At 41.6% G+C, this 122,500-nt stretch overlaps 2 protein-coding genes and 1 long non-coding RNA gene across 3 annotated transcripts; 2 read left to right on the top strand and 1 right to left on the bottom strand.

Moving 5' to 3' along the window:
• Positions 1-28,637: 28,637 nt before the first annotated feature.
• Positions 28,638-30,875, bottom strand: LOC147035266 (uncharacterized). Its single transcript, XR_015061918.1, has 3 exons — positions 30,733-30,875; positions 30,155-30,645; positions 28,638-30,068 (listed from the first exon to the last, which is right to left on the bottom strand). It is a non-coding gene; the product is annotated as an uncharacterized LOC147035266 (long non-coding RNA).
• Positions 30,876-33,455: 2,580 nt separating this feature from the next.
• Positions 33,456-50,338, top strand: LOC147035265 (extracellular calcium-sensing receptor-like). The gene is made up of 5 exons (XM_085864813.1): positions 33,456-33,701; positions 33,964-34,237; positions 34,319-34,633; positions 49,789-49,937; positions 50,147-50,338. Exons 1-5 carry the CDS (start codon positions 33,456-33,458, stop codon positions 50,336-50,338), a joined length of 1,176 nt encoding a protein of 391 aa, XP_085720939.1.
• Positions 50,339-62,696: 12,358 nt separating this feature from the next.
• On the top strand, positions 62,697-104,924 carry LOC147035264 (extracellular calcium-sensing receptor-like). The gene is made up of 4 exons (XM_085864667.1): positions 62,697-62,903; positions 68,290-68,413; positions 81,928-82,317; positions 104,449-104,924. The coding sequence occupies exons 1-4, from the start codon at positions 62,751-62,753 to the stop codon at positions 104,922-104,924; spliced, it is 1,143 nt and encodes a 380-aa protein (XP_085720793.1). The 5' UTR covers positions 62,697-62,750.
• The last annotated feature ends 17,576 nt before the right edge of the window (positions 104,925-122,500 follow it).

Below are 122,500 nucleotides of genomic sequence, written 5' to 3'. Positions count from 1 at the left end.
TATATATATATATATATATATATATATATATACATATATATATATATACATACATATTACATATGCTATGTAATCTTTAGTCTTCGGCTCACAATATCATTGCGAGTCAAGCTCTTCCTTCTGTGCACAGGAGTGTCTTTTGTTTTACTGAATAAATGGCTTGTATATGAACTTACGTTTTCCTGTCTTGAGGTAGCAAGAAACTGCTCCCACAATGCTCATCAGATTGATGAAACAACATTAGCATTTGGTATAAATAAACTGTTTGGAGAAATTTTGTATCTCTGAAGCATGTTGGCAAGTTTTGTTCCAAAATGTTTCCAAATGGACGCTCTGCAGCCAAAGTATGGTTCCTAGCTCAGCAATTCGATGGCAAGGCTGAGCGGCATGGAACTCTTACTATGGGGGAGTTTGCAGAGCTGAGAGTTTGCAGAGTTTGCAGAGCTTCCAAAAGAATTACCCTGTAACTACAATGATAGTCATGCTACTTGTTCAATTGCTTCTGTTAATTAATGCAATTATAACAACCCAGCTTTGAATTACCAATGAGCTTTGACCTGTATGGTAGTGCAGGCCTTGCATTTTCAAAATCGGACGGGGCTGATAAATCGGCCTCGTCATGTGGGGTGAGGGGGCTGATTTTTGCCCACGGGGCTAATTTTAAAATTGCTTCAAAATCTTGTGAATTAGTTTTTGTAAATTGTTTTAACATGTGGTCCAAATTGACCAATGTCCGTACAAACTGAACTGCCAAAGAATCTGAATAAACTGAGCCTAATCCTAACTATTTAATTTCAAAATGTACCTTAAACGGCCCTTTTTGGGGCCAAACACAAAGTTCTGAGAAACAGAACTTTCTGCTCAAGCACAGTACTTTCCCACAATCCTTTTCATTAACAAGGACAAATGTGTCCAAGAGCAGCGTCCTAAAGGTTTTGTCGGCTAAAAAAAAAAAAAAAAAAACTTCCGATATTTCGTCACGTGCCTTGATTAAGCCAATAGCAAGACCCATCAAAGTGTATTTACGTATTTACGAAATATACTGTATTTACGAAATAAATAATGTTTTTACGAATTTACAATACATTAAATAGAATAATCTTAAAATAGTAACGTGAACTTTTCGAAACTTTAAAGCAAATGTCCAAATATATTTAAAAGCTCATGATAGACGCTCTCAAAAGGCACCCTCCATGCGATGATGTGTACAGGTGCTTAGTATTTAAGGAGATCTGGGTCATGTTATTAAAGAACTGAGTCCTAATATATAGGTTTTGTCTTCAGAAGAGAAGAAGAAGAAGAACTACAACGCCGAGCGTTCTTAGAGCAGCGTTCACTACGTGAGATGCTGCTAAAAGTATTAGAACTAAGTTGTCTTTGTTGTTGTGGATTATTACCTGTAATGACAAATGTTCTGACAATTTTCATGAATGATGTGCCGGTACAATACATTACATGTATGCCATTGAACTGGGACCATTCAAGTATTACGTACACAAGTCCAACCCATTTCTCCCCCTGAACTAGCCCACTGTGTTCAACATATACATGGGGATAAATCTTGACTTTTCACTGCCATTACTTTGTCATGTAGGTTGTACTTGAATGTCCACACCTGGATCCACCAGTAACATAGTAATAATGTCAAAAGCTTTATTCTCGTAACAAATTTAAAACTTTATTTGCTGCAAAGCTGAATGACCAAAAAAAAAATCTGAACAGTCGCAAATTTAATGAGTTTATTGATGCATTTCTGTCTCAACAAAACCAATTTATCTGCAAGTATCTCTCTCTCCAGTCCAAGAACATAACAGATACATGTGTTCAGTACATTCTGTCAAATACTAATTAACTTTAGCAGGTTGAGTATTGATGTAAATCTTCAGGCAGAAACCCCCAAAAGTCACTATCATCAGACTCATCAGATAATTGTGAAAGAGATTAATCCCTTGAGCTACCTGAAGATAAGTCCAACACAACAGTATTCTCATCATCTGTGGAGATGGCTTCAACCATGTCATTGTCTGTTTCTCACGTCCAAAAGGAGACCAATGGTGTTGAACAAAGGTGTTTTGTTTTGCCATACAGGTAATCTTAGCTTTTAATTATTTTTTCCACAGCGTAATTTTACGGGGCCGATAAAAGACCCCCTGAAAATCGACCACCGGGTTAATCACGGGGGCGAGGCCGATCGGCCCCGTCAAAATGCAAGCCATGGTCAATAGGACCAACATGTTATACTCGTGATAATGTTTGCATGCACCGGGTTTGTTCGCATATGCATAAACATGGGGAACAGTTCATAACGACTGGAAGTTGTGTAGGGTAACTAAGTTAATTACTTTCAGACGCAGCTCTTAAATTAAAATAAAAAGGAACTCATTGAGAACGCTGGAGGCACAAGATTTTTGTGTTTATTGTGTCTTTTTCTCCATTACAATTCATAATGTTATTCAAACCATCATGTTTCTTTTGGTTAAAATTAATATGAAGTTTTGTATTGGAATTGCATATTGAGAAACCTTTATCAAATCTGTCTCATGGTGTCCACAATTTTGGAACAGCGGTACAATTTAAAACCAGTAACTTGGGACACATGTGAATGATTCGTTATATCACAGTGAAGTACACCATTGGTTATTGATAACTTGTATTGCTTGATTGATATATTATCAATTACTGTGGCTATGGACCTTGTTGATCTATTAAGTGAGGGTAGAAAAAAAGTTACTGAGAATGAATCGAGATAATATATTAAGTTGATGCACTAAAACATAATATTGAAGGAGGGTCTACATTAGTAGGGTGAGAATACTGTATACCCCTTTTTATCCCAAGGTATATTTATTTGTCTCCCCTTTTAACCGAGGGGCACTCTATTCAAAGAACCAATGCAAGAAGATAAAGATTTGTTCAAGTAGCAAAGTCGCAATGTGATTTGTTAAAGGTGATTCTGAAGAAATATCTGAAACATGTAAGCCTAGGGACACTCTTTTTCAAATAACAAATGCATATTGTTTAGCTCATTCATTGAACCTATAAAGATTTGTTCATTCTCAAATTCCTTCAATAGTTTAATTTTCTTTGCACAATAATCCCCATCTAAAATATTTAAAAATAAAACATTTGAATCTTTATATTTTTCAAGATACCCCTTTTGTGTCATTATGAAGTGATATACTTCTCTCATTGATCTCATCTGACCACCCCCTGAGTTGCATATCATTTTGAGATTGTAGTAAATTATTTTTCCATTGTTCAATTGATAATCATCAAAGTTTTCAGTCCATTCAAGGATATTTATTATTTTCTTTACATCCTCTAACTTATTGGTTTTTAAATTGATTCGCTCATTTGTTTTATTTACCTTTGTTTCAGTTATTTTTTCAAAAAGACTTATTTGATATTTTTCACATTCATTATATTTTCCATTATTATACCAAGACTGAGATTTTCTCCACTCTTTAGTTTGATTAATACTTGGTTCAACCATTTATATATTGTGAAAAACGTGGCGGTAGCCCTTACAAATCCTAACCCATCTTCCCATCGTTAAAACTTGTGTCCATATGGAACACAATCTATTCTATTCACTCTATCATACACTATCCAGATGGAACACAATCTATTCCATCATCTAAAATAAATCTCTTATCATCAAAGGCTCCTTATGCCTTTTTATTTACTTCTTCACTATATATCTTATGTTTATAAATTATTATTGTTTTCATTTTCCAATATTCTTCTATCTTATTCATCAAACAATTATCATAATTTCTAAAAGCTATTGATTTCTTTATTACATATTTCTTTATTCCCTTTAACCTTTTATCAATCTGATCACCATACTTATAAGCATATGCCTTTGCTCTCAATCCAATAAACTCACTCATTACTTTTCCACCCAACTCATCCTTAAACTTACCAAAAACCTTCTCATTCTTTTTTGAAAATAACTCGCTCTTCTTACTAAAATTACTTGTGTCATATACTCCAATATTTTTATTCATATCCTCATAAACATCATCAGTTTTTATATCTTGAATAAAACTATCAGTGTCCATATTCAACAATGAACCATTTTCACCAAACTATTTCTTTAAGTCATGAAACAAATAATCATACATTAATATCTTTGATAAATCAAGAACTGCTGTTCCATTATAAATTGGTTTGTCCATGACAAAACTTTCCTTTTTCATATGAATAGCAGAAAAGTTCTCTGAAAAAAACCTCTTCTCTCTCAAAACTTGGTTTATTTATCAATCTCGAAGCTTCTTTCCAAGATGTTGTGAATCTAATGATTTGTCTGTTTCGAACATTTTCCATAGTCTTTCCAAATACAGCATTATTCAATAATTTCTAAAAGTCCCCTTCAAATTTTACTTTTCTATTTGCTCTCATATCTGTATTGAATTGAATATACTTTTCCATCCAAGGACTTTGTTTAAATTTTAAAACTCTATGAATTTTAGCTACTCTCAACCCAGCAGATAAATATTGTCTCAAGTTCCTTTTATGCAAAACATATCCCTCTTTATCATAGAATGTTGTTAAGAACAATTCTGTTGATTTACCTTTAATATTAAAACTTTTATGATAATCACTTAACCATTCTTTCTTTGGGGTTTCTTTCTCACATGTAAAAGGAAGGTCTTTGTGCTTATTATGAAGATCACTCGGGTACCTCAAATCAACTTCAAAATAATAACCTTCTTCTTCCTCATTCAATTCCTCTTGAGAATAAATAACAATATTCATCAAAACCTTTACATAATCCTTTTCTTCCACCCACTCTAATTTACCATAAGGCAGAGATTGAGACATTGCCCATCCATACAAATTATAATTAGCATCAAAATACATTAAATAATTACTCTTTTTCACTCTCATAATTTGGAAGATATTTATTATTTGCTTTTGCATATCTTTTTGAACATACTTGTGATATTCCACCTCTCTTAGACTTCTCAATCATCAAAAGCATATCAGTATTTTTTTACTGTTTATTTTACTGTTTATTCAGTAAAATAAAAGACACTACTTAACTGTATTCACTATGTTCAGTTCACTATGTCCAGAAATATGAGTTCGTTATATTTTTTTGGATATTAGGAAAGCTATACATTTTTGGAAACATCATTGAATAACGAATCAGAATGCATGATTCCATTTTCCCAGAAGCCAATGTGGTGGCCATCTTGGATTTTTAAAATGGTGACCTTCCAATACTATTTTTTCAATATCTTGACTTCTAGATTACCTCGGATCATGATTCCAGTGGTGAAATCTACATTTTGGGGGGGAAATAAATCCAATGGTGATAATTAGAAATCAGTACAGATGATCAATGGCACAGGCTTAGGTCACCATCTTGGATTTTTAATGCGCATGACTGAAGTTTTCGCTTATCTCCTTATCCTGGCTCCTTGGTGACATAGGAACCTGATCCAAGTGGGTATCTGAACAAAAGTGTACTTAGTGCAACAAGTCAGTGTACAGGTACATAAACTATTGCTGACATTTATAGGTTTATCTGTGGTGATTGTAATTGCAGTTATTACGTCAGTATCTGCAGGTATTAGAGGAATATCAAAATAATTCAGACGAATCCAGGTATGTTGTTGTTTCTACGCAGCTGGTGTGTATGCAGCATGTCCAAGCCAACGCAAGTTAGCACATGTTAGCTGTGTTTCTAGGTGTGTCAACTGCAAAGCCCCTCTGACTATTTTTTGAATGTACATTATACCTTACATATTGTATGTGTAGTATTGGGTGTTGTATGTTAATGGGTGGTGCTTAACTTTCTTTTTGCATAACTGTATTAGAGCAACATGAGCAATATGTCTCAGCTTCGTCAGCTTGGAGCAGAGAGACAGGGTCAGGAAATAATTAACTGGAAGCTGTGAATACTCTGTCAGTCTGATGACCAAAGTAAAGGACACTTGGTATTACATCCTAGACTTGATTCCTACCAGAAGATACGAGATACAGTAAAGGAGAGAGCCAGCTTGAAAGATGGAAGCTATGTTGAAATGCAAAAGTGGCTCACGGACATCAAAAAAACACTATGTGAAGAGCATGCATTCTGGCATCGCAGCTGTTACCTGGTCGCGACGAACAAGGACCACATTCAGCCCGAGCCCGAGACTGCTATGAACATGCATTATCCACTGGGTCATACCCTGCCAAAAGACGTGGACAGAACAGAGAAAGCACTGATATGGATGAACCAAGCCCATATGGTCAGTATTCCCCATTCACACGGTCATGTACGATACCGCTGGACAAGGACCTGTGTTTCTTCTGTCAAGAAGACACTGATGAACAGTTGTTCAAAGTCTGCACACAAAATGCTGGAAAAACTCTCAAATCAGCTGTAGATAAGTCCCAAAATCCAGCATTCAAAACGAGACTGAACACATGTATCTCACTTACAGCTTGGTTGTTGTCCAAAAGCTGACAAAGAAGCCAGCAACAGTAGTCACGGTCAAAAATTTAAGTGAATGGTTCTACGGCAGACTGATATCTCTAACCAGAGACTATGATGAGGTGAGTCTGGTGTTTGATACCTCCAAGGCAGATTCTTTGAAGCACATCACAAGGGAGAAAATAAAACAAGGAAAGGATCCAATCCAATACCAAATCAGAGATGACACAAACATCAAAAACATTCCAATGAGCCACTTACTTTCTCATGACCAAACATAGGTTGATCTGACAGAGTATCTGGCATCAAAGACGGTTGAATACAGCAAGGAATCCCCCAAGTTTGTCATTGCTTCTGCTGCAGGACACACCGAGAGCAACAGTCAATTGGAGTTTGAAGGCAACAACCATGAAGAAGCAGACACCTTGTTGATCCACCATGCAGTTCTGGCTTCACGTCGCAACCCATCCGATGCACAGCTCATGTTCTTCTCCCCAGATACAGATGTACTGGTGCTGGTTGTAGCAAATTATGAAATCTTGCTGAAAAATACTTGTGTTTCAATGGCATCTGGGATTTTGGAAGTGAAACCAATATGGAAAGCTCTGGGTGCAGATCGAGCAAAGGCTTTGCCAGCATTTCATGCATTTACAGGAGCAGACAACACTGGGCAGTTTTCTAGAATAGGCAAAGCAACCTGGCTGAACATCTACCTAAAAGCAGATGATCATGTTGTAAAGGCTCTGCAAATGCTGTCTCAAACCAGTGAAGTGACAGAGGATCTGCTATCTACTTTGACTGAGTTTGTATGCACTGTATACTTACCTAAGGGGATCCAAATCGACAACATCCCTGAACTGAGATGGTATCTTTTCTGCAAGCACATGGCAGAAAGTGACAAGCTTCGACACACACTTGATGCTCTCAAGCAATATGTCCTACGAGCCCATATCCAGGCCAGAGTGTGGGGTCAGGCAGACATTGCCCAGCAGGAGTTCCTTGACTCACTACAGAATGGCTACTACAAGGACGAGGATGGCCAGCTGAAACCAATGACAACTGAGTCCCTCCCAGCACCAGAGGCCATCATTGAGATGGTCAGATATCAATGCAAAGCAGACTGTTCTTCACACAGATGTTCGTGCAATTCAGTGGAGCTACCCTGCACGGAGCTATGTCAGGGTAGCACTGACTGCCAGAATGTTGAAGACTCTCGGGAAATCACATTTGCTAGTGACAGTGATGATGATAGTGAGGACGATGGAGATGCGTGGACAGACATGACAGTTTGCTTGTGTTTTCTTGTGTGTAAACTTTGGGTGTCAAATTCCGAATATCTTTTTTCTTTTTCTGTTCTGTTCAGCTATGCATATTAAAATACAAGATAGACACCCATACATGTGTCATTGACATTTGTAATTATCACCGTTGGATTCCTTGCCCCAAAAAATGTAGATTTGGCCACTGGAATCTTGTTTCTAGGTCATCTAGGGGGGCGAGATATTGAGAAACTAGTGTTTGAGGGTCACCAGTTTTAAAAATCCAAGATGGCCGCCATAATGACATCTGAGAAAATCGAATCAAACATTTTCTGATTTGTCAGGCTATAAGGTTTTCAAAAATATATAATATTCATCATCTCCCAAAAATTATAACGAAATTACATAGGGAACCTGACTAACAGGAGGGAGGCCCCAGCCTGCTCTATCGTTGCAAGCTGAAGACCCCCCTCTATATTGAATATTGTACGTGTACATGCAGTTCCACTTGGGTGTGTCTTGAGAACAGATGGAACTTTCTGAACTTTAAAATTGCAACATAGAACGATAATTGGTCTATTTTAGAGCTTGCTTATAGCCCCAGGAAAGGTGTAGGGGGGGGAGATATTGTGGGTTCAAATGGTCATCAGATTGATAAGGTTTTGCAAGGTTGTTTACAACATCAGAGGAATGTGTGTTCTGCCCACTCCTAGTTTTCCCAGAATATATTTATGACATTCTTTATTAAAGCACTAAACTAAGTTAATTTTGCATTTTTACATCGTTATAAATTCAATTAATAATCCAGTTTCAACAGTTGACATCCATTGCTCTGCTCATAATTTCTATATCGTTTCTTTGTGAGGATTGCAGAAAACATGACCTCACAACCCTTTTGCTTTCAGCCCCTTACCCAATATCCTGTATCTATTTTCAAAACCTCTGAGTAAAATTTCCCGACATCATTCACACCTTGGTGTACCTCAACCAACTTTTTCCTGCCATGACCTGATACAATATCGTTTACCCTTGCTTCAATGTCGCTAACTCCCGCTCCTTCAAAACTACACAGAATTCTGTGTCTACAATCCTTCCTGCAGAATGAAGCATCAATATATTTAATAATCGCATCACCCACAAAAACTCTCTCCCATACCTCATTTCTACCAATTTCCATTGCTGCACCTCCACCACTGCCTGTACCACATGAACCTCCGCCACTACCTGCACCCGCTGCACCTCTGCCACTGCCTGCACCCGCTGCATGTCCACACTGCCCACCCTCATCGCACCGTCACCACTGCACGTTCCTTTTAATGCTACATCACGAAGTTTCCACGGGGTTGGGAACCTCCAACTCTGCCCTTCTGTCCATGCTCACTCCCCCTAATGGCAGCTATTCCGACTGCACCGGAGAATTCTCCAGCCCAGGTCAATCATACACTCACCAGAGGTTAACAAATCCATTCATATTAAACACAGATCTCAGTCACCTATACCTCTATTCTCTGTTTAAAGTGCCCCAACTTGAGATTCGCAAAGCCACATCCTATGATGGGGGCCATTGTACCAGTAGCCAACTGTCAACTATGGTTTTGCAAATGCTGGTCCAAACTGTTTGCATTCCTATCCAATCCACCTGCACTTGCACATTGGTTCAACGCATTCCACAAATTCCTCCTTTATTTTCTCTACCTGTTCCCTTGTTTCTCTTCGTTTCTCCTTTGCTGTATTCATTTCGTCCTTTCTCTCCATCATCTCCTGCTTTGCTCCCGCGAGTTCCCCTTCTAAAATTACTTTTGTGGCTTCAATACATTCTTGATTATAAAGGACGTTCATGAACTTCCATCGATTCATGAATGGTTAGGAGAAAAGAAGTATCTCCAATGACAAATTATTCCAGAAATTTGTTAATCATCAAGTATCCACTCTGAGAACAAACTGAATGGTACCAATCATTTTTCCATGTTGAATGCTGCGGTCAACATCAGCTGGAGTCTGAGGAATATCAGGTGATCCCACATTCTGAGACCACATCTTCGATTATATATACCTTAATACCAATGAAAAAACAATCGCTTTTGACAGGAGGGGAGGGGTTTATGCCTGGCCCCGTGGATCCACCCCTCCACCTCGAATCATGCACTTATCAGTGTGAACCTTTCCTCGCATTCATTGCACTTCATTTTTCCGTGGTTTCTGTGATATGTTTTAAGGTTATATCAATCCTTTCTGATTGTATTTGCTTATTGTGACGAGTTGGAAAAACGAAAATAAGTTATTAAGAAATATAATTTCCTTTTTGGGTGGAGAGAAAGACAGGTTGATTAGAAAATGGACACATTATACTTCATGCACAATGGGTATGAGGTGGAGTGACTCGAACCTCCAGCGGAGTCGAACATCACTCCAGTAATTCCAGTGTGAGTTTAACCATTTATTCACGTGTACACGAAAAAGAAAACAAATGCACAAGGATACACCAAGATGTGTTCCTGCGTTCTTCCTTCTCCCAGAGTTCTGTTCACAGGTCGAGCTTTACCATAGCAAAATTATTTGCATAGATAAGGGGGGAAGAAGGGGCATGAGACGGACTACATATCACTCAATGTTCCTCCGTCTCTTAAGGCCCTGTCACACCTTGACAATTCAGCCAGCGTATGCCTGACGTATGCAAAATTTGGCTAAAACGCTGGCACACGTCGAATACGTAATATGGAAGTTTGTATACGTTAAGAGCACGCTGGCATACATCGTAGTACGCTGGCATACGTCTTTGTACGCCGAGGTGTTAGACAAATTTCCCATGCTTGAAATTTTTCGACGTATGCCAGCGTATGACTCACACGTTCCGCATAACGCTGGCCATAAGTTGTAGGCACGTTACGCGATCGTTGCATATATATATATATATATATATATATATATATATATATATATATATATATATATATATATATATATATATATATATATATATATGTCTTTGTAGTTGTGGAGGAACTCGGGGAGGGGTTTGAAACAGCTGAGCACTTACCTTGTGTAAGTCATCTTGGGTTGCTTTATTAATCTACCTTGGCTCGAGGAGTGTGGGAGGGGTCAATCATATATGTATATATATATATATATATATATATATATATATATACATATATACATATATATATATATATATACATATATATATATATATATGTATATATATATATATGTATATATATATATATATATATATATATATATATATATATATATTTATATATATATATATACAGTAGACTCGGTGTAAGTCGGCAGCGTGTAACTCCTCACTTCGCCTAAGTCGGCAGCGTCAAAAAGTCCCGAATTTATCTCATGTTAAATCCCTTTGAATAAAGGGTCATCCCTCTGTAAGTCGTCATCTCTAAGTTGTCACTTCGTCTCAGTCGTTAGATGTTGTCCATTCCCACGTAATGGAAACTCAAGTAAATTACCACTCCTAACTCGTCACATGGAACTGCTGCCTCATGAGAAGCCCGATTTCATGGAATCGTGATGCTCGCTCATTGGTGTACACCGCCAGTGATAGGCTATTTATAACTGCGTACACACGTTGATCGCACTGCAGGCAGGACAATGGCGACTAAGCATAAGCTTACAACTAAAACCTTCCAAGAAAAATACGACATTATCCAGTTTTGCGAAGCAAATCCACTGATGAAGAAAACAGACATAGCTGAGAAGTTTCACATCAAACGGCAGACATTGAACGATATCTTGAAAAATAAGGGCAAGATATTTGGACAAGTGGAGAAGATCGTGAGGCCGGTGGGAAATGTGAAATGCGTGAAATGTGTCTTTTGAAGATGTCGATGACGCGCTCATCATCTGGTTTCGCCAAATGTCAGCTCAGCCAAATATTCGGTTTCGGCCGATTCGGCTGATTCGGCCAAATATTCGGCCGATACTGTCTTTCGGTGGAGGATTGCCCAGCCAACATCATGGAATACAATGACCAGTTTGAATCCTTTCTCATGCACCAGATGCCCAAGAGTTTGAGGCAGTCAAACATAATGGATTACTTCGCGAAGAAGTAAAGGATCGATCGAGCTTAGTGTTGAAGTCCGATCATGGTTTTATATTGGCTTGTTTTGTACATTACCGCACTCACTTACACATAGGCATTGAGTGGTAATCATCACCACGATGACTGTGTGTCATGTAATTTGTCACCATACCATCACCGATGGTATACGAGTTGTCTTCCAGAGTTGTTCATTATCTTTACTTTTGATAAACTGATTCATGAATTCCATCTTTGCTTGATCACTTTCCAACTCACCAACTCACCTTTTGGTACAATAGTGTTTTCCTTTTGGTACAATAGCCGGCTCTCACGCATATGTGTCCAGGCCACGCACGACTTCATCCTTCACCCCACAGTCATCATGAATGTTCGCATACGCGTAAGTCGTCACATTTCTAAGTCGTCACTTTTTTCTCGGTCCCGATGGTGACGACTTACGCCTAGTCTACTGTATATACATATATATATATAGATATATATATATATAAATATACATATATATTATATATGTAAATATATATATATGTATATACAGAAAAAAAATATATATATATATACATATGTATATACATATACATATGTGCATATATATATATATATATATATATATATATATATATATATATATATATATATATATATATATATATATATATATACATACTTGCGATACCCGTGCACATGCACGGGATAGCAGTACAACATACAACAGACGACAGACCGCACACGGGGAATGACAAAAATATGCATTGTGCAAAATGCAAGTGGTACTATGGAACGCCAAGACTTCCCAAACATTGTCGGCATGTCCGCTAAGTGCCACAGCAATTTCATAGGGATCGTGTTACGGCGAGCCGAGTTTTTAGTATGCAAGCTTCGTATTACAATATATATATATATATATATATATATATATATATATATATATATATATATATATATATATATATATATATACAATATATAATAAACTCGCATATATATATATATATATATATATATATATATATATATATATATATATATATATATATATATATATATATATATATATATATATATATATATACAATATATATATATATATATATATATATATATATATATATATATATATATATATATATATATATATATATATATATATATATATATATATATATATATATATATATATATATATATATATATATATATATATATATATATATATATATATATATATATATATATATATATATATATATATATATATATATATATATATATATATACAGATATATATATATATATGTCTGGGTTTTTTTTCTTTGTTTGCTTTTGTTGTTTTTTTTAACATTAAAAAATATTTTCTGAAATGGCTAACAGATGTAGGCAAAACTTTCCAAGTTTGACTGCCTATCCATGAGGAACAAAAAGTTCCAACCCTTTGATGATGTCGGTCACATGGTTTTGCAGCCATATTGGATTTAGCCGCATAAAATGCTTCAGCCTCTCCTTGCTTCAGGTCAAGTCAGGTCAGGTTTGGGAGCATGCGCTGGAGCTGTTCATCGGATTGGGGACTTGCTTCCCGGCGGTTAACTTACCTCAATCAATGTCCTGTTAGTTTATTTCCCATCATTCCAACATTTTTTTGTTGTTGTTTTCTTTGTCGAGGCTCATGGAAGAGCTCGTACATTGAACAGAGCAGGATGTAATCGACAAAAAATAGGATCACTGGACCTGCAGCTTATCTTGGCCCTGGCCTAATGTTGTCATCCAAATTTGTTAGCATTCTGACTGGTGAGTCTGGAGAAGATTTTTGAAGTAATTTACTCTGTCTGCCATCTTGACCTCCTTTAAGTCACATGACCAGAATGAGATTTGTAATCCCCATTACCAGTCAGGAGCGGAACTTTGTTGCCAAATGCCAGCCGGATCTGCCCAGCGATTTTGCCAAAGAAATGAAATAGGAGATGGACAATGACAATATCTTATCTGGAATTTCAATCCCCAAAACACTAACAAGTTGTCCAAAGAGGTTGCATGGGGTGGATAAGATGGATACAGAAGGAAACTTCAAGGAGGGAAAACTGGAAAAATGGAAGGAGGGATTTGGATGGGGTGAACAAGGGAAAGAAAGATCATTGTTTTGAATTTTGGGACGAGCTGAGATGGTGGTAAACAGCTGTCTTGAAGGCTTGGTGGGAAGATTAAGATTGAAATGAATGTGGAAGCTGGTTCCACAGGCAGGAAAAAAGAGGAACTAATGAGGTGAGTCGTGATCATGGATTTAAGTCGTTTCACCTGAAGGGGGTTGATGGTGGACCTTGTGTGCCCTGCAGATACCTTGAGCAGGGACAAAGTATGAAAATAATAGAGCGTGCAAGACCTGAAAGGAGGCAGTAGAAGACAGAGACCACCGACCTGCCTGCGATGTTGAAATGATAGGTCCGTAGACTCAGCTTCATCACGGGAAATTCCAATTATTTTGAAGGCCTTGGTTTATACGGTGTTGAGCTGAGTAACACGTGAGGTAGGGGAGCCAGGCCAGAGGGAAGAGCAGTACTCCATCAAGCTGCAGACGAAGGCCCTGTCGGTGGATAAGAGTTGAGTTTTGCCAAGGAAGGATTTTGTATGAATGAGGATGCCCAGTCAGTGGCTTGCTTTGGAGACCAACTTTGAAATGTGGTTTGCCAAGAAAGATTATGGTTGATAGTGAGACCCAGGAGTTTAATTGAGTGAACTTCCCCAAAAAAAATTATTCAGAAAGTACATAGGAAGGTTTGCCCTCCTATCTATTTTCGGTCCTTTCGGAGAGAGATTTGATTCACCGATTTAGATCAAACTTTACTTTTTTTACAGTCAGACTGGGATGAGTAGGGACAGCTGAGAATGGAGTTGCCCAAAGTATGTATTGATTTACGGAGTCTTGAGAAATGCTGAAACCTGGAAACAAGTTGTACGTGAGAGCAAAATTGGAGATAGATGTGAAAGGGCAAAGTAAATGGGAGGAAACATTCTTCTGCAATTTCAATTCAACTCGATATCAGTTAAATTGGTGAAATCTTAATATGCAGGATGTCTGCAGTCTTTTACAACCAAACTAAACAATATGTCTGTGGACACCCTGTATAGAGGATAAAAAATCAAGATAGAATTTACCAGAAAATCCAACAAAGTTGATATGAAAAATTTTGATGGCTTGCATTTTGGACTGGATATACAGGGAGAAATTATTTGAAAAAATTATTTCGTGAAACCAACGGAACACTCACGGGGAAAAAAGGAAACAATTGGTAGCTGTATCATGTAGATTATTAGTGAAACTCTTGTTTTAAAAATAATCTTTCATTTTGGAGTTGTGTTTGTGCATAACTTTTTTTTGTGAAGCAAAATGCTTACAATCAAGAGTCATTATACTTTGTCTTGAAGACTTTTGAATGTTAATTTATTAATAGAACCCAAAATGAAGCTGTTACGAGCAATAATAAATGATAAATAATTATGAATCCCAAATGAAAACAATAATCTTAACAAGCATTAATTATATTATTTTCCTTTGAAATGATTCAGGCATTAAATTAGAGTCGATGCCTGTAATATATTATATGCAGCCACGTGTCAATATCATGTTAGTTTCTCGTGTGAAAATAAATGATATATATAGTAAGCTTTTTGGAAAACGTTCCTCACTATTCATTCTGAAATGCTGAATCGAATGATTACTATCAAGGCTCTGATCTTGATATGTTCACTGTGCCTTGCTGGAAGCAAGCTGTGCAAATATCCCTCTTGGTGGAAACCAGAAGGAATAACTGCACCAGGTGATATCATGCTTGGAGGTATTTTTATCATTCACTTTGGAGAGGAAAACAGACAATTATTTTTGAACGAAGCTCCTCAAGATCAAAGTTGTGTCCGGTGAGGCTCGTTTTCTTTGGTTGTAATTTTGGCATTTGCATTTCAATGCACAGGGTTCCAAGATCGTAAGTTTTTCCAGTAAATTTGTACTTATTTGGTGAATGGATAACATTCAGTAGATAGTCACAAGACACCTTGGCTAGCAGGATGGCCGAGAGGTATGCACACTCGCCTTTCATGTGTTTAGCCTGTGTGTAAATCCCGACCCAGCTATAAACTGTCATCCCGGTGTTTCACATGCAGGATGATTCACCAATGTGTGTGCCGGACCACAGATGGACGTTAAACTGGCATCCCATCTGACGGAATTAGTTGGTGGATGTTAAAGATCCCACGGTGTCCTTTGCGAAGAGTAGGCAAGCTATCACTGGCACCCTCAACACATTCCAGATCCCTGCCCTAACCTACAGAGGTCATTGCACCAGCAGCACAGCAGTGCCCTGAGCCAATGATTCCACTCCTCAGCCTTATGCTGCATATGAAAGAAGAAGAACACTGTACAGGAATTTAGTGTGGACTCGTATAGAATAATGTGGACAGTTTTGGTTACCACATCTGCAGGATGGACATCGCCACCATATATGTGCTTCGATGTAGGGCTACTACATTGATTCAAGGGCTCGTAAACAATGTTATGAGGAACAGCTGAAGAAGACAGGACTTTATACGCACATTAGAAAGGAGGCGATTACAAGGGGATTTGATTGAGATGTTTTAAGATAATGAAGGGAAAAGACAAATCAAGTGAAGAAGTGTTTTTCAGCAAGGACAAGTAGCCATAGCCTGAAAGTGAAGAAGAGGAAAGGTGGGACAGTAACAAGGCAGGGTTATTTCAGTCAGACAGTAATTATTGCATGAAAATTTCTCCAGAAAGGTAGTGGCAGCAGAAAGAGTAGGCAGTTTGTAATTCCAATTAGATAGACACCTAGGTACAGTGAAGATAGAGGGGTACATGGATATTGACAAGACTTGAAGGTAGCTTGTGTGTGGATGAATGATGGTGACTGGTGTTGGTGTAATACATGCATAATGGGCCGAATGACCTCCTCTTGCACCAATATTCCTTGTTATTTATTGTTCCTGATGACAAAATTAACTGCGTTGAAACTAAAATATATGCATAAAAAATACTGATAATAAAAAAGAAAATATACTGAACAAAAATATAAACGCACCAAGCGCAAAAATATAAACGCACCAAGCGATTGTTACTATTTTACCTCGAACTCATTAATACTAAATCTTCACAACAATTTGGTTATAGAATCCATGACAATTGAGCATTAAATTTCAAAGAGTTCCTTAGAATTCTGGCGACAGTCTTTGCGCTACAACAGCCGACACAACCGAGGTGTCACTGTCAGAGTTCACACAGTCAGTAGCGGGTGTGTCCACCATTGGCGTCGCGCAGAGCGGTGCATCTCCGGCGCATGGACATCACCAGATTATCGATGGTGGCCTGAGGGATGTTTTCCCATTCCTCCTGGAGAGCCACACGGAGCTGGCGGACGTTCTCTGGGACTGCGTAACGTTGTCGTACGCGTCGATCAAGAATGTCCCAAAGGTGCTCGATGGGCGACATGTCGGGAGAATATGGAGGCCAGTCGAGGACATCAATGTCCTCCTCACCGAGGAAGTCCATGCAGATCCTGGCAACATGGGGGCGAGCATTGTCGTGCTGAAACGTCACATGGTGAAGGCGCACAAACGGCACGACGATGGGTCTGAGTATCTCGTCCCTGTACTGCTGCCCGTTCAAGTTGCCTTCAATGAAATGAAGCCGAGTGCGCTCTCCATGGCATATGCATGCCCACACCATAACACTGGCACCACCATGTGACACCCGACGAAGGACATTGGCGTCAGTGTAGCGCTCCCCAGCCCGACGCCAGACGCGGAGTCTGCCATCAGCCCGATACAGCTGGAACCGCGACTCATCGGTGAACAGCACTCTCCTCCATCGTGCGAGGGTCCAGCGCAAGTGAACAATGGCCCAGTTCAGTCGGGTCTGACGCCGGACTGCAGTGAGGTCGAGTCCCCGGTGTGGTTGGCGGGCTCGGAGGTTGGCCTCCCTCAAGCGGTTACGCACCGTCTGGGCTGAAATGCACCTGTTATGCAGCCCGACAGTCTCATCGGCAGTCCTCCTGGCCAGTCGGAGTCGATCCCGGAGATGTTGCAGCCTCATGTGACGATCCTGACCGGTGGTGGTCACACGTGGTCGCCGGGCATGTGGGCGGTTCACGGTGCTTCCAGTCTCTCTGAGGCGCGTTCTCAGGCGGCTAATGGTGGAGTGGTGGACATTGAAGTGTGCTGCAACGGCCCATACTGACGTCCCAGCATTCAGCATGCCAATGGCGCGCTCCCTCAAGATTTGTGACATCTGTGGCATGTTGACATTTGGCACCAGTCCACATTTTGGGGAGGCCTTTTATAGGGCAAGCTATAGGGAGTGTTTGTGTCCTGGTCACGCTCACTGACCATCACTCTGTCAAGCCCCATGGTGCTCATGGGAAGGATTGCTCAACGTGTGAGTCCACACACTCAGAGTGGTCAATTTCAATGGGAACATCTATCTTGAGCAAAACAAAGGAACCATTGCTCAAACATATCATCAGTTTGACCATTTTCCCATAATGGCAATCTTGACTCAGATATTTAGGTTGGTGCGTTTATATTTTTGTTCAGTATATAAACACAGGAATTTAGAAAGGTGTCAAAAACAAAATGATAAACTTTCAAAACTATGAAAAAATCATTTTCAAAAAAAAGGAAGAATAGAGTAAAATTAAAACAAGCTAACAATGCAAATAAGTAAATATACATCGCTTATCTGCATTCGATGAGAGGAGGGAGGAATCTACAAAAATATGGGATACATACACTATGATACATAACGATTTAACCAGACTCGGTGGTGCAATCATTACAGCGTCCACTCTGAGAGTACAGTGTCAGTGGTTTGATCACGGGATGACTCAAACCAAAGTCTTTAAAAATGGTATGTGCTGCAAACTAGTTATGCACAAGCTTTGATGGGCTGATGGCTAATGACAATTTGGATTTCATATCTCATGCTATTGAAACTTGTCTGGGTCACTCACCATGGCTATTTCAGTTCACTTGTGGAAAATGCTCTCAACAGTGTTCACTCAATCAACTGACAAAATATTCTTTAAAAACAAAACCTGAGAATGATGAGCGAATTCCGCTCACTTTTTTTCATGATTCGGACAGTCTTGCAGTTTAAATAATTATCATGAGAAATTTTAAAATTCTACATGACGACACAGAAACTGCTTTGGTCTTCTCTTGAAAACCTCTTTCTTTGCATTCAAACGTGCCAAAATTGCAAAATTTTCAAATCAAGGGCATATTACCTTCCAATTGGGTTTTGGTCCTGGGTGTGTTGCACATGGATGCTTGGACTAACAGTTTGTCCTTCCATTTCATCAAAGCTAAGTTTTCCAAATCAGATCCATGTCTTTCTGTTATATTTTTGTCCATGTGTTACTGCTTGTGTTTTTCATCCAATTTCACATGTTTCATGTTAAAATTCCCCTTCCTTCTTTGTGCTGTATTGTCTAATTCGTGCCCGTGAAGCTTCGGCCGAGGTGTCATCAAGCCACCATACAAATTCTGTCTTTGGTCTTGTGCCGCATGCCTCATTCCACTTCCTTTCTCCCAAGCATTGTCCTTCAAGCCTCCCAAACTGAATTATATTCCCCTTCCTGGCTTCAAAAAAAAATCCAAATATTTTAAATTATAATTTGTGTCAAATAAGATAAAAGTGAATATAAATGTATGTCTCCCCTTCCTCTCTCTTCCCCTACCTTCTCCCCTTCCCCCTCCACCCAACTACTCTCTCTCTCTCTCTCTCTCTCTCTCTCTCTCTCTCTCTCTCTCTCTCTCTCTCTCTCTCTCTCTCTCTCTCTCTCTCTCTCTCTCTCTCTCTCTCTCTCTCTCTCGCCCCCTCTCTCCTCCCACTCTCTTCCCCCCATTCTGTCTATCATGTCCGTTCCACTGCCCATGCTGCTGCATTTTGCTGCCCATGCTGCACAATAATTAATTGGCGTGTCCTTAATATATTTCAACTTGTTTTTGCTTTCATGCCTTTCTTTCATTGCTAATTTGCTTTAAGTTCTCTTATTCATTCATCCAAATGCCTTCATTTCTTCACAATTGCGTGCCAGATGAAATGGCAGTCATGGATAAATTCGAGTCAAGTTTCACCTTGAAATTAATTGTGACAAAGTAATGAAAGCACAACAAAGTATTTGCCAATCGGTAAAGAACAAATAGTCAATACTATTTACCACAAGAGTATAATTCCAAATTTGAATGCCAAACTGAAATCTTTCGTTTTTTACATACGAACGCTCACAGTTTAGGGAGTAATTACGAAAACATTTTTTTTTTTACTTTCATCCTTGTTTGTTCTTGATTTTTCTGCATTATGTTTTATAGAAACCTGTTTAAAAGAAAAATCTCTGACTTTATCATGTTGAAGGTTATGCCTTCTTCCATTCTGATAGGAAAATTTGACAGCGAGGTGGAGCGCATTGGACGTTTTAAGTTAATTGTCACTTAAACTTAGGCAAGATATTGCTTTCCCAAACTAGAACAGCACTCGAAGAGGCTCGCTCTCTCATATTGAACAAAAATACCATCATGAAGGAAGCTATAAATTTATTAAATGAGGTGTGGTGGATTCGTTCTCATATATTTTTGTTCAAGAACATTATCTTCTCTTGAGAAGGTAAAGGAGGCTCCTAGATATATTTTGATTGATTTATGCTTTCACAACATTCTACAAATAACCTTGAGAATTGAATCATTTGAGATATGAATTGCTCTCCAAATGGATCTTACACTACTGTTAAATCTAATAAGTTTTACCTCTCTCTGATCTTTAAAACATCTTTGATGAGTTGTTATTTCAAATGGTTTTGTCTCAATGACATCTCCCTCTCATCCAATTTTCTTCTTATTTCTCGTTTATCTCAATGATGTTTTCGTGTTTTTGTGATTGAAGGTGTTTTTAATAACTCGTTTTAAAGACATCATTAGAATAGACATTACAATGTTTTGTTTCTCGTTCAAATGGAGATATTTGTCTGAAAATATTGAATGTGTGTTTGTTGGTTTGAAGGTGTTTTTTATAACATTTATATTCATGATTACAAACGTTGCAGTACGTTGTATTCACGATATTTATGAAGAAAAACTTTGCTATAAATAAAATTTTCTTGATGAAAATCTCAAGGTAATTTATAGATACTTTTCCATTTGAACTGAAATTTTTAAAATGGAAATTCCATTTTATATGTAGGTGAATCTGTGCTTAAAACCATTTTACCCACCAACTTTTTTTACTTAATAAATATAATGTATCAAGAGACAAAAGACAAGTTTCATTCAATCTCGACATTTGTAAGAGATACTGAGTAATATGTCAATGATGTAAAATTGAATAAAGATAAACATAACAACTATTGGATAAAAACAATTATGGTTGATAATATGAGTTCTTCAATTTCCTTCGGTGGAAGGACTTTCAGTATGTCTGGAAGAACATCAATTAAAGTAGCTCTTACAAAAGTTTCTCCTCTCCTTCTAGCAATATATTCAAAACTAGAAAAAGCAATGAAACAATAAAAAGTAGCAAAAAAGAAAACCCCGATGGATAAAGCTTAAGAAAGAAAACATACGACCATCAGCAATAAGCAAGGAGAAATTTGTACTTTTTTTCAGCAACCCTAAAGATGTAAATCTTGATGAAATAAAGGATGTTCATATATCAGGTGAAATGAAATTTCGTGCAGTAGTAGATAAGGACCGTTTTTTAATTACCTTTAATATACAAAATTCAGCAGTTGAATCTGTCAATGAACAAAAGTATATGGATATAGATGGTTATGTTTTTTTCTACTAATTAAATATGAGTCATTATTCAAGTGAAGATTTAGAAAATTATGAGAGTATCTCTGTTGGAACAGAAGACAGTTATAATACCGAGAATTTGTGTTCAAATGATAGTTATGAAAGTAGTTTAATAGATTATTATGAAAGTACCGAATATGATTCTGAAGATAAATTTTATTAAAATAAATTTTTACGATATAAATATGAATAGTGTACCAAATCTTGAGCCTCTTGAATTCCCCAATTCTCCATGTGACAAATTTGAGAATTGTCCTGCATGGGATAGAGTAGGATTAAACCCAGAGTCTACAGCCAATAAAGAATGTATATTCTCTGATTATCTTTTAATTCATGAAAATCATTTTTTTTTAAGGAACGTAGCTGTTTCAAAATTACACCAAACAAAAATGAATTACTTGACAAGATTAATAAGAGAGATGAATGTCAAGTATGAGGGTGATAATGCACCTTTTCTTTCAAGAGAAGAGACTGAACAAATGAGGGTAATGTTTAATGGATTGATTTTATTTATTTTTCATTATTGTCATTTTCAGGGAAATATTAACATAAGATACTGCATAGATATAATAATGGATTATCTTATAATTAAACCTGAACTCAGGATATAACAGAGTTTCTAAAAAAAAGTCCTTAAAAACTTAAGCAATTTATTTTCTAAATCTATAAATGAATGATTTTTGACCCATTTAGGAAAATAAGATAAAATTTAACAACCATAAAAATCTTCCAAATTCATGAAGATGTCTAATAGTGGGAAAACCTGTCTGTTTTTAAAGATGCTCCTTACTCCCAACTTTTTTGATTTTGATAATTTAATAATTATCACATAGTCAAGTTTTCAACTTGAGTATCAACTCCTGTCACAAGATTTTTATGCTGGTCTTCAAAGAGAAGGCATAATGGGTTTATTTAAACTTCAAAACAAACTAAATGATTATAACATTGAAGATATAATACAACTGTTTTGTGATACACAGCAATGCAAAAATAAATGAAAACTGATAACATATTCTAATTGATAATGCAGATGATATACTTTCACCCAAAGATTTGAAAAATTCCAAAAAGAACATCATCATCTTTGATGATTTTGTTAATGGGAAGCCAAACGGTTATGGATGTCTACTACACAAGAGGGCGACATTCTTCTTGTAATTGCATTTATCTCAGTTAATCATACGTTCAACTCCCTCGTCGCTCAATAAGAATGCTAATACTTTTATTTTATTCAAGTTAAATTCAAGAGATTCAAATATTTTTTGGAGAGACAATTGCTCTGTATTATGTAGTAAAAAGGAATTTGCGGATTATATGAAACACACGACTGGAAGATGTAAATATATTGTTGTGAAACAAGATGAGATATTAAATGATAATTTTTCAATAAATAAATGGATGCGAAATAATGAGCAAGAAGGTTTAAGAAGCATCAAGAGTTAGTTTCAAAGGTTTTAAAACAACAGGAAGACTTGATTATGGGGTCAGTGTTGCTGGGAAAAGAAAAAAGAATGAAAAGGAGAAACACATTATTGAGGCTTTAAGAAGGCTTGGTTCAGGTGTCAGTTTTCTTGCAAATGACCCATCACAATTAGTTAATAGACTGTTATTGTTGTTAGGTAGTGAGAAGTTGGGAAACAACAATTGTTTTAATAAAGCATCAGCCATTTTAGACCAGTTAATGAAGATGAAAATAATTAATACATGTCAATACAATGATATTTTATCCCATGTTAAACTATAAGAGCACTCGGTGAAGTGCATACCTCCACCACATAATGCCTGATCCATGAGAACATATCAGGCCCAATAGATTTTTGAAATATCATGCCATGCAGTACTATATCGTTTTTGGACCGATCTCTCAATTGCAAAGAATCACTTTTAATTTTAAACAATTCTCATATCTTGATCCGGATTCGGATCATCAACAAAATCCAGTAAATTTGTCCTTGCGACACACCCAATCTGTCCACCAAGTTTCGTCTTAATCTGTCCACAACTTTTTGAGATGTCATGCTATATATCTGTGTAGCTCTATCTCTCAATGGTGAAGAATCACATTAAAAATTACGAGATTCGGATCCGGATTCGGATCATCACCAAAATTAATTCAATTCTTCCTTGTCAAATACTCAACATGTCCACCAAGTTTCATCTGAATCCATCACAACTTTTTGAGATATTGTGCTAGATATCGTTTTTGGCCCAATCTCTTAATGGTAAAGAATCACTTATAAAAATTAAATACATCTCGGATCCAGATCCGGATCCGAATCTTCACGAAAATTGAATCAATTCTTTCTTGTCACACACATAACGTGTCCACCAAGTTTCATCTGAATCCATCACAAATTTTTGAAATATTGTGCTATATATCGTTTTTGGCCCAATCTCTTCATGGTAAAGAATCACTTATATAAATTAAATACATCTCGAATCCAGATCCGGATCCGAATCTTCACGAAAATTGAATCAATTCTTTCTTGTCACACACATAACGTGTCCACCAAGTTTCATCCGAATCCATCCTAAACTTTTTGAGATATCATGCTATATATAATTTTCAGGCCCATCTCTCAATGGGGAAGAATCACTTAAGAAATTATAGTAGTCGGATCCGGATCCAGACCTTTTTTCTTTTTTTTGTATACCTTGTTGAGGCTCGTATGAGAGCTAACACACAATACACATCAAGGGGGGGCATGAGACAACAGGGGTGGGAATAGGAAGGACAAAACAGTGGAGAACAGCAACATTAGAAGATCTCTGGAAGGGAGAGAGATGGGGTGCGGAACATGGGGTACACAAGATGGACATTACAGGGACGTTCAGGAAAGAAAGCGATTGAACAGTGTGAGAGAGTTTATTCCAAAGGCGGGAAAAAAGAGGAATGAAAGAGTGAAGGTGAGCAGTGATTCGTGATTTTGGTAGTTTTACCAGAGAGAGGTTTTTGGTGTACCTTGAGCACCCTGCAGAAATATGGTGGAGACAAATCGCAGACAGAGCAAGGGGGGAGGGGGCGATACCGGAGAGGAAATGGTAGAAGACAAAAAGACCACCGATCTGCCTGCAGAGAGAGAGAGAGAGAGAGAGAGACAGAGACAGAGACAGAGACAGAGACAGAGACAGAGACAGAGACAGAGACAGACAGACGAGAGAGAGGCCCAAAGACTCAGTCTCATCGCGGGAGATACCAATGATCCGAAATACCTTGGTTTCCACAGCGTAAAGCCGAGAAAGGTGAGATTCAGGAGCACTAGCCCAGAGGGGAGAGCAGTACTCCATCAGGCTGCAGACGAAAGCTTTGTATGTGGTAAGGAGCTCAGGAGGGGAGGGCCGAGGAAGGACTTTGCACGACAGAGGATTCCCAGTTGGCGACTGGCTTTGGAGACCAGGTTTAAATGTGGCATTCCCAGGAAAGATCATGGCAGATAGTGAGGCCCAGAAGCTTGAAAGAAGGACTTCTTCCAGAGGATTGTTGAGAAAGTAGATGGGGGAGGGTCCTAATGGTCCTTTCAGAGAGACATAGTGAGAGTGTGAGATTTGTCAGGGTTGAAAGACATGTTCCACATGTTGGACCAGTTTGTGATTTTACCCAGATCTGCATGGAGCGAAGAAGCTGCTGCATGACGGTCTGAGGGATGACAGATGCTACATCAGAAGGGGGAGTCCTCAGCAAAGAGATGAAGAGGTTTTCCCAGAGAGTCAGAGAGATGATTGATGAAAACCAGAAATACAATAAGGCCCAGAACGCTGCCTTGAGGAACTCCAGCCGATCCAGCCTGGACAGGAAGAGGGGATGAAAGAACTTCATTTAGGACCACACGTTGACTGTGACAGGAGAGGAAGTCCGCGAGCCATGAGTGGAGATGGCCTTGGATACCATAGGAAGAGAGTTTGGTGAGCAGGGCAGGGTGCCAAACCATGTCAAAAGCACGTGATATGTCTTGGGATATGGCTCTGATTTCATGTCCCGCATTGAGGACCTCCATCCAATGTTAGGAGAGCAGAAGCAGCATATACAGGGTCGTGTGACCTGGTCTGAAACCAAATTGATGATCAGAAATCAAGCCATTGGAGAAGAGGAATGATTTAATGTCTGAAGCTATGATGGATTCCATGACCTTGCTGATGATTGGGAGAAGGCTGATTAGTCTCTATTTGCAGGGATCTGTTTTAGCACGTTTTTTGTGTAGGGCAGTAATGTATTCTGATTTCCAAGTAGATGGCAGATGACCCTGAGCAACTGAGAGGGTGAATAGAACAGAGAGAGGGCGAGCAAGAGCAGAGGAGCAGGTTTTTAGGACACATGGGCTGATGCCGTCTGGACCGGTTGCAGAATCTGAGTCGAGGTTTGACAGCAAGCTCTCCACCTTGTGAGGACAAAAGGACATAGAGTCCAGGGACAGTTGGGTGTGACTGGTAAGGTGGGTACACAAAGCGATGGGTTTCGGACACAAGATTTTGATGCAAACACCGAGTTTAGACATTCAGCCTTTTCTCGTGCAATATCAGCAGTGTGGCCATTTGAGGTAATGGAGAGGATGGATGGGGAACATACACCAGAAACAGATTTGATTAGATGCTACCAGGATTTGGAGGAGGGAGAGAGGTTTGATAGTTCATATTTGAGCTTAGAAAGATGTTGTTTTCTGGCTCTCCTAAAGGTAGGTACACACTTGTTCCAAGCTTTACGTAAGGAACTGAGATTGCCCTCAGTTGGGTTTGCTTTCCATGAGGTAAAGGCAAGTTGTTTCAGGATAACTGCCTCGCCACAAGCTTCAGTGAACCAAGGGCGGGAGGAAGGGGAGGACAACTGAAGACAAGAGGGGATAAATCTTTTCATGAGGGAGAGCAAGTTTCTTTGAAATAATTCCCAGGATGAGTTGTTGATGGAGAAAGTAGCGATGGGAGACCAGTCTTGAAATTTGATGGCTACTTGGAGACCCTGCCAGTCATCCTGATTGAAATGCCAGACTCAATGGTGCTGAGCTGGTTCTCTGATAACAGCCAGAGAGATGTTTACTTTGCCAAGCACGTGGTCAGAAGAACCGATTGGAGGGGAGGAAGGAAGAACAGCAGATATTTTCAGGGAAATTTGTCAAAATCAAATCCAGAAGAGATGAAATATCCTTGGTTGAGATCGGGGTTGCGAAGTTGACTGATTGATTCAGTCCTAATGAGTCGCAAAAGTCTTGTGCTGAGGTGCCAGGACAGGTGAGAGAGGTACCCACACCCAGCCAACTGGCATGATGACAATTGAAATCACCACATTTGAGGAAGAGGGAGTTTGGATAAGAGGATAGAAGTTGGTCCATGTTTTCAGAAAGTGAGGTGTAGATGGAGTCATCACTGTTTGCTGGACGGTACAGCACACATATAAACTTGAGGTGGGAGTGGAGGGGAAGCCATAGCCAGAGGTATTCCTGGGGGTGTGGGGGAGTGAAGACAGTGCATGGAGAGTGAGGAATAGAGTCTTTGATGAAGAGAGCAACTCCTCCACCAGGGCACCGCTCAGGTCTGTCATACCGGGGGGAGGGAGTAATCAGGGAGAGATACTCGGGAGTCAGACACGTCTTGAGGGAGGAATGTTTCTGTAAAGCATATTATGTCTCATTTGTCAGTAACAACCTGCATGGAAAGATCTGGCAGGTTTTTGCGAAGGCCCCGGATATTTGAGGTCCACACTGTTAATGAAGTGGGAGGAGAGGAGGCTTTGGGTGCAGGGGAAGGGAGGGGAGGGGGAAGGGAGGACAAGGTCGGAGGAGGGGAGGTAAGGAGAGTTGTTGAAAGAGTGTAGGGGATTGCAGCAGAGCTTGGGGAGGGGGATAGATAATGCGGAGAAAAGGCTCTGTAGTGCTGGGTTGAAGTACAGTGGGGAGTAATAAGAAAGGTGACAGAAGGCATTTGAGGATTTGAGGAGGTACAGTGATGAGATGGAGGAGAGAGGGCAGGGGAAGGATTCAGCTTTGTGGATGAGAAGGGGGGCAACTTTGAGAAGGGTGAGTGAGGGGGTGAATGGTGGGAAAAGGGGAGTGGGGAGAGTATAGGGAGAAAGGTGAGGGGGGAGTTTTTGAGAAAGGTGAGAGGGAAGCTTGGAGGGGGAAAAGTGTGATGGTTGCTCTTAGAGGGAGGGGTGAGAATGGTGAATTGGCACTGAAGTTGGAAAAAAGTGACGATTGAAGGAAAGCAAACATGCAAAGCAAACTGGGTTGTTTTTTAATTTTTAGTTCAGAAATGCGACTAAAGACATTTCTTGATGGATGTAATCAAGGCGAATTAAGAGAATGGAGAGAAGAAACGTTGTAACAGTTGGATTTTTTAGACAAGGTACGAAGGAAAGGTCGAATTGAGAGCAGTCTGTTGAAATAGGAGTAGTGAATTATGATACAGTAATGAGCACCACACGTGTGAAAAAGGTAAATGAAACATTATTATAAGAGATCGTTTATATTATTATTATTATTATTATTATTATTTGATGGAGATTGTATAACAGGAAGCATTGTAAAGGAAAGGTTGAAGAAAAGATCGTGAGGTGAATGGTGAATTTGGATCGGTAAACACAGAGGGTGGAAACAAATCACATGGTTACAGGAGGTGTTTCGGTAAAAGTGAATTTATTTTATTTATTTTCTCTTTTTTAATAGGGATTGTGTAAGATTCAGAAAAGGAGAGGTTGAAATAAAATTGTGGAGGTGTATGGTCAATTTGGAACGGTAAACGCAGAGTGAAGTTGATGGATCAATGAAAAGTACTCGGAAGAGGGTGGAGAGAGACACGTGGTTTCAGGAGGTGTATAGTTAGGAAGGATACAAGGGAAATTATTATATTTCTTTTTTGATGGATTTTTGAATATGAGATAAGACTGGAGAATGGAAGGTTGTTGGAAGAAATCGTGAAGGTAATGGTGAGTGTGGGTCTTCTCAAATCGAAGAAAGATGGTGTGCCGGCAGAATGAGGAAGAAGAAGGAAAAGAAGAAGAAGAAGAAGAAGAAATATCGGTACTGTGGGTATGCAGGGCGAAAGGGTTGTTTTTTTTTTAATTTAAGACAAGAAACAGAGTGTGTAGTTGGGAGGGATAGACAGGGGCGTTGGGAAAAGTTGCGAAAATAGGAATTGATCGTAATAGAGAGAGAATACAAATATAACGATCGTACACCGAGATGGGAAGGATGGGTAGGCCTCGAGGAACCTGATAAGACAACGTCTACGAAAACTCACAAAATGGCACGATTTTTGAAACAAAAGCAAATTAGGAACACACAATAAACATGTAGGTGAGAAAATAAACAGTTAAAACGTGACAAATAACGACCGGAAACTTAACTTTGAGAAAGTCGGCAGAGACCCCTGAAAGAAGTTGCCATCACTACAAACCCAGAACCGGAAGAAGATATTTTATAAAAGCAAGAGAAAACCTAAAAAAAATTGTGGAGCGATGAGGGCACAGAGTTCTACAACAAAACATTGATTAATTTTCTTAAAGATAATGGTATTACATGATGGAGCACCTTTATTGAAGGAAAAGTGGTTGTTATTGAGCATTTTCATTGCACTTTAAAAGAGAGACGACATAAAAAAAATTCACTCAACTCGGTTTTCAACAATGGTTATCTTTAATTCAGGACATTGTAAATAATTACAACAATACAATCCATTCCTCAACAAAATCCAAGCCATCAGAAACATTTTCAAAATTAGAATATGAAAGGGAGATTAATCTGAGAAATCCAAAGTTTAAGATTGTTGATGTAAGAATATATTGGTGGAAATCGCACTTCAAAAAAGGTTATACTAAGCAATGGACAAATTAACTTTTTAAAATTGTTGATGTAATGAATACAGTTCTTTGGACTTATACATTTTGTGATTTAGAAGGAGAATAGATTTCCGGTTCATTTTATTCACAAGAATGACAAAAGACAAAGATGACAAATAAATAAATTCACTCCACCCTCACAATTCACATCAATACACCATATCCACATCCATACTCCCTCATACAATGATTAGTTTCTTAGTTCCCCACTCACAAAGTGTTTATTTAATTAAAAAATTCACTCCGCACACTTATTTGTTTCCACCAATGCAAGCCATACCCACACAAGCCACACCCATATACTCATCATCCCCTTCCCTTGTGTGCCCCCACCCTCGACCCACCCACTCCCCTATTCCATCCTCCACCCTTCCCCACACACACACGGGGAGGGACAGAGGGTGGGATGGGGGAGGGGTGGGTCGTTGATGAGGGCACCCTTCCCCTTTTTACCCCTTCCTTGTCCTTGTTTTTTTTTAAATTACGAATTAAAAAATTGTAAGCAAAGCAGATATAGTTAAACAACATTGAAAACATTAAACATTTTTCTTTGCGTAGGTGTAAGTATTCAATTGTGAAACTGAACGTTCTTTCCCAGCAGTCTGCTTCGGATGGCTTGCAATTTTGAAACTCGGACACCATATTCTGTTTAAAACAGAGGGAAGAACCATTAGTGTATATAAAGATGATTATATAATAACATTAATAAGATAATAAATAAAAACATTTACCTCCAGAAGATTGAATTTTGTGTCAAGTTCATCCAGACAGAGGTTTAAACTGGAACAGGTTAGGAATGAGTCAGCACTCCATGGAACTTCAAAATGTCCCATTCAAGGTTGAAAAATTCATTGGTTTCATAATTAACCATCATGTTGTTTGGTTCGTATTTAACGCTGGAAATAAAAAAACAAGCAGGATAGAATTAACACCAAGTTGTTTCTGCTTAAAAAAGTTTGTAAATAAGTATATCTCTTACCTCTCACATAACTTCTCGTCCAAGGTGTTTAAGTCAATCCTTTGTTCTGTTATCTTCCCAGCTCGGGGTTAACATAAAACTTAAAGGATGGGATAGGTCTTCAAAACACTTCATCATCTCATTTTGTAGTCCCTTTGAACTGATTGAAGTTCTGTAAGGGTTTCGTTCATATTCTGCCTTTCTTCATGATATTCATTGGCTTGATTTTCAACATCAACCATCAACTTTGTCATTGGGGGGAGCCTGTCAGAAAAGAAACAACAATTAATCATATAGTGATTTGGTTATGTATAAAACAACAGATAATTAATCAGTTTAAACATAACTTACCTCTCCTCTTGTGAACATGAGTGAAAATCATGTTGTTGTGGAAAATGCTCTTCAAAAGACATTCTCAATAAAAGCAAGCTGATCTCTGGACTGTATTATATAGGCAAACTCAGGTGAGGTCACAGGAATGAGAGAACAATGGTTTGCCTGTGAAATTCAGGTGTATCTGTAGGATAACATTCTTCATGGGATTAGAGCTTGAAAATATCTCCTGACAGAGAGTTTGGTATTTTTTGCCTCCGGCAAGGTAAGACGTGTAAAACTGGTTTCTCATGTGATACATTCTCGTGCAGGCTAGAAAGTGACAGTAAATAATCACACAGGCTAAAAACTGATTTTTTTTTTACAAAAAAGAAATGCATATATATATATATATATATATATATATATATATATATATATATATATATATATATATATATATATATATATATATATATATACACACACATTTCTTCATGGACAATTCAATCAATAGATAATTTAATTTTCTACAATCTTGAATTTATATGCTCAGATAAGACAAGAGCATTAAGAGAGGTTTGTTATTTCATCTCTTCTCAACAAAAATATGATTTTTGGTGAAAAATGAGGTTGGGGGTTTTTAACTGATGAATAAATTAAATTATTACCAAAAACAAAACACAAACAAATATTTATCGGATCTCTATTTGATGACACAATTTGGTTAAAGAAATGATCATATGAAAGGAAGGTGACTCCCCAGCCCCCTGCAGTGGAGTCATGTCGAAAGGGAGGTGTTTGATGAAGTAATGTGTTCCTGTTTGAAAAGCAGAAATATGAGTGTGTGTAAGTGAGCAAATATTGCAACTTTGAGAAATGGGACACATTACTGCATCAAACCCTCCCTTTCGACACTACCAATTACAAATAATTTATTTGCAGCAAATGTGAGGAAAGGTATGTGTACAATAAGCAATGGGTTTAATACAAAAGATCCATGCAGCAGGGAAATTAAGGATTGGTGAGGTGCAGCAAAAGAAAAACAATTATTTACAAATACAAGAGACACAGTGCAGAGTTATCCCAATCCTAAAACTTTGACAATCTTAATGATGCTAACAAAACAGGCACCATCAGAATCATTCCCTTAAAAATTAGAGTAGTAGGGGGGGAGAGAGAGAGAGAGAGAGAGAGAGAGAGAGAGAGAGAGAGAGAGAGAGAGAGAGAGAGAGAGAGATTGAGATTGAGATTGAGATTGAGATTGAGATTGAGATTGAGATTGAGATTGAGATTGAGATTGAGATTGAGATTGAGATTGAGATTGAGATTGAGATTGAGATATTTGAGATTGAGATTGAGATTGAGATTGAGATTGAGATATTTGAGATTGAGATATTTGAGATTGAGATTGAGATTGAGATATTTGAGATTGAGATATTTGAGATTGAGATTGAGATTGAGATATTTGAGATTGAGATATTGAGATATTTGAGATTGAGATATTGAGATATTTGAGATTGAGATTGAGATATTTGAGATTGAGATTGAGATATTTGAGATTGAGATTGAGATATTTGAGATTGAGATTGAGATATTTGAGATTGAGATTGAGATATTTGAGATTGAGATATTTGAGATTGAGATATTTGAGATTGAGATATTTGAGATTGAGATATTTGAGATTGAGATATTTGAGATTGAGATATTTGAGATTGAGATATTTGAGATTGAGATATTTGAGATTGAGATATTTGAGATTGAGATATTTGAGATTGAGTTTGAGATTGAGATATTTGAGATTGAGATATTTGAGATTGAGATATTTGAGATTGATTCAATCTCTTGATTACCAAGTGAGGTCGATGGACCAACGAGAACCTAATCGCTTAAGGAAGGGGAAGGAGGGTGGAAAACTGAGGTTGTCTATGGCACGTAATCAGAGGAGATGCGGTAAGGGGTGCGGTGATATGCAGGTGAAGTGCGGAGAGGAAGGTGCAAAGATGTGGATCAATGAGGGTTGGAAATGAAGTGGTTGTGTGTGTGACAAGAACCAATTGATTTGATTTTGTTGAAGATCTAGATATGAGAATTTTTAAAACCTCCAAGTGAATCTCCACAATTGAGAGAATGGGCTTAAAACTATATATAAGCAGAATAAGATCACTCCTTGTGAGCTTTCAAAAATAATTTTTAAAATGTGGATGGATTAAAACAAAACTTAGTGGATGCAGTTCATGGGAGACGACAAGAATAAGCCAATTATATTTTGGTTAAATTCCAGATACAGAGCTGACCAATCAATGGGATACAAAACAAACTCTTCATCCTGCCAGAGGTATACACTCTCCTGAGTGTCATTCTAGTCTTTGTAACAATTTAATTATCGCACCAATTTATTATATTTCGTCCAAAATGAAGTTCCATTGCAATATACATCACTATTTTCAAATATTATTTCAAGTTTGCTCTTCAAAATATTTATTATTTTACATTTATACTCTGGAAATACCTTTGCTAGAGACTGGAGCCTTTGCAGTAATACTTTGTGCAATCGCCACATTTCTTAGCTTCATACAGTATGTTATCTCATAATTCACTGCAGAATAGTAACCAATAAAAAAAAAACTGTCTTCCCATTTTTGATTTTCGTTGGTTTCTTGAAGTTCAATGGATAGAAATACACATTATAAATCTCACCCCGAAGAGAAAGTAAATATATTTTGCCTTGCAGTTTTTCTACTACTGGTTTCCATCAGGCCATGGTTATGGTATTTTCCATAAATCAAGTCAACAATAATTCCACTCTCCTTTCAAACATCACACTTGGTTATGTCATAAGGGATGATTGCCTTACTTTTCCAAAAGCAACAGCAGCTGCGTTGCAATTCATGGCACAGGAATCTCACCAAGCAGGTCCATGTTCCTTCCAAGCTGTGATTGGACCGGTCCCATCTACACTCTCTGTGATAACATCTCACTTGCTCGGACTTTCCTACATTCCTCAGGTAAGGACATGGGAAAATAAATTTATCAGTCATTGTTGAAGGAGGCCCTTTTGAACCCTGCTTCAGGCTCATTCACACAACCATCCTGCTCCTTTCCTTTCATATGCAGTGTATGGCTGCTGGTTACATCTCAGCAAAAACAATGTTTCCCAACCTACTAGCCTAGAAACCTTTCATAATTGCATTTCTAATGATTACACAAATTTTGATACAAGGAAATTGATGTTAATTAACAAAGGTGTGGTGTTTTCATTATCTGCAGGTTAGCTTTGCCTCAATTTGTAAATGCTTGAGTGACAAATCAGAGTTTCCTTCATTCCTACGGACCATTCCCAGTGCGGTGCCTATAGTTTCTGCAATTGTTCAACTGGTGCAGCACTTTAACTGGTTATACATTGGATCTGTGGCAGTGGATGATGAGTATGGAAGAGCTGGACAAGGACAATTTTTAAAAGAAGCAGAAAGAGATGGGATTTGCATTGCCTTCCATGAATTACAACCAAGACCAGAAGATGTAAATACCCGTGAAAATATAGGTGGGTACAAACAATCCAAATCTTATCACGCTTTGAGGATGAATCAGTCTTGCTGGTTATTCACCAAAATCTTTTTTTCAGGTGCTGTTATTAAAGAGAGTAAAGTAAGAGTTGTGTGGCTATATATGGCATATACATCAGTTTACCCTTTGGCAGAAGAGTTCTTGAAGATGAATATTACAGATAAGGTTTGGATTGCTGATGCACCTTGGATATCGTCACCTATTATTGGTGCACTGCGTTTCGCAAGTATATTTCACGGGACTATTGGGATGCATAATCGTAAAGGGGTCATCCCTGGACTGCAAAGCTTTTTAATGAGCTTTTCACCAAAAGCTGCTGAAAACAGGTCTGAAAGGAATCTGAAATTGGCTCCTGAATTACTGCAACGACCAGGTAACAAATGCTACTATAAATTCTCAAAAATAGTTCAGATTTTTCAACAAATCTTACTGATTTGTTCATTTTTGCAATGCCATTTTTTTAGGCATCCCAAGAACAGAAAAAAATACACGTAACTGGAGACACCAACATTTTTCAACATTTCCTCTTCTGTGCTGGGTTTCGAGACAAATTTAGGCCATCTTGTCAGCAATCGTGCAGCCTTAACCTCCAGCCAGTTTAGAATTGGAACTCCCCTTCTGAAAATCTCGTGACGCCCTGATGCTCACTGGGCAGGTCAGCGAGAATCCCAATAATGAACAAGGTTAAGATAATGAACGAGTTGTTTTGATAGCCTTTCACCCCCCCCTCCCCCCACACCTTCAATAGAACATGTGCATGTGACTTCACTGGAATGAGATTCTCACAGTACTGAAGTCAAAGATACAGCAAACTTGTATTTTATTTCTCAATACCTAATTACAGTGGTGAGAAAAAGTTTGTGAACCCTCCAAAATTTTCTGGATTTCTGCATAAATTTGACCTCAACGGTGATCAGATCTTCATCTCAGACCAAGTGTGTGTGTGTGTGTGTGTGTGTGTGTGTGTGTGTGTGTGTGTGTGTGTGTGTGTGTGTGTGTGTGTGTGTGTGTGTGTGTGTGTGTGTGTGTGTGTGTGTGTGTGTGTGTGTGTGTGTGTGTGTGTGTGTGTGTCAGTGTGTCTTCTCCACAACTCCAGAACCATGAAACCTCGCAGCCTGGAACTTTGCATGTATACGAAGAAAACTCCAAGGAAGTGCAAGACTGAAAACTAGGTGTTTGGGTTAATTAAAATACCCCTTTTGAAGATAATTAACGGCCTTATTTTACGATATCCTTAATCAGGCACTCCTCTGCCACTCTGGGATTTTAAGGTGTATCCTGGGTTAACTAACTGGGGTCTAAAGCTGCCATGTTTTTCGACATGCTCAACCATGCCTTGACAAGGAACAGGCTGCAACAATTTCTTCATGCTAAAGTTTATTTTTTCACTTTCCTCAATCATATTATTGAATGCCTGCTTATCATAGCTACAAATCGCTGGGTATATTGCAATGCTTATAAAGACCTAGAGACACCAGTATTTGTGGCTATATTTCAATTCCGCACATGTGATAACCTCAAATCGATTAAACTGAGCTGAATTACAAAATTTAATCTCCAGAATCGAACATAGCAGGAGTTCCGACTCGTATAAAAGTGTTAATTTGTCTAATTCTGACAAATTTGACATTTGGGGCGTCCCAGGAGGTGTATTTTTAATCTGGCATTTCCGTGATTGCTGATCACGTGGCAAGCGAGCCGTTTATAATCAACCATTTTGTTGGAGTGCCTAAGCCACTTGGTGAGTGCTTTACAATATTCTCACTGTCACTGAATACTATATCGATCGACTTGAACAAAGGTCGGAGCCACCTGTGTGTGTTATCCATTTTCTTCATAAGTGGGTTTCAGAATGTGGAACGGAGTCCTCCCAGATCTCAAAGTATCCACCTCTATTTCGGAAAGGGAGGTCACAAATCATGGAGCAAGGTGTGAAGTTTTGTTCTCAAAGTTTTGTTTCGAGGGATCTTTTGAGGATCGTCACTGAGCCCCGGATAGCTTCCAACTGTAGTTCATTGCAGTAATATTCCCAGTGATGGTTTTAAAGATCTTTGTAAGGTTCTTCTTTATTATTCCGATTACTTCAATGATCACTGGTACAATTTCGGATCTACTCAACTTCCAGGGTCTTTTCACTTTATTTTCGAGTTCTTGGTATTTGGACATTTTCTTGATTTCTGCATTGTTTATACCAAAATCGCTGGGTACTGAAACGTGTGTGTGTGTGTGTGTGTGTGTGTGTTTTCACTCATTAAGCATAACATAGCATTCTCTTTGCTAAGCCTATCCTCTCCCTCACCTTTCTCTCCCCCCTCCCTTCTCTTCTCTTCTCTTCTCTCTCCCCTCATCACCCCCTCCCCCAACTAATATTATTCTTCCAGGACCGCTCGCATATGCTCGTTTTGCTCGCTCGCGTTCATTCACCTGCTCAATGCCTTATCTTAGTACCCTCATTTCTATACTACTTGTGGGGGATACTACTTGTATATACTCCTTTCAATGCTACCTGTGTATACTCCTTGTCAGTTCTGGCCATATTAGATCTGTGACTTTCTTCAGGTACCAAGTAAACATGTACTAACCTGTTTCATGGTCGGGATGTCGGCGACTAAACCATCTCCCCTCACCAGGTTTCCTGGTGGGGAGGGTGTATGATATGGACACCCAGCAGGATTAAAAACAAAACTTGTCAAAGGGCAGAGGAGCTCCTTGTGACCCAACGGCCATCCATATCTCGTGCCCAACTGTGTCTGCGGACATCCTCCAGCAGTTGGGTTACTTTTTTTAGGAGGTTGGTGGCAGGATTTGCTCCCTGGCCACAACAAAACCCTTCACTCTGCAAAACACAAAAGTGCAAAGAAATCGGAAAACCCACTCTGTGGGCATACCTCCTGTGAAGCTGCCCTCCGCAGGGCAGCTCAATGGATGATGGGATTGAGGCAAAGCCTTCAGGACCCCCACTCCTTGATAATCGGAGGAAAGCTACAGGGTAACCTTCCGATTGGAGGAAAGCTCCAGGGTAACCTTTCTGATACAGAGGGGTCCGATTGCGGTAGTGTGTGTTAGGGTGGTGCTGAGGTGTCGTCTACCAAATGGCAGTTTCCATGGGTTACCTGAGGCGGTCCCTTCAGTTGGATGCTTAGAATGTCCGATCCCAAAGACAGGATGATCACCTGTCTCTGTTGCCGTCTGAGCTTCAGTGCTTGAACATCAGTCTAGCAGCACTCTCTGAGGTTCAGAGACCGGATAGTAGCGAGATCATGGCAGGTGGTTACACCTACTACTGTTTGGGTTGCTCTGATGGTTGCCATTCCCAAGGAGTTTTTTTTTTGTATACCTTCTCGAGGCTCGTATGAGACCTAAAGAGCTCGTATGAGACTTGAGAGCTCATATGAAAGAAACTCAATGAGCTTGTATGAGAGAGTTGCTGTAGCTGTGTCCAATAAGCTGACTCCATTGATAATTTTGGTGACACCCACCGGTCAATGAGCATATTATGAGACTAAGGATCCATCACTCCTTGGGTGTCATTTCCCTGATCTCTGCATATGCTCCAACTGAGGCAAGTGATCTCACCATGAAGGACTCCCTGGCCACAAGAAATGCCATACCACTATGCCATACTCAACTCTGTGGTTGATCAGTGCCCCAGGCGAAACACTTCTCGTCTTGGGGGATTTCAATGCATCGATAGGAACTAATGGGGATGGTTATGAGACATGTGTTGGTCCCCATGGGTCTGGAACAGTGAACTGTAAAATCACTAAGTTCCTTGACTTTGCAAGAAGTCATGGACTTAGGGTGGCTGATTCATGGTTTCAGCGCCCACAGGCTCATTGTTGGACCTGGTATTCCAACACTGATGGTGTGGCAAAGTAGATTGACCACGTGCTCGATGATGGTCACTTGAGGATGATCCACAACTGCAGGGTCGACCGGAATGTTCAGTTCCTCAATACCGGCCACAGGCTTGTGCTAGAAACTCTAAAGTTGCAGCTTAGAGGGTAGCTGAGGAGTTTACGAACAGGCTGAGTGGGGATTTGGGGGGCGGGGGGTGGGTCTGGGTGCTTTGAGGAATCCTGAAGAGCTGTGGGGTGCCTTCATGACCACCATCCTTGATGTTGCCGGTGGATATCATGGAATTCACCGTTGGGTGAAGAAGAATTTTGCCTCTCAAGGAACACTGGATAACATTGACCAGAGTCACAGGGCCAGGCTTAATGGCAGAGCTGAGCTGTTCAAGGAGTTGATGTGTAAAACTGAACATGCGCTGAGGGTGGACAAGGACGTCTATGTGTAAGGAATCTGTGAGGGGGTAGAGCTTCACCTGGGATCAAGTGATTCTCGTCCTCCTTACAGGGAAATTCACGTATTGCGTTACTCTGTGTACTGGAGTTAGAGTGAATGGTGTTGGGCTCTTGACAGAGGAGTCTGATGTGAAGGCCCCTTTGGCCAGTTATTTTGAGTGGTTGTACCAGGCTGATCCACAAGCTGTTGAATTGGATGTCAGCGGTGTTACTATCCCCATTGCTGACCCTACAATCAACTGTGATCCACCTTCGTTTGTGGAAACAGGCTGCGGTGAACTGGTTAAAATGAGGTAAAACTCCTGGGATTTGTTGCATCCATGCTGAACTTCTCGAATTGTGGAATTATTGTGCTCATGTCATTGCATGCAGTTCTGTGCTCTGCCTGGAACACCGGTATCATTCCAACTGATTGGAAGAGGGGCCTTGTTGTCCCTCACTGTAAAGGGAAGGTGATCACCAGGACTGCAACAACAACCAAGGAGAGATGCTGCTCTCAGTGCTGGGCAATGTCTTTGCTCGGATAATTCTTCATAGGTTTTTGAAATGAACAATCAATAAAATTACTAGAATCTAGCCGATTAGTTTCTTTTTATGTAAATTTACATTCACCATGGCTGTGAATAACAGAAATGCCACACTCGTAAATTATTTCTTCTGGAAAATGTTTGATAGTGTTCATTTGTATATTGGAACACAAGAAGTTGAAGCGGTTGATTATGTCTCTGCTACATCCGAAATATTGAAATTTGCACGATATTTGTTTGCTGATAGAATCGGTAAGGGATCTGCCGAAGGTTTTATTCCTGACATGGCAACGGGAACAAACACAGACCCCGGTTATAGTCAAAGAAAGGCAATGTATAATGATGATACAAAAGCAGGAAATAGTTTTATCATGGCAATCCCCCTTGAAGGTATATTTGGATTTTTTGATTGCAATAAAGTTCTGTATGGACTTAAAATTCAATTTCAACTACGAAGGAATGATAATGAAAATAGATTACTTTTTGGGGGTGGTGATGCTTTTGCCACTTGTTATTGATCAAATGAGTTGGTATGTGAGTGAATATACTCCTAATCTTAAAACTGAAGAGATAGTGAATAAAAAACTGAACTTGAAGAAACTGCTAAATGTATCATACCATAAAAGACGATGTCAACAAGTTAAACTGAACCAAACTACTTACACGGGGTATTTGGGTGTTCTGGAAGGAAAGCCATGATACCTATGGCTCATTAAGAAACCAGATGGAGCTACTGCGACTGATAATAATAATGCGTTGAACGATAATGCTAAGATGAAACAAGTTCGGGTTTCCTTGGATGGAACATTTTATCCACGAGACGATTGGAAATTGATTGGGATAAATATGATTATGCCAAAGCCTATGAGTCTTACCAAAAGGAGTGTGAAAGTAATGGTAACAATGAGCCTATTTGGGGTATAGTTGCATTTTTTTTTTAAATCTTCATACAATCTATGCAATTGACCTGAGTTCTTAAAAGGAAACTAGAAAGTATAATTCGCTCATATATTATATATATATATATATATATATATATATATATATATATATATATATATATATGTTGTTGTTCATCTTTCGGCTGCTCCCGTTAGGGGTCGCCACAGCGGATCATCCGTTATGATCCGCATACTGATTTGGCACAGGTTTTACGCCGGATGCCCTTCCTGACGCAACCCTGGTCGCCTCTTACGGCACAGGGATCAGGATTTGGGTTTCGCCATGATTCCGGGCTGCTCTACACCCTGCCCAGTGCAGAGCCCCCGTCCTCAAGCGATCCTCCAACCCAAGCCTCCGAGTAGCCGGATTACAGGCGCACGCCACTACGCCCGGTATATATATATATATATATATATATATATATATATATATATATATACATATATATATATATATTTACATATATATATATATATATATATATATTTATACATATATATATATATATATATATATATATATATATATATATATATATATATATATATATATATATATATATATATATATATATATATATATATATATATATATATATATATATTAGACTTCGCTCTATAATGAAAGAGCAGAGAATGAAGAAGTTGATTCATATTGTTTGCTTTTGGATGAAACAGAATTTCAGATTAATATAGATAATCGTGTTATGATTAGTCTCACATAATTTTTCTCATTTACAAATGAGTAAAATAGTGTCAACTGGAGTATATGTTTATCAAATCAATCTTAATAAACTATCGTCTTGTATTCCAAATCAAAAACCCTATATGATTAATGTGAATATAATTCAGAGAAATGGAGCAGTAAGAATTGATATTTTCCTCACGAAAGCAGGTGAAAACCTTAAATTATACTGGCTCACTTAAAATTAAAATGTCAAAACCTATGTTAAAGAAATATTGAATAAGAGAGAAAAGTGGAGGTTTTCACCCATTTCAAATGCCTTTATTTTCCGGATTAAGTACAGCAGGAGCATTGGCGGGTGGTATTTCTGCAGCGGTAAAAACTACTAACGAAAGAAAGGCTCAAATACCGGCTCAAAAAGAATTGGAAAGACATAACAAAGAGTTCGAGAAACAAATTAGTGCAAGTGGTGCAATTGTAGAGTTTACTGAAAAACTTGAAAGCCTGCCTGATAAAGCAAGAATGTTAGGTGGAGATGTGCTTTCTTCTATTGCACAGGCAGGTGTAAAACTAACTAAAAGGGGAAATATATTATATCTTTCTCATAAACAAATGAGTATTGATAAATGGTTTAAATAATTTGGAAAGAAAACAACATCAACTAGAAGGGCACTCAATAGAGCACATAGCTCTGTCACATAATGCCTGATCCACAAGAACATATCGGGCCCAATACATTTTTTTAAATATCATGCTATACATCGTTTTTGGCCTCATCTTTCAATGGTGAAGAATCACTTTTAAAATGAATAAGTTATTCTTTCCCGATTCAGATCTTCACCAAAATCTAATCAATTCGTCCTTACCACACACCCAACCTGTCCACTACGGTCATCCAAATCTGTCCACAACTTTTTTGAGATATTGTGCTATATATCTGTTTCGCCCTTTCTCTCAATGGTGAAGAATCACTTTCAAAATTATCAGATTCGGATCCGGATTCGGATCATCACCAAAATTGAATCAATTCTTCATTGTCACATATTCAACATGTCCACCAAGTTTCATCTGAATCCAACACAACTTTTTGAGATATTGTGCTATATGTCGTTTTTGGCCCTACCTTTCAATGGGGAAGAATTACTAAAAAAATTATAGTAGCCAGATCCTGATCCGTATCTTCAGCAAAATCTAACCAGTTCATCCTTGTGACACACCGAACTTCTCCACAAAATTTCATCAGGCTTCGTCCACAACTTTTCAAGATATCCTGCCCACAAACAAACAAACAGACAGAAAGGGGTGAAAACATAAACTCCTTTACTTTGGTGGCAGAGGTAAATATTGAACTTCCTAATTATTGTAAAAGAAAAAAAAAACTCAAAATTGATAATGTGGTTATTTGTATGAAAGATGAATTAACAAAATTGTCTCAATATACAAAGAATATTATCATGAATTTAGAGGATAATAATGAAAATGGTTCTCATTTGGTTTGAATTTTTAATAGTCAAGACAAATATTATTTTGATAGTTATGGTCTTCCACCACTTGTTGAAGTAATGAAATTCTTACGGAATGGTGTTTATCAAACATTTCAAGTCCAAAATTTTAATTCTAATTGTGGTCAATTATGTTTTTACGTATTATTTCAACTCAACAATAATCAATATTTTTATGATATAATTTTTATCTAATATAAAATATGCATGCTGAAAAAGATGTCTTCCTTTGGTTTACCCCAAGAGTTGGATATTGATTTGTCAAATTATTATACAATGGCACAAGCTGGATGACAGAAATATCGGAAAACAAAAAATATTAACATGAAAAATGCTGATGAATTAACAAATTATCCAAGTCTGACAGATGCAAATGACTTGGTTGGATTAAGAGATTTATCACAATACATCCTTAAATATAACGGCTGTGTATTCCAAAGATACAGAAATATTGATTTTATCTCTGGGTCATCCAAAATTCACAGTTCTAATTAAAATTTAATTTTATAAAGGGCATATTGTTTTCGGGAATGGAACCTAGGGGATATGAAATGAATGATTTAGGGTATAATTTGTCTTCTAAAATAAACCTAAAAGACCTGAAAGACTTTAATCAGTCTCAATAACAATAATGTCATCCACTTGGTTGGGATATTGGAATATATGGAAGCACTGTGAGCTACCAACAAATGAAATAATTTAATAAGGGTAAAATCAATAACAACTTTTCCATAATTTATGTAATGAAAACACAAAGAACAGGATTCTACATAAGAACAGTTTAAAAATTCCATGGTGGAACAAAAATGATCAGTTAAAAGGTTTCAGGTTTTCACCATGTATGAGCTTTTAAATGAGCTATTTGCATTCTTTATACTTTCACAAAAAAAATATCTCCAAAGTAAAAAAAAAACAAGAGAAAGTAGGTAGGCCTGAACATTTCAGGCAGCATGCTCCACCCATTGACAGGAGGAAGTAACTGGAACGAATGAAGACAGCTTTTACAACAACTCCTCACCCAACATTGGCTGATTATTGTGGAGTGCTGATTGGCTAATTATTGTGAGCTGCTGATTGGCTAATTATTGTGAGCTGCTGATTGGCTAATTATTGTGAGCTGCTGATTGACTGTTGAATGCATGTTACCAATTGGTCAGTACATTTTGCTCATCATACTCCATTGCCCTCAGTATATTGCAAGCTGTAGTTGTATAGTAGGTGCCGATTTATTAATAAGGGAGGGCCAGATATCGCTAATGGGTATCCTGTTTTCTTGAGGGACTGTGTGATGTAATTGTATCTCCATAGCTTCTCTGATTCTCCTTGTGTGCCAGTGACTGATGGATGTGATAAGTTTGCAATCTGACCATATGTGATGCTTGTAGGTCTGTGCATGATTGACAATTGTTGATTTTTCCCCTTCGCCTCTTCTATTATATGCCTGATGTACTTTCAATCTAGTGGTGAACGTCCTGCCAGTTTCACCAATGTAAACGCTGCTGAATTCACCAATCAGCACGCCACAATAATCAACCAGTGGTGGGTGAGGAGTTGTTGTAAAAGCTGTATTCATTCGTTCCAGTTACTTCCTCCTGTCAATGGGTGGAGCATGCTGCCCGAAACATTGAGGCCTACTTTCTTTCTTTTTTACTTTGGTGTTATTTTCTTTTTTAAAGAATAAATCATGTAAATAGCTCATTTAAGAGCTCATATATGGTGAAAACCCAAAATCTTTTAACTTATTAAGATTCTACATAGTAAGTAAGGGAATACAAACTGATTTAACAACAAGAAAATGGGGAGGTATGACCTGTCATCATATTAATCTCATACATTTCAGATACATAAATGACAGCAAGAAGGCTTCAAAAAAATTATCATTTCTGCGTCCAAGCGTACCTTCAAGAAAAAGCTTGGTATACTGTGGTAGTAGTATCAAAAGGGAGGCATTGTCACAGTAATATCTACAATTTCTCAAAGTCGCAATATTCACTCACTTATGCTCACTCATATTTCTCATTTTCAAACTGGTACACATTACTTCGTCATTGCGCTCCCTTTTGATACGACTCCCCCTGCCAGTGGCTGGGCTTCACCCCCTTTCATATGATCATTTCTTTTATCAAATTGAGTAGTCATAATAAGACAATGTTTTATTTTCAGGAAGAACTAAATTTTTTCATCAATTAAAAATAATGCAGTGGCAGCCCTTTATCCTCCCCCCCCCCCAAATTGCTTTCTTATTCACTCCCTCTGTATATGAATATATAACCTCCATCCATCCATCCATCGGGATCATACTCTGTGCAGAGCATTGGTGCTGCTTAAGCAGTCTCCTTGGCTATTGGGTACAATCCTGGTCAAGTCGCCACTCCAACACAGTATACCAGCATGCTGGCAGTCATTTTGCTGACCTCATATTTATGTTTTATTATCAGGAATAACTTAATTTATTCATAAGTTTAAAATAATGCAGCGGTAGCCCGTAAAAACCCCCAAACCCCATGTGTTTTTTATTAATACTTTTACTTTAAACCCATAAGATAATGTATTTATTCCATAACTCATGATGTATCATTTATCATCAAATGCTGTTAGAGCTTCCTTACTCACATTCTCTGAGAATATTTCATGTTTATAATTTTGAATAAAATTAATCTCTCTATAAATATCCTTTCTCTTCTATATACATTCAAGGTAATGTTGAAAGTTCATGGTCTCTTTTAATTCACTCTTCTTTAGACCTTTAAGTTTATTTTCATATTTGAATTCATTTAATCCTTTCGTTAAGTATTTATAAGCATATGCCTTTGATCTAACACTTACAAATTCACTTAGTATCTTTTCACCAAATTCATCTTTAAATTTACCAACAACCTTTTTATTCTTATTCGAAAAGAGTGGGTTATTTGAATCATAATTACTTGTATCATAAATATCTTCATCTTCTTTCATATCCGTATAAACATCATCTGTAGTTATCTCTAGTATGAAGCTATCCGTATCCAGATATAGCAATGCAATATTCTCACCATATCTTTTCTTTAGATTATTATAAAAGTAATCATACATTAAATATTTGAAAGATCGAAAACTGATGTTCCCACATAAATCGGTTGATCCATCTTTATACTCTCTTTATTCAAATGAACAGCACAAAAATTATCTGTAAATATTTCTACTCTTTTAAAGCTTGGCTTATTTCTCAACTTCTCCACCTGCTCCCGAGTCCAAGCAAGTCTTACATTTTGTCTATTCCTCATATTTACCATTGTTTTATCAAATACAGAATTATTCATCAACTTGTAAAAGTCCTTCTCAAAATCATTATTAGCCTTCGTTCTCATCCTCGTATTATAATCAATATATTTACCGAACCAATGACTTTGACTAAACTTTAGTGTCCAATGTACCTTTTTAACTTGTAGTCCTGCTTCTATAAATTGCTTTGGATTTCTTTGATGTAAAATGTACTTCTCTTTATCAAACAATGTTGTTATTAATTTAGTTGTCAGGTCAGGTATGGGAGCATATGCCAGAGCAGCGCGTCGCTGCGTCCACTTTCCGACAATACTGCAGGGGCCTCTGTCTGGCCATCCCCCAGGCAGATGCCTGGCCCAACCACATCTCCTTGAGATGCTGATCAACCTGCTGCACACATTAGGCATGTGGTCAGCCCATTGGCCTCCTCCACTTATGAGGCTCCCTCGGACAGAGAATCTGATGAGCAGGATCAGCGTCAGGAAAATGAGCCACCTGTCCATACAGCCACAGCTGATGCTCACAGACATTGCAGGTAACAAATCTCATTTGAGTCTCTCTCAGCAACCACTCATTGGACACAAAGTGCGAGCAGACACAGCCAAGGATTCTCTGAAGAGACCTGTTCCCAAAGGAATTAAGGTGCCATCTCAGATGTTTGGTCAGAGTCCAAGTCCCACATCCATAGAGCAAGACTGGAAGTACCAAGGTCCTGAAGACTTGGACTTTTGTCGTCCTGCACAGGTCCAGGCAGTGCCCTACCCCATGATCCAGTGACTCCATGACTCCCCAAGCCTGACCCAGACATCTCTTGACCTCTGTCTCACAGCCAGCAGAAACATGAATATCACTGCCAAGGTAAGTGAATCTCTGACCTCAACTTCCTCACCACTAACAGGTAAAGACAGGATAGCAGCATCCTAAATGTCATTGAAAGACTGGATCTTAGTTTTTTTCCCAGGAAGCCAGTAATCCCAGCGGCAGTGACTCCTCATTCAACACCTCAAGGGCCTGCAAGAGGATATCTGGAGTCTCTACAAAGATTACTGCATTGTCTGCAAAATCAAGGACAGAGATCTTGACATACCCAAACGATGCACCACAGCTTGATCTCTCTGAAATCCTCCGCATAATCCAGTCCATACAAGCACTGAAAAGTGTGGGGGCCAGTACACACCCCAGAGAGAGAGAGAGAGAGAGAGAGAGAGAGAGAGAGAGAGAGAGAGAGAGAGAGAGAGAGAGAGAGAGAGAGAGAGAGAGAGAGAGAGAGAGAGAGAGAGAGAGAGAGAGAGAGATAGATAGATTGGGACCATACTCTGTGCAGAGCGTTGGTGCTGAATAAGCAGTCTCCTTGACTATTGGGCAAAATCGTGGACGTGTCACCACTCCAACACAGAATACCAGCAAGCTGGCACTCATTTTGCCGACCTCGGAAGGAAGACAGGTCGAGTTAACCCTACCTGGTATTAATTCAACAGCTGAGCAGGATTTGAACTCAGGACCCTAGGATCCAACGCCCACCACCCTAACCATTAAACCAACACCAGGCATACATCACTGAGGAACGTCAGTAATCACTGGAAATAAGTCAGATATGGTATCACCACATCTCACAGCACTCTCAGTACCAGAGTATGGTTTAGACATCCCACCCACATCACATTGATAAGTTTTGGGGGCACCCCACGAAGACCAATACTCCTCCCCTCCTGAGGGCATCCCAATTCACTGAATCGAATGTTATGCAGAGATCAACATAGGCTGCAAGCAGCCCCTGTCAAAACTCTCATCTGCATTCGGTGAGGACCCAAAGAGCAAGGATATGGTCAATCATTACCTCCTTCGTGTAAAGCCAGACAGTTCTGGACGCTGGAGCTCAAGCAGATGGTGGCAAACCCTCTCAAGAATTATCTGAGCAAAGACCTTGCCTGGCAATGAGAGCAGCGTCACCCCTCAGTAGTTTTTTCAGTCCTGGCGATCGCCCTTCCCTTACAAGAGAGGGACAACAAGACAACTCTTCCAGTCAGTTGGGATGATGCCTCTGTTCCAGTTAGAGCACAGAACTGCATGCAACGACATGAGTACAGCATTTACACCAGCCTTGTGAAGTTCAGCATGGATGTTACAGATCCCAAGAGCTTTACCCCATTTCAACCGGTTCACCGCAGCCTGTTTTCCAGAAACGATGGTGGATCACAGTTGATTGGAGGGTCAGAGCAATGGGGATAGCAACACCACAGACATCCAACATGACAGCTGGTGAATCAGCCTGGCACAGCCTATCAAAGTAACCAGCCCAGGAAGCTTTCACTTTATACTTCTCTGTCAAGAGCCCACCACCCTCCGCTTTAACTGCAGTGCACTGAGGGACGGGCTTGGAGGAATGCAATGCGCGAATTCCCCTGTAAGCGGGACGAGAATCACTTGATCACAGGTGTTGCTCCACCCCTCACAGATTCTTTGCACATAGGCCTCATTGTCCACCCTGAGCAAATGCACAGTTTTACTCCTTAGTTCCCTGAACAGCTCAGCTCTGCCATTAAGCCTGGCCCTGTGACTCTGGTCAATGGTAATCAGCCTCGGCTGAGATCGTACTATTCTCCCAGATTTAACCTGCAACTTCAGAGTTGCTACAACAAGCCTATGGTCAGTATTGAGGAACTGAGCACTCCGATCAACCCTGTAGTTCTGGATCATCCTCCAGCGACCATCACGGAGCACATGGTCAATCTCCTTTGCCACATCACCAGCATTGGAATACCAACTCCAGCGATGAGCTTGTGGGTGCCGAAACCATGAACCAGCCACCCTAAGACCATGACTTTTTGCAAAGTCAAGGAACTTGGTGCTATTCTGGTTCACAGTTCCAGACACATGGGGACCAAAACATGTGTCACCCATGACTTCTTGCAAAATCAAGGAACTTAGTGCTATTCTGTTTCACAGTTCCAGAACCATGGGGACCAATACATGTCTCATAACCATCCCTATCAATTCCAGTCGATGCATTGAAATCCACCAAGACTAGAAGAGTATCTTGTCTGGTGCACTTATCAACCACAGACTCGAGCGTGGCATAGAATGCATCCTTCATGGTGAGATCACTCGCCTCAGTCGGAGCATATCCAGAGTCCAGGGAAACAACACCCAAGGAGTGCCGAATCCTTAATCTCATAATACACTCATTAACCGGTGCTACCTCAATTATCATTGCTGTCAGCTTATTGAACACAGCTTCTGAGCCCTCCATTGCCAACAGCTGTTTTAATTTTCACTGCTGTTTTCCTCTGGTCAGTTACATCATTATCACCATCATCATCAGGCACAGACACATTCGCTGCTGAAAAAGCTTAAATTCTTCTGTCACATCAGATGTATTGCAATGCATTTCTGTGTATTTTGCCATGGTGAGTTGGTGTTAATACTGGCAGACATGAGCAACAACTCGAATGGAATATAGACCAATATGTTGGTGGTATTGGTGCAGAACAGTGAAAAAATCTGAGAGTATCACCAATCTGTGGTGCTCTCACTATACATGTATCAGTTTGCCTTGGATCTGTGGCTTCCATGCTGAACTTCTCAAGGCTGGTGTAAATTCTGTTCCCATGTTGTTACTTTTAGTTGGAGAACAGGCATCGTCCCAACTGACTGGACGGTTCAGTGAACCGTGATGCCCTCTGGAGGATCTTTGGTGTTTGTGCGGTGTCACCAAAGCTGATCGATCATATTTCTGAACTATACTCTGGTACTGAGTGCTGTAAGTTATAAAAAAAAAAAAACTGATGTAGAAAAGAAGTTGCCAAACTAAATGTTTTCTTTCCAAGCTGATCACCTGATTCACACCCCTCAGTTCAACTCTGTTCCCTCCAACACACTCTCCACTGGCACCTCTGATTAGTCAAGGTCTATCTCCCTCACCACCAATGGTCTTTCCTCTTACGTCATCACATGGCCTCGCAGAACAAGATTTTGTTTTTTTTGCCATTTCTTTAAAATAACTCTTGTCTCAGAAATGATTTCATGAGAGTCTTCAGTAAACTCCATACTATGTATTAATTCCCATTGAACCACCTGATGAACTTTGTGATGAAAACCTAATTGTTAAAACTCCATAACTCAATTGTTCTCAAATTAAACATTATTCTGTAGAACACGTTCAATCTCAAGAGCAAGATTCACTTAATGATTTCATTTTGAAACTTTGGGAAGTCACTTTTAACTGCACTTGGGAGAACGGGATTGTTGGGAAAGACTTTTGTACGAACAATGAAAGCCTAAATGAAACGAACTCAACATTTACAGATGTCGCAGAACTCAGAGAATCGTACAGTGTGTATACGGCTGTGAATGCGATTGCACATGCTCTGCACGATTTGCACACGTGTAAATTTGGACAATCACCCTTTACAAACGGTTCTTGTCCAGACTTAATAGACTTTGAACCATGGCAGGTGAGGAATGTTTTGGTTTGTTTTGTTTTTTTATCACCGTGAGCCTTATTTTGCTCAGAAACATTTCGGTTGCATGTGCCACTAATTTCACCTCGATGTGCATGCACAAGAATCACTCAAACTCTTTTCAACTTTGATGCTTGCTTTCAATGAAAGTTGTCAGACTGAGCCCATTTTGACATTAAAATATTTTTGTTGTGACCAAGTAGGAGCTGGGAGTCATGAGCAGGTGGCCACTCGTGGTAATCGGGAAGGATTTGGAGAGCTTGAGGCTCAAGGCCAGCAGCGGCTCTGAGGAGGGGCAAGACCTGAGGTCCATAGGATCTTTGCCCACAACTGAAATTGGGCATCGAAGGCAACAAAATTTTGATCGAGGAACCTCAGAAGGACTTGGTTCCTGATATACATGACGTGGAAAGGGGGGAGGGGTGTGGGAGTTAATGAGTAAGGTCATGTGGGGAATTCCCCTCCTGGAAAATCAGGAAATGCTGGGCAGCCTGGTGGTGGGTGGAGGGGGGGGTGGAATTTTTTTACGCACACTCATACTACTACACCCCCACCACCACATTATCGGACCTTCCCGCTGAGTTGAGGCCACACCGGCAGTTAATTGTGGTGCTGTCTTTTAATCCTGACAAATCTTACACTCTCAATGTGTCTCCCTGAAAGGACCATCTGGAACCCCCTACCCCCCCCCCGACCCCTCTCCATCTACTTTCTCAACAATACTCTTGAAGAGATCCTTTCATTCAAACTTTTTGGGCCTCTCCATCTGCCATGATAATTCCTGGGAAAGCCACATCTCTAAGCTGGCCTCCAAAGCCAGTCGCCAATTGGGCATTCTCCGTCATGCAAAGTCCTTCCTTGGCACACTTGAGCTCCTGACCACATACAAAGCTTTCATTCACAGTCTGATGGAGTACTCCTCTCCCCTCTGTGCTGTTTCTCCCACCTCTCACCTTTCTCGGCTTCACGCGAGGCAGGTCGGTGGTCTTTTTGTCTTCTTCCATCTCCTCTCCAGTCTCGCCCCCTCTGCTCTGTCTGCGATTTGTCCCCCCCCACCCCCTCCATATTTCCACAAGGTGCTCAAGGTCTGCCAGCAACCCACTTCTGGTAAAACTATCAAAATTATTAATCACTGCTCACTTTCACTCTTTCATTCCTCTTTTTTCACACCTTTGAAACAAACTCTGACGCTCTCTTTAATCACACTCTTCCCTCCGGGTCTTCAATACAGCTGTTCATCACCATCTCTTATCTTCCCCCATCCAAATCCATGATCTTTTCTACCCCCGCTAATCCGCCCCAAAATCGCCTCCTTCAAAATCCCTGCTTTCCTTCCTGAAAGTCCCTTTTGTGGAAGGACCTGAAAGTCCCTGTAGTGTCCATCTTGTTTACCCTGTGTACCGCACCCCATCCCTCTCCCTTCCACAGATCTCCTCATGTCTCTGTTTCCCACTGCTTTTCTTCCCTCTCCCACCCACTGCCGTTGTTGTACATTCTGTGTGTTCGCTCTCATATGTGCATCGACAGTTCATCCAAAAAGTATTAATAATGCCATGGCATGGCAGAGATATATAGAGATTATAGAAATTATTGAATTGATTGTTGTTCGTGGTTACAAGTGAATGCTCCACTCAGTCATGTGTGACTTTATATATGCTCTGGAGGGCAGATAGCCTGTGAAGTTGGCCAGATAGTGCCTACCTCAAGCTTCAAAGTTAAACTACCTCGCCAATTTCACAAAATTGAGTTTTGGGCTCAGCTGACATGGTCAATCAGATGTCGTCAATCAATGGGTTTATTGGAAATTGTTTATGTGTATCTGTCAGTCAAGGTAGTCCTGCCATGTTTTGTGTATTTCTTTATTCTCTCCCCACCCAAAGGACACTATCTTGGACAGAAGGTGGTGGAAGGACGAAAACCTTATCAAAATTGTGCACATAATGATTGATTTTTCTTGCAACAAAGGGGGTGGATTGGTAGAAGTATAGCTAAGTTAGCTATAGCTTTCCTTATACAGCTCTCTCCAATTTAGTAGTTAGGATAATTAGATGTGTGACAGGAGGTCACATTAACCTTGGCAGGAGCCTAAGGCTCTGGGGTAGATGTCTGTGTTACGTGAGAGGAGGAGGGGGGGGTCCACAGATAGAATGTGGGAACACTAGCTTGTTCCATGTGCTCGAGTAGTGTATAATTACTCCCGCATTAGGGATATGCTAGAGGGAAATCGTACATAATATGTACACTGACGGGTGCAGTGAATGTTAAAGAAAGAGTATAATCGGGTATGGTTGTATTGTGTAAACCCTCCTGTACAGGAAAGGCCAGATGGAGGACTTGGGGCATCTAACACGAAAGGCCCCACAAAAGCGCCACACTCTTTAAATGGGAATTATCATGGGCCTTTTGCTCAAGTTTCTGCAATCCACTTGCAATGCAGTCAGCTGTGGATCCCTGGTTGAGGACAGAACATTAACAAGAGGCTGCCCCACAGAGCAGGACAGCCCAAAAGATGGCACCTCCCACAGATTGCGGGTGGCCAATTGCTGGAAATGTGGGTACGAGAGGTAGTTAAGGTTGTGTCCATGCACGCACGAGATGGATGACTGATTTATTTGTGGAGATAACATCTCTCTGTTTGCTCATCTCTCACTGAGAAGGACCTGCCCCACTCCACCTCCTCATTGTCATTATTCCTCTGCTTCACCATCATCTCATCTTCTACCCTGTGCTACACCTTCACCCTGTGTCATACCAGCCTGTACAACATGGTTCATGAAACAACAATACCAGATAGTGTCTGCTTAAATTCCTGGACTGCCCCTTTAATGGTTTGAATCTGGTATTATCGGCGCCATTAGTGGGGATTAATTATTTTCATCAACATAAGTGCGTGTGCCTCCCTACTCATTTGTGCTTTGAGCACCTGGTTTGTTCTGGTTATTAGTCTCTCCCGAAGGGGTTGGAAGATAATTGCAACACCCCTGTCTGTATTTGGGTCGTCGTCTTTATTTTTTCACTTCAAAAATTTTCTCTCTGCAACCAATTATCCAATCAATGTGAAACTTTAAACATATGAGAGACTTCACATGGAGAATATTTTGATAATCACTGACATCATATGTCACATGGTATGGCTGCCATATTTGATAAGTTAAAAAATGGACATCTTCTCCAAAACTGCTCAACAAAAAAGTTGAAACCTGGCATATGTCATTAACTCCCCATGGGGTAAATGTATATATCGTGATACGAATCACATCATCGGTGAAGTGGTATTCCAGCAATAATTGGTCGAATTGAAATCCTTTTCCGAAAAATCTGAAACGTCATCTGCAGTAAACCCTCAAATATCGTGAGTTCTGATATCGCAAGTTTCAACCAATCGCAGGCAACCAATTGTATTTCGATTTATTTAACGTGTTATTTCATTTGCAGCCAATCATGTTTTTTGAGTTGAGATGAGTTATTGTTTGTGTCCACATGTTCGACTGCCTCCCATTACAAGCCTTTTTTTGTTTCTCACGCACCGTTAATTATGGTAAATCAGAACAGCATACGGGAACAAAGCTAAATTTAATAGCGAACATAGTGAGCTTCATACTTAACGCGTGCACATGAGAGAATAGGAAACAACAACAACAACAACAACAACACAATACCCTGGCAATTTGGAGTAAGTGTCGTTGGCTATGACCCTTTTGCTTCCGGTTTTTTTTAAACGCTGTGCGGTGTATAAACACGATTGGGTTTTATTTTTATTTTGTGAATATTACTTAATGCGTGCTCATCAGAGAATAGGAAACAACAACAACAATACAATACCCTGGCAATTTGGAATCCGTGTTGTTGGCTATGATGCTTTTGCTTCCGGTTTTTTTTTTTGCTTCCGGTTTCTTTTTTTTGCTTCCGGTTTTTTTTTTTTGCTTCCAGTTTTTTTTTTTTGCTTTTGCTTTTTTCTTGCTTCCGGTTATTTTTTGCTTCCGGTTTTTTGTCATGGGGAATGATGCATGTCGAGAGATAAAGGCATTGTCGGATATAGGAAAGACCCAAATATCAGACATGGTGTATATTTCCTCCACTGATTTTAATAAAGATATCTCCCGCATCATCAAAAAATAATTTTTAATCGTGATTTACATTATTTGATCGCTGATCCTGAATCCAAGCCGAAGTAACCGGAAATTGCGTATACAGTTGTGAACAAGTTATAGGCAAAGTCAGAAGCGAATGTAAGAAGAATTCTACTTTCGCTTCTAGTATTTTTTTTTTCAAATGAGATCCTGTTCTAGGCGGTGTAGTTGTTGTTGCGAAGGTAATGTTGAGGAATTATTTTTTTCCGATGCGATCCTGTTCTAGGCGGTGTAGTTGTTGTTGTGAAGGTAATGTTGAGGAATTTTTTTTTTCCGATGAGATCCTGTTCTAGGCGGTGTAGTTGTTGTTGTGAAGGTAATGTTGAGTATTTTTTTTTTCAGATGAGATCCTGTTCTTGGCGGTGTAGTTATTGTTGTGAAGGTAATGTTAAGGTAATATTTATTTTTTCAGATGAGATCCTGTTCTAGGAGGTGTAGTTGTTGTTGTGAAGGTCATGTTGAGGTAATTTTTTTTTTTTTGATGAGATCCTGTTCTCGACGGTGTAGTTGTTGTTGTGAAGGTCATGTTGAGGAATTTTTTTTTTTCAGATGAGATCCTGTTCTAGGCGGTGTAGTTGTTGTTGTGAAGGTAATGTTGAGGTAATAGGTAAAGTCAGAAGCGAATGTAAGAATAATTCTACGTTCACTTCCAGGCTTTGCCTATTCCACATTAATGAATCGTCATCGAACAGGAAATGACACATACTTATCCTGTAATGCTATATCTACATGATCGAGTCGACACACAGCAGTTAATAATGGAGCCCAAATGTAAAACGGCTTCCGGTTCTGGGCTTGGAGCTTTGGCAGGTCTCCTTCAGGGCTCTCTGCTGACGATCCCGAAGTTAAGTTTCTGTTCGTTATTTGTCCCGTTTTAACTGTTTATTTTCTCACCTGCATGTTACTGTGTGTTCCAAGTTCGGTTTTGTTTCAAAAATCGTGCTATTTTGTGAGTTTTCGTCGACCTTGTCTTACCGAGTGCTTGAGGCCTACCCATCGTTCCTCTTGGTGTACAATGATGTTTATTTGTATTTTCTCCCCATTACCTTCAATCTCTGACCAAAAAAGATTGTGTTTAATCCATCAAGAAATGTGTTTAATCGCATCTCTGACCAAAAACTTTTAAAAAAACCCCAGTTTGCTATGAATGTTCACTTTCCATCAACCATTCTTTTTTTTTCCAATTTCAGTGCCAACTCACCCCTCTCACCCCTCACTCTCAAAGCAACCATCACACTCTTCTCCCTCCAAGCCTCCCTCTCACCTCTCTCAAAAACTCCCTCTCACCTTTCTCCCACCATTCACCCCTCACTCATCCTTCTCAAAGTCCCCCCCCCACTCTCATCCACAAAGCTACCTCCTTCCACTGCCCTCTCACCTTCATCTCTTTGCGCCACCTCCTCAAATCCTCAACTGGCTTCTTCCCCCTCTCTTGTCCCCCTCTCCATCAGCACCACAAAACCTTTTCTCCTCCTCATCTGGCCCCTCCCCTAGCTATTCTGCAATCCCCCACACTTTCAACAATCCTCCTTACCACCCCCCTCCTCTCCCATCCCCTGCACCCAAAGCCTCCTCCCCTTCCTCTTTATTAACAGTGTGGACCTCAAATATCCGGGGACTTCGCTCAAACCTTTCAGATCTTTCCACACAGGTTGCCACTGACAAACCAGACATAATCTGCCTCACAGAAACGTTCCTCCCCCAAGATGTGTCTGACTCCCAAGTATCTCTCCCTGGTTACTCCCTCCTCCGGTATGACAGAGCTGAGCCTTGTCCTGGTGGAGGAGTTGCTCTCTTCATCAAAGACTCTATTCCTCACTCTCCATGCACTGCCCTCACTCCCCCACACCCCCAGGAAACCCTCTGGTTACGGCTTCCCCTCCACTCCCACCTCATGCTTATATGTGTACTGTGCCGTACATCTAACAGTCATGACTCCATTTACACCTCACTATCTGAAATCATGGACCAACTTCTATGTTTTCATCCAAACTCTTTCTTCCTCACATGTGGCGTCTTCAATTGTCATCATGCCAGTTGGCTAGGTGTGGGTACCTCTCTTACCTGTTATGGCAGTTCAGTAAAAGCTTTCTGCGACTCATTGGGACTATCTCAATTGGTCAAATTCCCGACCCGGATCTCAACCAATGGTACTCCATCTCTTCTGGATCTGATTTTGACAAATTTCCCTGCCAATATCTGCTGCTGCTCTTCCGCTCCAATCGGTTCTTCTGACCATGTCCTTGTCAAAGTGGATATCTCTCTGGGTATTATCAGAGAACCACCTCACCGCCGTCGAGTCTGGCATTTCACTCAAGCCGACTGGCAGAGTTTCCAAGCAACCATCAAACTTATAGACTGGTTTCCTATCGCTACTTTCTCCAACATCAACTCATTCTGGGAATTCTTTCAAAGAAACTTGCTCTCCCTCATGCACAGATTTATCCTCTCTCGTCTTCAGTTGTCCTACCCTTCCTCCCGCCCTTGGTTCAATGAAGCTTGTGGCGAGGCAGTTGTCCTGAAACAACTTGCCTTTACCTCATGGAAAGCAGACCCAACTGAGGATTATATCAGTTCCTTACATAAAGCTCGGAACAAGTGTGTATCTACCCTCAGGAGAGCCAGAAAACAACATCTTTCTAAGCTCAAGTCTGAACTTTCAAACCTCTCTCCCTCCTCAAAATCCTGGTGGCATCGAATCAAATCTGTTTCTGGTGTATGTTCCCCTCCATACCCTCGCTTACCTCAAATGGCCGCACTGGTGATGCTGCACATGAAAAGGCTGAATGCCTAAACTCGGTGTTTGCAGCTAAATGTGTCCAAAACCCATCGCTTTCTCTTCCCACCTTACCCAGTCACACCCAACTGTCCTTGAACTCTGTGTCCTTTTCTCCTGACAAGGTGGAGAGCTTGCTGTCAAACCTCGACTCAGATTCTGAAACTGGTCCAGACGGCATCAGCCCACTTGTCCAAAAAACCTGCTCTTCTGCTCTTGCTCACCCTCTCTCTCTTCTATTCACCCTCTCATTTGCGCAAGGACATCTGCCATCTGCTTGGAAATCAGCAAACATAACTGCCGTGCAAAAACAGATCCCTGCAACTACAGACCAATCAGCCTTCTCCCAATCATCAGCAAGGTCATGGAATCCATCATCGCTTCAGACATTAAATCCTTCCTCTTCTTCAATGGCTTGATTTCCGATCATCAATTTGGTTTCAGACCAGGTCACTCTACCCTGGATATGCTGCTTCTGCTCAACCAGCAATGGATGGAGGTGCTCAATGCCAGACAGGAAATCCGAGCCGTATCCCTGGACATATCACGTGCTTTTGACACGGTCTGGCACCCTACCCTGCTCCCCAAACTCTTCCTATGTTATCCAAGGCCACCTCCACTCATGGCTTGCAGACTTCCTCTCCTGTCACAGTCATCGTGTAGCCTGAAATGGAGTTCTATCATCCCCTCTTCCTGTCCAGGCTGGAGTTCCTCAAGGTAGCGTTCTGGGCCCTGTTCTTTTTCTGGTTTTCATCAATGATCTCTCAGACTCTCTGGAAAATCCTCTGTATCTCTTTGCCGACGACTCCACCCTCTGCCGTACTATCGATCATCCCTCAGACCGGCAAGCAGCAGCTTCTTCAATCACTACAGATCTGGGTAAAATCACAAACTGGTCCAACACGTGGAACATGTCTTTCAATCCAGACAAATCTCACACTCTCACTATGTCTCTCTGAAAGGACTGTTTGGAACCCCCCCACCTCCCATCCACTTTTTCAACAATCCTCTGGAAGAAGTCCTTTCTTTCAAGCTTCTGGGCCTCACGTTCTGCCATGACCTTTCCTGGGAAAGCCACATTTCAAACCTCGTCTCCAAAGCCAGTTGCCGACTGGGAATCCTCCATCATGCAAAGTCGTTCCTCAGCCCACCTGAGCTCCTGACCATGTGCAAAGCTTTCGTCCGCGGCCTGATGGAGTACTGCTCTCCCTCTGGGCTGGTGCTCCTGTCTCCCACCTTTCTCGGCTTCACGCTTTGGAAACCAAGGCATTTCGGATCATTGGCATCTCCCGCAATGAGGCTAAGTCTTTGGGCTTCTCACCGCAGGCTGGTCGGTGGTCTTTCTGTCTTCTCCCATCTCCTCTCCAGCCTCCCCCCCCCCTGCTCTCTCTGCAAATTGTCCCCACCAGATTTCCGCAGGGCACTCAAGGTCTGCCAACAACCCCCTTCTGATAAAACTACCAAAATCTTGAATCACTGCTCACCTTCACACTTTCATTCCTCTTTTTTTCCTGCCTTTGGAATAAACTCCCTCACTCTATTCAATCCCACTCTTCCCTCCAGGCCTTCAAAACAGCTGTTCACCACCACCTCTTGTCATCCCCAATCGAAATCCTTGATCTTTTCTACCCCCAATAATCCACCCAAGCCCACATCCTTCAAATCCCCTGCTTTCCTTCCTGAAAGTCCCTGTAATGTCCATCTTCTATTCCCCGTGTTTCCCTCACGGTCCCTCTCCCTTCCACAGATCTCCTAATGTCTCTGTTCCCCACTGTTTTGTCCTTCCCACTCCCGCCCCTCTTTTCTCATGCCCTCCTTGCTGTGTGTTGTGTGTTCACTCTCACACGAGCTTCGACAAGGTATACAAAAAAATAATAATTATAAAACATGCAAAATATTATGCCAAAAAGCAAAGAAAAGTTATGGCATTGTGTGAAAAAAATCGAGTTGTTAGATACATTGGCACGAGGTGAAAGTGCAGATTTTGAGTGGACCAGTGTGTGGGAGAAACCATTGTGGATTTACCAACATTTCCATGATGCACCTGGGGTGAAGGCTCCAATTCAACCATGGGGACAATGATTCTGCAAAAATAACTACCCACTGTAGCTCATGGAACTAATTGAGGAGAAAGGGTTTATGCCAGAGCAGGTTTTTAACCCCGAAGAGACAGGATTATTTTGGAAGAGGATGCCATCTCATACCTTCGTGTCCAAGGAGGAAAGATCTGCTCCGGAATAAAGTGGCTAAGGATCGCCTTACTCATCATCTTTGTGGCAATGCAGCAGGTGATTTTGTTGTGCTCCCAATGATAAATAGCCATCGCAAGTTCTTCATCCACATCTTTCTAACCTCCATCCTTCCCCCTCTTACAGCATCATTTTCATCCCAAGCTAAGTCTTTTGTTTTCTATCTATGGCAGAGTATGTAATATGTTTACCTTCACCCACCTTGCTGTTTTGTAAAAAGCTTAAATGGTAAAACTCTTGTGTTTTTGTTTTATACTGTATTTATTTTATTTACATGTTTATTTCAATGTAAACATGCTTTATTGTATCTATTTTACATGTTTATTTCAATTGTGATGTGTATATTTCTGGTTGCCGCTGACCTTTGTCTGTATATTCTCGCAGCCCGGGAATTGAACCTCCCTTTTCCCATTGGCCCTTGATTTCCACTATCGTGGTTTTAACTATCGTGGCATTTTCCAGGAACCTAACCCCTGGGATATTTGAGGGTTTACTGCGTCTGATTTATGACTGAATGTGAGTGAAGAAGTAAATTTATGACATCATACAGTGGGTCACATGGTTTGGTGGCCATATTGGAATGAAAATATAAATATAAATAATCTTCTTCTCCAGAACCACTTAACGGATTGATGTGAAACCTCATGCATATAATCAACTAGCCATGGCGAATATAGCCTGACATTTTTTTAATATTCATATTTATTGATGCAATTTAGCATTAATGTGCACAAGTGATTGTTAAATATCATAATAATCAATTGATAAAATTATGGATAATGATAATGTGAAATATTAGGTTGCATGGATGATATGGTTATATGGGCCATAATAGCAGTGTGATCACAATAGTCAAGTATGAATTCAGTATAGTGGAAATTCAAACGTTTTGGTCCTTTGCAGAGGTCTTTATGAGATCTGCAGAACAGAGCATCTGCATGAGTTGAGCCTCACTTTCAAGCTGTCGAGCATTGGTTTGAATCTCAGCCAGGCTATTAACTGTCATCCTGGTGTTTCGCAGGCAGGATGATGCATCGATGATTGTGCTGTCTCTCAATTGAACAATAAACTGAGCTCCCTGTTTGCCAGCATTAGTTGGCGGATTGCAAGATTCAATGATGCCCTTAGTGAAGAGGAGGTGAGCTATGGCAGGCACCCACAAAGTTCCAAGATCTTACCCTGAATTCCTCTGTTGGAGTTGCAACCCATCCAGGAATTTGTAACCCTCGCCAAGAAACTGCTTTTGCAAAACCAAGGTACATCAATGTACAATATATAACAAATGCTACCAAATGCTACCACAAATGCTACCACAGGGAATGCTACCATGAACCCTTGTGGCACACCAGCATTTGCTCCAAGGATTCTGATAAGTAGAGGGTGCCTGCCACACATCCACCTTATTTAGGCATCCATTGCACAATTTTCAAGGATTTAGGCAGCTTGGAAATAAAATATTACAGTTATAATAGCTGCTTCTGTCTTTTAGTTGCAATCTGTGACAGAACTACCCACTGTGAACAAGCAGTGTGTTCACAACTACACTGCCACACACAGTATCAGTCAGCCAAACGTGTTTTTTGTTCTAGCAACGCCAGACCACCTATTGGGAGGGGAATCTATCCATGGTTGAGCCTTCATCACTCATGAATGGACTCCCTTCAAGAAACGAGCTGACAAGTTTACGTCATAATCTTCAATGCTAAATAGTAAGTTTTTTTAATGCAGTAGTGACCTTGAACCCTGTGCTGGACTATTCCAGTGCCAAAAGGTTTGTATAGCTTATGTAGTCTTCTGATACTGCCTTCAGCATTGTGCCTTTTGGGTTCTTACACAAACTGCAAGAGCCAGAATTTATGTGCACTGTACATGAACTATATATATATATATATATATATATATATATATATATATATATATATATATATATATATATATATATATATATATATATATATATATATATATATATATATATATATACACACACACACAACTAAACATGTCTTTGGAATTTGTCATTACCTTATATTTACTGCAACAATTTTTTATTTATTTTTTTTTTTTTTTTTTATACCTTGGTCGAGGCTCGTATGAGAGCTAACACACAACTCACAGCAAGGAGGCATGAGACAAGAGGGGCGGGAGTGGAAGGGACAAAACATTGGGGAACAGACACAGGTGAACTGTGGAAGGGAGAGGGATGGGGATGGGACGGGGAACATGGCGAGGGGAAGATGGACATTAAAGGGACTTTCAGGAAGGAAAGCAGGAGAATTGAAGGAAGTGGGCTTGGGTGGATTATCGGGGGTAGAAAAGATCGAGGATTTGGATGGGGGAAGATAAGAGGTGGTGGTGAACAGCTGTTTTGAAAGCCTGAAGGGAAGAATGGGAAAGAATAGAGTGAGGAAGTTTATTCCAAAGGCGGGAAAAAAGAGGAATGAAAGAGTGAAGATGAGCAGTGATTCGTGATTTTGGTAGTTTTACCAGAAGGGGGTTGTTGGCGGACCTTGAGCGCCCTGTGGAAATGTGGTTGGGACAAATCGCAGAGAGAGCAGGGGGGCAAGGCTGGAGAGGAGTCGGTAGAAGACAGAAAGACCACCGACCAACCTGCGGTGATTGAGTGAGAGGCCCAAAGACTCAGCTTCATTGCGGGAGATGCCAATGATCTTAAAAGCCCTGGTTTCGACAGCGTGAAGTCGAGAAAGGTGGGAGGCAGGAGCACCAGCCCAGAGGGGAGAGCAGTACTCCATCAGGCTACGGACAAAAGCTTTGTAAGTGGTCAGGAGCTCAAGAGGGCCGAGGAAGGACTTTGCACGACGGAGGATTCCCAGTCGGCGACTGGCTTTTGAGGCGAGGTTGGAAATGTGACTTTCCCAGGAAAGGTCATGGCAGATAGTGAGACCCAGAAGCTTGAAAGAAAAGACTTCTTCCAGAGGATTGTTGAGAAAGTGGATGGGGGGGTTTTGTAAACGGTCCTTTCGAAGAGACATAGTGAGAGTGTGAGATTTGTCTGGATTGAAAGACATGTTCCACGTGTTGGACCAGTTTGTGATTTTATCCAGATCTGCAGTGAGCGAAGAAGCTGCTGCTTGCCGGTCTGAGGGATGACAGATGGTACGGCAGAGGGTTGAGTCATCGGCAAAGAGAAATAGAGGATTTTCCAGAGAGTCCGAGAGATCATTGATGAAAACCAGAAAAATAACAGGGCCCAGAACGCTACCTTGAGGAACTCCAGCCTGCACAGGAAGAGGGGATGAAAGAACTCCATTTAGGGCCACACGTTGTCACAAAGTTCTGTAGGATATGTAATCAATAGGATTAATTTGTAGAACAATAATAAGATTTTTCTGTAAATATCTTATTGAACAACCACCTGTTATCTGATTATTTAGTTAAACTTAAAAAAAAATGATTATTGAAAGCAAACAAAAATGAAAGAATACTCCCAGGTATACTTTGCTATGGGAAAATATTCTGAAAGTCCATATTCCCACAAAGGCAATAAAGCTCTATTTACATGTATTTTAAAATGCTAGAAGTAAAAATTTAGCTTCCCTAAAAAATGTTTTTTCAGCTCCTTTTTTATTTACGAAAAGTACACTTCAAAAACAACCTTGGTCAAGATGTATATTTTGATGAAAATGGTGATATGCCTTCTGTGTTTGACATCATAAACTGGCAGAAGGATGGAAAGGGAGGAATAATGTTCACAGTGGTCGGCAGATATGACCCGCAAGCTCCTCCAAATGAAAAGTTTATTTTGAACATGGCTCCCATTGTGTGGATCAGAGAGGAAGTTGATGTAAGTGATGTCACAAGAAAACAAAGCAGTCCAAACACAAAATTGAGTTATTAGGTCGATCACACCGATATCACCAAAACGCTGTCTTTTTTGAGGTATTTTTTCGTAAAGATGTTGTTATTTCAGGTAAATTTTGAACGATTCTTTTAACATGCAAAAGACTGATTAAGTGATAAAGCGACAATGAAGCTGTCATTTAAAAACATTATGCAAGCACTGCTCTTATTATCCTCATTTTGTCACCGTTTCACATTTATGGTAATTATTTCCATGAATTAAAAATTCTAAATTCCTGCCATAACCTCGTCAAACTTCAGGCCTGGCCAGCCAGTTCATGAAAGATTTGGGCCAAGCTCCTCATGGCCAACCTCGTGAGAACATGGAAATAATTGTGGCCGTTAAAGAAGAAGATATTTGTTTCACTTCATGTTGTCACTTATTTTAATCTTTTAAGTGAGAGAATCCATCCATTCAATCCCATTAAACAAGTTTTTGTAATATAGTTTTTCAAAATTTAATAATCATATTAACTTTCACTTTACTTGTAATAAGTCCAGCCAGCAATGGACGACTCCTTGACACTCAATGTACAAACTACTATGGTTTCGGTTTCAATATTTTTACGTCTGCCACCGAAGGTGAAGGAGGTTATGTTTTCACTCCTTTCTGTCTTTGTTTGTTTGTTTGTTTGTTTGTCTGCAGGATATCTCAAAAAGTTGTGGATGGATCCGGATGAAATTTTGTGGACATGTTGGGTGTGTGACACGGACGAACTGATGAGATTTTGGTGAGGATCCAGATCTGACGACTAGAATTTTTTAAGTGATTCTTCACCATTGCGATACGGGGCCAAAAATTATATATAGCACGATATCTCAAAAAGTTGTGGACAGGTTGGGTGTGTGGCATTGACGAATTGTTTCGATTTTGGTGAAGATCTGAATCTGGATCTGGATACGAGGATCATTTAATTTTTAAAGTGATTCTTCACCATTGAGAGATAGGGTCGAAAATGATATAGTACTGTATAGCATGATATTTCAAAAATGTAATGGGCCCGATATGTTCTCGTGGATCAGGCATTAAGTCACGGAGGTGTGCCCTCCACTGAGTGCCCTTCTATTTGTCATTGTTTCTTCACTTGTATTGCACTTCAGTTCGAGACTTGACATCTTTCTTACATGGTCGGAGGCTCATGGAGGAGCTGCAACACAAATCACGTGCACAGATGCAAACAAATACATGTGCCGACACTGGATTTGACATCTGACAAAAGACATCTGAGCTTCGGGGAAAATGACGTAATTCTCCAGGTACAGTGCATGCCGTGTTTAAGACATCGCTTTTCTCCCCACACTCAGCAGCGCAATTTTTAAAAAGTTCCTTCAAAGTGGTTTGTTTGTATTCAATCCCTTAAATCAACAAAGGCAACAGCATCTGTGACCAGCCATGGTCGAAATATTCAATGTGACTCAGCCATGGTCAAAATCGAACTGCTTACCACTCAAATTCAGGAGATCCTCAAACCATGATGTCACTTAGTCTCTCAAAAAATATTTGAACAGAATATCACAATTCAGCAAATCTATTCACACTTTGTCAATGTTAACCTTCTGGTGATAATATTATTGTGTGCTCTGGGTTATTGCGACAACCAATAGATTCCACTAAGAAACAATGCTTAAGCCAACACCAAGCACACTGTTTTTAATGTGACTTAGAATTTAGAACATGCAACATTATTAGCCCCCGTTGGACTAAATCTGAAATGGGGGCTTATACAATGTGGTCTCGCCCATCCATCTGTGCATCTATCTGCAGCTATATGTCAGACATGTATGGACCGATATTATTCAAACTTGGCACAAAGCCAAGACGTTATGGTATACATATGCACATATTTTGGTTTCACGATTCGATCAAAGTTAGCCGATTGGTGCCCATTTTAGTTCTAAAAACATTAGTTTACAAACAAAAAAAATTCTGAGGCAAGCATGTGAATCGGTGTTTCTGACTAATTTTGATATGCTGAATTCAAATTTCGAAACAGTTTTGCTCTATGACCTCGAGTTTTTTTGCTTTCACATATCCCATTTTCTTATTATAATGCATCTATTTTCTTATAATATAATGTGTTTATTTCATATATTCAAATGGCATATTACAGAACAAAACGGATACAGAACACTGACATAACTAAATATTACTATTACTTGGATATAAGCATATATACACATCATAGTACTACAGTCAGAAGTGAGTTTTTTTTGGAGGATCTGGTGTACTTTGCCTTCGGGATGTCGCACAGGAGCATCCAGCAGAAGTCCCCCATCATGCAGGGGTTCCACTTGCCTTGGTAGTTGCTCTCCATCTTGGTGGAACCTTTCCCCATGTTCGTCACTTACTGCTCCGAGGTTCTGGGGAAAGAAGTTGAGGTGGGAGTGGAGAAAGTGAATCTTGAGAGACATTCGGCAACCCCATATCCTGATAAGCCTGCAGCAACTTCTCGACATGCATTTGGTAATCTAGTGCCTGTGTGTTACCAAGGAAGCCATGGCAGACTAACTTAAATGCTTCCCATGCTCTCAGTTCCTTCAAGGTGAGCTTCTCCTTGAATACCTCATCCTTCAGCACCTCCCTGATCTGAAGTCCGACGAAGATGCCCTCCTTGAGCTTGGCAGAACTGAGACCTGGGAACAGAGTGCACAGGTGATGGAAGGCAGTGCCATCCTTGTCCATGACCTTCATGAAATTCTTCATGAGGCCAAGCTTGATATGAAGAGGGGGAAGAAGCACCTTGTTCATGTCCACCAGAGGATTTTCTTGGACACTGTGTTCCCCAGGCACGAAAGTGCTCTGCGACCCCCAGTCCTTCTGTATGTAGTACTTGGACACAGCCCCACTGTCCCAGAGACAGAGAAAGCAGCAGGACTACGTGAAGGCCGCCTGCATACCCATAAGGAGCCCAATGACCTTGAAGTCCCCACAGAGGCTCCACTGATGCTGCTGGTACTTGACAGCTTCCAGAAGGAGCTCCATATTGTCATACGACTCCTTCAAATGAACTGAGTGGCCAATGGGAATGCGGGGGTATTTATTCCCATTGTGCAGGAACACAGTCTTCAGACTTCGCTTGGAAGAGTCTCTGAAAAGATGCCAATCTGAGGGATTGTGTGGGAAGCCAAGGGAGGTGAACAGGCCAACGACATCCGTGCAGTAGCACAACCTGTTTTCCATGTCGAAGAGTGAGGCGAGCTCCTTGTTCCATGTCCTGAAACTGCAGATCCTTGAAAAGGGTTGTTTAAAAATTAAAAAACCCAGCTACTTTATATAAAAGTATCATCCTACCGGATCATTGTTGAGCAGCACTAACCACCCTCTCTCACCACCAGTAAGCTACTGGCATTCCCAGCAGCACAATGCACATGTTTGACCTACGGAGTTTTTTTTTTGGATGATGCAAATAGCGTCATCGGCTTGCCAAAGTGTTAATTTGAGTTCAGCATCCCTAAATTAGTCTAAAACACCTATTTATGCAGTGTATTACTGAAATATTTAGATATTTTTGGGTCTTGGGCTATATGTATACATGTACGTACATGTATATATGTATATCTCAAAAACGAGAGGTGATGAGTAAAAATGGATTTCGTATCTGAAATCAGCACCCCAAAATTAGGTTAGAACACCTATTTTCATGCGTGCCTAAATTTCTTTGTAAACCAGTGAAACCCAATGTTGAACACATCCTCAACCATTTCTCGGAAATACATTTTAATACCGATCTTGTTCAAACTTGGCACAACCACAGTACATGATAACATACACATGCACCTCACTTTATTTTGTGATCCCATTGGTGATTCTCCACAGAAAAAAAAAAATGAAGTTGGAACCAAACTTGTACACTTTGCACAAAGACACCAAACACAGTAATGCTTCTCAACAACAATGTGTGATACTGATCTTTTTATCTTCTCTCCTGGTAACACTTTGCCATCAGGTTCACAATTGCCTTTGTTGTAAATTATGTGCAACTGCCTGCTCTGCTCACTACACCATCAAGTCGATCATTGACTTCTACATTGTAAATGAGTTGTGACCTCCTTTATTGCTCACTTGCACCAAGACCTTCCTCATGTGCTTGATAGATCTTTATCTCAAAGTGCCTACATACTGTGAATGCTGATTTATTTTCAGATGTCTTTTGTCAACTTAAGCCTGGTGAATTGGCTTATATAACGGTTAAGGTGGGGTGCTTTTTTTTTAATATACATGGTCAAGGCTCGTGGAACAGCTAGGACACAGAGCAGATCAGGGCACAACATCACAAAGGGAAGAATAGTTAGCTCAAGATATTAGGGTCCTGAGTTCGAACCTTGGTTGTGGTTTTAAAATAATAGCAGCAGGGTTGACTCAGCCTATCATCTTTCTGAGGTTGGCATCATGAGTACCAACTTACTGGGAAAGATGAGATATTTGAGTATCCTGTGTCAGAGTGGGTGATCCGTCCATGATTGCACCCCCAAGCCATGGAAACACTGCCTCATCTAAAGATGTGAAAGGAGTGGTTCTTGTTTTTCTTCCTTTTCTTTGACAACTGTTGCTCTTTTTGACCACATGCTTCGTTCAGGATAATTTATGGTAATCTGAGTAATTTTATCAATTGTAAATAAGTAGTTAGCTTTTGTGAAGAGGAATATAATTTGTATCAACAGACAATATGTCACTGATCTGCAAGACAAAGCAGTCGAAAGAGTAAGGGATTCCAGGGACTGTTGTCAGCATCTGATGAGATAATTTACCACTGTGTGAGGAAGACAGCATATTGCAAGCTTAAACAATTAATTTTCCTTTTTGCACTGCATACATTTCGGCACCTTTGTCTGATGACAGCCAAGACAAACACTCCTTTACAAGGAAATGATCAGAGGAAGACAGAGGGGTTGAGAAGGAGCAAGAAAGGTCCAATGGCATGTTAAACTTTAATCAAAAGAAAATGAATTTCAAAGGTATGCCATTTAAGATAATATCACCATGACAAATTAGCTCACAATTGGAGAATCTTTGGAAACATTATATATTCCAGGGCTGCTTTGGTAATGAATAACTTGAGAAAAAAATTAAATTTTGTTTGTTATTCTACACATGTTCAATTCCCGTGTGTGAGACATACTGATAGAAAAGTTTAAGAGTCCCAACTCAACTATTGTTCCAATAAATGTTCGTTTATGTCCTGTTTTTGGAAGAATTTTATACTGTGAGAACATAACATGACCCATGTTTTGTGTCCTTTTCACCCAAAGAGGTGGTGTACAATTTTATGATCACCATTACCAGGTTTAAACAATCGATTTGCAAAGTTCAACTTCCTTTTCAATTTCAGGTTCCACGCTCTGTGTGCAACGAACTCTGCCAGCCTGGTTCTCGTAAAGTGTCCTATCCCGGAAAACCCTTCTGCTGTTATGACTGCATTTCATGCATGGATGGGGAATACTCCAATAATACAGGTAGAAACTACTCGAGACAGTTTAATCACACACAGAAAAATATAGACAAATACTCTCGACAGTTTCGATGCTGGTACCTGTGCAGCATATTACACATCTACTTTCATGATGGGGTATATGTTAATCAAATCAATCTTCATAAACTATCATCTTGTGTTCAAAATCAAAAGCCTTGTACGATTAAGGTTAATACAATTCTGAGAAAAGGAGCAGTAAGAATTGATATTTTGCTCACAAGAGAACAGATGAAGATCTTGAACGATACTGGCTCACTTAAAATTAAATGTCAAAACCAATGTTGAAGAAATATTCAACAAGAGAGACGAGTGGAGGATTTCTCCCATTTCTAATTCCTTTATTTTCTGGTTCAAGTGCAGCTGGAGCATTGACGGGTGGTATTTCAGCAGTGGTGAAAGCTTCCAAAGAAAGGAAGGCTCAACTCCAGGCTCAAAAAGATGGAAAGACATAACAAAGAGTTGGAGAAACAAATTAGTGGAAGTGGTATAATTGTAGATTTTGCTGAAAAACTTGAAAGCCTACCTGATAAAGCAAGATTGTTGGTTGGAGATATGCTTTCTTCTATTGCACAAGCAGGTGTAAAATTAACTAAAAGGCATAATGGATTATATCATTCTCATCAACAGATGAGTATTGATGCGTGGTTTAAAGAATTTGGAAAGAATAAAACATCAAATTTAGAACTTGTCAAATATTGTAAGAAATTAAAAAATGTGGTTATATGTATGAGAGATGAGTTAATAAACTTGCCTAAATATACAAAGAATATTATTATGAATTTAGAAGATAATAATGAAAATGGTTCTCATTGGGTTTGTATTAATAATAATCAGGTTAAATATTATTTTGATAGTTATGGTCTTCCACCACCTGTTGAAGTAATAAAATTCTTCCAGAATGGTGTTTATCAAACATTTCAAGTCCAAGAATTAAATTCCAAGTGTTGTTATGTGGTCAATTATGTCTGTATGTGTTATTTCAACTAAACAAAAATAATTTTTTTATGATATTATTTTTAATCTAATAAAATGACTTATGTTGGAGAAGATGGTTCTATCTTTTGTGTATCCCAAGAACTGGATATTGATTTATCAAATTATTACACAAAGGCACAGGCTGAACGACAGAAATATAGTATAGCAAAAAATATTAATATAAAAAATGCTTATAAATTAATAAATTATCCAAGCCCGACCGACGCGAATGACTTGGTGAGATTAACCGATTTATCACAATATATATCCTGAAATAAAACAGCACGTTTTGGTCAACAAGTAGAATTTACAACCACAACACCTGGTTCAACAAACCATACACCTTTTCTTATTATATTCAATTATCTGCTTCATATTGAATTTTATTTTTATTAAAAAAAAGGAAGTATAGTTAATATGATAATTGAGAAATGGGGGTATAATATTTAGGATATAATTGGTATTTTTCATTAAACCTAGAAGACCTACACGATTTTTATCAGCCTCGTAAAGAAGAATATTATCCTCTTGGTAAGAATTGGGAGATACAGTATGTGGAAGTGCAATGAGCAAACAACAAATACACAATTTCAGGAATAAGAAATGATATGATGGTGAAGCAACAGTTTATATGACAAAGAAGGAAGGAAATTTGATGATTATACAAAGCCGAGGAATACAAACTGATTTCACAACAGGAAAATGGAAACAGGTATTATGTGTCATCACATTAATCTATCATATATTTCTGATACATAAATAACAGCAAGAAGGCTTCAAAAAAATTATAATTTTTGCATTCAAGGATACCTACAAGAAAAGGGTTTTTTCGATTTTACATTCCTTATGAATTGGAACATACACACGGGCATTTTTCAATTAAGAACTGGCCTTATACTGATATTTAAAAACCCACAAATAGAGATTTGATAAAAATATAAAATAACAATGAACTTCTAAAGGTGATGAAATATAAAACTCTTTTGGAAATCATCAACAAATCTTATTGGTTTCCTATTATGAGAAAAATAATTGTGGATTCAAGAGTATCGTAGAATCCAGATGAATATATTGTTACGGATTTCAGAATCCGGTCTGATGAATGCATCCACACATCCAGGTCCTCAGACAGTTATTTCCTGAAATGCATGTTCAGATTAGCCCCATCCCCATGTCAAATGGGATCTTAAATGTGATGCGTTGAGAAGGGTAAAGGATAGATCCCCTCTCTTAGGGGATTCTTTACGACAGATTCTCTTTACTTTTTTTTCTTTACGACAGACACGTTCACACACATTTCTTTCACGAGCTCTGAAGCCCGCCCTCATTTTTCCTCAGCAGCATTCTTTCGCGAGCTCCGACGCCCGCCTTTTTTGAGAGCAAATGGGTCGTCATGGTAACCGTGCCCCGGTGGGGCGGGGTGAGCTTGCGGTGGATGGCACCCCGAGGAGACGGCCCGGCGATATAAAAACGAGCGAGAGAAAGAGTGAGGTGCGTTCTGTGGTGAGAGACGTTCTGAAGGGAAAGAGATATGTTTTGTGAGGAGAGACGTTCTGAGATGTTAAAAAAACGAGCAAAAGAGGGACGTTCTCTGAGGAGAAAAAGTCCAGAGAGTTAAAAGCAAAGGGCGAGAGCAACCAAGAAGCGGGTGTCTATCCAGCGGCAAAGAGACAATTCGCCCTTCTAGTGCTTCTGCAAGTGAGCGTGTGGTGTACATGTGGGTGTGAGCAGTGCCACCAACAAGTGAGGCTCGGGTCGATCACCAACAACACTAGGGTCTAAACCCACGACGGATGATCTCAGTGCCCTTCAGACGTCGACTGGCGTTCAAGGCTGCCCCAACAGAGGGGGCGGGGCGCGGTAATTTGGTCACGGGAAACTAGGTCACGGTAAAACGGTAACAAGGTAATTTGGTCACGGTAATTCGGTCACAAGGTTATTTGGTCACGGTATTATTATTATTGTTATTATTATTATTTATTCACTGCATTTAACGCCAGTAAGGCCCAAGAGCAGTAATAAACATTTTCATTTCATGGCCGGCGAATCTTGTTGGCATAATGACGTATTGACCAAGTTTACTGACGACTATAATGGAATCGATTATGTCTCTCTCAACTTTTAAATTCCGATTCCATTATAGTCGTCAGTAAACTTGGTCAATACGTCATTATGCCAACAAGATTCGCCGGCCATGAAATGAAAATGTTTATTCCTGCTCTTGGGCCTTGTTTATTACTGCTCTTGGGCTTTACTGGCTTTAAATGCAGTGAATAATAATAATAATACCGTGACCAAATTACCTTGTGACTGAAGTACCGTGACCGAATTACCTTGTGACCGTTTTACCGTGACCAAGTTTCCCGTGACCAAATTTCTTGTGACCAAATTACCTACATTCGAGGGGGCACGGCAAAGCTGGTATGCGTGCTGGCGATGGACGTGACATGCACGCACGCATTCTCAGGACGTTTTCGCTTCACAGGCGACTTTCTGGTGAGTGAGACGATTCTCCCCCTCCCCTCCCCCTGAATGATCTGTTGGGTACCCTTGTCTACATTTAGCTGTAAGTCAACCCCTGATAAGCATCTGCTCTTTGTCTCTTTCCTGGCATTTTGATTGATTTTGCTTTGAAATTCTTTATTTACGTCAGCAAATAAAAAGTTATTTTTATCTATATTTTATTATTCATAAATTATTTGTCGATTTCCAACCTGTCCGTGTTTGTCCTTTCCTTCTATTGGTCTCACATTGTCCGAACCATGATAGACTGGGAGGTAATTACCACAGATTTGACCAAAAAATCGTCCACGCACCAGCGGTTAAATAACTCGGCTGCCCTAATTAAAATCTAATCAGATAACATTGGTGCTTTGCCGAGGGCACGCTCCCCGCTCAGGTAACCACGTGATCTCGAGTTAAACAGAATAATTAGACAGCGGACACTAGAACTCGTGGTTGACTGGGTGGCGTTCGTGGATTTAAAACAACCCACCATACCATAACGTTAATTGTGGGTGGTGGCCACAGATCCGGCTCTACCGAGGACAACCGGTGATTGATCCCCCTGAGTGACAAGCTGGAGTCTCGGTAGCCGTCACCGCAACAATATGTATGATATTCTATGGGGTGAAAGTGGTTCAAGGATAGTAAGGGATGAGGAAGGAGTTGAGGAAACTGAGGCAAGAGAGAAGGAGGAGAGGGAGAAGAGGGAGAAGAGAGATAAAGGGGAGAGGGAGAAGAGAGAGAAGGAGGATAGGGAGAAGAGGGAAGGAGGTGAAGGAGGAGAGGGAGAGGGAGAGGGAGGAAGAGAAAGAATAAATAAATATAAAAATATGAAAACCAGTGAGATTATAAAAAGATCAAAGGTATTACAGAAAATAAATCAATCTCATCGCAAAGAATTGGCAAGTCTACAAGAAATATATGCGTCACGAGTATTAACATCGATTTCAGGTAGAAGATTTAAACGAGAAAGTGGAGATAAAGAAGGAAAAGATTATATTATTGATGATGTTGGTGTAATTGACTTTGATAAAAGTTTTACGTTTTTTTCTTAAAATAAATGGAGAAGACATTTCTAAGGATTCTTTATGTTTTAAAAATTAAAATTAAAATGTGCATGTCGGAAACTAATCAGGTTTTCTCACTCTGTAGGAATTTTTCACATAAATAAATGAGTTATTGTCTCAAATGTAAAAAGAAAACCAAGAGTAAAAATATCTCGTATGTTAAAAGTAAAAATAATAGGGTTATACAAAAAGGCACATGTTCGGTGTGTGGCTCGAAAAAGAGTAAATTCATCAACAAACACAATGAGGGGGAGATATGCAAAAGTTTTTATCAGGAAGTAAATTTACAACAACTGGAATACCAGAGGAATTACATCTACTGGGGTATTCTTGCTGTAGTCCAGGAACAAAGTTAATATAAGATTAGATGAGGCTGACAATCCGAAACCGTGGAGAAAACCTACCAATAGGGTTGATGAAGTGTGCATGAGGCATGATATTGATTATGGAAATAGCACAACATTGGAAGAAAAACACGAAGTGGATCAAGAAATGTTGTATAATTTATCTTTAATACAAAATCCAACCTTGAGAGAAAAAGTTGATAGGTTCATCGTGAAGAAGATGATCAGTGCTAAATTGAAACTTGGCCTTGGAAATTCAAAAAACTTATAACCTCTCATGATGTCATTAAGATTGAAGAGCAATTCGCTGATGAATTACATAAACCAATAAGCACAAAGTTTAATAGAAGGAAGATTTATTCCAAGGAAGTTGATTATATCTGATCCACTGATTTTATTGAACTCAATAATGATGAGTGGTACAAGTATGCTTTAACCGTTATTGATTTGAGGAGTAGATATGCCTCGGTTGTCCCTTTAAAAAAACAAAACAGGTAATTCTCTTTTGTTAGCTTTTCAACAGATATTTAATAAAAGCAAGAGAACACCTAAAAAAATTGTGGACTGATGAGGGTACAGAGTTATACAACAAAACATTTATGAATTTCCTTAAAAATAACAGCATTACATTATACACCACCTTTTAATGAAGGAAAAGCCGTTGTTATTGAGTGTTTCAATCGCACTTTAAAAGAGAGACTATAAAAAAAATTCACTCAACTCAGTTCTCAACAATGGTTATCGATAATTCAGGACATTGTAGATAAGTACAATGATAAAATTCATACCTCAACGAAAATGAAACCATCACAAACATTTACAAAATTAAAATGTGAAAAAGAGATTAATGACATAAAGCCGAAGTTCAAAGTTGGTGTTATGGAAAGAATATCCAGGTGGAAATCTCATTTTGAAAAAGGTTCTTCAAAGTGATGGACAAATGATCTTTTTAAAATTGTTGATGTAATCAGTACAGTTCCTTGGACTTACAAGTTATGTAATTTCAAGGGGGAAGAGATTTTAGGTTCATTTTATTCAAAGGAATTACAAAAGACAAAGATAATAAATTGAAAAAAACAAAAAAAATTCAAGAATTGAACAAAATCCTCTTTTCTAGTGGTCTGAAGTTTTTCATTTTGAAACCCAATCACCATATTCTATTCAACACAAGAAGAGAAAAGCCATTAGGGTATATAAAGATGATTATATAATGACATTAATTAAAAATAAAAAAGTAAAAATAAAAACATTACCTCCAGAAGATTGAGTTTTGTGCCAGGTACAATCAGACAGGCGATTAAACTGAAAAAAAAATTAAAAATGATTTAACACATACATAGAGACATACACAGAGAGAAGAGAGGGGGGCGGGGAGAGACACAGACCCAGAGGCAGAGAGAGAGAGAGAGAGAGAGAGACAGACACAGAGTCAGAAAGAAAGACAAACGGGGATAATTTCTCACCTTTCTTTTGACTTATTCAACGCCGGGGGATGTGAAAGGTCTTCCAACATCCGAGACATGATGTCATTTAATTATCTTCAAAAGGATTGAAGATCTTTCAGGATTTCATTCATATTTTGACGTTCTTTAGGTCATCTCTTCGAGCATGACCTAATAATTTTGGTGTTGAGAGGAGAGGTGACGATCCGTCCGTCCGTTCACAATGAAGTTGAAGCGGGAAATCTGGTCATTAGTGATCCTGATAGAGGTCGATGAGACGTACACGATGGTATAACTTTCAAGGTCACCGAAAGTCAAGGTCACGAGGCCTTTGAAGTTGCGAAAATGACTATTTTCAAATTCCATTCTCCTCCGCCATTTCTCAAGCGATCTTGAATTTGATTGTGGCATATGAATCTATGGGACAATATCTAAATTTGGCCAGGCCGGATTTTCGAATTTCGCTTTCGTGTCACGTGACTTCAAAGTTGGCAAAAAATGCGAAAATGACGATTTTCAAAATCTATCTCTTCCTACATTTCTCAAGCAATCTTGAATTTGATTGTGGCATATGATTCTATGGGACAATATCTAAATTTGGTCAGGACGGATTTTCGAATTTCGCTTTCGTTTTCGCGTCACGTGACTTCAAAGTTTGCAAAAACTGCCCTACCTTCAGGAGGCTATATATTTTCTTGCAGAGATGACCGTCACTCCTGCACGGGTGTATTTTATATTTTCATTCCACTCAAAGAGCGAACCAATGAATATTTGCCCATGTTCTATTTTAGGGAATAACTTAGTTTTCTTATATCATTCATTTCCATCGAGTATATTCACAAAGAATAACTTGGAACTTGGTTCTTGGTTTAAGTATCTTTGTTGAGCAAAGATAAAATAATAAATTTCTCTTAATGCTCTTGTTTGACTCATTTTATTTTTGTGTTAAAATGAGTCAGACAAGCTCTCTTGCCTGAACAAAGCCCTGAAAGTCTGAAGTCATTTCCTTTATGAGACACACCTGAAAAAACCCATTGTGTTATCCTTTCATTGACGTCATCAACTTGTCCTATTTTAACGTGAGCTTTGGCTTGGTTCATCAGAGAGAATGGAGTAATCAGATGATTACTCCAACCTTGCAGATCAATCGTTTTCACAAGATGAGAGGTGGGATCCTTAAACCAATTAATAATTTGTTGTTTTATACAGGATTAAATCACTATACAACCAATAATTATTGAATGTTTTTTTTCTGGCAGGTTGTCCCCAATAACAACATCGTTGAAAACTGATATTGAAAATAAAATTACCCCCGTGCGGGATTGACGGTCATCTCTGCGAGAAAATATATAGCCTCCTGAAGGTAGGGCAGTTTTTGCAACCTTTGAAGTCGCATGACGCGAAAATGAAAGCGAATATCGAAAATCCGGCCTGACAAAGTTTATATATTGTCCCATAGATATATATGCCACAATCAAATTCAAGATCGCTTGAGAAATGTAGGAGGAGATAGATTTTGAAAATCGTCATTATCGCATTTTTTGCCAACTTTGAAGTCACGTGACACGAAAACGAAAGCGAATATCGAAAATCCGGCCTGATCAAAATTTATTGTCCCATAGATTCATATGCCACAATCAAATTCAAGATTGCTTGAGAAATGTAGGAGGAGATAGAATTTGGAAATTGTCATTTTCGCAACCTCAAAGGCCTCGTGACCTTGACCTTGACCTTCGGTGACTTTGAAAGTCATACCATCGTGTACGTCTCATCGCCCTCTATCAGGATCACTAATGACCATATCTCCCGCTTCAACTTCATTGTGAACGGGCGGACAGACGGATCGTCACCTCTCCTCAGGAATATTAGGTCATGCTCGAAGAGATGACCTCAAAAGGACTGTGATTATGTTGGGGGGAAGAAGTGCTTTAATCAGTAAGTCTCAATTTTTCATTTGCTCATATGGGAGGGAAGGGGATACGTGGGGAGGAAGTGAGTCTCCCATTTTGAGCTTTTGGGACTTGGGTCAGAAAGTTTTTCCATTTTTCCCATTCATTTGAATGGTTGTCCCAGAAGCAACAATTATTATCTACTCCTGTCTAACTCCCATCTTCACTCTCCTCTTCTTTACTCTCAGGCTATGGCCTCTGGTTCTATCACTGTCGACTCTGCTGAACAATTCATCTGCACTTATTTTATCTGTACCTTTCATTTTCTGAAACATCTCTATCATATCCCCTCGTAACTGCCTCCTTTCTAGTGAATAAAGCCCTGTCTCCTTCAGCCGCTCCTTATAGCTGAGTCGAGCTACGCCTGGAATCAATCGAGTAGCCTTGTACTGAACCCTCTCTATGGCATCTATGTCCTTCCTGAGTTGTGGTGACCAAAACTGCAAACAATATTCTAGATGTGGCCCTCACTAAATTCCTGTACAATGTTACCACCACCTCTTTTGATTTGTAAATGATCCCCCTCCAAATACAGCCTAAACCCCGATTTGCTTTACCTATAGCTGACTGGCATTGTGCTGCCTGCTTACTTCCCATATCTATTTCCATCCCCAGATCCTTCTCCTGTGTGGCACGTTACAAAATTACCCCTTGCATCCTGTAATCTCGATTTACATTGTTCTTTCCCATCCCCTTGCTCAGGATAAATTGTACAAACCTTGCCCCTTGCTCATGCAAAAAACCTTACCCTTGCTCAGGTTAAATTCCATCTGCCAATATTTTGCCCAATCTATGCAAGTATCAATACTTTCCTGAATCTGATCACCACCCCCTCTGTGATCCAACTTACCTCCAAGCTTTGTTTCATCTGCAAATTTGGAAAGTCTACTCCTTACCCCTTTTTCCAAATCGTTGTAAATAATGAATAATAATGATCCAAGTGCTGATCCCTGAGGTACGCCTCTACTTACATCCCCCCAGCAAGACACCCTCCCACTCACAGCCACTCTTTGCTTCCAACCACTAAGCCAGTTTGCATCCAATTAGCTGCCTGACTATCCACTCCACAAGCCCTCACTTTGATTAACAACCTCCGATGTGGTACCTTATCAAATGCCTTCTTAAAGTCTAGATATACTACGTCCACTGCCTTTCCCTCAATCACCCAATTCGACACTGCTTCATCGAACTCTAAAAGATTTGTGAGACAGGAACTACCTTTGGTAAAACCAAGCTGACTTCCTTTAATTCGTTTGTATTTGTTATATGGTTCCTCATCTGGTCCTTAATTAATGTCTCCAACACCTTCCCCACAACTGAAGTCAAACTCACAGGTCTATAGTTTACCAATTCTTCTCTGGATCTTTTCTTAAATAATGGTGCTACATTTGCTACTCTCCAATCCTCTGGTACCTGTCCTGACTCCTGGGAGCTATTGAAAATATCCGTTAACATCTCATTCACCTGCTCGGCCACCTCCATGAATACTCTCAGGTACATATTATCTGTACCCAGAGCCTTATCTGCTCTTCGATTACCAAGCTGTTCCTTTACTACCTCCACTCCAACCTGGATCTTCTGCAAAAACCACTTTGTCACCTCCTTGATAAATACTCTCAGCGATTGGCAATTCTCCTGACTGTTCTTGTGTCAAAGCTGAAGAAAAATACCTTTTTAATAAGCCTGCCATCTCACTTTCATCACCAACCACACTCCTGATGCTCTTCATCAATGGGCCCAACACTGGTGCAAACCTGTTCTTTTTCCCCTGATATACTTAAATAAAGCCTTGGTATTCTGTTTAATATTCTTAGCCATGTCCTTCTCATACTCTCTTTTGGCTTGCTGAGTTATTTTCTTAACTTGCCTCTGTTCACTCCGATAATGATGCAAATCAAACTCCAGTCCTGTTATTTTAAACTTAATAAATGCCTTCTGCTTCTCTTTAATAGCGTTCCTTATCTCACTGCTCAACCACCCTGGCCTCTTTCTGCTTCTCGTTTTACACCTCATTGGAATGTACTTACTCTGCACTCCACACATTTGGTCCTAAAAGGTTTCCCATTTTTCTGATGCTGATTGTCCTGTTGTTAGTCTCCCAAACTACATCAACTTACTCTCTCCTCAGACCCTCAAGGTTTGCCTTCCTGAAATCTAATAGCCTTACCCTACTGTCCTGAATGTTAACACTTAACACAATCTTTGCACATACAAAGTTATGGTCACTTGCTCCGAAATGCTCCCCAACCTCCACCTCGTCCACCATATTGGGATCGTTACTGAAAAGGAGGTCTAACACTGCACTCCCCCTCGTGGGCTTATCAACAAACTGGGTTAAAAAGCAATACTGGACTAAAACTAGGAAATCCTCATCTGCTCTGCCCTTTCCCTGTTCCTGGACCCAATCTATTCCTGGCAAGTTAAAATCCCCCATAATGAAAACTCTTCCCTTACCACATGCCCTTTTGAATTCTTCATGTACTCCTCCTTCCTCCTCTTCCTTCACACCTGGAGCCTTATAAAAGCATCCCACCAGTATCTTACTGTTTTTACAATCTCTAATCTCTACCCATACAGAATCCTCAACATTTATTTCTTCCTTCATGTCACCCCTTTCTCTTGATTTAATGCTGTCCTTTACTCAAATTATGACGTCATATGTCACGTAATGTGGCGCCATCTTGTAATAATCGAAAAACTTTGCCCCTCGAAATATCCGAAACCACTCCATGGAAAAAATTGAAACATGGCTCATTGTAATGTACTCCCCTTGGGAAATAAGGTGTTAAGGCCCAGTCACACCTTGACGTTTTAGCCAGCAATGGCAACGTATCAAAATGTATGTAAAACGCTGGCTTACATTGAACTTTTGATTTATTTTTTTAAGATTCGGACATATTCATAACGGGTTGGTCGTATGCATAACATATTAGTAACGGACACAGAATGTTTCGTTGTCTTGTAGATAACTTATACTAACGAATGCTTAGCCTGTTGTCGGCATTCACAACCTATGCCCAACGATAGTCTAACTTCTGCATAGCGTGCTGCACGTATCGCCGATGATGACGTGACGTACCCTATTAAAAGGCTGCCACACAACGATTCAAATCATAACCGCCAGAGAAATGGAAGTGTCAACATCGCAGTCACACCTTGGCGATCTTGCCAGCATATGCCGACCTCTGAAAAATGCGTCTAAAACACTGGCACACGTCGAATACGGTATGGGTAAGTTTGGAATGCGTGAATAGAATGCGAAAGTACGCTATCATACGTCGTATTAAGTGGAGTACGTCTTGTAATTATAAACGTGTTAAACATTTTACGATGTACTTGCCATATGAAACACGTTCCACATCCGATGGGAATAAGTTGTATGCACGATATGCCAATGTTGTCACACGTCAACAAAAGTTACTTGTAAGTTCCTCATAAGTCGAAACACTCAAGGTAATGGTTAGCGTCAGTGTTCCAGACTCTATTTTTTTTTCTTCGGTATGACGGTGATGTTGACACTTCGATTTCTAGTGCGGTTATGATTTAAATCGTTGAGCGGCAGCCTTTTAATTATATTATATTATAACTGCACTACAAGTCGAAGTGTCAACATCACCGTCATACTGAAAAAATAAATAAATAAATAAAAACATGTAGTCTGGAACACTGACGCTAGCCATTACATCGACGTGTTTCGACTTATGAGTACCTTACAAGTAACTTTTGTCGACGTGTGCCAACGTTCGCATATCGTGCGTACAACACGTTACTCATAGGTTGGAAATAAGTTTCGGGTACGCTAAACATTACCTCGACATGTTTCGGCTTATGAGTAACTTACAAGTAACGTGTGTCGACGTGTGTTAACGATCGCGTAACGTGCCTACAACTTATGGCCAGCGTTATGCGGAACGTGTGAATCATACGCTGGCATAAGTCTTAAAATTTCAAGCATGGAAAATTTGAGGACAACCAAAAAGTACAACGTTTAAAGCCAGCGTACAACGACGTATGGCTGTGTTTTTCAGCGTGCTCTTAATGTTATCAAAACTTACCCATAACTTATTCGACGTGTACCAGCGTTTTACACAAATTTTCCAAAAATCGGCATAAGCTGGCTAAAACGTCAAGGTGTGACTGGGCCTTTAGTGACGTCATCAGTGCTTTTTTTTTATACCATCATAATTGGATTAGTGCAACACTTGATCCCGTCAGTATGGGAAAAAAATTATCTGCAATTATTAGTCTGATTGACACGAAATTTTGTCCATAGGTGCGCCGCCACTTGTTGGAATTTATCATGATAATTATGATGTCATTGGTCACGTAGTACAAGTGCCATCTTAGATAAACCATAAAATTTGCACCTCTAAAGCTCCGAAATCGCTCCATGGAAAAAATTGAAATATGGCTCATTGTCAAGTACTCCCCATGGCGAATAAAATTTGCACCTCTAAAGCTCCGAAATCGCTCCATGGAAAAAATTGAAATATGGCTCATTGTCAAGTACTCCCCATGGCGAATAAAATTTGTTAATGATGATGCCATCGGTGCCTTCATTATGACGTCATAATTCTTCAAGTGCAATGCTTGATCTGGTCAGTATGAAAAAGAAATTATCTGCTAACCAATCAATGCAAAACTTTAACTTTATCAACTACACATGGGAAATATAGTTTGATAAAAGTGACATGATCGGTCACTGGTGTGGCACCATATTGGATCAAATAAAACCTTAAAAAGAACGAGAAGAGTTGGCTTGCACCAAGTCCTTCTCAAGACTGCGCAGGGTAAGTATTCTTTGAATACAATCTAGTTTTAACATCGATTTGGGTATAAAAGTGCTTCATATTACCATGAGCCTCCCGTCCAATGGACAGCACACGCAATGATGCAATATCCTGTCTGCAAAACACAAGGTTGAAGTTTATAGTTGAGTCGGTTGGTGTCTCTGTCTCTTTCCCTCCCCTACTTCCAAGTCAAAAATGTTCGTCTCTCTCCTTCTCCCTTCTTAAACACTCCTTACCCTGCCATCTTGAACAACACGAGGTTGCAACAATCAAGATGCAAGTCTGTTCTGATTCCAAGTACAGTAGATCCAGCAAAATTTGATCAATTAATTTTATTGTTTTGCCATATTTAAGAATAATAAACATACTTTGAAACTCCCTTGTTGAACTTGCCTTGTGACAGTATTATTTCTCTTACTTTTGAGGTTCTGAGGATTGCATCCGCTGCCCAAAGTTTTATTGGTCCACAACATTCCATAACGCATGTATAGCCATGCCAGAAGAATATTTGGCCTTCTCAGATCCTTTGGCTTTGGTCCTATTAGCTTTTTCTCTCCTGGGAATTTTTATAACAATTGTAGTTGGGCTGGTGTTATCTGTATCCAAAAATGCCTTCAAAATGAAAACAGCACTGGGCCTTCATTCTGAAATTATTCTCATGGCCCTACTGGGATGTTTTTTATGGACTATTGCTCTCATTGGACGGCCCACAGATGTTACATGTCAGATTCGTAGGCCTATGGCCTGTTTACTCCTTTTACTTACAATCTCTTGTGTGCTCGTCCTCATCATTCCATTATCCTTACCATCGGCAGGTAAGATTGTGCAGTAGAAATTGTCTTCACTTTTCATATAACAAGTGTTTCAATTAATGCTTTATTCCCTTTAATATAAGAGTAAATCCACAGTATTAATTTAAAAGTTAATACATTTTTTCGTGCTTCCATGAGATACTTTATTTGTGTGTGTTTGTGTTTGTGTATTTCTCCTCCTTAACTCCAAAACCATGAAACCTTGCAGCCTGAAACTTTGCATGCACAACTAAGAGAACTGCAAGGAAGTGCAGAATGAAAATTCGGTTTTTGTTAATTAAAACACCCCTCTTGAAGATAATTAACAACCTTATTTAATTTTATCCTTTATCAGGCACATCCTCGGCCACTTTGCTCTCAATGGGGTCTTGAGCGCATCCATGGTAACCTTGCTGGGGTGGAGGTTCGGCCTGCTCAACAATGCCTCGAGTTGGAACAGGCTGAAACTATTTCCTTTACAATAAAGTTTGTTTGTTTTTTTCACTTACCTCACTTATATCATCGAATGCCTGATCATCATTCCCATGAATCGCTGGGTACATTGCAATGCTGATAAACGACCGGAGGTGCCAGCATTTGTGGTTTTATTTAATTTTTGCACGTCATAACCTCGAATCTCTTCAACCAAGCCGAATTACAAAATTTACGCTCCATAATTCAACATAGCAGCAGTTCCGACTGCTAAAAAGTGTTCATCTATCTATAATTATTCCAGCAATCTGTGTGTCTGTGTGTCTGTCTGCAACCGCTGTTTCTCAACAACCACTGGTCCGATCTAATTGAAACTTGCCAGGTATATTGCTGGGGCCCTGTGGATGTGCCTTTTCAAGGTTTGATATTAATCGGACAAGTGGTTCCCAAGTTATGGCCATTTATTTGCCAAACCAATGACAGGACACGGTACTATGACGTCACAATTGTTCCTCTTTTTCTTTTTTTTGCTTTTTTTGCACGTACGGGCATGCACGTACGTTCTTGGTGAGCGCTTGCCAAGCAGCTTAAGCACTTAAGCAAGCACTCCAACAGAACGCCTTCGCGAGAGCGAAGGAACGGCCTGTGTGGTTGTTTCTGGCACGCGGTTTGAATTTTTTTTTTTTTTTTTTTTTTTTTTTTTGCACATACGGCCTCGCACTTACGGGCCCGCACTAGTTTATCCAATTCGGACATTGCTTGAGCGTTTTCGGGTGCATAGGTTGGTATGACCGAGCCGCAATCATTAATCGCTTTCCAAGCCAGGCGTTCTGTTGGAGTGCTTGCTTGAGTGCTTAAGCCACATGGCAAGCGCTCACCAAGCTGCTTGGTTGTTGTTTTCAAATCCACCAGAAGTAAGACCCGTCCCTTCACTGATGGAAATACCAATATTTGCGTACATGCCCAAAAAAAAACCGGAATAAAAATTTTCTTTCATCCTTTAAAAACCGTGAGAATAAATTATTGAAATATCAGCTGCCTTTGTGTATTCTTTTCTCACCTGTGTTGCAAGTCGGGTGTCCTGCTTTGTGATGCTTTAAAAGGTGGAAAATAAAATCAGCATTTTCTGAATCTAATCGATATGAGACTTGCATTATTATAAATGAAGAAAAAGATTAAGGAGGAAGAGATTTTCTGCCCAGTTATTTATATATATATATATATATATATATATATATATGTATATGTATATGTATATGTATATGTATATGTATATGTATATATATATATATATATATATATATATATATATATATATATGTATATATGTATATATATATATATATATATATATATATATATATATATATATATATATATATATATGTATATGTGTATATGTATGTATATGTATATATATATATATATATGTATATGTGTATATGTATGTATATGTATATATATATATATATATATATATGTATATGTGTATATGTATGTATATGTATATATATATATATATATGTATATGTGTATATGTATGTATATGTATGTATGTATATATATATGTATATGTGTATATGTATGTATATGTATATATATATGTATATATATATATATATATATATATATATATATATATATATATATATATATGTATATATATATATATGTGTATATGTATGTATATGTGTGTGTATATATATATATATATATATATATATATATATATATATATGTATATATGTATATATATGTATGTATATGTATATGTATATATATATATATATATGTATGTATATGTATATGTATGTATATGTATGTATGTATATGTATATATATATATATATATATATATATGTATATGTATATGTATATGTATATGTATATGTATATGTATATATGTATATGTATATATATATATATATATATATATATATATATATATATATATATATATATATATATATATATGTATATGTATATATTTGTTGCGAATTCGCGCTCGCCGGCATACGAACGGCCACGTGACTCGAATGGCGGCCGCCTCGCCCACCATAATGGACAATTCTGTCGTGACCCTCTCAGAACAAAGCCGGGAGCTAGTCACGGGTGGGGGTTTAACCCCACCACGATCGTGCCAATTGCCCACCCGCGCAGGACAGGGTTGCTCGCCAAATTCGATCTACCTAAGTACCTGTGCGGATGGTCGACCGGGTGATCGTACCTCGCCGCAGGCCGACTCCGGACACGAACTGCTAAAGTGGTCCGTTCCGTGCTGCAGTGATAACCGAGCGGTGTTATCGTCGGCCTCGACGGTTCCGATTAATTATCAGGCGAATTAAGCCTACTACGAACCCTTTACGTGAAGCAGGATGGAGGGTCAATTAAAAGGAAGGAGACAAAGTGAAACGGGCACAGTTAAACATGCAAGCACTTTTATTTACATGACACACTGATAGCACACATATACAGCCAAACAGTCAAAATACACATATAGCAATTAATACAAAAGCAACAATGCAGAGCTAAAACCGAATAAGACCGACACACGGCAACACTTAAACAGTTCTACTTTACAAGACACGGCGACACAAGATCCATACAAAAACCCCGAAAAGAAAATGGTGACTTCCCTTTGGGCCGTCGAGTCCCTCTCCCACGTCCGTCGACGTGGTCGCGCCTGGCCGCGACTCCGTGCCCTGGCATGGTAGGCGAGTCCTCTCCGGCGTGCCTCGCGCTGGCACGTGTTGGCCGCTCGATGCCACGGACCGAGTTTCCGGCGCTATCCCAGCGCGGATAGAAGGGGGGGGGGACGTTGTTGCTCGAGGTCGCGGTGTGGGGAATGGCAGACGCTCCGTCCCGCCAGCGGGGTCTCGGGACCGCCCCACAGAGGATCAGGCCAGCGGCCACCACGAAGAGAAGAGCGAGCGGAAGAGGACGAAGAGAGCAAGAGCACCCCCCAAGCGCTCCGCCCGTGTCCGACTTTAATTGCCCGGGGCTCCACCTCCCCTCGAGCTTCTTGGAGAAGCTTCTCGAAGGGGGCGTGCCCTCACGCTTTCCCTCCACCCCGCTCCATCCGAGGGCCGAGGGAGTCAGTTTTTGGCTTGGAGCCAGAGCATTATTCCCCCAAAAAGAGGCCCCCACCTTTTCTCACCTTTGACCTTTGACCTGCATCGCTCTTCCGCCACTCCAAAGCGCGGGGAAGTCAGACGGGAGAAACAGGCGGGAAAAATCCACATGCCATCGTTGTGCCTTCTTCTTTCCCTCCTTGCGTTCTCGACGGTTTCCAACGCGGAAACCGTCATAGTGTAGACCGTGGAGGATGGCGTTCGTCAGCGAAGGTAGTGGCGAAGATGGTGGTGGTTGTTGTGAGGGTAATTCTAGCGCGGTTGGCGTTGTGGCGTAGTTGGTGGCGGTTGTTGTTTGCGTGGAGGTTTGCGTTCGTCAGCAGGGGTAGTGGTGAAGATGGGGGTGGTTGTTGTGAGGGTAATTGTAGCGTGGTTGGCGTTCTGGCGTAGTTGGTGGCAGTTGTTTGCGGGGAGGTTTGTCGTTTAAAATAACAATAGAAAAAGAAAAATGGCTATCTCAAAGCGCCGCAGCCCGAATGAATCGCATAAATTCCCTCTAGACAACGGATTTGGGCTAACTACACATGTACTTAAGAGATATCTCACCTACGGGACCTGAATGGTGGTTTGCGAATTTCCACAGCCGTAACACTACTCGTCCAGAGTCGTCAAATTTTCGTGTGCCATCATGTGTAGTTCTCCCCTAGTACGTTTTACCTACGGATCCCTGAGTGCGACATTCATGGTATTCGTGTCCCAAAAATAAATAACCTATGGGCTGAGTAACTAACTGAACAAACCCACTCACTCAGACGATGTAAATAAAATTGCCGGCGCTAGACATACATGCCAGGGGCACACTCATATTTACAGTACAACTTAACCTTAACTTACAAATTTTACACTAAACCATGGCCCAGAATCAATGGACTCTGCAGGGAGCAAAACGAACGTCAAACCGGCGCACGGGCCGCCACTGCAGGCCCGTGTTGTAGCTGCCAACAGGACAGTTCTTGCAGCTTGCAAACTGTTGCTTGATGATCCTGGTGCACATCACATTGAACAGGGGGGGGGGGGCAAATCAAAATTGAATGGGGGCAAACTGATGATGTGGGCAGTGGGCATGGCATGGCAAAGGCAGCAGGCAAACAGCCTGCAGAACAAGGCCGTTGCAGGCAAACAGAGCCGGCAGACGAACTAGTCGACACAGGCCTTGCAGCAATACAACAGCTGCCGATGAAGTTGGCCGGCCTCTTGCTGTGGAGGGAGTGCGGTGGTGCTGGCCACTCGGAAGGCGGGCTCGGACCTACCCAACGGTCTCCCTCCCAACCTATCGCCTTTGCCTGTCACTGTCCATACCCACTCCCTTAACTTGCAAAACCCAATTTAGCCCCAACTTTTTTTTGTTGTTTTTATTTTTACTCTTGCTTCCTCACTATAAATCGTCCCCTAACCCCCTTTATCGTCCCCTAGCCTACTCCCAACCCCTACATTCCCTTCCTGGAGGGGAATGAGGCAGAGCTCTCGTCCCGTGTCGAGGCCCAATTCAAGCCTCAGGATGGCCTCTCCAGACTTCAGAGATCTAACCCAAAGTGGGTCCAGCGGCCCACAACGAGAGCGAGGGGATGGATGTTGCGGAGGGGTACACTTCCTAATCTACCCTAACCATTAACCTTTAAACTACCCCGGGGCTTTCAAAAAAATGCCTCTCGCTTTAGCTATCGGTTCTAACAACCCAAATTCCCGTCGCCTATGTTGGTGTCCTCACAATTTCGGGCCTCGCCCCCCAATTTTCTTCCCGTGCCCTCACACGGTCTCATGGCTGGGATGCGTGGCTCCCCTTGGCAGGCACTACCCTCTGCTGATTCTCCAGCTATGGCACCCCCGGGCACTACACTGCCTCCGAGCCTACCAGCTCCCTAAACACCGGGGAGTGCCCTCCATGGCGACTCCCCTGAAACGCTCACGTGGCAGGCTGGCTTCCCGGGCCCCTTTCCGAGGGTCACCCATGCCCACAACACTGCCCACGTGGCTAATGGTGCCCCGGGCCCCTGCATCATGCGGGCGCACCCGTGCCCACTACGCTATCCCGGCCCCCCCATGGGCCCTTGGCCAACCGCGGCCGACAAGCCCGGTGCCCGGGGTACCCACTCAGCGATACTCACCTTTCGCAGCCACGCTCCCAGCCCGTCAACAGGGCTCCTGCACCCATCCAAACGGGTTTCGAGCCTACTTTCCCACCAACAACAAAACGACTTCCATTTTTGTTAATTTAACTAACCCACTAACTCACTTTGCACTGACCCCGGGGTCCCTTGAGTGGGAGTCACTCCTCCCCCCAATCACTCATCGCACCATGCCTTCCACATTCGCTCCATACACACAGACCCGCTGGCCTCACTCACTCACCAAGCACTCACCTCACAACTTTTCAACACATTCCGCTGAACTCTGCCACCCTTCTAACTACATCCCCAACCTAACTCGTGCTCCGACGTCGTCCCTTAAACTACAGCACGTTCCTTTTAACACTACGTAGCTAAGCTATGTCCCCACGACACATCCAAAGTCTGTCTCTGTCTCCAAATCCTAAAATCATTTTCCCAACTTAAATCTCAACTAAAACCCTCTACCTAATCCATTCCACGGGCTCCATGAGGACTTACCCCTGCCCCATGGAGCCGGTCTAGCTAACACTAACCCTTCACCCTAGCTAGTTTCATCCTGTGCCCTGGTCAAGGGGTTCATCCACCCCTTGCCCAGGAATCCTGTTCATCTGAAAGCGAGGCTTGCTCTTTTTTTTTTTTTTCATTTTTATTGCGCAGCACCAGCGCGGCAACTCGCAACCTGCGCACCAACGTGGCAATTCACAGCCGCGCACCTGTGGCGTGACGTCATGGCAGCTGTTCTCGTCCCTCGTCCCTCTTGGACGGTACCATCCAGCAGGGATTCACCCTCCTGCCGCATTCCAACCATACACGCAGCCATGACGTCACCCGGCGCATAAAAAAACACAAGTGCCACGTCTCGAGGGGTTCCCCACGCGAACACATGTGCTCTGCCCGTTGGAGCTTAACACACCCGCCCGCGTAGAGAACCCATCCGGTCCAAATCCGTTTACCTGTCTACACTTTGTCCGTCGCGGGATCGGCAAATCCACCGCTGGCGTTTCCGGACCGGGCTTCACTCCCGCAAGCGAGCACGTGGCGGCCTCATGCGTTGCACGGCACGGACCTCGCGCTCACTGCTGGGTGAACCCGGCGCGGTTCCCAAAACAGCTACGGCCGCTACTCGGCTTTTGTCCCTCTGTCGCCGTTGTCGTCTCCTTTCCACGCACACACTCCTGCCTGTCACGACGCTCAGACTGCACTCCTTCACACTTACGCCAGGAGACACAGCTGCGTGCTCCAGCATGCCCACCGTCATCTCCCTTACATACCGTTCTCTCACACATACTGTCCCTCTCACACACCGTGTGCTGGGAGGAACGTATTCCGGCACACTCGCAACCACACCACTCGCACACGGGGGCGCACTCACACCTTGCACCACACACACCGGGACAACCACACTGGGGATTTGTTCCACCCCAAGGGTTTCCGGGGCCTCTATACCCCCCAAGCTCTCCGTGCACCCGTTCGCAGCACTCATCCCCTTGAACTCGCAAAGCACAACCGAACCCACCTGGTAGTGATCAGCTTCAAGGGGGCAAACTCCCTCCCCTCGTTCCTGGAGGAGGCTCTCCAACTGCTCGCACCAGGTCCCCACATGCTCTGCGAGCTCACCCTCATCGTCCTCCACCAACTCCGTGTGTGTGTGCGTCTTTAACCCCGTCTGGATTGTGTCGTCTTCCCTCTATCGTTCCCATCTCCCGCTTCTCTTATTTCCGTCTCTTCCCTTGTTGTCTCCCTTGTCTCAACTATTATTTCTTTTCTTCTTTCAATTGTCATCTCGTGTCTCGTCTCACACGTTTCGGTCACCCCATTTAGTTTTTCCCTCTCGGTCACCGTCACTTTTTCCGTCGTTGTTACCGCCACGTGTCTCGCCCAACGCGTCTCCCGAATTATTTTCTCACCCGGCTCCCACCGCGGGCCTGACAGCCGTTGCATTCCCCCCCCAGCTCGTTTGTCCCAGCACGTGGCGTCGCCATTTTGCCTGCCTGCAGGCATTGCCGCACACTCTGCGTTTCACCCCGCAGTGTCCGCATATCGCTCTTGAATGCTTGCATGTTCGCATCCATTTTTTTCGTTCATGCCTTTCATTTCGTTGTTTATTTCGTTTGTGTTTGTATCCATCTTCGCATTCATTGCCGCCAGCATGGCGCATAGCTGGGCCATGTCGGGCGCACTCGGCTGAGCCGATTCAGCAAGGATCGGGGGGTTTTGGCAGAGAGGGAGAGGGAGGTGTCAGACACCGCGGCCACCGCCGCACCCATTTCAGGCTCTGGGTTTGGTTGGGGGAGTTCGTCCTGCACAACAAGCATTTCCTGCACGGGGATCTCATCCTGGGCCATGGATTCAACACATTCTAAATCCATTTCTAATACCCCCGGCTCCCGCTCGCCTTGAGACTTCATCTTATTTCTCGTAAGGGGTTAATTTAAATTGCTCGTAATTTGGAGGGAATCGGGGGTCGCTCCTACCACCCCTGAACCGATTCCCCATGAATTTTGCTTGGAGACGGGGGAGTTTGTTTCCCGCTCTCTGACACCAGTGTTGCAAGGAGGGGGATGGGTTCGTATCCCACTCCTGACACCAGTGTTGCGAATTCGCGCCCGCCGGCGTGCGAACGGCCACGTGACTCGAATGGCGGCCGCCTCGCCCACCGGAACGGACAATTCTGTCGTGACCCTCTCGGAACAACGCCGGAGCAAGTCGCCGGTGGGGGTTTAACCCCACTACGACCGTGCCAATTGCCCACCCACGCAGGATAGGGTTGCTCACCAAATTATATCTACCTAAGTACCTGCGCGGATGGTCGACCGGGCGATCGTACCTCGCCGCAGGCCGACTCCGGAAACGAACCGCTTAAGCAGTCCGTTCCGTGCTTCAGTGATACTTGAGCAGTGTTATCGTCCGCCTCGACGGTTCCGATTAATTATCGGGCGTATTAAGCCCACTATGAACCCTTTACGTGAAGCAGGATGGAGCGTCAATTAAAAGGAAGCAGACAAAGCGAAATGGGCACAGTTCAACATGCAAGCACTTTATTTACACGACACACGGAGAGCACACATATACAGCCAAACAGTCAAAATACACATATAGCAATTAAAACAAAAGCAACAATGCAGAGCTACAACCGAATGAGACCGACACACGGCAACACTTTAACATGTCTACTTTACAAGACATGGCGCCACAAGATCCATACAAAAACCCCGAAAAGAAAATGGTGACTTCCCTTTGGGCCGTCGAGTCCCTCTCCCACGTCCGTCGACGTGGTCGCGCCTGCCCGCGACTCCGTGCCCTTGCATGGTAGGCGACTCCTCTCCGCCGTGCCTCGCGCTGGCACGTGTTGGCCGCTCGATGCCACGGACCGAGTTTCCGGCGCTATCCCAGCGCGGATAGAAGGGGGGGGGGACGTTGTTGCTCGAGGTCGCGGTGTGGGGAATGGCAGACGCTCCGTCCCGCCAGCGGGGTCTCGGGACCGCCCCACAGAGGATCAGGCCAGCGGCCACCACGAAGAGAAGAGCGAGCGGAAGAGGACGAAGAGAGCAAGAGCACCCCCCAAGCGCTCCGCCCGTGTCCGACTTTAATTGCCCGGGGCTCCACCTCCCCTCGAGCTTCTTGGAGAAGCTTCTCGAACGGGGCGTGCCCTCACACTTTCCCTCCACCCCGCTCCGTCTGGGGGCCGAGGGAGTCAGTTTTTGGCTTGGAGCCAGAGCATTATTCCCCCAAAAAGAGGCCCCCACCTTTTCTCACCTTTGACCTTTGACCTGCATCGCTCTTCCGCCACTCCAAAGCACGGGGAAGTCAGACGGGAAAAACAGGCAGGAAAAATCCACGCGCCATCGTTGTGCCTTCTTTCCCTCCTTGCATTCTCGACGGTTTCCAACGCGGAAACCGTCGTAGTGTGGACCATGGAGGATGGCGTTCGTCAGCGGGGGGTAGTGGCGAAGATGGTGGTGGTTGTTGTGAGGGTAATTGTAGCGTGGTTAGCATTGTGGCGTAGTTGGTGGCGGTTGTTGTTTGCGTGGAGGTTTGCGTTCGTCAGCGTTGTGGTGTCGTGGTGGAGGTGCGAACAGGCAGACACGAGCCGGAGGGTAACACAACTCCGCTTTATTGCCTCGAGCGAGAGGGTGGGCGTCGAATGCCCGTAGCTCCGCTTTATTACGTACTCGATGCACTCTACAGGCACACGACCTACAGGACACTGCTAATGACAGCACATGCTGCCCCTGACGCCGACTGGTGCTTCAAGACCCAGTGGGCGAGTCGCGACATATGAAGCCACAACCACGCGACCACCCCCAACCGTGACTCGGGCTCCGCCCATACAGTACACTCCTCCCCACTAAAAGCATGTTTATAAAACGACAATAATCAAAAATCATTGGCACTACAACACAGAAAGCAACCAGAGCCAAACATGGCATCTAGCAAACGCACTGGCACCATGATACAAAAAAGAAAACTGGTGAAAAAGGAAAAAAAACGATGACATAAACAAGCAAAGGGGAAGAAAATGACATCAACCATGTGGCCGTGAATCAAACCCAGATGAGACGGCACAAAAGAAAACGTGCTTCATCTGCACAACCTGCAACCTCAATGCCGCTGTGTTCACCTTGCATATCATTCATCCTTTCAAGTTGAATCCCAAAATACAGTGGACAGGTGCTCGAGTACTGAGTTGCACGACGAACTCAATGATGGCTGCAGACCACAAAAAACCCTGGCCGTGTTAAAGATATAAAGAAGCAAGTTGGGAAGCACAGCATCACTACGCAGCAGAAGCGCCCCCAGGCGGCTCATGCCTACACGCCCACCCGGCGAGGTCGAGATGACACCCCAAGCGAACCTCCCCCGGCTCCATCAAATGCCCCCGGTCGACAAGCTGGCACATCTCCCTCAGACAGGACCGAATCAGGTAAACACCCTGAGCCTGCAAGCCCCGCGGGCGCCAGCGCGGCTGATCTTGTCGAGACCAGAGGTTTGCGCTCCATGGCGCCAGGCACATCTGACCTTGGCAATATCAGGGGAGGGGGTGACGCTGAACAGCGCCGTCGTGCCACGTGCAAGTCGAACCGACAGTTAGCCGGCGGCCGCACCACCAATCTCATAACAAACCCACGCATCAAATCCAGTCGAGATCTCAATGCACGTCCACACGGACGATCAGTGTAGCCTGGAGACGTATCAGTGTCATACAACAGCAAGAACATCGTCTGCGCAGATGCCAACTCCCCTTCACATACAGCGCGTTCTCCCAGTATAATTTCCACACATGAGAGGGTAGCGAACCGCGGACTGTCCTCGCAGCTGGAGATCAGAAAGACCTCTTTATTCGCAACGATCGTCCGCAAGCTCTTCACATCATATTGATCATATCGGTCATCCCATTGATTGATCCCAACCAAACACATTATGCTCACACGCGGCCCGTTTACTTTAACAACGCCAAGCCGAATCATTCATGCTGCAAGAATCAAATACACAACAATTAGCAATTTATGAACCCCATCGTGCGTACGCCTCTTGGTTGTCACGACGTTGAGACGACTTGCTTGCCGGTCATCATCTGAACATCGACGAGGACACCGTCGATGTTCGCATCCCGCGAACTTCTTGAATGCGACCAGCTCGCTCCAATCCCCCGTTGAAATTGCCTGCATGACACGGGTGTGCACTGTATCATGAGCGCAGCAGAGGAGCGAGCGACCGCTGCAGCTGGCACGGCCCCCGTTGCTCCGGAACCGTATGTCATAGTCGCAGGAATCAATGACCGAAACCCATGTTGCATCGTCGCGGCTCCTGCCGCTGGAACCTTGCCCTCGGGTCTCGAGGGAGGCCCGGGCCCAAATGGAGGTACGGGCCCCGAAGGAGACACAGGTGCACCTGGACGTACGAACTCTGAAACAGGAAACTCCTCCTCCTCATGTCAAAACACCAACCGGCCCAGCACGGGCCGTCCAAGGTCACCGGCTGACGCCATCCAGTCTAGCCTGAGGCTAGCCAGCCAGTCCCGGCCCAAAAGGGCGGGCCCCTCCCCTCGTACCACAAACAATGAGAGTAGGGCGCTTTGACCTTGGTAGACCATCGAGACGTCTGTTACAGCAATTGGTGCCATCGCTTCGCAGGTGTACGTGCACGGCGAAAACGTCGTCTCGACCAGGTGAACACCCCGGAGGTCACGAGCGGCACGTTCACCCATGACTGACACTGCGGCCCCGGTATCAGCTTGAAACGTTCGGTGCCCCGATCATCTCGACCTCCACTGCCATTGGTCTTGTCACCTTCGGACCAATTGAAAACAGGTTCAACATCGGCAGCATCTCCTGTTCCGGGTCACCGGGATCACTATGCCCAGGCTGAAAGACTCGACCCGGGGCGTAAAGGTGTACGCCATGCACAAAACACCGTACCGGCAGTAGGTCTCAACCCGGGACGTAGGGGTCGCTCCGCACCCCGCCATTCATGACCGTTATGATGGGAATGACCCTCGGCACACACACCGTAGATGTCCCTGAGTGTTCAGACCGCCGTCCGACTGGCTGCGTTGCAATGCTCGGTCACAACCCGCACCGAAGACTGTGCGTGCGGCTGTGTGCGCTTGGTACATCGCGCTGACCTCCGGATCACCTGCCGCGCACTGGCCATCGAGGCTCCGGACACATCTCAGAGTCTGTGCGAAAGCCGACGCCGCTTCTGAGTTGAACTTAATGTCCTCATCCTTTAGCCGTGGCATTGCAGAAACCATTCCCGAGGCTTGCAAATCAGAAATAAAACGATTCCCGAGCCCAGCCGTTCACTCGACGTGACTTTGAACCACGCGGACGTGCAGGCGCCGGTGAGATGCCTCACCCGAGCGGCGAAACTCGCGATGCGCTTCCCTGGGCTCCTCGCCAGGTGGTCGAACTCGAACCGCGCGAGCTGCGCCGATTTCCCCGGCACTCCGTGCGCACTGCAATCCAACTACTCCGGCTAAAAACTCCAAGTCAATACCGAGGAAACCAGGCACTCTGCACATGTCGATCCCATCCTCATCGCCAAACTGTGGTGTCGTGGTAGAGGTGCGAACAGGCAGACACGAGCCGGAGGGTAACACAACTCCGCTTTATTGCCTCGAGCGAGAGGGTGGGAGTCGGATGCCCGTAGCTCCGCTTTATTACGTACTCGATGCACTCTACAGGCACACGACCTTCAGAATACTGCTAATGACAGCACATGTGCCCCTGACGCCGACTGGTGCTACAAGTCCCCAGTGGGCGAGTCGTGACATATGAAGCCACAACCACGCGACCACCCCCAACCGTGACTCGGGCTCCGCCCATACAGTACAAGCGGGGGTAGTGGCGAAGTGTGGGGAGGTTTGTCGTTTAAAATAAAAATAGAAAAAGAAAAACGGCTATCTCAAAGCGTCGCAACCCGAATGAATCACATAAATTCCCTCAAGACAACGGATTTGGGCTAACTACACATGTACTTAAGAGATATCTCACCTACGGGACCTGAATGGTGGTTTGCGAATTTCTACAACCGTAACACTATATATATATATATATATATATATATATATATATATATATATATATATATATATATATATATATATATATATATATATATATATATATATATATATATATATATATATATATATATATATATATATATATACTGATACGCAAAAGAAACTTACCACTTGTTTGAAATGTAATAAAATTGTAACAGTTCAAAATAAAACAAACGAACAATTGCTCATTGAAACATTGGCATTTTATTGATGACATGTCAAGTTTTTGACCAAGATACACTATCTCATCAGTTTGTTCTACAGTACAGAACAGCACAGGGTGCAATGTCAGTCCCCTTTCAATAGCGTGTGTGGCCACCATTGTTTTGGATACAGGTTGTGCATCGTCGGCGCATACTGCCTACCAGTCTTTGGATGGATTGCTGGTGGATTCTGTCCCACTCAGTCCTCAATGTCTGAAGCCATCTGACTTAGGACCATCTGCCTGTCCTGCCTTGCAGTGGTGACTCTTGGCCTTCCTGATCGAGGTCTGTCATCTGCAGAGTTGTGGAGGGTGTCTCTGTCCACCAGGGCCGATATCGTCTGGTGTAAACAGCCAAGGTGACGTGCCACCTCACGGTTGCTCGATCCACCTTGCAGTATGCCCAAGGCACACTGCCGTTAATCCCTTGACAATCGTGGCATGGTGATTGAAATGCCCATTTTGCACTGCCCTTTTTAAAGCCAATATCAAGACATCACGTGCAGCTCATTAAAATCATCCCGTACCCCTTGGCTAATCACTGACAGTCAAAACGGCTGTTCAACAGCTGTGCTATGAAGTGACCATTGAAGGTTCAAGTGACCATCCGTGACCGTTTTGTCTGACAGTGAGGACACTGTTGTCCACAAATAAGTTCACACATTTACTACATGCAGTGTTATTGTTGATATTTGAAGGTTTAAAAGGTGGTAAGTTTCTTTTGCGTTTCAGAATAGAACATGGTGGTTGAAAAGAAAACGTTGCTGTTTGGGTGTGTTGTATTGCCCCGGAAATGCCCTGATGCACTGCCTCCCCTCCCCTCCTCTCCCCTCATGCTTCCTTCCCTTGCCCTTATGCTGCCTTCCCTTCCCCTCACCCTGCCTTCCCCTATACACTCACGCTGCCTTCCCTATGGAGCAAGATAACAAAAGAAGAAGAGAAAATCAGGAAGGAAACATAATGTGTAACTATGGGGGCAAGAGAGGATGGTTAATGTGGATAGAAGTGATCACGTGTAGAGATATAACCAGAGATGTTGGTTTATTTCTAAATTAGAACCGCAGTAAATAAGATTGGATTCAAACCGAATGAGGAAGGAGGTAACACAAGTAAGAGAACACAAAGAAAAAGGAGTGAAAAGTAGGCTTGAATTGTTTGAGTGCACAATGTGGGATTTGCTGGACGAATTTGTATGGGATTCAGGGACTGAGGAGGCACAAAAGAATGAAAGAGCAGATCAGGGACAAACCCCTGAAAAGAGGTGATATTGAGCTCAGATGCCATCAACCTGTCTCGGGTGAGAGAGCAGCTGGCCGTGTGCTCCTTCCTATTTGTGAGCTGTTAGTGAGGTTGTTGTGAACCGTTTTCCTTCCATGTGCTCCTTCCTATTTGTGAGGGTGGTGGGCCATGTGCTCCTTCCTATTTGTGAGGGTGGTGGGCCATGTGCTCCTTCCTATTCGTGAGGGTGGTGGGCCATGTGCTCCTTCCTATTTGTGAGGGTGGTGGGCCATGTACTCCTTCCTATTCGTGAGCAAATTTAAGGATTTTTTAGAGCTTTGGATTCCACAGCATACATTTTGAGAGGACACCGCAGCACAACATGCATATGTGAAATGGGGCACTTGCTCAGAGGGGAGAGCATTCTTTTATTGGGCTACAAAGCAGCCCTCCTAAAATGTGAGAACTTCTTTGATGCATTGTCAAAGCTTGTGGAAGAGCTAGTGGAGTACATTCAATGGATCAGGATGCAACAGGGCAAAAGGAACAGCGGGGGGGGGGGACCCAACAGCAGAGCCAAAGGTCAAGAATGAGGGAGGTGAAAAATAAATGGGTGTGGGGAGGAATGGGATGAGCAGATGATGCCAACAGAAGGAAAGTCTCAGGAGGGAAGAACTGGAAATTTGGAAGGAGGTGGTGTTGAGAGTGTGGCATAGAGGGACAGGGGGTTATTAGGGTGAGAAAAGATGATATTTTTCGATAGTGGTTTATGTCTGAGGTTCGGAGACCACAAGATCATGGTGGGTGATTACAACTACTATTGGTGTCGTCGCTCTGATGGTTACCATACCCAAGGAGTTGCTGTAGCTGTGTCCAATAAGCTGACTCCAATGATAATTGAGGTAACACCGGTCAAGGAGCACATTATGAGACTCAGGATCTGTCACTCCTTGGGTATCATTTCCCTGATCTCTGAAAATGCTCCGACTGAGGAGAGTGATCTCACCATGAAGGACGCATTCTATGCCAAGCTCGAGTCTGTGGTTGACCAGTGCCCAAGGCGAGATACTCTTCCAGTATTGGGGGATTTCAATGCATCGATTGGAACTGATAGGGATGGTTATGAGACATGTGTTGGTCCCCACGGGTCTGGAACTGTGAACCAGAATAGCTCAAAGTTCCTTGACTTTGCAAGAAGTCATGGACTTAGGTTGACTGGTTTATGGTTTCAACGCCTCATCGCTTGACTTGATATTCCAACGCTGGTGGTGTGGCAAAGGAAATTGACCATGTGCTCATTGATGGTTGCTGGAGGATAAACAAGAACTGCAGGGTCGACAGGAGTGCTCAGTTCCTCAATGCTGACCAAAGGCTTGTTGTAGCAATTCTGAAGTTGCAGCTTAAATCCAGGAGAATGGCACCATCCCAGCTGAGGCTTGATGTTGGAAAGCTCATGGATGAGAGGGGAGCTGAGGAGTTCGCGAACAGGCTGAGTGGAAATTTGGGGGGTCTGGGTGCTTTGGAGGATTATGAAGAGTTGTGGAGTGCCTTCAAGACCACCGTCCTTGATTTTGCCGGTGGATGTCTTGGAACTCACCGAAGGGTGAAGAAGAATTTTGTCTCTCGAGGAACACTGAATACCATTGACCAGAGTCACAGGGCCAGGCTGAATGGCAGAGCTGAGCTGTTCAGGAAGCTGAGGCGTATTGGTCAAGTGATTCTCATCCGGTTTACAGGGGAATTAGCGCATTGCGTTCTTCCAAGCCCGTCCCTCGGTGCACTGCAGTGAGAGCAGAGGGTGGTGGCCTCTTGACAGAGGAGTCTGAAGTTAAGGCCCACTGGGCTGATTACTTTGAGCGGCTGTGCCAGGCTGATCTAACAGTTGTCGAGTTGGATGTCAGGGGTGTTACTATCCCGATTGCTGACCCTCCAATCAACTGTGGTCCACCTTTGTTTGTGGAAACACAGGCTGTGGTGAACCGGTTGAAATGGAGTAAAGCTTTTGGGATCTGTGGCATCCATGTTGAGCTTCTCAAGGCTGGTGGAAATGTACTCGTATCATTGCATGCAGTTCTGTGCTCTGCCTGGAACACAGGCATCATCCGAACTGACTGAAAGAGGGGCCTTGTTGTCCCTCTCTAGAAAGGGAATGGTGATCGCCAAGACTGCAGCAACTACTGAGGGGTGACGCTGCTCTCAGTGCCGGGCAAGGTCTTTGCTCGGATGATTCTTGACAGGATTCTCCACCATCTGCTTTAGCACCAGCATCTACAGCAGTCAGGCTTTACACCAAATCGGTCAATGATTGACCGTATCCTTGCTCTTCGTGTCTTCACCGAATGTAGACGAGAGTTTTGGCAGGGTCTGACTACAGCCAATGTTGATCTCTCTAAAGTGTTTGATTCAGTGAATTGGGATGCCCTCTGGAGGATTATTGATCTTCATGGAATACCACCAAAACTGATCAATCTTATGTCTGAACTGTACTCTGAAACTGAGAGTGCTGCGAGATGTGGTGATACCATCTCTGACTTATTTACAGTTGTTACTGGAATTAATCAGGAGTGTGTACTGGTCCCCACACTTTTAAGCACTCGTGTGGACTAGATTCTGTGGAGGATGTCGGAGAGATCAACTTGCGGTTCATCGATTGAGAATGTCAGGGTCTCTGACCTTGATTTCGCAGATGATGCAGTCATCTTTGCAGAGACTCCAGATATCCTCTTGCGGGCCCTTGAGGTACTGAATGAGGAGTCGTAGCTGCTGGGATTATGGGTTTCCTGGTTCAAAACTAAGATCCAGGCTTTCATCGACATCTTGGATGCTGCTATCCTGTCTGTACCTGGATGTTGAGGTCACAGAGAGATTCACTTACCTTGGCAGTGATATTCATGTCTCTGCGAGGTGTGAGCCAGAGGTCAACAGACGTCTGGGTCAGGCCTGGTGAGTCATGGATTCACTGGATCGTGGGGTGTGACGCTGCTGTTACCTGTGCAGGAGTACAAAAGTCTGAGTCTTCAGGTACTTGCTGCTTCCAGCATTGCTCTATGGATGTGAGACTTGGACTCTGACCAGGGATCTGAGATGGAGACTAAATTCCTTCGGTACCACGTCTCTTCGGAGAATCCTTGGCTATCACGTGTCAGACTTTGTGTCCAACGAACGGTTGCTGAGAGAGACCCAAATGAGATTTGTTACCTGCATAGTCCGTGAGCATCACCTGCGTCTGTACGGATATGTGGCTCATTTTCCTGATGCTGATCCTGTTCACCAGATTCTCTCAGTGAGGGAGCCTTGTGAGTTGGAGGAGGCCAATGGGCCAACCACGTGTCTCATAGTTGCAGCAGTTAGATCAGCATCTCAAGGAGATCGGGATGGGCCAGGCATCTGCCTGGGGGATGGCCAGACGGAAGCCCTTAGAGTGGACACAGTGAGCACGGAAGCGGAAAGTGGACACAGCGACGTGCTGCTCCGGTGCATGCTCCCACGTGTTGATCTGAAATGGTGGTGAAGAGCTGGCTTGAAGACGTGGAGGTAAGAATGAGATTGAAGTGGAAGGAAGTTGATTCCACAGGTGGGAAAAAAGAAAACGAGTAGAGGGGAGCAGTGATCCTGGATTTTGGGATTTTACCAGAAGGGGTTGATGCTGGACTGTGAGAGGCCTGTCGAAACATTGGAGAGGGGGGACAAAGCATGGAAGGAGCAATGGGTGCGAGACCAGAAAGGAGGCAGTCGAACACAGAGACCACTGACCTCGCTGCGATGGGAAAGTGATTGGCACAAAGACTCAGCCTCATCGTGGGAGATTCCAATAATATTGAAGGCTTTGGTTTCCATGGTATCAAGATGAGAAATGTGGAAGGCTTTTCCCAAAGCATTCCACGAAAGCTGTCCGCACTTGAGCAATTGTTTGGCCTGTGTGTGCCCTTTCATGCACCCAAACACAAGCAACCAACTGCTCTTCGACACTGCAGCAATCTGTGCCCGCCATGCTGTCCAACTTCCTACTGATGCTCGCATCAGTGAGTCAGTGTTTCCGCATACCATGGCAGGGGATGGTAGAGGGGGTGCGAGGGAGGTGTGAGAAATTTAGTAAGGGTGAAGCGACTTTCAGGCCACCCTGTACTATTCCTTTTGTTCTGTTGTGTCATGATTCGTTCAGTGTTATAGCTCTTCCACAACCCTTTCCTCTGCATACAAATAATCTGACTAAAGAAACCAATAAAAGCTGCACAATGTAAGTGCTTTGCTTTTCAAATCCTACCTGGGTTCCTCTCCAGCTGCACACATTCACAAGTAGCACGTACATGAAAATTCCGATGCTACACACCCACTCAGATTGGTTTCATCACTTATTGGCAAGTATTGATCGACAGGGAAAACAAAAACGTGCATTCAACTTAAATTGGTTTCTTTAACAGAGGGGAAGAGAGAGAGGGAGGGGAGGGGAGAGAGGGAGGGAGGGGAGAGGAAAAGGGGGATTCCGGCAGATGAGATGCCCAGTTTAACATCCATTCGAGAGATGGCACACACATTAATGAATCTCCCTGCCTGTGAACCACTGGGATGACAGTTTATAGCTGGGTTGAGATTCAAACCCAGGCTAGACAGTTTAGAGCAAATGTGAGTACCTCTCGACTATCCTGCTGTGGTGTGGAGATTCATTGTTTTATATTTTGTTGCCACTGAAAACATTTTACGTTTATTTTTTGAATTCGTTGTAATCCTTTAATTTATTTTGCCATTCTAACTTTGGAGATCTTGCCATGGAGAACTGAGCTGCGGTTCTGCCATGGAAGCTTGTAGAGTTCGAAGCTTGATGAGTACTCACCAAGTGGTTTAAGCACTCAAGCAAGCACTCTAATGAAGTGATTGAAGAAACATTTTTTGAAAAGAGGCATGCACCCTGAATCTTTTGTTATATTCACCACCAAACAAATCCAAATCTACTCATTTGTATGTCTGTGTGTGCTTTTTACATACATCTTCCTTTCAGCAACCGCCGACTGTACCTCCTGATTGGGACAAGAACTGCATGCATAATACCGCTCTCAAATGTAGGGCTCTCGCCAAGTGGCTTAAGCACTCAAGCAAGCACTCCAATTAAAATGGTTGATCAGGAATGGCTGGCTTGGCAAGTGAAAGCAAGCTCATTGGTAATGGGACATACCGGCAAAAACCAAAAGATCGCAGATTTCTTAACATTTTCAGATTTCCCTCCAGATATTGACAATTATTTATTCCACGTGATCCAATTCTCCAAACTCAAATTAGATTTCGATTATATAATTTAATTCGTCCGTCAGTGTAGATCGTGGAAAATCGCATCATTTTATGCATAAAATTGCTCCAAGCTCCTAATTTGAAAACTATGGCACTAAAAGTGATATATACAGCGATTTGTAGGTATACCGACAGATGAGGCATTCGATGATATGAATGAGGAAAGTGCAAAAAATTGAGAGCTTTATCCTTAAGAAACTGTTGCGGCCTGTTTCAAATCAAAGCATTGTTGAGCAGACCAAAAACAAACCAAGAGAGAGTGGAGTGACCAAGGATGCGCATGAGATAGGATATTATCAAATAACGCCGTTAGTTATCTTCAAATGTGGTATTTTAATTAACTTAAACACACAATTTTCACTCATGCATTTCCTTGAAGTTCCCTTCATATGCATGCATAGTTTCAGTCCATTGGGTTTCATAGTTTGGGAATTATGGTGGACACACACACACACTGACTGACTAACTGACACACTGACACTGATTAGTACAGATGTACACATGAATTTTTATAACTTTTTCTATCCAGATAATAGAAACAAACTGTAAATGGCATATGAAAGCCTCATTCATTAAGTTTTGTTAATGTTAATGTTGTTATTAATGTTGCTGTTTTTGCTTTTGTTATATTCACAATTGCCCTGGGTTTCTTGATGAGTTAACATTTTCAAATGAGGAAACTTCTACATCAGTGATAAAGTCAACCACCACATGTACCGTATTTGGGGGGCAGATAGAACTCAAGAAGTCTGACAACATTAAAGAGACTCACCAAAATCAGTCTAGTGTATTCTCAGCAAGTCACACATCATTGGTCCTTTCTTCTTTTTTTTTCACGAATGCTGTAGGAAAAGGGTGTGTGTATGTCAAGTTAATTTCTTTATATTTTTAGCCCCCATTGGACTTGGTCCAAAATGGGGGCTTATGGATTTGGTCTCGATTTTCATGTCTGTGTGTGCAAATGTGCATCCGCAACCATATCTCGGACATGTAAGGACCGATTTTATTCATACTTGGCACAAAGACATCACATGATTGCATACATATGCACGTCTTATTTCTTTCCAACATCCAATCCAAGATGGCTGACTGGCAGCCATTTTAGTTGTTAAAAAAAAAACCCAGTGTCAAACACGTCCTCAGACATACATTTACCAATCTTGTTCAAACTTGGAATGCAGATAAAGAATGATGGCATGTCATATTTTCTTTTCGAGATCAGATTCAAGACGGCCAACTGGTGGCCATTTTAGATGTAAAAAAAAAACTGATGTTGAACAAGTCCTCAACCATTTCTCAGAACATGCATTTGCTGATGTTACCCAAACTTGTCAGACAGATAAAGAATGATGGCACGTCATTTTCTTTCGAGATCGGATCCAACATGTCCCACGAGCAGCCATTTTGTTTCTTCAACGTGTCCCCAACCATTTCTCTGACATGCATGGTCCGATTTTGTTCAACTTGGCACAATCACAGTACACGATGGCATACACTTGCACCTAACTCTGTTTTGCGATCCGATTGAAGATGGCCAACTCGTAGACTGGTGGCCATTTTAGTTGTAAAAAAAAAAAAAATATGTTGAACACGTCCTCAACCATTTCTCAGACATGCATTTACCAATTTAGTTAAAACTTGGCGCACATAACGAATGATGGCTTACACATGCACGTCATTTTTTTTCAAGATCAGATCTCAGATGGCCAACTGGCAGCCATTGTTGTGGTAAAAAAAACAACCTGATATTGAACATGTCCTCAACCAGTTCTCGGACATGCACTTACCAATGTTAAAACTTGGCCAACAGAGAATAAATGATGACTTACACATGCACATCTTTTTTTTTTCAATATCAGCACCAAGATGGCCGATTGGTCACCATTTTGTTCCTTAAATGTGTACCCAACCATTTCTCAGACATGCATGGCATTATTTTGTTGGTAGACATGCATGGTATATTTTGTTCAAGTTTTACACAATCACAGTACATGATTGCATACACATGCACCTCACTTTATTTTGCGATCTGATAAAAGATGGCCGACTGGTCCACTGGTGGCCATTTTAGTTGAACTTAAATATGGGCGAGCCCTTTAATTCCACACAGCAAAATTACTATCATGGCAGGAGCTATGACATTTTGTCTGTTTTTTACATGTTAATGTTAAAATACAGTGCATTAAACTTATTGGTTTCTTTCATTTGCAGAGGAAACAGAGCAGAACAACAATTCACAAAAATATAAACTGTTGAAAAACTGGGTTGTATTGTTTATATCGTTGGGACCCCAAATCACTCTCAGCCTGACATGGATCTTTGTGGGACAGACCCATGTAAATCTCAACACTCAGGTTCATCCTGGTATCATCATAGTGGAGTGTGGTGGAGACTCTCCTGCCTGGGCTGTCTGTAATATCACCTTCCTCGGAGTGATGGCTGCCATTTGCCTTGGATTAGCATCAAAGGCTCAGAAATTGCCTTCAGCCAAGAATGAAGCCAAGTTCATCACCTTCAGCATGCTCACATTTTTACTCGTCGGTCTGGCTTTTATACCTGCAAATAGCAGCACACAGGGGAAGTTCAAGATTGCAACTGAAATATTTGCTCTAATTGCTATTGCCTATTCCTTGTTGGGATGTATCTTCATAACTAAGTGTTACAGTATGCTTTTTAAAATGAAATAAAAATGTATTCCTCAGCAGAAGAAAAGTAGATCAATTTACTAAGTTTTGTGTGAAAAACCCAAAGCTTATCTCGCGGGCCTTGCCTGCCTTGCGTGCCGAAAAATGTGGGGCAAAAAAAACTTCCCATCCCATCCATTGCTTGGGATGACTATCTTGGTGATATATATATATATATATATATATATATATATATATATATATATATATATATATATATATATATATATATATAGGGTGTCCCAAAAAAATATACAACTTTTCATCTAAAAAGAGGATGGTCATAACATATATTTTAAAAATATATATATGGCTGGATTGAAAGCTGAAAGGTTGAAGTTTATTGTCCCAATGTCAAAATTGCCACTAATATTTAAATTTTGGTATAGAATCGTCGTTTTCTTTTCGACCACATGTTCGACGTCGGCTCCACGTTGTCTGATCACTGCCTGCAAACGCGTTGTCATGTTCTCCATCATTTTGCGAAACGTTTCCTGAGGAATGTTCTGGATTTCTCGGTGGATGTTTTTCTTCAGCTGATCAAGAGTCTGAGGCCTCGGGTTTCCATAGATCCTATCCTTGAGATACCCCCATAAGAAGAAGACTGGAGGAGTAAGGTCAGGGGAATAGGGTGGCCACTCAACGTCTTCGTAGTGGGAGCTAAAGCGGCCCTCAAAACGTTAGTTGAGAAAACGCCTTGTTTCCCTGGCTGTATGGGGTGGTGCCCCATCCTGCTGGAACCACTGGGTTCTCATCTGGATCAGGTTGTTTCTCCTACGGGCCTGAGTACGTAGCTCAGGCAGATAGAATTCCTGAATCACTTCGTGATAGTTCCTCTGGTTTACCGTGCAAGTGCGTCCCTGGTCATCTTCAAAGAAGTATGGACCAATTATCCCATACCAACCAACCGCCACCCACATGGTGACTGAGAACAGATCAAGGCACCAGTTCAGTTGATGCATTACCAGGATTTTCAGTTCCCCAGTACCGAAAGTTTTGCTTGTTTATCTCCCGGACAAGTGAGCATGGCATTTGTCCATCATGTGAAGTTTTTTTTGAGGAAGTCTGCATCTTCCTCCAACTTTCCTGAGAACCAATTTGCAAAGTCTAGTCGTTTGCGTTTCTGTTGATCAATAAGCACCGTTTTCCATTAGAATTTTGTATGGAAAGTCATGAATGTCTTGGCGAAGGATCTTCTGAACGGTGCTCTTCTGAATGTTTGTCTCAGCAAAAAGTCATCGAATCGATTTTTTTTAGACTCTGAACGACCGCCTGTCTCATCATTTCCACATTTTCTTCACTACGACCTGTCCTCTTCCAACAACTGTGATCCTTGTGAAGGTCACAGATGCTTCCCACATTGGTAAACTTTGCGATGGTGCACTTTATTGTCCGAAAGTTTGGTGCATGGAGCAAGTGGATACCGAAATGTCTCGAGTAAAGACGTTGCACCTGTCTGACACTTTTCGTCTGGTGCCAAAGTTCAACAATTTTCGTCCGTTGTTGTACGGTCAGTCTTGGCATTTTTCTGGCGCTTGCTTGGTATCAAAATAAACTTCAGGGTCTCTGCAACAAGAAATGAAGCATTAGTGACAAAATTACTGCTTTTTTAGGATCAAACGAAGCATTTTAAAGGTTGTGTATTTTTTTTGGGACACCCTATATAATTGGTCATTGGTGTCCCGAAAGGAACAGTGTGTAAATCTATTTAATAAGAATACGCTTGGTCGTCCATCTCTGTGCACCATTCCACCCATTGGTTTGACAGGTGGCCTGATTCCCCCCACAATTTAAACCTGTGAATCATATGGCTGCGATGTTGATGCTGTGCCAATCCAAAGACATATTGATAGCTGTCATATTCCCATTGCCATGCCCTCCCTACAAGTTTTGCCTTCAGTGTAAAACGACCAAAGCGACTTAAAAGGGTCATCAAATATCGAAAGGTTGGAGCCGGTTGGCATCATGGGCCTTGTGAAGACAGTACGTATAGGCCTCAGCAATCAAGGCAGAGGTTTGTTGTCTATGTGAGTTGTTCCTGCTCCATCATTCTGAGTGAGTTGTTCCTGCTCCATCATTCTGAGTGAGTTGTTCCTGCTGAACACGATCATGATTGCATGAATAGTTCCAAGGTGTGGAGGGATATGGGGAATTTCCTGAAATGTTACAAGGAAATCTGCAAACATAAAATTAAGGTTGCCACTTGAGTCTCCTTTCTGAAGTTCTTCAAAAAAAAATCCGAAGCGAATCGGCCTCCATTTCATCTTCTGAGCTTTCAACGTCGACGGGAAAGCCTGACACACATGAATAAGCCTGCGACAAGCAAAAAGTACTGTATCCAATCCCAATCATGAAAACACCCATTAAAAACTAATTAATTTCAATGCTTTTACCTCTGCCACCAAAGGTGAAGGAGGTTATGTTTTCACTCCTTTCTGTCTTTCTGTTAGGTCGCCGAAATAGGTGACCCTTATTGTCAATAATTCTGTCTGTTTGTTTGTTTGTTTGGATGTTTGTTCGTTTGTCATCAGCAAAATTGGTAGTAAACGTGGGCGGATTTTGACCAAACTCGGGTGGAAGGTACATCTTATGACCTTGTGCTTTGGAAATTGTGATGATTGCTAGGGACGCTTTGGTTCCCTCGCAACAACCTAAAAACCTTCAAAATCGGTACCGTTCACGCGAAATCGATTCCGAAAGCCATTATCCCACATTGGGTTATGAAATTTGGCACGAATGATCTACCGGTGATGCTCTATCAAATATATTCCGGTTTTTGTGATATATGGAATATTTTACCCGCAGCACCCCCGACAATTAGGGTATGCGCGAAAATTGAATGCCCCCTTCGCGACCAGATGAGTGCATCGATACAAATGAAACTTTGCAGGTTCATGGTACTCAATGAGTACTACAACTTTGCCTCAGGACATATTGATCGATTTCGCTTAGGTCAGTGGTCAAAGGTCAATTAGTGCAAAAATCTATAATATGCGAGAGCTGGAGGTGCCTTCGCGCCAAATGCTACTCCTCCTCGGGTTATGGCCGGATGGTCATGAAAATTCACACTAATCATCTGGAGTACATTGTGCACAATCGAGCCGGATTTTCGATTTAGATCTTTGTTCACCCACAACACCCCCTCAAACTTTGGGGATTTCCGATTTCAAACCGCATTTTCGGTACTTTTCATTCAATTGGATACCGAATAGTTATCATTGGATGGAACTGGATGAGATTTGAGATGCATAATCTTAAGGTGATTCCCTATCCGCTATAAGACATCCATTTTGCTCTCTATCTTGTAGTTTCCATGCTCGGCGACCCATCGCCGCCTACCGGCTTGTTTGTCTGTCTGTTTGTCACCTCCAGGTCACAGTTTTAAACCGATCTTCACGAAACTTCACCAAATGGTAGAGTTCATCATAAAGAAGAAGCCTATTGTTTTTGAGGTCAAAAGGTCAACATATGGCAAAGGTGAACAACTAATGTAGCATTTCTAAAATCCTAAATTTTCATCCGATTCACTTGAAATTTGAAGAGCAATTGCATAGTTGGTGATTGAATTCAACCACAAATTATTTTTGAGGTCAAATTTGTTTTTTGGACTTTGCACGTGTCGTGCTCTGCACATCATCTTCTTGTTATTCTGTGTCTCTGTCTGTCTGTTTGTCACCAACAAGTCAAAATTCCAAACCGATCATCATGAAACTTTACCAAGTTGTAGAGGTAGTCACAACCGAGAAGTGTTTTTATTTTGAGTTCAAAGGTCATCTTGAGGTCAAGTTCCTGAAATCGTCATTTTTCATCTGATTGACTTGAAATTTGAACAAGATTTGCATATTGTGCCACTGAATTGGGAAACCAACTACTTTTGAGGTCAAAAGGTCAAATGTCAACTCGAGGTCAAACTTCTAAAATCATCAATTTCAATCTGAAAAAATAATCAACTTTCATCTGATTGACCTAAACTTTGATTAATATTGTGAATTTTAATCTTAATGAAATGGACAATTTGATGTATCCATGGAAACCTTTGGAGAAGGGGTGGATTTTGCAAGTATCATGCTCTGCACAACGTCTTTTTCTTGTTTGTTTGTATGCCTGATATCTCATGAAGTTGTTCACGGATTCGGATGAAATTTTGTGGACAGGTTGGGTGTGTGATGAGGACAAACTGATTCGGTTTTGGTGAAGATCCAGCACAAGGAAGAATTGTTTCAATTTTGGTGAAAATCCGAATCTGAGATCTTTTTTAAGTGATTCATCACCTTTGAGAGGTAGGTCTAAACCGATATAACATGATATCTCAAAAAGTTGTGCACGGATTCAGCCGAAACTTGGTGGACACATTGGATGTGTGGCAAGGAAGAAATGATTCGATTTTGGTGAAGATCCGAAACCGAATCTGGACACCAGAATTATTTAGGTTTTTTTTAATGATTCTTCACCATTGAGAGATAGAGCCAAAAACTACATACAGCATATTTCAAAAATGAATTGGGCCTGATATGTTCTTGTGGATCAGACATTGTGTGTCGGTGGTATGTTCTCTACCGATTGCTCTTCTCGATTATTCTATGTTGTATTTATGCATTATATCTTGCTTTTTTCCCCCTCCTCACTCTCCCACCCCTCCTCGCTGCCCGCTGCTTTTTCACTCCCGCACCCATGCCAGTCTCCCGACCTCCTCACTCCTCCACCCCTCTCTTTCCCTCCCCCCCCCATATCCCCTTTAGTATACCCATCGTCCAGACAGTGGTTAACTCTGGACATGTCTGGATGGTGGTTATCTCCATACGTGTCTGGCCAGTGGTTATGTCTGGACAGACCCTGCCCTCAGACTTCCTTACCTTTCCCTTCCCTCATGCTGCCTTTCCCATTCCCTCCCATCCCACTGTCTTCCTCTCCCCTCCCCTTCCCTCACGCTGCCTTCCCATTCCCTCCCCTTTCCCTCATGCTGCCCCTCCACACTGCCTCCCTCCCCTCACGCTGCCTCCTCACCCTCGCACTGCATCCCCACCCTCACGCTGTTCCCTCCTCATGCTGTCTCCCTTCTCATGCTGTCTCCCCCCCCTCATGCTGTCTCCACCCCCCCTCATGCTGTCTCCACCCCCCTCATGCTGTCTCCACCCCCTCATGCTGTCTCCACCTCCCCTCATGCTGTCTCCCCCCTCATGCTGTCTCACCCCCTCATGCTGTCTCTCCCCCTCATGCTGTCTCTCCCCCCCTCATGCTGTCTCCTCCCCTCATGCTGTCTCCCCCCCTCATGCTGTCTCCCCCCCTCATGCTGTCTCCCCTCATGCTGTCTCCCCCCTCATGCTGTCTCCCCCTCATGCTGTCTCCCCCCTCATGCTGTCTCCCCCCTCATGCTGTCTCCCCCCCTCATGCTGTCTCCCCTCATGCTGTCTCCCTCCCCTCATGCTGTCTCCCTCCCCTCATGCTGTCTCCCCCCTCATGCTGTCTCCCCCTCCCTCATGCTGTCTCCCCTCCCTCATGCTGTCTCCCCTCCCTCATGCTGTCTCCCCTCCCTCATGCTGTCTCCCCTCCCTCATGCTGTCTCCCCTCCCTCATGCTGTCTCCCCTCCCTCATGCTGTCTCCCCTCCCTCATGCTGTCTCCCCTCCCTCATGCTGTCTCCCCTCCCTCATGCTGTCTCCCCCTCCCTCATGCTGTCTCCCCTCCCTCATGCTGTCTCCCCTCCCTCATGCTGTCTCCCCCTCATGCTGTCTCCCCCCTCATGCTGTCTCCCCCTCTCATGCTGTCTCCCCACTCATGCTTTCTCCCCCCTCATGCTTTCTCCCCCCTCACGTTGCCTTCCCCACCTCACGTTGCTTTCCCCACCTCACGCTGCCTTCCCTGTTCCCTCCTTCCTCATGCCCTGCCCTCCACTCCTGCTGCTTTCCCCATTCCCTCCCCTCCCGCTGTCTTGCATTCCCATCAGCGAAGGAACGGGTTGTATTTGCAAGATACTCAATATTAGTAAGACTGACTATCTTGAAATTTTGTATTTTTCACTATCAGATCACTAAACGGGTATTTTGCAATTTTTTTTTTCATGATCTTTCATAGTTCATCTATGAAACGTACAATTGATATTAGTTGAGTGAAGTTTTACAAAAATATTTGAGGTATCAATTCTGATGCATTGGAGCTGGCTAAATGATGTTAATGGGAATTGCAACTTATTATATTCCTGCAGCAATTTGTGTTTTACTTTTGTCAGATTATATTTAATAACACATCAGCAATTATCGTGAATATTAAATTGCTTGCTTAATGTCTTTGCAAATCCCAGATGTCAACCTTTCAAGAGATATATTGCTTTCAAAGCTCGACTGCACTTCGAGGTGTCTGGTACTTAGATGTTTTGTGCAGTCACCTCTGTCACAGCTTGTTTTTAATTTGGAAGATAGTGTTGATCCAAATTAGCTGCTGCCATATCTGTAAAGGTTCTTTATCTTTGAATTCGGCATGAAGCATTATACAACAACGAAGGTCTTCGTCTGGGTGTGTTTGATATATCCTCTTGGAAGCACCTTGTACAAAGATCCTTCTTCGTGGAAGTCAGGAGATATTGCAACACGTGGGCACATTATGCTCGGAGGCCTGTTTGCCATTCATTTTGGAGAGGAAAAAAGGAAACTACTTTTAAACGAGGCTCCTCAAGTTAAAAGCTGTGTTCGGTAAAGCTTGCTTCCTTCTTGACTGTTCTTGCTGTCTTTTACTCACTATTTGAAACACTCCATGCTCTTATTAGAAAAGGAGACTGATGAGGAAAAATATTACAATTTTTTTTTACTTATACAGGACTATAAACAAGTTCTTTTTTTTGGTTTTTTTTTTAACAAAACTAATTTACTCAACTAAGATTTCTACAAAACAAAGTTTAATATATATATATATATATATATATATATATATATATATATATATATATATATATATATATATATATATATATATATATATATATACACACACATCATACATATTCAACTTTTCAATAAAATATGCATTTTTTTTTGGAAAAAGTAACTTCAACTGTTCTGGTTTCTTTAACTCCCAATGTGATGTTCCATCCTCTGTGTTACACAGCGTTGGTTCTTTCTTACAAAGCAGTTTATTGGTTAGCAAGGGTCATGCTGGTGATTTGCCATCACTCTCCCAACAGAAGTTAGGGTAGGAATTTGGAATTTTGTTCATGGTGTCAGCGATAGCTTGTCTTCTCTTCATCGAAGGACATGGTGTGACCTTTAACGTCCACCAACTGATGCTGGTAGATGGGATGCCAGTTCAATGTCCATCTCGGAGACAGCACACAAATTTGTGAATCACCCTGCCTGTGAAACAGCAGTTGACAGCTTGTAGCTGGATCGGGATTCAAACCCAGGTGAGATGGCTGAGATGCGAGGGTGCATGCCACTAGGTGACAAGACAATCCTGTCAGCCCTTCTTTATCTTACAGTAGATTATATCAAAAAGTGATTTTGAGTTTCTGATAATTCTGGAGATGTGAGGGCCCTGTCACACCTTGACGTTTTAGCCAGCGTATGGCAACGTATCAAAATGTATGTAAAACGCTGGCGTACGATGAATTATTGATGTTTTTTTTCAGTTTTGCGCGTATTCATAACGAGTTGGACGTATGCATAACGTATTAGTAACGTACAAAGAACGTTTCTATAACTTATACCAACGAATGCTTAGCGTGTTGTTGGCGTTCATAATGTATGCCCGACGATAGTCTAACGTATGCATAGCGTGCGGCAGCGTATCACCGACGATCACATGGCGTAGGCTATTAATAGGCTGCCGCTCAACGATTTTAATCATAACCGCACTAGACATCGAAATGTCAACATCACCGTCATGCCCTGTCACCCCTTGACGTTTTAGCCAGCGTTTGCCGACGTATGAAAAATTTACCTAATACTCTGGCACACGTCGAATATGTTATGGGTAAGTTTTGTATACGTTAAGAGCACGCTGGCATACGTCGTAGTACGCCGAGCTCGTCGACAAATTTTAAGCATGCTCAAAATTTTTCGACGTATGCCAGTGAATGACTCACACGTTCCGCATACACTGGCCATAAGTTGTAGGCACGTTATGCGATCGTTGACACACGTCGACACACGTTACTTGTAAGTTACTCATAAGTCGAAACGTGTCGAGGTATTGTTTCATTTCTAACCTATGAGTTACGTGCTTTGAACCTATGTGTAACGTATCTCCAACGCACATTGACGTAAATTGACGTATTTGATTGACGTATTCCGGACAACCACAGAACTTACTGAACGTATTTCTAACTTGCAGCTACCGTATAATGGCGTATTGGCAGCGTTTCAGGGAATTGGTATATAAAAATGGGCTGCACAGGAGGAACCCGTTAGTGTTTCAGACTCCATGTTGTGTAGATGTCCATGTTAGTAGTAGTAGTTGTAGTTTTAGTTGTTGTAGTACCATGCCAGTAGTAGTTGGTGAGCGTGATGGGGAGGGTGATGATGGATCCTCCTTGCGTCCGCGTCCACGGCCACGGCCATGAGACTTCTTTGCAGCATTCTTCGAAGTTTTCTTTGGCATTTTTTTATTTTTTTTATGTTTTTCTACGCTGAACTATTGATGTTTTTTTCAGTTTTGGGCGTATTCAACGAGTTGGACAAATGCATGAAGTATTAGTAACGTTCTGTTGTACACAGAACGTTTCAAGAACTTATACGTAACTTATACCAACGAATGCTGAGCGTGTTGGTGTTCACAACCTATGCCCAACGATAGTCTAACTGATGCATAGCGCGGCAGCATATCGCCGACGATCACGTGGGATAGGCTATTAATAGGCTGCCGCTCAACGATTTAAAATTTAAATCATAACCGCACTAGACATCGAAGTGTCAACATCACCTTCATGTCAAAGAAAAACAAGGACAAATGTGTCCAAGAGCCGCATCCTAAAGGTCTTGTTTTCAGCAGAAGAACAAGAAGAGGAAGAAGAATTAATTTTAAAAAACAACAACAACAACTTCCGATATTTCGTCACATGCTGTCACGTCATGTCCGTCATGGACAATCTTCGTTCATGACGAGAAAATAGTGTATTTACGAAATTACAATATATTAAATGGATTAATTTTTAAATAGTAACGTGAACTTTTCGAAACTTTAAAGCAAATCTCCGAATATATTTAAAAGTTCATGATAGACGCTCTTAAAAGGCACCGTAAATGTGAGGATGTGTATATGTGCTTAGTATTTAAGGAGATCCGGATTGTGTATGGGAAAGAGCTGAGTCGTAAAGGTTTTGTAAGAAGAAGAAGAGGAAGAAGAGGAAGAAGAACGATGCTGAGCTCTCTATCAGCCACATCTCGCAAGCGAAGCGCGGATTAAAAAAAAACAAAAAAACAATGAGTCTGGAACACTGACGGGTTCCTCCTGTGAACCCCATTTTTATATACCAATTCCCCTAAACGCTGCCAATATGCCATTATAGGTAGCTGTAAGTAAGAAACACGTTCAGTAAGTCATGTGGCCGTCCGGAAGACGTCAATCAAATACGTCTACATACGTCAATATGTGTTGGAGATACGTTAAGCCGAAGTCACATTTGCTCTACGGCGAGGATATGGCGGCCGTACGCCCTCTGAATTTACAGAAACGTGCGGCGGCCGCAGAGTTTCTGCGGTGGCCTCAGGGCGGCCCTACGTCGTTTGGCTATCTTTTGCAGGCCGTAGGGGTCGCCGTGGCATTATAACGCGGAGTTGTAGCTTTTTTCATTTCTACGTTGACCGCAGCAATTCGACATGCCGTAGTTGTGTTCCACGTCGACCTTACATACGGCGTACGGTGGGCTTGCATTATTCGTGCAGCTGCTGTAGGCTCTTATCAATGAAAAATGAATTTTGCCAACCTCCAAAAAAATTATGGCGACCGCAATATTCCCATGGTCACCGCACGTTGGCCTTGTGGTCTGTGTGACTCCATGCAGGCAACACAGGGTTGATGCACGGTTCCCCTCTACCCGCCGAGCGTCCTACATATGGCCCCTGAGTTATCGAAACGTTCTGTGTACGTTACTAATACGTTATGCATACGTCCAACTCATGAATATGCCCAAAACTGAAAAAAAACATCAATAGTATTGCATACCACCTACGTATGGCAGTCTGCGTCGACCGTGCGCTACCTCGAGAGATTGGAGTATAGGTGTTTGCCTATACGTACTCCAAACTGCTATATTCAGTTATATATATATATATATATATATATATATATATATATATATATATATATATATATATATATATATATATATATATATATATATATATATATATATATATTATAGTATAATCTGTTATATATACTGGTATATTCCGAACTGTTATATTTTTACTTCAGTAAAAAAAGAACTGGTATATATACCCACTCGTTACCGTCCGTCTGTCCGCACGTTCGCCTCAGGGCCCCCCTGCGGTTGCCTTGCGGGCACCTTGAGGCTGCCTTGCATCTGCCTTGAAAATTCTATGGCCGCCGCAGGGACACCCTAAGGTCACCGTGCGACATCAAATCAAAGACCGTACGGCACCCCCACGTTTTCGGTCTCCAGAATGTCTAAATACGCCGTGCGGCTCCCCGAAAAATAAAAACATATGTGACTGCTACATTGTGTGACCGTGGAAATACTGCGGCCGCCATATAATTGCGAGTGGCCATAGATTTTGGAGACCCCACAGCCGCTGTGGCAAATGTGACTTCGGCCTAACACATAGGTTCAAAGCACGTGACTCATAGGTTAGAAATAAGTTTCGGGTGCGCTAAACATTACCTCGAAGTGTTTCAACTTATGAGTAACTTACAAGTAACGTGTGTCGACGTGTGTCAACGATGACATAATGTGCCTACAACTTATGGCCAGCGTATGCGAACGTGTGAGTCATACGCTGGCATACGTCGAAAATTTTTGAGCATGCTTAAAATTTGTCGACGAGCTCGGCGTACTACAACGTATCCCAGCGTGCTTCAGCGTGCTCTTAACGTATACAATACTTACCCATAACGTATTCGACGTGTACCAGCATTTTAGACAAATTTTTCATACGTCGGCATACGCTGGCTAAATCGTCAAGGTGTGACAGGGCCTTGAAATATGATTAGCAACAGCAATGTACTCCTGAGTGTTCCAACAACTCTGTTATATTGCGCTTTTATTTGAATTTAAAATTCATTGTCACCTTACTTGAGTATGATACAACCAACTGTAAATGCAAGAGCAGTTTCTGTTCCAGCAAGATTTTATTAAATCGGAGCAGAGTTCGGCTTACTTCCTGTAAAAATGCAAAGGGAATTTCAAAAGTTATCTGACAGAGGTACTCAGAAAAAGTCCACAACATGCCAACGATTATTTTTATTTTTCACGATTCAAGTATAATAATGGTTATATCTAAATATTGTATATTTCTATATTCGAATCATACTTTTCTTTGTCATGTCTTGAACAATTGCAAATATGGTATTGGATTTTTCTAAACTCAACCAGAAACAAACATGCATGCATGGATGATGCTTCTCCTGAGCATGCAGTCCCATAAAATTGAGAATGAAATGTCATCCCAAAAACTGCCGATGGGGCTATAGTAAGGATCAGAATCTGCATAAAGCTGGAAAAGCTTCGGCTTTTAAAATTGGTAACTGTCACAGATGGCTCTCCAGATCTGCTTGTGTGTATTCGATAGATGTCCAAGAGGATCAGTCTCTTTTGTCGACCTTCACAAAAATAGAAGGACTTGTAATTAGCCCACACACACAAAGCGTAAAGCAGTGTTAAGCAATTGGTTCATGTCTGTCGGTCTGTCGGTCTGTCTGTAAACGTCAGTTTATGATGTTTATATTGAACTTTTAAATAAACACTGTTTATTTATACTGATGTTTATAAACACTAATGTTTAAATAAACAACTTGTTGAAATTGAATGTTGTATTTTGAACATGAATCGGAAAACAAACCTGCCATTTAATAGTATTTTTTCTCTGAATTCATCCCGATGACACAAGTGCCGAGAGAAGTGAATTTTTTTTTTTTTAACTCTCCACCTGCAGTCAAAAAAAAATAAAAATCATTACACAGGAAACTTACTGTTTCCATGACGTCATGTGACACAAACAACAGGCATGAATAACGAATGTAACTTGTGAGATAGGTTGGTGTAATAGACACTGTCTCAATGGCAGAAAAAATGGTGGTAAATTCTGGAATTCATTGGTATATACGACTTTTAGAATCTTTATTTTATTTCAACTGAATTATTATTTACTTGAACACTGCAGAACACAAATTGCCTTCTTTGCACTTTCAAAACCCTTCCATTTCACAGTACTTGGCCATATCAAATAGTCGTGTATAAGACTCCTTCATTTGTGCTAAACTTTCGGAATTTTTATAAGTAACTATAAAATCATCTTATTTAAATTGAAGTTTAGACGAGAACACTGTGTAGGGTAATGTGTTCAATGAACTCTCGTTTAATATCAAATTGTCCTGGTTGCACTGACCTGCATTTGTGAACTCCAGACAGGATTGTGTGTGGCAGACCTGTTCTATGAGTCAGGAACCATTTTCCTTTTCTTCTGAAGGTACTACAGCACATGGTTTCATTTAATCAATGACAAGTATTCTTCTTCTTGCAGTTTTTCAACGATTTGTTTCCATCAGGCCAGAGTCATGTTATTTTCCATAAATTTTCGTAATTTAGGTTTAATGACCAATTTTTCAATTATCGCAAACATTTTATGCCTATCGTAATGTCATTGCAAGGAAAAACGCAAAAAAAAGTTTCAAACTGCCTGCAAAAAACAACAATCACACAGGATGCGCATAAACACACTTTCACTTTACTGCGCATGTACTGTATGCTGTACTGTATGCTGTACTGTATGCTGTACTGTATGCTGTACTGTACACTGTACTGTACGCTGTACTGTATTCTCTTCACGCTCGCCTGCATACCTTCCAGTATGAATCCCAAGCGACCCGCAAGTCTTTAGCCGAGCACACCTCGTTTCAAGCAACAACGAAAGGCTGTCACATTGAAGGTGAAATTGGATATAATTAAAAGACATGAACGAGGTGAAGGGACAGCGGAAATCGGCCGCGCGCAGCAATCGCTGCATCGACTGTACATTCGATCGTTCAAAGTTCGGCAAAGATAAAGAAAATATCACAGATTGCGACCAGTTCGAGTGCAACGACACTAACGAGAATGAGAGATGGTGCCATGCACAACATGGAGCGTTTATTATGTGTGTGGATAGAAGATCAAACTAAACGTCGCATGCCTTTATCTCTTGCTGTGATACAAGAAAAAGCGCGGCGTTTGTTAGTGCATTGACCCACGATTACGTGATCAATTACTTCTCCAATCATGTTGAGAAGTATCTCCAAGGAGAACAACATTGACAACAAATCTTTGCTGCTTGTAGACAATGCTCCTGCCCATCCTCAGCAAATGGAAGACTGGTGTGAAAACGTGCAGGTAGTATTTTTACCACCAAATACTACCTCACTTTTACAGCCTATGGATCAGGGAGTTATTGCTGCTTTTAAAGCCTATTATGTTAAGCATACCATGCTGCAGCTTATCAAAGAAACTGATAAGGACAAGCTATCAATCAAGGAGTTTTGGCGAACATACAACATAAAAATGGCTTTGGAAAACATTGAGGATTCATGGGCGGAGGCGAGTGCCTCCACAATGAACGCTGTGTGAAAGAAAGTGTGGCCCGAGTGTGTCCACAATTTCACGGGGTTTGCTGATGTTCCGTTGATTACAAGTAAAATTGTAGACCTGGCGCAGGAGGTTGGTTTGAAGAGGTTGACGAAGAGGACGTGGATGACTTACTGGAGTCTCATGCAGAACCCTTAAGCAATGAAGATCTTATGGAGTTGGAACAGCAGTGGGCTCTTGAGGAAGAAGAAGATGCTGTGACACCTTCATCCGAGCATCTCACCATGAAAAACCTCAGCCAAATCCTCATATCAGCTCGTTTGAAAGTGCCACAGAATTTGTTATCGAGCAAGATCCAAATCTTGAAAGGAGCACTGATTTTAGCTGTGTTGTTTATGATGCCCTTTGTTGCTACAAGGAACATTATGCAGCAAAGAAAAGGAAAGCCATCCAGCCCACTCTCCATGCATTTTTCAAGCCAAAAGATGCAGCACCAACTCCATCCACCATCCAGGATGCTCCTTCAACCAGCTGCCAAGAGACCGTTCCTGTTGGTGAAGAAAGTGACAGCACAGTGTCAAGTGAAGAGGGGGACGATTCTGCCACTCCGCAAGTGTGACTTGTCCACCGCAATCAACTCCGTTCCTCCAGCCTCGGGGTAAGTCTCCACGACTCGAGGAGTGTGTTTTGTTTATTTGTGTTTATGTCCAAAAAATTCCGAGCCAAAAATACATCCCCCCTTTAACACATTGGTTTCTATGGGAAAATATGTTTTGTTTAACACAGTTTCGCTTATCATAAGGTTTTCCAGGAATGCAACCCTTGTGAAAAGCGAGGACTTACTGTATATGCATATATACTATCTATATATATATATATATATATATATGTATATATATATATATATATATATATATATATATATATATATATATATATATATATATATATATATATATATATATATATATGTATATATATATATATATGTATATATATATGTATATATATATATATATATATATATATATATATATATATATATATATATATATATATATATATATATATATATATATATATATATATATATATATATATATATATATATATATATATATATATATATATATATATATATATATATATATATATATAGAAATATATATATATATATATATATATATATATATATATATATAGAAATATATATATATATATATATATATAGAAATATATATATATATAGAAATATATATATATATATATATATATAGAAATATATATATATATATAGAAATATATATATATATATAGAAATATATATATATATATATATATATATATATATATATAGAAATATATATATATATATATATATATATATATATATATATAGATATATAGATATATATATATATATATATATATATATATATATATATATATATATATATATATATATATATATATATATATATATATATATATATATATATATATATATACGTGCATACATTTTCATTGTCAAAAGAAAGTTGACACCCCCTTTCAAATTTTCACCTTTTCCTGCCTTCTAGCCTGGAATTTAATTGCATTAAGTGTCCACCCCCCGAGTTAATACTTGTTGGAAGTACTTTTGACGCTCACAGACCATGCAGGTAACAAATCTCATTAGAGTCTCTCTCAGCAACCACTCGTTGGACACAAAATCTGACCAGCGATAGCCAAGGATTCTCCGTAGAGACCTGGTACCAAAGGAATTAAGTCTCCGTCTCAGATCCTTGGTCAGAGACCAACTCTCGCATCCATAGAGCAAGCACCAAGGACCTGAAGACTCGGACTTTGGTCCTCCCGCACAGGTACCGTCAGCGCCACATCCCATGATCCAGTGAATCCATGACACCCCAGGCGTGACCCAAACGTCTATTGACCTCTGACTCACAGCCAGCAGAGATATGAATATCACTGCCAAGGTAAGTGAATCTCTCCACGACCTCAACATTCTCACCACAAACAGACACAGACAGGACAGCAGCATCCAATATGTCATTGAAAGCCTGGATCTTAGTTTTGACCCAAGAAACCCGTAATCCCAGCAGCTCAGACTCCTCATTCAGCACCTCGTGGGCCCCCAAAAGGATATCTAAAGTCTCCGCAAAGATGACTGCATCATCTGCGAAATCAAGGTCTGAGATCTTGATATTCCCAAACAATGCACAGCAGCTTGATCTTTCCGACATCCTCGCTAAAATGCAGTCCATACAAGTGCTGAAAAGTGTGAGGGCCAGTACACACCCATGACGAACTCCAGTAACAACTGAAAATAAGCCAGCGATGGTACCACCACACTTCACAGTACTCAGTACCAGAGTAGAGCTCAGACATCAGATCGATCAGTTTTGGTGGCACCCCACAAAGACCAAGAATCCTCCAGAGGACATCCCGATTCACTGAATCGAACGCTTTACAGAGATCAACATAGGCTGCAAGCAGCCCCTGCCAAAACTCTCGTCTGCGTTCGGTGAGGACACGAAGAGCAAGGATACGGTCAATCGTTGACCTCTTTGATGTAAAGCCTGACTGCTCTGGACGCGAGTGCTCAAGCAGATGGTGGCGGACCCTATCAAGAATCATCCGAGCAAAGACCTTGCCCGGCACTGAGAGCAGCTTCACCCCTCGGTAGTTGTTGCAGTCTTGGCGATCACCCTTCCCTTTCCAGAGAGGGACAACAAGGCCCCTCTTCCAATCAGTTGGGATGATGCCTGTGTTCCAGGCAGAGCACAAAACTGCATGCAACGACACGAGTGCAGCATTTCCACCAGCCTTAAGAAGTTCAGCACGGATGTTGCAGATCCCAAGAGCTTTACCCCATTTCAAACGGTTCACCACAGCCTGTGTTTCCACAAACAATGGTGGATCACAGTTGATTGGAAGGTCAGCAACAGCGATTGTAACACCCTTGACGTCCAACTCGACAGCTGGTGGATCAGCCTGGTACATCCACTCAAAGTAACCGGCCAAGCGGGCCTTCACTTCAGACTTCTCTGTCAAGAGCCTACCACACTCTGCTCCAACTGCAGTGCTCCGAGGGATGGGCTTGGATGAATGCCATGCGCGAATTCCCCTATAAGCGGGACGAGAATCACCTGTCCACAGGTGATGCTCTACCCCCTCACAGATTCCTCACACATAGGCCTCCTTGTCCACCCTCATTGCACGTACAGTTTTACGCCTCAGCTCCCTGAACAGCTCAGCTCTGCCATTCAGCCTGGCCCTGCGACTCTGGTCAATGGTATCCAATGTCCCTTGAGAGACAAAATTCTTCTTTGCCCTGCGGTGAGTTCCAAGACCTCCACCAGCAACATCAAGGAATGTGTTCTTGAAGGCACTCCACAAGTCTTCAGGACCCCCGAAAACACCCAGACACCCCAAATGTCCAATCAGCTTATTCGCAAACTCCTCAGCTACTCTCTCATCCTTGAGCTTGTCAACATCCAGCCTAGGCTGGGATGGTACCATTCTCCAGGAGTTAAGGTGCAGCTTTAGAGTTGCGACAACAAGCCGGTGGTCAGTATTGAGGAACTGAGCACTCCGGTGGACCCTGCAGTTCTGGATCATCCTCCAGCGACCGTCAACGAGGATATGGTCAATCTCCTTTGCCACACCGCCAGCGTTGGAATACCAAGTCCATCGATGAGCCTGTAGGTGCTGAAACTATGAACCGGCCACCCTAAGTCCATGACTTTTTGCAAAGTCAAGGAACTTGGTGCTATTCTGGGTCATAATTCCTGACCCATGGGGACTAACACATGTCTCACAACCATCCCTGTCAGTTCCAGTCGATGCATTGA

This window comes from Eptatretus burgeri, chromosome 1 (genome assembly GCF_056783735.1).
Source record: "Eptatretus burgeri isolate ZD-2024b chromosome 1, Ebu_testis_v1, whole genome shotgun sequence".
Classification (NCBI taxonomy): domain Eukaryota; kingdom Metazoa; phylum Chordata; class Myxini; order Myxiniformes; family Myxinidae; genus Eptatretus; species Eptatretus burgeri.
This window is presented reverse-complemented; position numbering and strand designations above follow the sequence as displayed.

Bases quoted from the DNA above. Each gene is read 5' to 3' on its own strand.
- LOC147035265 (XM_085864813.1), top strand. From the start codon at position 33,456: ATGGTTATGGTATTTTCCATAAATCAAGTCAACAATAATTCCACTCTC. The intron at 34,238-34,318 runs GTGGGTACAAAC...TCTTTTTTTCAG, and splicing joins AAATACCCGTGAAAATATAG to GTGCTGTTATTAAAGAGAGT. The intron at 34,634-49,788 runs GTAACAAATGCT...CAACATTTACAG, and splicing joins TGAATTACTGCAACGACCAG to ATGTCGCAGAACTCAGAGAA.
- LOC147035264 (XM_085864667.1), top strand. From the start codon at position 62,751: ATGCCTTCTGTGTTTGACATCATAAACTGGCAGAAGGATGGAAAGGGA. The intron at 68,414-81,927 runs GTAGAAACTACT...CTTACTTTTGAG, and splicing joins GGAATACTCCAATAATACAG to GTTCTGAGGATTGCATCCGC. The intron at 82,318-104,448 runs GTAAGATTGTGC...TTTCATTTGCAG, and splicing joins ATTATCCTTACCATCGGCAG to AGGAAACAGAGCAGAACAAC.